Source organism: Melospiza georgiana, chromosome 14 (genome assembly GCF_028018845.1).
Source record: "Melospiza georgiana isolate bMelGeo1 chromosome 14, bMelGeo1.pri, whole genome shotgun sequence".
Taxonomy (NCBI): Eukaryota; Metazoa; Chordata; class Aves; order Passeriformes; family Passerellidae; genus Melospiza; species Melospiza georgiana.
In genome coordinates this window covers 19,700,631-19,844,809 of record NC_080443.1, presented here as the reverse complement: position 1 = coordinate 19,844,809, position 144,179 = coordinate 19,700,631, and the positions used below count along the sequence as shown (strand labels likewise).

The 144,179-nt window shown below is 44.7% G+C and overlaps 1 protein-coding gene across 2 annotated transcripts; it reads right to left on the bottom strand.

Annotated features, from left to right (window-relative positions):
* Positions 1 to 29,567: 29,567 nt before the first annotated feature.
* On the bottom strand, positions 29,568 to 140,492 carry BANP (BTG3 associated nuclear protein). 2 transcript variants are annotated; one of them, XM_058034091.1, is made up of 13 exons: positions 140,418 to 140,492; positions 129,442 to 129,583; positions 128,551 to 128,645; positions 127,160 to 127,359; positions 113,054 to 113,176; positions 111,294 to 111,469; positions 102,179 to 102,418; positions 89,582 to 89,749; positions 83,433 to 83,563; positions 81,278 to 81,340; positions 79,483 to 79,527; positions 33,761 to 33,904; positions 29,568 to 30,309 (listed from the first exon to the last, which is right to left on the bottom strand). In XM_058034091.1, the coding sequence occupies exons 2-13, from the start codon at positions 129,509 to 129,511 to the stop codon at positions 30,238 to 30,240; spliced, it is 1,527 nt and encodes a 508-aa protein (XP_057890074.1). In that variant the 5' UTR covers positions 129,512 to 129,583; positions 140,418 to 140,492; the 3' UTR covers positions 29,568 to 30,237. The 2 variants fall into 2 exon arrangements, with proteins under 2 accessions (XP_057890074.1, XP_057890076.1); XM_058034093.1 differs by lacking the exon at positions 140,418 to 140,492 and adding an exon at positions 138,519 to 138,958.
* Positions 140,493 to 144,179: the final 3,687 nt, after the last annotated feature.

Sequence of the window (144,179 nt, the reverse complement as noted above, 5' to 3'; positions counted from 1 at the left end):
TCCAATCTAAATGATTCTGCAATTCCATTCTTGCCATTCCCAGTGATGTCCACTGGCACTGATGGCTTAACAACCAACCAGGTTCATTAGAGCAGCAAGAACAAGGTCCAAAATCCAAATGCCACTAAAATCCCAATAAATCCTCATCCATTAGAGCCAACATTGGCATTTCCTGCCTCTCAAGTGAGGGGACACATCCCTGGAATGTTCCAGGGCAGGATGGACGGGGCTGGGAGCACCCCGAGATGGTGGAGGTGTCCCTGCCATGGCAGGGGTGGGACTGGAGGAGTTTTGAGGTCCCTTCCCACCCAAACCATTCCATGATCTCACCCAGAACCACAGCTCTTGGGAAACGAGCCAGAATCCCCCTCCATTCCCTCATTTATTACAAATCCATGATTTTTTGGAAACAGCTCCTGATTTCTGAGCGTTCAGGGCTGGCAGAGCTGCAAATCCTTTGGACTCAGAGCATCCATGGGGGAATCCCCACCGAGCTTTGCTCCACACCCACTCAGGGAACACCGAGAGCAGAACAGCTCCTACCAGGCTCACAAACACACCCAGAGGGGAACGTGCCTCCCAGCTGAGCACCAGGGAATTCCCTGTCAGAGCATCCATGGCAAAGCTGCTGCACAACAAACAACACAAAGCATCCCCTCAAATCACGGCCAGGGCGTGCAGTGCTCCAAGGAATGCTCAGGATATAAATATTTATGGGGCTTGATGAACTGCAGCCCTGCACTAATGAAAGCAAGGCTGGAGAAATGGGCCTGGACTGTCCTCTGCCCAAAAGGAGGAGGATTGGAGTGTAAATGTTCCTGCTCCATGAAACAATTCCTGCACACCAACAGCAGCAGGGAATCTTCCCCTGGAGCTGCAGAGGGAACCCAGCTAAGCTGGGCCAGCAGTGCCCAGGTGTGCAGATGTCACCAGGACACCTGGACTGGGCTAATCCTGAGCACAGCTGGGATTCCAACCCCATTTCCCTCAGTTTGGACCTTGTCCAAGGCACATACAGGGAGGAAAACCCTTCTGGGAAGGGGGATGGCACCCAGGAGGTGAGCACAGGGAATGCTCCTGCCTGGGGTCAGCAGGGGAAGGAGGGCATTCTTCCCTTCTGTCCCGCTCAGGTCAGACCCCACAGCAGCTCCAGCTCTGGGAACTCCAACATCAGGACATGGAGCTGCTGGACTGAGTCCAGAGGAGGCCAAGGAGAGGCTCTGAGGGATGGAAACCCTCTGGAGCCAGACTGGGAGAGCTGAGGTTGTGCAGCTGATCCATGGAGAGCTCAGAGCCCCTTCCAGGGCTTAAAGGGGCTCCAGGAGAGCTGGGGAGGGACTGGGGACAAGGCATGGAGGGACAGGACACAGGGAATGGCTCCCACTGCCAGAGGGAGGGGCTGGATGGGATATTGGGAAGGAATTGTTCCTGTGAGGGTGCCCAGAGCAGCTGTGGCTGCCCCTGGATCCCTGGCAGTGCCCAAGGCCAGGCTGGATGGGGTTTGGAGCACCCTGGGACAGTGGAAAGTTGGGAATCCTCATGGCAGGAGCTGGATTTGAGGACTTTCACAGATCCCACCCAAGCCATTCCACGATTCAGGCATTGGGGATCCCCTGATCAAACCCACAATAATTCCCATGCCCAAATTTCCATCCCAGTTCCAGGATAAGGAGGTGGCACCTTCAGGAAGCCAAACCCCCCAAGGCTCTGGGAGACTCCTGAGTGCAGAACTGCAGCTGTGAGCAGCACCAGCCCTTAGTGCTGCAAACTCCCATGGGGAATTCTTGCAGACACCCTGCCCTGCCCAGTGTTATCCAGGAATTCCATAAAAACATGGACTTTTCCTTTCCCATGGCATTCCATCCCCCCTCAAAAACTACCTCGATAAGAAATGTCTGCCTTGAACCCATGGGAACTTCAAAGAGGAAAAGCTGCTCATCCCAGGAAATGTTTCCTCCAGAGTCTCCCAGGTGTCTGATAAATTCATGGATTCTCCCAGCCATTCCCAGCTGCATGATAAGCTCCTCCTGAAACTCCTCCAAAGGGATCAGGGAGTGAGATCACAAACAAACCAACCCAACCATGTGGCAGCAGCTCTGGCCTCGATGGCTTTCCAAGGAAATCAAAGCTCCCTGCACGTTCCACTTGCTCTGGATGCACTCTGGGAACAATCAAAGCCACATTTGGTGGCATTCAGCTCCACCTCAGCCACTCCAGCAGAATTTAGGTCAGCCTGACCCTCCCAGGATGAGCTTCCCAAGGGATTCAGGATCAAGGCAGGGCTTTTATAGAGCAGCTGGCAGCCAGCACCTCCCACAGCTCCATCCTCTCCCAAAGCCTCCGTGAGCCAAGAGTTACACTTGGAAAAGGCTCAGAACTCCTTGGAAAAACAGGGCTGTGCCCTCATCCAAAGTGAAGGCAGGTTTGTCCTTAGCACCTGCACTTCCCCATGGCACCAGAGGCCCTCTCCTGCCAGGTGGGGACATTCCAGCCCCTGCAGGAGCCACCAGCTGTGTTTGCACCATTCCCATTTCAAGCAGGGAATCAGGCACAGGAAGTTTTCTATGGCACTTGATTTAAGCAGGACCATATCTGCTGGCTGGAAGTGAAGCTTTTCATCCCAGCTTTTTTGGGATTAGGGTTCAGGATATGGTTCCTCTTGGCTGCATGGAAGGAACTTGATGTTTTCTGCCCAAACAGTCCAAGGGGATGGGATTAATTCTGGCAATATTTGGTGGAACAGAATCCCAGGTCCAGCATGATCCCTCAGCTGCCTCCAGAGGGATGCAGGGAGGCAGAGTGGTGGGAGGGGGAGCCTTTCCTATCCAAAAACCTCATGTTTTGACTCCATTCCATTCCAAAAAGGGAAAAAAAACTCCAACACCAAAGGAACAAACCCTCAGCCTCCAAGGTCTTGTTTTCATTCCTGTGTGGAATTCAACCCTTCTGGCTCTGTAAAAAGCCCAGATTTTGTTTTCTGGGCATTTTTAACTTTCCCTCCACCAGCATTTCTATCCCATACAGGTGGAGCTTCCAGCAGGAGGGATTGCTCATCCAGGGATCAGTTACCTGCTTTCCACAGGGATACAAAACCCTCTGGTTCTAAAGACAATTCCTGAATTTCAGCCTCCATAAAGACAAAAGAATTCCAGGATAACCTGTCCTCTCTTCCTGCAGCTTCCCCTGGCAAAACTGGGATCCAGCTCCATCCTATCAGAGCCCCCCAAAACCAAGCACTGAGTGGCTGCATCCACATTCCCACCTGGATTTAGCAAACTTTTCCCATTTTCCCATGATTCCATGCCCATTTTGTGGGCTTATTCCACATCTCCCTGATGCAGGATCTTCTCCAGAGCCTGCAGCTTTTCCCTGGATGAGCCATTTATCTCCAAACCCAAATAAAGAACATTTTTAGGCTAGGCCATTGCATGGGAAAGATGCACTTTGAGTGAACAGCTTGAATTAACGAGCCAGTAAAACTTAAATTGACCTTTTTTGTAGTTCTTGGCATTAAAGGGAGCATCAAACTTCCCCTTTTTTTACTGTTGGAATGGCAGAAATGGGTGAATAGAGCTCAGTTATGGTATCAAGTGATGCATTTCAGGTTTGCTGTCAAACAAATAGAGATAAAACCCCCTTTTCTCTGGGAGAGCCTTTTACTGACTGATAACCAGGATAATTAGATTTTAACTGGGCTGCCCACAAAGAAGCAGCATTCCAACCATCCCCTGTCTCCTTCCCAGCTCAAAAGGCTTTGCAGGGAGAAGCAGGAACCATTAAATCCCCATTTCAACAGAATCCTTGTGTTTCCCAGAGCAAGGCCATTAAAAGATGCACTGATACCTCCAGGATTGGGTTCCTCCATTTGGGGAAAATGGGATGTTCATTTATCAGGGCTGTGCTGCAACCTGATCCGAAATAAAATCCATTTATTTCCACATTTGCTCCAGCTAAGGCTGGGATACTGAGCCAGCTGTGCTGCAGATGTGCAGCTCCTGCACCTCTGGCAGTGCCCCCAGTGCCACCCTGGGCTTTTGGGGGCTCTTCCTGCACATCCCAGGGGAAATTTGGTCTCAGCAGAGAGAAATGGATCTCAGCAGGGGTTTGGAAGAGCTGCCAGGACCTGGATGCACACGGGATGAGCCAGGTCCTGCCCCAGCCTGGTCCCTGCCCGTCCCCAGATCTTCATTCTCCACTTCTCCTCCTGAGAGCCCCAAGCACTCCAGGTGTTCATAAATTCATTTTTCAGTTTCCAGGGATGGTGCTGCACCTTCCCAGCCAAGGATGGGGTATTTCACCCAACCCAGCAGAGCCACCTTGGCAGGGACACTGCCCCTCCCTCCCTTGGGGACAGCATTCCCAAATCTCTGCCTCCAGCACCAAAGTCCTTCACCAAACGTGGGATTTTTACTTGTCTCCCCTCAATTTTTTTTTTTTTTAATTTTCAGTTAGGAGGGAAATTAGTGCTTTGGGATAAAGGGGAAGAATTTTCCAGTTAGGAAAACAAACCAGCCCAGCCATCCCCACCTCCTAAAGCAGATGACAACCATGGAGGCACCAGCTCCTGCGCCCCATTCCAGTTTCCTCCAGTGCCAATTCCCAAATCAGAGCCCTCTTCCCACCAGCAGCCCCTGGAGGAACAGGAAAAGAGCTCCTGAAAAAAACTGATTTTTCCCCCTAGGAAATCCCTCCCTTTTTTCCCTAGGAAAAGCACGGATACAAACACTTGCTGCAGAGGTTCAAGAGTGCAGCCAAAAATTCCAGGACCTCTAAATAAGGTTTATGGAGCTCTTCAAACACCTGACAGGTGAAGGCAAGCCCACAACTGAATCAGAGGCTCTCAGAAAAAAAAAATAAAAGAAATTTTAAAAGTCGAGCTCAGCTGATCTTTAATCCTAGAAATATTCAGACCCTGTGGTCACGTAAAGGAGCTTTAAAGCTCTCCTGGTACCCAGCACAGCCCGGGAAGGATCCCAAGCAAGGCACGGGGCCGTTTTCCCCTTAATTAGCCCCAAAGTGGCGGCACCTGCGCAGGCCGGGGGGGTTAATTGGTTAATTAGCGGGGCGGGGCCACTGATGAGCCCAAGCGGTTCCAGCTGGGAGCGGAGCACGCTCAGCTGGGGAAGGAAAGCAAAAGCGACTTTCAGACGAAAGGGAGGAAAAGCATCCCAAGGCCGAGAGATGCACGGAAATCTCGCAGCAGCTTCGGAGGCTCTGGCTCAGCCCCGGGCGCTGCTTTGCCTGCACAATTCACAAGGACTCCGCTCCAGAGGGAGCACAAAGCGCTTTTGTTCCCCTGCTCCAGATGTGAGAGCGGGGGAAGCCGGAGCGGGGCAGGTCGGGGGATGGAGCCCCCCAAAAATCCCAGAGTGCAGGGGAAGCGCCCGAACAAACCCAGCAGTGTCCAGAGCAGGACGGGTTTGGATTCGGGGTTTTTTTTTTTTGCAATAATAATAATTTAAAAAGAGGATTTTAAGCGGCAGAATGTTGTGTCCTTCCAAAGGGAGCAGAGGGATAGCACAAACCCCCCAAAATTCGGATTGCAGGGAGGCTGCTCAGGCGGAGCTCACGGGACGCAAGGAGAGGAATAAAACCAGCAAAACCCAGCCCAACAACAGCCAAATTCTCATTACAGCTAAAATCGGTTTAAAAAGGGGGGATTAGGAGGAAAACCAGCCGTACCTCGGGGTGCCAGCGGAGCACAGGAGCAGCAGGGATGAGGTTTGGGACAAATGGAGAGGAAAGCAGAGCGGAGAGCAGGGAGCATCCCGTGAGGCACGAATGGTTCCCCATACCCTGAGCCTGAGGGGCTGGCACCGAAGCCTGCTCGGAGCGCAGGGGAAGGAGCAGGACGGGCTCTGCATCCCACACAGCTCAGCCTCCCTCCCAAGCATCCCGGGAAATCCAAAACTCAGCTCCAACAGCGGCGGGTTGGGGACACGCAGGGGACAGAGAGCTCAGGACACAGAGGGGACACACAGCTCCCTGACCTACTACGGACACAGAGGGGACAGAAACCTCACTGACCTGCTGGGGACACAGCGGGGACAAAAAGCTCCCTGACCTGCCGAGGACAGAGCACACACACACACCTCAGTGCTGAGCTCCGGCGCTGGAAGGTGCCCAAAGTTCCAAAAATAGGCGACAAAATTTCCGTGGCGCCTCATCCCCCAAATCCAGGTGGTCGCCAAGACCGCTGCAGCCCCTCAGGAAGAGGGAAATCCGCCTCTAACTCACTTACTGGCCCTAAAAACTCAGAAATGAGGAATAAACGCCACCAAAGGCTCTTCCCGGAGCCGAACCAGAAATTCTGGGCGGTTTTAATCCCGCAGGCAGGTGAGAAATGGGCTGGGCGGGGCTCGGCCGTCCCAATCACCCCAACTATCACCGCAATCACCCCATAATCACCTGCAGCTGCTCTGGGCGGTGATGGCCCCACCTGGGCAGCGCTGGGCACCTGCAGGCACCAGGGAAGGGCATTGGCTGCTCCCATCCCTGCGCATCCCAGAGCCCTGCCCGGAGCTGCTCTCTCCAGGAATGGGTTCCTGGTCCTTCCTCAGGGAGCTGAGCAGCTCAAGGGATGCTCTGCTCCTCCCAGCCTTGCTCAGAGAATCCCTGGCTGGAATTGTCCCGTTTTCCAGGGGTTTTCTTCAAAAGAAGTGGAAAAGGATCGTCCCATCCCACCCCTGCCATGGCAGGGACACCTCCCACCATCCCAGGTTGCTCCAAGCCCTGTCCTGGAAATAAATTTTGAGCAAACTCGCTGAAATGCAGCAATTTCATGGGATAAAAGTAACACGACTCATTGCAGCAGAGAATGTTCCTGTGGATTGTCCCAGCTGAAGTCCTCACCTTTGCAGTGAACTTGAGCTCCTCATTTCTGTGCTGGGAGTGATTTCTGTGCTGGCTCTCTAAAATCTGCCCAAACTCAGGGAAATGGCATTTCTAGCATCCACAGGTTTGTCTGGAATCTTGTTGGATAAAGTTACAAAACACAGCCTGCTCTGCAGCTGAAAGTTTGGAGAAAAAGTTCCAAACAGAGAAAATACAATTTTTTTTTAATGTGTGAACAGCTTCACCTCCCAGGGCTGTGCTGATGGTGTGGCAAGAATTCCAAGGGAATTCCATGGGAAAAATGGAGGTTTTCAGCATCCAAACCATCCCACTCCCAATTTCTCAGCAGTGTCCTCCATCCCTGCTGCCTCCTTGGAGAATTCCCAGCCTGTCCCTGTCAGGACGGTTTTCCTTGGATCAGCTGTGGCAAAATTGAAAGGAAGAGAGGAGAAAGCTGAGCTGGAGGAGGAAGAGGAGAAAAGGCTTTTTCAGGCACCAGGGATTTTCCAAGCTCCAAAGGCTCCAGAGCTCTGCCCACCCAAATCCTGGTGTTTTCTCCCAGTCCATCCCAGTTTAACTCCCTGGAAGTGCCCTGGGATCTCTGCCTCATCCTCCTCCTCCCTTTCCAAGTGGAAATGTCTCTGTGGGATGACAAAGCTCTGGTGTGGATCCAGCTCTCCCTCCTCCCTTGGGGACAGCCAGGGATCCACCAGCAGTGGCAGCCAGGAGACAAAACGCCCTGCTGGAAGTTTGGGAAGGAGGAGAAATGGGATATCAGTAACTGGTGTGGGTTTCTGCCAGCTCTGGAGCCTGCAGAGGTGAGAAAACAAACAAACAGCAAAGGGAGGAGCTCTGGTGTGAGAGCACAACGGGGCTGGGGGAGATTTCCAATTCCATCTGCCCTTGGATAAAGGCAGATAATGAAATACCTCTGGAATGAGGAAAAATATTTCCAATGTGATGGAAAAGCTGTTAGCAGGGGGCAGCAGCTGCAGGGGTTTTATCTCCCTCGCCAGGACAAAGGTTCATTAATCATCTGGCACTGCTTTATGCACCCATCTTATCTCCCCAAAGCTCCTGTGCTCCCTCCCAGGACACCCTGGAGCAGCACTGGAATATTGATTCCTGCTCTTGTGTCCACGTTCTTCTCTGGGAGATGGGAACACGGGCATGGCTCTGCCCCAAAGTGCACCAGAGCATTTGGGATAAAACTGGAAAATCCTTTGAATAATGAGAAAAAAAAATCACACAGTCATGGGAAGCGGGGAAGGGACCTTAAAGCTCATCCAGTCCCACCCCTGCCATGGGCACCTTCCGCTATCCCAGGGTGCTCCAAGCCCCTCCAGCCTGGCCTGGGACATTCCAGGGATGAGGAATCCACAGCTTTTTTGGGCAACCTGTTAAAATCCAGGGCCTGCAGGAAGGTGGATATAAGGCCACAAGCAGGAATGAAGCCAGAGCTGCCCAAAATCCCTTTTCTCTTGGGAAACCTTTGGAGAACACAGCTGGTGGAGACCCTGATCCTTCCTTAGCTCTGGAAAAATGGGAATATTCATCTGCCTCTCCTGGCTCAGCAGATTAGATTTCCCAGCCATCAGCTGTTGTTTTTTTATAATTTTTCCTGAATCTCCTGGCAAGAGATTCCCTTCCCTGACATCCTAAACAGGGGCTGTGCTCGTGCCTGGGTTGGGAACAGGCAGAGGAAGCCGAGTTTGAGGAATCTCAGCTGGGGAATGCCCAAATCCCAATTTCCCATCAACCAACCAAGCACTTAAGCCTGGCTGACACCACAGAGGAGCTGCTGAGCTCTGAGCTCAGCTTAACCTCTGTAAAACCACCCTGAGAGCACTCCCAGCAGCTTCCCACTGGGAATCGAAGCTTAGCTCCAGCCTGGAGCAGCACCAACCTGGGGAAGGGCTCGGGGCTGGGGGTCAGAGCCATGAGCAGGATCCAGGGATGGAATCCAGCAGGATCCAGGGATGGAATCCCAGCAGGACCCAGGGATGGAATCCAGCAGGATCCAGGGATGGAATCCAGCAGGATCCAGGGATGGAATCCCAGCAGGAGCAGTGGGATCAGGGCTGGGATGGGCACAGGCTCTGGGGAAAGGCTGGAGAAGAGCCAGAGGGTTAAACAGGAACCCTCTTTGCCTGATGAATAATTCCTGTGGAAACAGCAAAGGGGATGAGCTGAATGTGGAATGGGTGGCAGGGCTGGGAGGTGACCACCAGAGTGATGACCACCAGACCTTCTGAGTAATCCCAGAAGGAGTTTGAAGCTGGTTTTGGAGCACTGGGGATCACTGGGTGGGACTGGGGTCACTGGGTGGGATTGGGATCGCTGTTCTATGGGACAGCAGTGACACCATGTCCACACCGACGTCACCACTCTGCTGGGAACACCCAGAGCTGTCCATGAGTGACAGGAAGGCCTGGAATGAAGCAGAGTGGGGAGGAGAAAGGCCGTGTTCCTGCAGGAATGACCTTCCAGGAGGTGGAGCCTGAGGAGCCCCAAGGCCGCACTCCTCACTCGGCCCGAACTTACGCAATGATTTATTTGCATCCTGCCTGAAAACAAATGCATGTTTTACATATTTATATCATAAGATAAAGTGATCCTGCAGCTGATCAAAGCCAGGACAGATCTGGAGGCGATTACAGCAAGTGTTTGCTTAACTGAGGTCATGATGCACTCGGAGCGGGCGAGGCTCCGGCTCTGCTCCGCACATGTGAGCGCTCCAGGAAGGTCGGGAGAGGCCCTGGCTCCAAGTGCTGCCTGTCCAGGAGATCCAGCAAAGCTGAACCTGGTCCTCAACCCGGCCTGGGGACAAAGGATTGGTCAAGGGGAGCAGCGTAGTGCTGTTTGTGAAATGAAGTTGAGTTTGAAGAGGTTTGTGCCAGATGGAAGCTCAGTTTGCCTTCATTTGGAGTTCTGGAGAGGATGAGGGAGCTGAGGGGGCTGGAGAATCCTGAGGAAGCTGGGAAGGGAATGGAGGATCCTGAGGGAGCTGGGAAAGGGAATGGAGGATCCTGAGGGAGCTGGGAAGGGAATGGAGAATCCTGAGGGAGCTGGGAAGGGAATGGAGAATCCTGAGGGAGCTGGGAAGGGAATGGAGAATCCTGAGGGAAATGGGAAGGGAATGGAGAATCCTGAGGGAGCTGAGGGGGCTCAGCCTGGAGCAAAGGAGGCTCAGGGGCCCCTCCTGGCTCTGCACAGCTCCTGCCAGGAGGGGACAGGAACAGGGAACAGGGACAGGAGCAGAGGGAACAGCTCAGGCTGGGCCAGGGCAGGCTCAGCTCGGACAGCAGCAGGAATTTCCCCATGGAAAGGGGGGTCAGGGATGGGAACTGCCCAGGGAGGGCTGCAGTGCCCATCCCTGGAGGTGTCCCAGCAATTCCTGAGCTGGCACTCGGTGCTCTGGGCTGGGGACAAGGTGGGGATGGGGCACAGCTGATCCCAGAGCTCCTTCCACCCTCAGAGATCCCGATCCCATCCTGGGGATGAGTCTGTCCAGCACTGTCTGTGTCCTGGCAGGCCGGGCTGTGGCTGGGAAAGCTGGAGACAGAGGGGACAGGGATGCTCCACTGTGCACACCCTGGGCTGGCCTTGGAGGGATTTTCCTGGTTGGAATCTGAGGTTACCACTGAACCACACAGTTGGGAATGGGCAAAGGATAAAGTGGATGCAGAGTTTCCCCTGGAAAGCCCTGCAGTGGCTGGGCAGAGGCTCCAAGACCCAGGGATGACCAGTCCAGCCTGGCACTACACTGGGATATACTGGGAATGCTGATCCCACCCCTCAGGCTGGGTGTCCAGGAGACTTTCCCAGCATCCACCCCCTTGGGAAATCCAGGCTGATGCTGGGGCTGTCCCTGGTGCATTCGCTGCCGCTTCACTAAATGTCATCACAGAGGGTTTGATTTCTGCCTGCTCCCACTGAAACAGCAGATTCCTGCTCTTACACCAGAGCCTGGGTTCCAGCACGAGAAGAGCCAAATTCTCACTGAAAACCAGTCAGGAATTTGCCTTCTCCAGAGTTTCCAGCCCTGCAAAGCCACGCTGGGACCTTCCCCTCTTTCCACACAGCACAAACGCCCGTGCCAGGCTCAGGGGACAAATCCAGCCGGGATTTGCCATCCCTGGGATCTCATTCCCGGCCACATCTGGGGCCCTGCCGGCTCAGGAACATCCCCCTCCCGTTTCAGGGGATGCTGAAATGAAAACCACATCCTTATCTCTGTCATCCCCCTCCCGCAGCTCATCCCTGCATCCCCGGCTCCGTCCCATTGCCGGCGGGGCCCTGATCCGTCCGTGTGTCCCGGGAGGCTCCGGTGCCTGCGGCAGCCCCGGCCTTCATCGCCGAGCCGGGGATGTCAGCGGGACGCTGATAAGAGCCTCGCCCAGCTCGTTATCGGCGTGTGCGGGGCGGGATGGAGCAGCCGCAGCTGCTGCTCAGGGGGATTCCTGCAGGCTCGGCTCCCTTGGGGAACGCTGGGAAACCACAGGAATTCCTGGCCAGGCTTTCCCGGCAGTGCCAGCCGAGGTGACGGCAGGTCAGCGGCTGCTGAACTCAGGGATGCTCCAGCTCTGCTGAGCATCTCCTCTCCTCTTTCTCCTCTCCTCTTTCTCCTCTTCTTTCTCCTCTCCCCTTTCTCCTTTCCTCTTTCTCCTCCCGTGTTTCTCCTCTCCTTTTTCTTCTCTCCTCTTTCTTCTCTTCTTTCTCCTCTCCTCTTTCTTCTCTTCTCTTTCTCCTCTCCACTTTCTCCTTTTCTCTTTCTCCTTTCCTCTTTCTCCTCCCCTCTTTCTTCTCCCCTCTTTCTCCTTTCCTCTTTCTCCTTCCCTCTTTCTCCTCTCCTTTCTCCTCTCCTCTTTCCCCACTCCTCTTTCCCCACTCCTCTTTCTCCTCTCTGCTTTCTCCTCTCCTCTTTCTCCTTTCCACTGTCTCCTCTCCTGCTTCTCTTCCCTGTTCCACAGATTTTTTTTTTTCCCCTGTATTTAGTTCCTTACACACCACTGGAAGAGAGGCCAAAGCTCCAGCAGCCCCCACCAGCTCAGCTCGCTTGTGTTCATTTCATTCCCAGCTTCTCATGAACCCCAACTTCCCCAGCAGTTCCAGCTCTGGAAATTGCTGGGGATTTTCCCACCCTGTGAAAATGTCCCTGGAAAACAGCAAAAGCCTGGAAATGTAACAAAATAATAATTAAAAAAAAAGGGCTATGGATTTGTCTTTTAGAAATCATCTCAGCAGCATGAGCAGGTTGGAGCAATCTGGGCACAGGCTCTGCTATGGAAAAGGGATTATTTGGTCTATAAAGGGATTTTGATACAAAATACGTGAAAGAACCGAGACTTCCTGTAGCCAAATTCCTGCATAAAACATAAAACCGGCCCAGACTTCAAACAGCATCTCAAAAACTTTCCAGCAGATCCATTAAGAGCTGGGTTTCTAAGGAAGCCAAGGGAACCAGGGCTGCCACCCAGCATTTTGCTGCTTTTATTTGGGAAATTTTGTGTTTCTCACCACCTGCACTCACTAAAAAGGGCTCTCCATGAGTTTTAAGGAAATTTCTTTGTTTAATTGGCAGAGGGGGTGAATCCAGGCTGGATTCTGCCAGACTGGGGAGCAGAGGTGCCACAACCATCACTCCACTTGGCACCCCCAGATGCTGATCTGTTTCCTCAGGTGCACACCAGCTGTAGGGATGGGATGAAGGCCAGCACGCTCAGCCTCCCCATATCCAGGGAAAACCAGACCTTTGGGATCTGCCCTTCTGCTTCCAAGATCTTCTTCAATATCCCTGAGTTTAAGTGATGCCCCAGAAATGCTCCTCCACCAGGATGGAAATGGGGAAATAACCTCCAAATAAAGGTTCCACTTCTCTCCCCAAAATCCACCCCTCTGGATCAGCCTCCATGCTCTTGGCAATCCTAATGCTGATTTTCCAACTGCACCCCCCAAACCTCTGCAAAGCGCAGATTTCATCCTTCTTATCTCAGCTTGGAGACAACATTTATCTTCCTGACAGCAATCAGCTTGATCCCCAGCACAGAGACAAAGGGAAAGGCCACGAGCCCCAGGAGGGCCTGGATGGCTCCAGCTGCTGCAGCTGAGGGGTGAAACCCTGGCCAGGAGGGTTTGTCCCCACTTTGTCCCCAGCACGTGGAGCTCTGGGATGGTTCCAGCACACTGGGGCTGGCAGGGGCAGAGCAGATCCTGGCTGTGCACACAGAGCACACATCTCCATGGATTTCTGGGATATTTGGGATCCTGGGGCTCTCCCCAGCTCCTGAAGCCACATTCCTGTTGGCTCCAGGGCTGGTTGGGCCACGGGACAGGGATGAAATAATCTTTGGGTTTGCTCAGTGAGATCAATGGGGAGGGTCTGCCAAGGCTTGGGAAGGAGATGAAAGAGCCTTTGCCCCATTCCAGGCTGCAGAAATGGTTCCCAGCCTGGTAAACCTGGACAGAACCCTCTGCCCAAAGCTTTGGGATGGAAGGGACCTCAAAGCTCATCTTGTTCCAACCCTGACACCTTCCACCATCCCAGGGTGCTCCAAGCCCCGTCCAGCCTGGCCTTGGGCACTGCCAGGCCTGCTGTGCCCCCTGAGGGGAGGTTTTGGGAATTGTTTCCAGCACGTTCCTGCAGCTCCTTGGCTGCCAGCACCAGTCCCAGACTGGTTTGCAGGAAGGAAACCAATCCCATGCTGGGCACCACAGGCCCCAGACACATCCAGCAGCTGGGACAGGGCACCACAAATGAGGATTTGGGCAGAGCTAGAATCTCCTCCTTTGTGGGGTAAAAGTGGCAGCTGCTCCAGGGACAGAAGGGAATCAAAGCAAATTCCCTGCCTGGGATGGGGACCCTGGGTTTGCAGCCTGGAATTTCCTGAAAATTCCTGGAATTTTCCTGGAGCCCTCCATCCTGCTGGAGATGGATTCTGGACAGGGAGGGATGGAGGAGGCACCTGAAACATTCCCTGAGCCTTGATTAACACCTGGTTTTGCTTCCAAAGCATCCTCCTGGTTTATCCCGAGTTTGAGCTGCTTCCTGCAGCTCCACAGAGTCCATCTGGGCTGTGCCAGAGATCTGCAGCCAGGCAGAGCAGCCCAGCCCCAAAAAACACAGTGTTCTGCCATGGACAGGGTGTCTGCATGACCTTCTCCTCTCCAGCCTTCCAGGTTTTGTTTGCTTGAACTCTCAGTTCCTTTTTTATGGTTCCCTGGAGCTGACAGGCTCAGCACAGGCTCTGCTCCCATCATTCTGAGATCAGGATTGCAGATCTCATGCCAGCCCCGTGGAAAGCAGGTCCTGGGAGCTGGTGGGACCAAACCCCACAGAAACAACCAACAGGGCTGCCCTGGTTCTGAAGGAGAAGTTTCCAAGCCCATTTTCCCCCTGGAGCAGAGCCAGTGGAGCTGCCCAAGGCTGGCATTGTCCCAAGGGCAGGTGCACACATGGATCACCCTCCCCAGCAGCCAGATCCAGCCTGGAGAGGCACCTGGAGATTTGGCAGGTGGAATGCAGCAGAACTGAAGTGTTTCTGCTGTCATCCAGCTCTGCTTGGAGCTGGCTGGGCTTTATTTTGCCAGGGATTAATAGGACAAAAGTAGAACTCAGAGCACTGCAGCAAAGCAAAGCTTTGCCCCAAGAGTGGGGAGGAGACCTTGGAGCCCGAGGGGAATTGGGGAATATCTGCTTGGAGCCCCCAAAGGCTGGATCCCAAAAGGATCCAAGGGGATCTGAGATCCATCCATCCATCCCCAGCTCCTGCAGAGCCTGCTCAGCAGCCCTGGGGTTTCTGTTCCAGGAGGTTCCTGGCAAACACTCCCAGGCAGGAACAGTGGGTGGAAGCCAGGGTGGGCTCTGGATGAGCTGGAGATTGTTTTTCATGGTTTTCCTGGGGTGTTGAAAGAAATCCTTGGTTCTGCACGACCTGGGAGCTCTGGGAGTGCAGCGGGGTCGTGCTGAGCTCTGGAGCTGATTAAAGCCCAGCTCTGAGGCTCAGGAGCTGGAGAGAGCTGCCTGAGCTTTATTGGTGATGTCAGCGCCACCCTGGGGCTGCTCCAGCCCTTCCCTGCCTGCAGCACTCCCAGGGGCTCTCCCAGGCTGGAATGAGATGGGTTTTCCACACCAGCAACCCCTCAGTGCTGTGCGAAGGCTCCCTGTGCTGGCACATCCCAGGAATGATCCCAAGGGCAGGGATGGCTGCTGGGAGAGGCAGAGGGAGAAGGAAGGAATTGGCCTCAATGATTCACCAAAAAATGAGGTTTTACAAGAAAGCCTGGGATCCAACCCCTGGTATCCAAAAGAAGTGTGTGGCACACAAAGGCTGTTCCACAGGATCCATCTGCCCCCTTTTATCCCAAACATTTATCCCATAAATCCTGTGGGAAGCAAAGGCTTTTCCAGCTGGCTCCAGGCAGAGAAACACCAATCCAACAGATTATTTGGAGGCAGTGATGGAGCTGCCCCTTCCCTCAGCTTCCTGTGTCACCTCCTGGAACGTCCAGGCCTTTCCTGCTGGGCAGAGACAGCCACAGAGCCACTCCAACCAATGCAATCCCCCCAGTTTTGTCCTGCTCAGGCCCAGCTGAGGGAGGATGATGTACAGAGCCCTCAGAGGGAGCAGCTCATCCCCTGAGGGCTGTGCTGTTCAAATCCAGCTCACTCTGTAGGAAAACAGCACCCAAAGCCATCCCTGTGTGCAGCTCTGTGCTTCCACCCTCACTGCTCTTCCAGAAGATCCCAAAGTGACACTGGAGGCATTCCCAGTATCCTGGCCATCAGGAAGAGCTTGTGTCCATCCCAGTCCAGCTCCACAGAGGCCTTTGGAGCCTCCCACTAATTGTAATTAATGATTTTTAATCTGCTGCCACTGAGGGGAGGCCGACAGCACTCCCATTAACTCCATCCCGTTCCTTTGGAAGCTGCAAACTCCCTCTGGAAGGCCCTGGTGCCATTGTGTGAAATGAAAAAGGGGAAAAAAGGAACACAAAGTAGAGAATCTCAGGAGGTGATGGATTTATCATCTGCTCTTGCTCATGGGATGAACCCGTCACGAGACGGGGCCGGAACCGGTCTTGGAGCAGCCAAACTGGAGATTTCCCCAAACCCCTGAGGAAAACAACTCTGCTAATCCCAGAGCTCCAGGCCAGCCCTGAATATCCATTAGGCTGGGGAAAAGCCAAGACTCCAGCTCCAGGCCTCTGCTTTCACTCTTTGTCTTGGTCCTGTGCTCCTTTTTGGGGGCTCTGTGGCACAGACACATCCAAAGGCCACGGGGACACCAGAGCCTCAAAGGCACCAAATTCTGAGGTGTCCAGAAGAAAAAAGCTGATGAACCCCTCCAAAACATCTCCCTGAGCCCTCTGGGAGCTGTGGATCTCCCAGAGCAGCAATTCCCCAACAGAGCAGACCACACAGATGGAACCAGCTGGAGAAAAGGGCCTGGGTTTTTTATATCTCTCTATTTTTTTATTTTTTTATATTTCTCCATTGCTTTAACCTGCAGACAGTAACTCGAGGAGGTGCTGCTCATCTCCTAAAGTTCCCTCCTGCCCAACCTTAAATGGCACCCAGGGAGACACAGAAAACCCTCTGAGCTCCCTCCTGGCACCACCACAAAGCACAGAAGCCAAGGTGTGAAGCCCCCAAAGGTGCCAGCACATGTCCAGACCAGTCTGACACCCTCAGTGTCCCAAAACTCTCCTTTTTTGCCTGAAACCTGAGTTCATTTTGAAGGCAGCAGTTGCATAAGCACTTCTGCATGTGGTTAAGTTGTAAAACTTGGCCCAAGGTTTCCCTCACCATGGTTGAAGTGTTATTTTAGGGGGGAGGGAGGTTGTAGACACTGAAAATCCAGACCTACCCAAGCTTCAAATAAGTCTCTTTTTTTTTGTCCTGCAGACTGAAATTCCTGGAGTTTAAATGCCTGCTCTTTTTTTGGAATAGCACCTGGGAGAATGTTTAACCCCCTGAATAGAGGGGTTAGAAAAAAGGAAGTTTAATAGTTCTGTTCTTTGGAGGAATAGAAATGGATCATTAACAGCATTGGGGGTTATTAAAATTTGGGGAAAGCAAATTAAAAATTAATTCTGTCCTTACCATTTCTGACTTTTTGTGCTTTTCCTACCCTGGAGTGGGAGGGATGGATGGGAAAGTGCCTTCCCTGCCTTGGATTTTCCTTTTCTGCTTCTTTTCACTTCCCTGTCTCCACAGGGAAACCCTGGGAGTTCCCAGAGCCAAAAATTTGGATTTTCTCCTCCTCACTCCTTAATTTGCATGAAATCCTCCTTTTTCTGCACTGCATCTTCTAAAATAATGTGGATAAAATAGGAAATAACAGAAAATCCAAACTCTGGTGATCTGAGCAAGGAAAACCCAGAACTGGATAGAGATTCAGGAAACTCCCTCAATCCTGGAAGGGCTGAAACCTTTCCTTAAAGCTGTGATTAAACACAAATAACACAAACTCAACAGCAGACTTTAACAGGAGAATAATTAACACCCAGCTCTGGAGTTGCTCTTTCTCACCCTGTCCTTTGTGATATTGTCAATTTACACAAATTCCAATCATTAGAAAAAAAACCATTTTCATAATAATTATGCAAGGTGTAAACAAACCTAGGCTCCTCTTCCATCCAGGATGGTGGAGAAAGAATAAATTAGGGAAAATAAAGATTCCTCTGCTTACCTTGCTTTTGGAACCACTTTTCCACATCCTTGTGAGGTTCCTTGCAAGGGATATTTAACCTCCACAATAATTCCCCATCCTGCTGCAGTCCCAGTGGTTTTTAAAAGGATTCAACAGAAAATCCACTAACCTTGAGGCCCTGGGGGCTGAGAGCTCTGCAGATCCCTCACTCCTGAAGGAGTTTCCTGAAGGAATCCTGGTTTTCCAGGTGGAACAGCACAAATTCCTGGGGAGAAGGACCAGAATCGGGTTTGTGGTTTGTCTGGGACAAAGCTGCACCTCAAACATTAAACTGACAAAGGAGGGTTGGGAAAAAGTGAGAATTCTGTTAAATTCTCCAGGATTTCCCCTGGATGTTGTTTGTAAGACATGGATTCCATGAAACCAGACACGTGAGCACCAAACCCCCTTGGGTCAGCCACAGGTGCCACCTCCTCATGAGTGTTCTCCATCTCCAAGGTTTTCCAGGGCAGATGCCATTCCCTGGGGATGTCACCTGGGGAATGTCCCACCTGGGGAATGTCCCACCTGGGGAATGTCACCTGGGGATTGTTACCTGGGGATTGTCACCTGGGGATTGTCACCTGGGGAATGTCCCATCTGGGGATTGTCACCTGGGGATTGTCACCTGGGGGTGCTGCTGTTCCCAGGGACAGTCACCCACAGTCTGAGCAGCCCCTGCACCACCCAGGGGATGGACAGGACTCAGGGCAGGTCCTGCAGGGATTCAGTTCAAATTCTCCAGAAAAATCCCTCTGTTTGAGTCAGGCCTTGCTGAGTTTCCTGTTTCTCCTGGGATATTTTTGATTTAAGGTGGTGATTTGGGGTCTCTGAGGAAAAAGCCATCATCAATTCCTATCAGTTTCTCCCTGGGATGGATTTCCCAGAGAGGCTGGGCTGCCCCTGGATCTCTGGCCCTCCCCACACCCTGAGGGGGGTGAGCAGCAGTGTCACCACATCCCCTGTGGAGGGGACAGCAAGGACTGGACCTGTCACATCCAGAGCCAGGACATCCAGTATCAGTCTGAAGGTAAAACCGAGCTGGTTTCCATCTTTCCAAGGGTCCCAAAAAGGAGAGAACTGGATGAGAGCCACACATGACTCCTCCATGCTGGCAATTACAAGCTCCTCATTAAGAGCTTTGCTGAAAGAAATGTAATTTAGCCACTGATGTGGCTCTAGCCAGGGACAAACACAGCAAGAGCAGCGTGGAGCCTTTATCTCCCCTCTGTCCCATCCATTTTCCTGCTCTTTCAGCACCCACATCCCTGGCTGGGATCTGCTTTGATGGTTTGTTGGTTCAGGGTGTAATCAGCACTAATAATTTCTGCACTCCAGGACTATTAGGCACGTTTGGGAAGTGATTTCCCACCCCTCAGAGACCCTGCAACTGGATACCCTGTGTGCTAACCCGTGCATTTCCTCCACTCCAGCTTATCCCCAGGCCTCGAGGAAATTAGTAATCCAAACAAATTCTGCTGGGCTTTCAGAGATGAATTCTTGTAATAACACTGCCCTGAGATTGGATCTGTGGCTGGAGCTCTCAGCAAAAGCAGGAAAATGTCCCAGACAAAGAGAGATTTGCCCAAACTTCAGCTCAGTTGTCACATAGTTTTGTGTCCCCTTCCCTGCACTGATTACCCAGATTATTTCTGTCTCAGCACAAGTTCAGTCACTTTTCCTCATCCAGAAACTCCTCCTTTCCACGAGCTCCAGAGAAAAATGAAACTGAGAAGATTAAAAATAGAATAGGGAAAACAAAACCCCAACAACTTGCTATCTGTACTGACTTTTGCTTCTGGCACTTGCAGAGCTGTTCCTTGTTTTGTTTGCTTTATTTCTTGCCTTTTTTTGCCTCCCCTTTCCCAAGAGAGAGCTGCAAAGGTCAGACACTGCCACTCTCCATGTGTCCCAGGCAGGAGCTGCCTCTTGGCAGGCTCAGGACTCAGACAGTTCCTTAGGAGAGGTCCCAATCCAGGCTCAGGACCCAGACAGGTCCCAGTCCAGGTTTAGGAGCCAGAAATTTCCTTAGGAAAGGTCCCAGTCCAGGCTTGGGAAGAGCAGCAGGAGCAGGACATGGGAATGCTGAGCCAGCAGCCAAATCCTCACCCTGGGGCTGAGCACTGAGGGAAGGGGAACATCCATAGGCAGTAAAAAAAGGGATTTTATACCTGGGTTAAAAGAAGTGGATGAGAGAAAAGAGTGGATTTTATATCTGGGTTAAAAGAGGGGGATGAGGGAAAGGAGGAGATTTTATGTCTGGGTTAAAAGAGGTGGATGAGGAAATGGGATTTTTATGTCTGGGTTAAAAGAGGTGGATAAGAGAAAAATGGATTTTACGTCTGGTTTAAAAGAGGTGGATGAGGCAAAAGGGGATTTTATGTATGGATTAAAAGAGGTGGATGAGGGATTGGAGAAGAGTGGATTTTAGACCTGGTTTAAGAGAGAGATGGTGAAGAAAAAGTGAATTTTATGTCTGGGTTTAAGAGAGATGGCTGAGGGAAAAGAGTGGATTTTAGACCTTGGTTCTGTGTGGAAGCAAGTAATTTTTCTTTTTTTTCTTCTTCTTCTTCGTCTTCTTCTTCTTCTTCGTCTTCTCCTTCTCCTTCTTCTTCTACTACTACTACTACTACTACTACTACTACTACTACTACTACTACTACTACTACTATTATTATTATTATTATTATTATTATTATTATTATTATTATTATTGTTGTTGTTGTTGTTGTTATATTAATTTTTATTATTTAGAAACCAAATTTATTTATGGTAGCTATTAAGACCTAAAATAATGGACCAAAATAATATGCCTCAGGATTCTTTGTTCTTACCCATTGGGGTGTTGGTTACTGAGGGTTTCCCTGTGTTGATGAGGACCCAGCAGGTTGAAGATGTGAAAAAGGGTTTATTTCAACAGCTCAGTTGGTTTGAGCTGCTCTTCAAGGCACAGAGAAGCTTTTAAAGCAGAGCAAAACCCAGAACAAGGTTTCTCATCTGTAACTTGAGCCTTGGGTTTATTCAATGTCATCATTCCAAGGTAATTATGTTTATTCTTAGCATAATTATAATAAAAAGAGAAATATCACTGATCCAGAGCTCTGAGCTGATGAGAGCTGGATTCATGGAAGAAATACTCTCAATATCCCACCAAAAGGTGGTGGGTGCTGCATGAGGAAGGATGCTCCAAGCTCAGAGGGCAGAAGGTCCAGGGAAGCAGGGAATGGGACTAAAGGAAGCATTGAAATTGCATTGGGATTTTGCATTTTCACTGTTTGCATTGAAATTTTGGAGGACCAAACAGTGAAAATGCAAAATTCCAAAGCAATTTCAATGCTTCCAAGGGCAAGGGGCAGCAGGGGGGAAGGAGCAGGTTGACATGAGAGCAGGATGTGGGGTGAGGACAGCAAAAGTCCTGCTGAGTGTTTGATGTGCCAGGGAAGAAGAAGCCAAGGAGAGGAAGTTTGTGAATGGATGTGATCTGGGCAAAAGGCAGGTCCCGCCTGCCAAGAGCAAAGGATGTTGCATTCATGGAGATGAGATGAGACAACAGCTTGGCCACGAGTTTCAGCTCAAAAGGTTGAGCTCTTAGGGCTGAAAACATTTAGGGCAGGAGCAGGAAAACAGGAAGATGTTGACTGGCCAGAAAAAGCAGGGAAATCTCTCCCCACCACCTGAACTGCATCAGCTGAGACAAGTTCTCTCAGGAGATTTTCCTCCCCCTCCCACAATGTCCAGCTTCCTCCTTTCACTCTGCTCCCATCCCAGCTTTCTGGTGTCATGTGCATGATTTGGATCATCTGTGTCTCTCCTGCACAGGACCTGACCCAGGCAAGCAGGCCTTGTAAACCCAGGGCCTTTTGATGTCTGGAGCAGGCAGCCAGGCTGCTGGAATTTATGGTTTCCAAGGAGCACAGGGAAAGGGAGAAATTTATGTTAGGAAAATGTGACTGTCATCTTCGTTTATCTCCCAGTTTTGTAATGGAAAACAGGCATTTCACAAACACAGCCCCACAAACCCAGCGTGAAACAGTTCGGGGAGATGAGTGTGTTAACCATGAACTGCTCCATAAATATCAACATTATTAATAATAATATCAATAAAAACTCTGCAATAAATCACACAGCAGCTGGAACATCCCATCCCCATGCACCTGGCAGGCTTGCAAAGCAAAGCTGCAGCATCTCTTCCTTCTTCCCATCCTTTGTGGTGTCTGGATCAATCAGAAAATCCTTGGATGCTCTGGAGCAGGAACCCCCCACTCAGTGCAGCATCCCACAGGCAGCAAACAAAGTGTGGAGCTACAGCAGGATGCTCCAAGGCTCAGGAAAGCCCATCCTGAAGGCAGGGATTACCTGGAACCCTGCAACTGGAGCAGCAGATAAGGAGAGCAGCTCAGGCTGAAGGAGTTAAGCCACACAAATCCAAATGCTGCCACTTTGAGAGGAAATCCACACAAATTTGCATTCCCACTCCATGAGTTTGTTTGCAGTCCTTGGCAGCTCATGGGGAATTTTGGATTTACAGCAGGAAAGAGCAGAGATTGTGCTCCAGACCCCCCCCAGCTCAGGAAAACCTGAATGAAGAGATCACCTATTGCATCTGGAACCCAACAATCTGAATTCACCTCTGCTCCTGACCTTCCCACCCAGCCATTCCCAATATTTCACCCATTTTCCAAGAGTTTAGATGGGAATTTTTTCCCTACTCACCCTGGAGGAGGTGGTGGCACTGCTGCTCCTGTCCTGCCCTGCTCCCAGTGCCCTGGGCAGTTTTTAATGTGCTTTTCCTTTGACAGGGAGCTGATTGCAGAGCTCTGGGATTACGTCTGCATCTCCAAATCTTTCTTTCTCAGCTGGAAAGTCTCAAGTTCCAAGCTGGGATTCCCTCTCCACCCCCTTTCTCCAGGAGTTAACTCTCCTTTTGCTGGAAGGGTCTGTCTGGTCAGTACCACTAAAATCTCAGGGACAAAAGGAAGAGGGAAGGGGGCATTTTAAGAGAAAAATCAGTGTTTTCTTGGGTGTTCTCTGCTTATTAACTCTGTGCTGTAGGAAAGCTCTTTTTAATTATGATATTTTTAATTCTGGATTTTCAGAAACCAGCCCTAAAGGATCAAAGGTTTCAAGGCTTTTAAAAATTGCTTTTATCTCAATTTTTTTTATTACACTGTTGATCAGTGGATTTCCAGCCAGAAATTTGCTGTCCCCCACAGACAAGGACCCATTGTTCCTCTGGTCAGAACCCACTAAAAAGCACTTTTAGCCCAACTGAACCTTCCTACTTTGAGAACTTCAAGGGAGCAAGACATTTATTTCCTCAATATTAGGAACAATTTCTTCCCCAGAAGGGTTGTCCAGCTCTGGCCTTGGCAGTGCTGGGGGATGGCTGGACTTGATGGCCCTAAAGGTCTTTTCAATCTGAATGATCCCTGATTCTCTAAATTCAGGATATTTCCCACATTATTGGGTGGTGCTTTTTGGGACAGGGAGAGAACAGAGGGACAGAGCCAGGGAATGGATCCAGTGACCCTGGACTGTAGAGATCCAGGGGCATCCCTTGGGATCAGCCCTGCACACCCAGCCCAGGCTGCTGCACACCATTCCTATTCCTATTCCTATTCCTATTCCTATTCCTATTCCTATTCCTATTCCTATTCCTATTCCTATTCCTATTCCTATTCCTATTCCTATTCCTATTCCTATTCCTATTCCTATTCCTATTCCCATTCCCATTCCTATTCCCATTCCTATTCCTATTCCTATTATTCCTATCCCATTCCCATTCCCATTTCCATCCCAAGGCACCTGGTGGCACCATGGGGCTGCACTTGGTGACATTTGGCAGTGGCAGAAGGGACCTGAAGATGAGGAATCCTCCACTTCAGAGTTGTTTGGGCATTGCTCCTCCTCCTCCTCCTCCTCCACACACTGCCAATCCCTCTGCCTCAATTCCCACCTGGATTTCCCCTGCAGTTCCTTCCCTGCCCAAACTGAAAAGCTCTCCCCCAGTTTTTCTTCCTAACAGCAAAACTCCAATAATGAGATTTTTAATTGACTCTCAACTTGATGGATTTGCACATGGATTAAAGCTGCCCAGAGGCTGAGGGAACCTTAAATCCCAGGACACCTGTGCAGCACCAAGCTGGGATCGGAGCAAGGAATGAGACAGGTGAATCCCAAAATAAAACCACAACCAAACACAAAAACCCCACCTCAAAATCTTAAACCACTTCCTATCAATGGATTTTATCAGTGCCAAGAGCATTGTGTTTGCTCAAAGAAAGGAGCAGCACGGAAAACTGTCAATCCATGCAAAAACATTCCGAAGTTTTTAAGGGAATAGTCCCACAAACTCGTTTTTCTGGCAGGAAAATTAAGACATTCCACTTTTTACAATATGGAAAATAAAAGGAAATCATTCTTGTCACTGAGCTCCAGGCTCCCTGAGCTCTTTGCCACACAAGAAAGCTTCCATGAAATCTCAGGGAAGTGTCAGAGGGGGACGAGTGGGGATGCAGAGTTTATTTTTGGAAAATCCTGAGGCAGAACCTGCCAGAGGAGCCGCTGGTTTCGTTCTAACGCTCAACTGAACGAAACCCCCAGGAATTTCAGGCAGAACCCAAACCAGATGTAATCCCCCCAGATGTTTACAGACTCCTTCAAAACCCAGCAAGGGATAAACAAAATGGGAAAGGAAAAAAGATCGAAAATCGCCCCCAAGCCGCTCCCCTCCGCTGCCTACCTCTTCCTCCTGCTGCTCCTGGGGTGACCGAGGAAATCTGGGGAGCTGTTTCATGCCAGAAAATGAGGAATTTCCCAGGAACCCCCTCCCTGGGCTGCAGAGAGGAGGGAAAGGCAACCTGAGCATGGAAAAGGAGGGAGGGATCCAACCAAACCAACAAACTGCTCCTCGGTTTTTTTGCCTGGCTTTTCCCTGGATTCCTCCCTCCTCCTCTTTTCTGAACATTTGGATTTTTTTTTTTTTCTTTAATTTCTCTGCTGGTTTTGCTGAGGAGAGCAGGGAGCCCATTAGAGCAGGGGGATTAAGAGAGTTGAGGGAGGATTGAGTCATGCAATGGCTGTAAAATCCCAGGAATTGTGCAAGGCAGATGGCCCCAGGACAAATCCCATGGGATGGGGCTGAGAGAAGCCCCTGGAGGGGCTGGGAGCAGGAATTTGGGGAGAAAAGGAACCAAACTGGGAATTTGCTGTTCCACCCAAACTGGAACCAGCAGAATTCCTGGTGCCATCACCTGAGGGCTCACTTTGGCTTCAGTGCCACATGGGAACTGCAGGGAAAAATCTGGATATTGACTGAAAATGTTCCTAATTAGCACCAAAGGCTGTGATTTCCAACTGGGGAATTTTGGGAGCTGTTAAATCAGCCCAGTAAAAATCATCTTCCCTGTGCATGAAATTAAGGGCTAAAATTGCTTTAGTTTTTCCTGATTCATGGCATTCAGAATGCAGCTAAGCATGGGGTTTCTAAATATAGAAAAAAAAATTATTGATAATACTATGGATAGTATTATTATAGAAATATTTATTATTATAAATATATAAAATAGAAATAGAATATAATAAATATAAAAATAAAAATTAAAAAATGGTCTAAATATAACTAAACTACAACTACAACTACAAATATAAATACAAATACAAATATAAATGCAACTATAAATATAAATATGGTGTGTATAAATGTAAATATATGTTGTATATATGATGTATTAATATAAAAATAAATATACACAGTATCCACGGTGCATATATAAAAATTAATATAGATATTATATACATTTTGTGTCTATATAAATTATATACTATATATTATATATTGTACACATTTATATATATAAAGAAATTTATAATTTATATATGGTGAATATGAAAATAAATATACCTATATTTAATATGTGGTGTATATATTTTAAAATATTTAAATTAATCAATATAAATAAATATATAAATACATATAGTTATAAAAATAAATATAAATAACTATATACAATTGTATATAAATATAAATATATTTAAAATATTAATATAAATTATGTATATATATATCTGAAGCATACCTTTCAGCTGCTCAGGCAGTGCTGGACACCTCCCATTTTTTTCCTGCTTTTCCCACAAGGCAAAGGGAATGCAGAGTCCATCACTCCCAGCTGGAATCATTTCAGTCCCTGGGCAGCAGAGCTCTGTCCCTGTGGCAACAGCCAAACAGCAAAGTCCCTTTGATTTCCCTGCTCCAGAGGCAGCCAAGCCCTGTGCATCTGGAAAACAGAAATCCCAGAGGTTCCCTAAGAAAAGCAGGGAAGCAGGGACATTTCTCATTTTTATGGTAATTTTTTGAAATCCCATCAAAGTCCAGGTCATGGAACACTGAGGGACAATGAGCTCTGCCTAAATTCAGTTTTCCATCCAGGTTTTTGTTGTTGTGTTTCAGCACCACTTTAACTCACAGGAAAAATCTGGAATAATCCATTTACTGGAAAATTGTATGAATTATATTAATTATAACAATTATATAAAATAAAATCTCATCAGAAACCTGATGGAGAGCTGGAACTGGGCAGTTTAATTAAACACCCAAAACAGATTAAACAGAGGGACCAGATCTACAGAACTTTTCCCTGCCTGTTGGTTAATCAAAAAATCCATATGATGAATAAAATAGGTAAAATATATAAAAGATATATTTTCTGCCCAAAATATGAAATTTTACTATTTATCACTAGAAGACTTTTTTTTCCTTTGCACAAAAAGGAAAAATTGAAGGAAAACCAAGAGGAGAAAACTTAGAGAAATAGAATTTAAAAAAAGGCAAAATAAGTTAAACAAAGGAGATATTGCTGCTGGATTTAACTTTGCATGAGACACAAATTGGGGAAAATGGGTTTTTATCCAAGATTTTATTAAAAATCACCTTGAGAAAGAGGAGAGTTGAGCCCTGCCTTGTACTGTGGGCTCTGCACGGCTCCTCCTGCCGAAATTCCCATTTTTGGGGATCCTTGAGGGGTGGGAGGCATTGCTGTGTGCCAGGGGCTGACTTTTCCCAGCTCAGTGATTCCCTTATTCCCAGCTCCATCCCAGGAAATGAGCTCTGAGTGCCCAGGGCTCCTCTGGACCAGCCCAGCTCCCGGCAGAGCTCTGGGATCAGCAGCAATGGGAGGAACATTCTTATCCCTGATAATGGGAAACAGCTCCTGCCCCATTCCAGCTCCAGCTCCATATCTGCAGCTCTGGATAATTGGGAATTCAGCAGGAGAATGGATTTCTAACAGGGGTTTGAGATCCCACAGTGGTTCAGGTTTGGGGTTTTTTGTAAGGATTGGTTTTCTCCTGGTGTTTTTCCAACAGGAAACTCCATATTCAGGAATTGGGTAAAAACCCCAGGGCCACCAGGGGATCTCCACACAGCAGGAGCTCCACCACAGAGACAAGCATCAGAGCAACTTTTTTATTTTTGGATGGAATTCTTTGCTTTACAGGCAAAGAAATGCCTGAAAATGCAGCTCACAAGGACATTCTCGTTTATTTGGGTCACAGGAGGGTGATGGTTTTTATAGATTTGTTTTGCAAGACAAAATACATAAAACTAACAGGGAAGAAAAAGCAGAAAGAAATTCTCCACATCCCTCACTTTTCTGGGACTGATTTCTTGTTGTACAATTCATCAAACCAGAATATTTTAGCTTTAATCAGGAAACCCTTAAGGATTCTTTTTTTCAGACAGAATTCAAGATTAAATGATCTGAAGGGTCTTAATAATGGTCCACCGAGAGAATTTTAGTAAAAATCAGGATAAATGGTCATGGCTTTAGTGAACTGAATATTAAAAATAACCAACAGGGCCAAGGAGGGCAACCAGAGGCTCTTCCCCTGCAGAAAAACTGAACACCAAAATATTTCACCAAAATCATGCCAGGAAAACCTGGTTTGTGCATGGTTCTGGTACAACCTCAAGGTGAAGGTGCCTTCACCCTGCTCAGAATGTCACAGACATTCCCAGGAAGGAATCCATCCCTGAATTACTCACTTGGGGAATGATTTATTTGTGGTGGCACAGCCTGGAAAATATATCCAGCATTCCAGGAGACATTTCCTGTCTGGACAAGCAGATCCAAACCCTCGAGAGGGAGCAGGGACAGGGAATACTCACTGAAATCGCTGGCTCTGTGCTGAAGTCTCCTGAGCTCAACCTCCTCCTGAACTTCAGCTGGAAAATGCAAAGAGAACAAAATTGAGTTCACAAAGCAGAGGAATGGAGGGGAATTCTCAACTCTACCTGACAGGACATAGGGAATGGATTCTAACTGGGGACAGGGATGGATGGATGGATGGATGGATGGATGGATGGATGGATGGATGGATGGATGGATGGATGGATGGATGGATGATGGATGGATGATGGATGGATGGATGGATGGATGATGGATGGATGGATGGATGGATGGATGGATGGATGGATGGATGGATGATGGATGGATGGATGATGGATGGATGGATGGATGGATGGATGGATGGATGGATGGATGGATGGATGATGGATGGATGATGGATGGATGGATGATGGATGGATGGATGGATGGATGGATGGATGGATGGATGGATGGATGGATTGATGGATGGATGATGGATGGATGGATGGATGGATGGAGGGATGGATGTTGGATGGATGGATGGACGGATGGATGGATGGATGGATGATGGATGGATGGATGGATGGATGGATGGATGGATGGATGGATGATGGATGGATGATGGATGGATGATGGATGGATGGATGATGGATGGATGGATGGATGGATGGATGGATGGATGGATGGATGGGTGGATATTGGGAAGGAACTGTTCCCTGGGAGGGTGGGGAGCCCTGGAATGGATTTCCCAGAGCAGCTGTGGCTGCCCCATCCCTGGAAGTGTCCCAGGCCAGGTTGGAATAACCTGGCATAGTGGAAGGTGTCCCTGCTCATGGCAGGGGGTGGATTTGGATGATCCTTAAGGTCCCTTCCCACCCAAACCATTCCATGATTCCATGATTATTGAAATGTCCAGGCCTGACTTTATTTTTAGGCCTCTCTTTGGGCGCCAAGCTCTTCAAAGTTCCCCCAGGCTGAGGAACAGCACTGAAAAAGGAGCTGAAGAGCAGCCAAATTCCTGGCCTGCTGCAGACCCCGAGCTCCACAAGCTGTGGTTGTCTGCATCGTGCTTCTGTGTCAAGAAATATCCTAAAGAGAAGGAGGAATTTATAGAAAGTGTAACACTTACCAGGGACAACATTCCCAGAAGCTGGGGGTGCTTAACCCTTCCTTTGGTAACAAAAAAATTAAAAATTCAAATTATCCTGGATTTCAACTCGTGAGATTTGTGGCCATACCTCATTTATCAATTCATTAAATGCCTTATGAGCCATATATTGGGAATGACCCTGTGGGAAATCAGCTGGAAATCAAATACAAAGCAACACCTCCGTCTCTTATTTTCCAAACTCTGTTTTCCAAACCCTATTTATCAAACTCTTATTTTCCAAAACTTATTTTCCAAAATATGCATCATTAAAATAACCAGGTGACAGGAAACAGGTTTCCTTTGCACTCAGTATTAGCAAATGGGACAATGATGCTTTGTCAAAATCTGTATTAAATTAAAGGTGATTTCACCTGGATCTTGGATTCAGATAGATGGATCCCACTCTGGGGAATTGTTGGACAAAGGAGGCAGGAGGAACTGGAAGGGAGAGAGCTCAGAATTGTTCACATTACATAAAATTATTTCATAAATTCATTACATTTCGCACACTCAAAAACTCAGTTATCCCATTTTTCTTGCACTGGGAGTTTAGATAACAAAATGGTCTGGGATTGGGAATTTAGAAAATAAAAGGGTCTGGGATTGGGAATTTAGAAAATAAAATGTCTGAGATTGGGTTCTTCCTTAGAGGCTGAATGTGGATCCATCCCCAGCTCCTCCAGGACATTCCTGCCCAGCCAACCCGGACTCATTCCCAAGGCAGAGCAACTTAGAGCTGCACTATTCATAAATACACATTTATTTTTCATTAGAAATGCGTAATTACAGCATTTTTAAAGCATTTTCCCCTAGAAAAGTAGTTAAGCAACAGTACAAACAAAAGTGTTAGTCTTCTGCAAATACAGTTTTCATGACACTGAACAGAAAACACCAGCAAAAGGCCAAGAGTTGCCGTCAAGGGATTTTTCCTTTTTTTAAATATTTTCCTTTTTTTTTTTTTGTTATAAACACCATAGCAAAAAAAAAAAAAAAAAAAAAAAAAAAAGACTGTTCCAACAGTGAAAAATATCTGAGCTCTGGAGCTTTCCCTAGGTGGCAAAGCAGGTACTGCAGGGCAGCAATACCCAAACATCTGCAGACATTCCATTTGCACAGGAGGGACCAACGGGGTGGCCAGGGATGGAGTCTCACAGTTTGGATGCAGTTCTGCCTCTCCCCATGAAAGATTTGCTCTGTCCTCTCTGAGTGGATTTAAGTGCAGCCCACGGGGTTTTTTTGAAGGCCAGGACTTGGGTTGGTGTCGTGATGCAGCTCTGAGTGAAGCTGGAATTATCCCAGGTGAGGGGGAGCAGGGCATGGCTGGAGGTTCTGAGGTCTGGGAGGTTTTTCCAGCCCTTCCCTCTCCATTTCTGGCTGGAGTTCACTGCCAGCTCCCCAACATTCCTCAGTCCTCTCACTGGATTTGGATGGCTCCGTGTTCTATCTGCATTTCTGGCTGGATTGCTGATTGAAGGGAATCAGTGCCCTGCAAAGGGGAATGGGACAGCAGGAAATCAATCCAAAAGTGATTTTTATTGGTGTAACCAAGAGAATGAGAGCTTATTATACAAATATAAAGTTCTTGTGAATTCCAGTGGAAAAAATTCCAAAGCAAAATCCGCATGGATGTGGGCTCTGTGACAGTGGGAATGGGAACACACTCACAAAGGCACCAAAAATAACATCAAGAGCCTCCATGAAGCCTAATGAGGAAGCTGAAATAATGCAGTTATGATAAACATCTACAAAATCATGAGTGGCACCAAGGCAATTATTCCCTCTCTCTTCCCAGGAAAAGAACCAGCTCCAAATAAAGGAAATAAATTCAGAGTCTGGCACCAAACTGAAGCTGTGGAAGGCTCATCCCAACAGAGGGATTTTGGGAACAGGGAGCTGAGAAGGGCACCAAGGATGAGCATGGAGAAGAGAGGAAGGAGTTCTGCAGTGCCAGAGCTGCTGGGGGTGAAATCACCTGTTGGTTTTGTCCTTGGAATTTCTCAGTTGGAGCAGGATTGGGTCTAAAAATGCTGATTTTCCCCCCTGCAGCCTTTCCCTGGTTAGGGTGAAGAGACACAGCACAACTTTTCCTCAGGAAATCCCTCCTGCTGACCTGACTCTCCTCACTTCCCAAGGAAAACCAGGAAGAACTACAAGGGAGCACAACTGACTGAAACCTCCAAAGCAAAAATCTCTTTACAAACCAACTCACTGCCTACCAGGAACAACAAGGGAGGGAAAATCCAAATTTCTGTGAGCCAGGAAAGCACCTGCCCAGAGCAGCTGCACTGGCCTGCACAGAGCCCCTCACACCCAAAAAAGCTTCCCCTGCCAGCAGCCATCACAGCACGGACAGAATTCCAAGCCCAGGGCAAGGATTTCAGGATTTTTTCCCTCTGAAAAAATCCAGAGATCATTCCAGAGATGCTGGATTTTCCCTCATAAACACCTCTAAATGATGCTCTGTGCAACACCCTGGCCACTGAATTCTCTCTCTGACAGGATATTGGTGATGAAAAAGCATCATTTGAGGTTCTGCTTTGTGCTCCAGCCTTGAACCTGCCAAAAGATCCACAAGGGGAGAAAATCCACCAGAATTCCCAAATTCTAGGTTTTATTACACAGTCCCAGCTTATTTATTATTCAAATTAAAACACCAGAAGTTCAAAATCCTAAAATGCTGCTCCTAAATTCATTTATTTTCCTCTGCCTTGTTGCCAGTGATTGCATTTGGCTACAGGAATTTTTTCCTTGTTTAATTTGAAGGGCATTTTGTGTTTGCTTAAAAGTTCAATAAATTCATGCCAAGGTGCTGAATAAATCTATGAGATTGCTAAATTGGATACCACAAAAAATTTACATAATCCTCAAAGTTTTCTTTCCCATTTAGAGGGAAAGTGTATTGAGTAAATAGAATTATCAAATATCAGCACAACAGCAACACCAAATATTGATCCAACCTCAGACCTGAAGGGATTACAAGAATTTATATTTGGAATGATGGTGGGTTTTTTTCCAAATCTAACAAAATTTACCACCAGCATTGCATCTGAGCACAGAATTTTAATCCAAATATTCTGTATTTCTAGACTTTGCAAACTGCTGTCAAAACATGAAAAGAAGCCAAGCAAAAATCATTCATGAATACACTGAAAATACAAAATTGAAGTGGATTTTGATCTGTTCCAGCTGAACTCAGAGCAGGAATTCACTTCAAGAAAAAAAAGGGCAGAAAACTGGTACCTTGTAGTGAGACATGAAATAAATCCACATTTGTGCTGTTCCTAAGAGGGAACTGGCACAGAATCCAACCCAGGTGGAAAACAAATTCCACTTTAATGAGCTTTGATTGATAAAGAGCTGCAAAAGCCTTGGGAGCCTCTCAGCACCTTGACAAAGAACCAGGTGCAAGTGGCAGTGCAGTGCAGGTGGAAGTGTCAGGGGATTTTCCCTTCCCTCAGATAAGACTTTTCCCCTCAGATGAGAGATCCTTCTCCACAGGAAAATTCCATATTTTTATCCACAAAAAAATCTCCTGAAGGATGGATAAACTCAGAGCAGTGCAAACACCAAGTTGGTTTCTCCAGCTCCTCTCCAGACCTTCAGTTTTCACTTGGTGCAAAGTGAGGAAACATTTACGGCTGACTTGTTTTGGGGCTTGTCTGCTTTTCCTTTCCTGCCCTTTTCCTGTCCCATTCCTGCCCTGCTTTCCCTGGAAAGCTCTGGGGTTCAGCACAGTGTAAAACCAACACGGTTTTACCAACACAGCTCCTGGGGGCTGCTGCTCTTGGGAGCTCTGCTCCAGACTTCCTTCCTGAGGAGGGAAATGTGGGAATTCTCCAGGCTTGGAGTAGGAACAGCTCTCACTGCCTGCTGTGCTTTTCTGGGGTCATGGTCCTTGTGGGTCCTTCCCAGCTCAGGGTATCCCCACTGTCTGTGGCATTCACATTCTCTGAAAAATCCCTTTGGCCAGGGTTCTTCTCCAGGGAAGCTGAGAAGCCTCAGAGAAAAAGGAAAACAATTCTTATCTCATTTGCTTCTCCTGTGTTTTGCTCCTCTGGAATGCGTTTGGAGATTGTTTACCCACAGGTGATTGTTTCATTGGTTTCATGTGAGTTGTTTGCATTGTTCTTGGATTTATTAAATCCACAGGAGCAGCAGTGATGGAGGATCCATAAAAAACAAGGCACAATCCCTGCAGAACAGCCTCAGTGTCCAGAGCACTGTTAAAAATAAAATATTGACAAGGGCAGTGGCAAGGCAAAAAGAATTCCACAACCACGTGGAGAAGCCCACAGAGTGGGATTTTCAAAACCACGTGTGACCAAATTCAGAAAAATGTGTTCCAACTGGTTTAAATCAGCTTTGTGGTGCTGTCACCAGAGCTTCAAGCTGATGACAGACTTTTTCTAGCCTCAGCTTCACGGCTGTTCAAACTGATTAAAATCGACCAAAAAAACCCCAATAATTCCTCCTCAAGCAGAGAGGATCAAGTGTTCACTTCCAACTGGACTTGCTGTTGATCAAAACAACTGGAAAACTGCTGTCAGAACAGGAATGACTTTTCTGAGGGAAACCTCAGTCTGAAAATACTTTTCGGCTGATTGCAGCCACATTTTTGGTGCTGTTCTTTGTGAGGCTCTCAGCCTTCAGGGACACACCAATGACCAAAATAACTTCTCCAGAGGCACTGAGCAAGGACAGCAAAGCAGGAGAAATCAAGAATCACTTCCACCTTCAAAAAAATTGATGTTTCTTATTATAAATGATGAGTTTTATGGTTTGGAAAGGGGATGATGAGCTGCTTGTAGTTGTGGGTAGATACACAACAGATCTGACAGCTGTGGAGAGGAGAAGGGGAAGGGGAAGGGGAAAGGGAAGAGGAGGAGAGGGAAGGGGAAGAGGAGGAGAGGGAGAGGAGAAGGAGGGGTGGCTCATACTTGGCTGGAGGCAGCGTGGTCTGTCACAGGGGTCAGCTGCACGTACTGCACCTGGATGTCGCTGCCCTGCAGAGGGGAGCCGTCCACGCCGCCGGCCGCGGGCTCGGCCGAGGCCACAGCGATCAGCTGAGCCCCCTGCAGCACCTGTGGGAGGGCAGGAGAGACAGGTGAGAGCGGGCAGTGCCACCAAGGCAGGCTGCCAGGGATGTTTGAGTTTTAGCTTTTATATCTTCACATTCTGGACTGCATTAGTACATGACTCTGAATTCCGTACAAAGTGTCAGCAGTTCTCCTCACAGCTCAGTCACACAGAGCAATCCTTTTCCAGCCCCAGAACCAAGGACACCACTGCAGCTTCAGCCCAAAAAGTGCAAACAACAGGGAATGGAGGGGAGCAAACTGGGAGGATGGGACTGCATCACCTGGAGTTGTGACTGGACAATTAACCCCAATATGGAAATGGACCAAAACTCATAAAAATGTGGAAACTCATGACACGTTGCCCATCTTGGGTCCATCTTGGGTGTAGCCCTGGCTGGGCTCTTGTAGTGTCCAAAGTGTATCCTTTGAAAACCTTTTAATAAATGTCTATTTTATTCCTTTAATTCTGTCTAGCCCCTGTTCTAGGCAGCCTCTCAAGGCATCAGGAGGAGCACAGAGGGCAACTGGTCCCAGCACCCTGCCCAGCAGGGCTGATGCCTGAAGAGCTTTGTATTTTTCAAATCCTGTACTGCATTAGTGCATTGCTCTGAACTCCATATAAAGTGTGGTTAACTGTCTTCACATTTGGGTCAGACCATCTTCCAGACCAGGAATACCCTGTGAACCATCCAGAGAAATCTAACCAGGAACACCCCATGAACACCCAAACAAACCCAACCAGGAACACTCCATGAACCACCCAAACAAGTCCAGATCCAACACCAAAACCCACCAAAGGAACCACAAGAGAAGCTGTCCCTCAGTTCCAGCTGCTCCCAGCAGGGTTTCCCACTAAACACAGAGCACATGGATTCTCATACTGGATGCTCAGTACATTTGGTCTTGTGGGATTGATAATTATGTTAACTTTGACAAGTTAATTGGGACAGAGTGACAGATCCTGCTGTGAGTGTGATACCACCAGAAATCACTGAGCAAGGTTTTCCTGCAACACCCAAATCCAAGATATTCCTTCCCACAGCCAAGGCATTCATTACAGCAATGTTTATATTCCTATCAATAGGAAGGTGTAGATTTAGGAATTCCTAATTAATGCTTATGTTTATCCCATCTGCATTTGGCTGGAGAAGACAACAAGTTCCTCACAGGCCTCAAACCCACAGAAAAACTGATCCATCTCAAAGCACTCAAAATGGGTTTGGGATAAACTCATTGTAATTCCCTTCTTGAAACAAAAATCAGAATAAAATAAATATATATAAAAAATAACAAGTCCCCCTTGCATTTCTCAAACCCAGCCCCACATCCAGGTTTAACTTTTATGAGCCACAAATGAGGGATTTCTAAACATTTGAACACAATGAACAAAAGGAATCTTTCAAACCAAAAGAAGAGAACAAAGAGCAAAAAATAACATTGTTCACAAAGGTTCTGCTGACCAAAGGATGATTTCTCAGCTGATCAGAGGGTGGGTGGCCGTGGACGAGGGAATGGACCCGAATTTCCCTGGGGAGCGTGGGAGGAAGAGCAGGTGACCTGCAGCAATGACCTCCAGGGTGTTGTCAGGATTTTATTGGGATCTTGGGTGTTCTGAGACAGCACCAGCACCAAGCTGCTCAAGGATGTCCCAGTCTGCTCTGAAGGAACAAGCAGAATTCTCTCCTCCCACAGTATTAGTTTTGGAAGCACCCCATGCTGGCAGGATCACCCTTTGTCCCACTGAGCCCCTGCAGGTTTGAAATTACTTTTTTTTCCCCATTTATTTCTCAGCTGGAATATTCAGAAGGGTTGGGAGTGACTGAGCAACCCCACGAGCACAGAGTCCTGGAGTTTGGGTTGGAGCAGCTGGGAGAGTGGAGGTGTCCCTGTCCATGGCATGGGGTGGGATGGGGTGACCCCAACGTCCCCTCCAGCCCCACCATCCCAGGATTCTGGGATTCTGCCCCTGTGCCATCCCACTGAGCTGAATCTCTGCCTTTCTCTTCAGCTTCCTCCCTCTCCTCTCCCCCTTTTTCTTCCCTCTGTCTTGGTGATTTGGGACATGAAAACAACTGATCTCCCAAATTTCTCTATTCTGACCCTTCTTCAGTGAGATATTTACCACACAAAACATAATAAAATGAATATTAATAATGAAAACCATCTACTTTCTCTGTTCTCTTTCTTTCCATGTCAACTCCATTTTATCCCATAACAAATAATTCCCATTTCACATCCCACTGCCAAGGCATGAAAGGGAAATTTTCAAAAAAGAATAAAAATGTAAGAAATTTTCTTTCAACTTCTTCCAAAATTATTCAAATATGTTTAAATTTCTATCACATCCTTTGAACCTGCTAAACCCCATTTTGAACCTTCTAAACCCCATTTCTGAACCTTCTAAAACACATTTTAAACCTTCTAAACACATTTTTGAGCCATTCTTGCTACTGTTGTGAGCTCTTTTATTAATCTGAGCAAACACATGTGTTTGCCTACCTATAAAAATCTCAAAAATAAGATATATTAGGATTTTGGTGCCTTTTTTCCATGTTTTTTCCCCATTTCTACAGCAGGAATGCAGTAAAAGGGGATGTTTCTTTAAACTAAAGTGAGGTTTGGAATCCCAGAAGGAGTGGATGTTTCTGGAAGCTGAAAATCCTGGGACACTGATGGCCAAACACATTCAAATGACAAACACATCTCCTCCAAATGATAAGAAGCTCTGCTGATAAGAGTTCTCTTCAAAAAGATAACTCCCTGTCCCTGATTCTTTTCAGTCTGAAACTTTTGGAGCCTTAAACTAAAACCATCTCCTGCATTTAATGCCAGCAAAACATTCATTTAGTGGCTCACATCCTCAAAAATTCCTCTCTGAAGGAAATGCAGGGTTGTGGGATAAAGGCTTTGCAGAAAATCCCACTGCAAGAGCTTTCAGGTGCTTTATTCCCATTAATATCCCAATTAATTGCTCTGGAAATAAAAAATAAAAAGCATCCACTGCTCTTAAAGTGAGGGAATTTCATGAGTTGCTTCCTTGGAGACCTTTCCTTCCCCAACAACAACTTGCACCTAAATTTGTTATTTCTTTCTGACATGAAATGTGCTGATATGAAAATAAATTCAGCATAAATCAAAGCAGTTCAGAGTGGAGGAACTGTCCCTGCTGTGCATTTCTGGGAGTGCTGAGTGGAACCTTGCAAAAAGTGACCTTAAATCTGTCAAAGCTTCATTAGGGAACCCCCAGCAGAGCCACAGAACAGGGAGCACCTCCTGGAAATCCCCCAAAATCCCAGGCATGGAAAAGGAAACTGATTTCAGCTCCACAGAGTGGGGAGAAACCAAAAGGAGAATTCCAGAGTGTGTTTGTAGCAGGGGCACTTTTTAATTGTGTAAGAATAAACCATCCCAGCTTTGGGATTCCCTTCCTGTCCTGGAGAAATGCAGGAACACAACCTGGAGCCACTTAAATGTCCCCAAAATGTCCCTTTTCCTGCCTGCCATGGTCAGGATTCCTGTCCTGGAGAAATGCAGGAACACATCCTGCAGCCACCTGAACCTCCCCAAAATGTCCCTTTTCCTGCCTGCCATGGTCAGGATTCCCTTCCTGTCTTGGACAAATGCAGGAACACAACCTATAGCCACAAAATGTCCCCAAAATGTCCCTTTTCCTGCCTGCCATGGTCGGGTGGAGTGAGAGGAGTGATGGCAAAGTGTGGCTTTGCTTTGATTTCTGGCAGGGAGGGTTCAGGCCCTGAACAATGATGTCAAATGCATCAAATACAAACACGGATTTCCACTGAAAATCCACTTGAAACCAGCACACGTGCAAAGGTTAATTATAATTATAATTAATTGGCAGTTTGAGTGCAGATGGAATTTCAGTAGAAATGACTGGTTATGGAAACAGGAGTTACCTCATCTCATTCCCTGTATCAAATTCGAGGGGATATTGGGAAGAAAGGAAATCTGGATGGTTCCTCTGGCTCATCTCCTGCTCTGAGATCCTCCCAGGCAATTGTGCTCCAAGGGAAGCTCCTCAGGATGGCTCTGGAGTTGTCTGAGGGCTCTTCCCAAAACCAGCCTGCACTTCAGGGGGATGGAGCACCTCTCCTAAGGGAAAGCCTGGGAGAACTGGGATTGTTCAGGGTTCAGACCAAACTGTGACCTTGCAGTGCCTGAAAGGGCCTCAAGAAAGATGGGGAGAGACTTTGGGCAAGGGATGGAGGGAGAGGACACAGGGAATGGCTCCCAGTGCCAGAGGGCAGGGATGGATGGGACATTGGGAAGGAATTCCTCCCTGTGAGGCTGGGGAGGTGCTGCAATGGAATTCCAAGAGAATTTCTGGCTTCCCCATCCCTGGAAGTGTTCCCTGGACAGGGCTTGGAGCAGCCTGGGATAGTGGAAGGTGTCCCCATGGCAGGGGTGGATCTGGGTGAGCTTTAAGGTCCCTCAGGAGTCCCCAAATCTGCACAATTGCAAGAGGTTGTGCATAAATGGTTCAGTGCCAGCAGCAAGCACAGCAAAACCCATGGAACTGCCTCCCAGAGGAAGAGTTTCCAGGAATGGGCAATTCCAGATCTCTAGGATAATTCACTCTTCTGAGCAATACTAAAGAAGCCTTTGGCTTAATTTTTTTTTTCCAGAAGAATGTTATTGTTGGGTTTTATTCAATGTACAACTGAGTAATGGCTGGATAATCCAGAGAAGAATACTCCAGAGTCAGGGAAATCTTCCTGAACTGGAGCTGCTGAGTGCAAGAGCTCAAGGAAGGAATCAAAGATGGGTGATGCTCAAGGAAGGAGTCAAAGATGGGTGATGCAGACTCCTGCAAGTGAGCAGCACTGGGAGAGGAGAGGTCAGTCCAAGGAATACCTCAGGGTCACTCACACAGCATCTGCCTGGTGGGAAATGTGTGAGTGCCACGACCCAGCCAGGAGGGAGAGGATCCCTCCTTCCTGAAGGAATGGTTTCCTTTCCATTCAAATGTGGCAAATCCTTGCTTGTCTGAAAATACAAACCTGGCTTGAAATGGCACCCTGGTCTCCAGTTCCTGGTGGGATTAGTTCTGCTGGAAACAAAAGGTCAGGAGAAATGCTGGGGTATTTTCAGCACTTCCCACGACATTCTGCTGAAGGATTCAGGCAATTGCAGCAGGAGGAGCATCCAATCTTTTCCTAAATAAATTCAGAGGAGGATTTGGCCTCTCAGTGCTGCTGAGAAGCTCCATCCCCTCCAATGAGGCTGGCAGTAAATATGCCACTTAAAAAGAGTCTGAGCAGATCGCTGAGGATCTCCCCAAATCCCACACAGCTGGGAGATGTCTGCTCCAATCCCTCACTCTGCCCTCAGAAGGGTCACTGCACTTCAATTCCAGAAAGAAAAGAGATTTAGGGGGAGCTGCAAATGTTTACATCATAACTGGCAGTGGGTTTTTTTTTTTTTAATAGAAGCAAAATAACATCTGAAAGTTTGGCTTTTGTTGCCAGAGTAACAAACACTGCTCCTGCTGTCCCCGACAGGATCCCATTAACCAGGAGAAATATGGATGGGAAAACAAGAACAGAGACACAGAGAACTTCTAGGATTGCACAGCTCAGGAAAAGGCCTAAGGAAATGAATCTTCTCCCTCCTCCACTTGAATTCTGGAATGATGTCACCAGCTGGAGTTCCATCCATCAGGATCAGAAGTTCGTGGTGGCTTCAAAGGAAAAGCAGGAGGAGGATGGGGGGAAAAACCAGAGTGAGGAGCCTAAGCTATAAATCAGGAGATGGAGAAAGTTCTAAGGCAGTGCTTGTCAATTAAAGAGCACTTAAAGGAGCAAACAGTGCTCTGGAGAATTACCTGAATTACAATAATGCGTTTCCAGCAGAAAATTGCACCAAAAAAAACCTGCTCTGGATATAATTCAGGGAAAAAAATTCCCAAGGACAAGGAAAAGGGGAAATTTAACCCAAGTTAAAGAGCAGACTCGGGCCCTCAGGGTTTGTTCAGCCCCACTCCTTTGGGAAGATGCTCCCTGATTTCCTGCACAGGGAGGAATGCAGAGCCTGGAGCTGTCTGTTGCCTTTGGTTTTCCTTTCCCACCCAAATCTCGTGACAGGAGTGACAGAGCTGTACTGAACACGAGGACTTCTCTGTGTTATAGGGGGTATTTCCATGTGGAGGGGGAATATGAATCCCAGAATTTCAGCTAAAAACAACCATATGGGGTTTGGAATGAAAACCATATGAGAGAACACCTGCACTTCTCCAAACACTCCTACAAAAGCTACAGATACTTGTAGGAAAGGAATTAAAACACCAACTCTAGCTCCAATCCTGGCTTTTATCTGCTAGGGAAAGTTCATGTCCAAGGAGTCCAGAGGAACAGAAGTTTTATCTATTTTATTTCAATTACTGGCACTGGGCAAGGTGAGTGTGGCTCTGGCAGTGACCAGAACTCGCAGCAGATGGGCTGGATATTAAAAGTGATCCATCATCTCCCACCCCAGAAAATCATCTCTGATGTCCAAAGCCTTCTCCTGAAGAAAAGCAATTAGGAGAGCTGATGGATTTCCTCCATGGAGGTGGATGTTGTTCCACACAGCCGCTGTAGTTTTTAAAGTATTGGGTTTTGATGGATTGAATAAGATCAGAATCAGCACAAATCAGCACTCTCAGATTGCCAGCAGGGCTCACAGATAAGCCATGAATTATCTCTGTGTTCTCCACCTGAGGCCACATCATTTCTGCTGGAATTCCACAGGTGCTTCCCTTTTGCCAAGGCATTAAGTGGACAAATGTTTGCAATCCCCTGGACAAAAGCTTGGGAATTGCTGCTTCTCTCACACCAAGCATTTGCAATGATGCAAATATTCTTTTTCTAATTTCCAGCCATAAAATAGAAATGACTCCTCAGAGAGTGTCAGTTTGTTTAAGTCATGTACTACAAGTTCTGGGACTGCCCATGATGTTTTCCCAATTTTGCAAATGAATTTGTGATTCCTTGAATTAATTTCCTCCTTTATGGACTTGTCTCAAGTTGAAGCCAGTAGCCTGACATGTAACAATTGTACAAATCCTTCAAAAATGGGATTTGCCAATTACATTCCACATTGAGCCCGCAAATAAAATCCTTGTTCTGGAAGGGATTTTTAAAATTTAAATTTTTTTTCTGCGTGCATGAAAAGCAGTCCCAGAGAAATTTGGATTTTAGCAGAGAACCAAAGCTCTGTTTCAAACGGGAACAAAGAGGAACAAGAAGGGATTTGTTTATCCACTGCACTTCCTGCATCGCTCCGAAAACTGCACCGAGTCATTCTAAAGCCATTAGGTAACACATCCACCCTGCTCTGCTATAAATCATTAAAATCTCTTTGCTTTGGGGGTGGAAAACAATTGGCACAGGCGTGGAGTGCCTGTTCTCCCCCGTGGATTAAACTCCAACCATATGTGAGTTGTCAGGGCAGTTTTACCCTTGCCGGGGCTCCCCGAGGTTCTGTGCTCTCCTCACCCCTCTGTTCACCCTTTGTGCTCATTCTCCTCTCCAGCCACATCCAGGGGATGCAATCACAGGAACCAGAACATCTCTGAACCCCTGCCTTTGCTGTAGAGCTCCAAGTTTCACCTACGTGGAGCTCCCAGCCATCCCTGGCCTGTGCTTGAACCTCGCTCTCCCATCCAGCACAAAATTTCTATTTTGCTACCAGCTGAGCCTCCAGGCCAGCCAAAGGTCTTTAATTCCCCTCCCCAGATTACATTTGCATACATGTTAAACTTTCCCAGCGTCATTTGCATGTTTGAAAAGGCATTTTGGAAGGCCTCTCCATTTGATTTTATTTTTTTTTCCTGCAGTGTGAGTTTGAAGCAGACATCAAGGAGAGCTCTGGACCCAGAAGTGTTGTTTGCTCTGAGTCCACATCTGCTTTTCCCCAAGCCATTGCCAGTTCTGGAGCTCACTTTAATACCCAGCTGGGATAATGTAAAACGAGGATAGAACCTCAAATAAAGGCTGGGAGCACATATTTGTGCTCAGGAATAGCTGTGTGCAGCCAGTTCAGCTTCACTCGTGTTCTACCCACTGAAATTTGGTCTCAATGGAAGGAAAAGGGTGGAAAATCCACCCCAAAACAAGCCCAGTGTGTGTGTGTGTGGCCACACGAGTGGAACTAAAGCTCACCAGAGATGTCTAAAATCCACTGTTAGAAGGTTAAAGTGCCTTATTTTTACAATCAACCCTTCAGTTTTGAAAGCAAAAATGTGCTTTTCTCCGAGCAGCAAACACAGAATGTTCCCTGGGTTGCTGGGAAACTTCTCCCTCTACAGCTCCAAACTTTCCTCTAATCCATGGAAAGTCTGGTAAGAAATTGTTTAATTCTTAGGACACTCCAGCTATTGGAGTAGAGAGGGAAATGCTGGACACAGAGAGCTGAATAAATGGATTAATTCTATACAAACCATCGTTTTTTGGCAGCTATGGTGGCCCAAACATCCATCAGGAGTCGGGCAGCAATAAAAGTGATAACCTGATAAGGTTATCCCAAAAGCTGTGCAGAGAGAAGGAGCACAAGCTGTGGCTGACAGGGATTTGTGGGATGGGGAAGGAGTTTAGAGAGTGTCAGGGAAAGTTCTTCCTCCTCCCAGCCCATTAAGGGATGAATTATTTTGATTTAGATGAGCAGATTTTTCTTCACACATCCCCCAGTCTGAGCCTGACTGCGTCTGGCTGTTTGTGGAGCTGAGGAAGGGCTGAAAATGGGTTCAGCACTGGAGGAAAAATCAAAACCCACCCACATTTGGCCTTGCTGGAGAGAGAATTTCCAGCCCTCACATGGATCCAGACGCTCCCTGGGAGAGCAAAATGCCAAGATCCCGTTCATGTGAGATTCCATTGAGCTCGGGCTCATGAAAAGCAGTTTTTCATATCTAACACAGAACATGCTGGGGTTTTTTTCCTTAAAAATCCTTCAAAAAGTGTGGAAGTTGTGCAAAAGCAGCTCATGGAGAGACTCAGAATGACCCTGGTGTCACTGAACCCCCTCGTGCTGAATTCCTGCAGCTGGCAGCACTGGCACCCCGAATTCCCAGCTCCTAAAGAGCTCCTAAATTCTGGGAATATTTCCCTATGGAATTCCAGCTCCTAAGGAAATTCTGGGAATATTTTCCCCCTTAATTCCCAATTCCTAAGGAAATTATGGCAATATTTCCCTAATGAATTACCAGCTCCTAAGGAAATTCTGGCAATATTTCCCTATGGAATTCCAGCTCCTAAGGAAATTCTGGCAATATTTCCCTAATGAATTACCAGCTCCTAAGGAAATTCTGAGAATATTTCCCTGTAGAACTCCCAGTTCCTAAGGAAATTCTGGGAATATTTCCTCACTGAATTCCCAGCTCCTATGGAAATTATGGGATTATTTATTTCCCTGCTGAATTCCCAGCTCCTATGGAAATTCTGGGAATACTTCCCTATGGAATTCCAGCTCCTAAGGAAATTCTGGGACTATTTCCCTATGGAATTCCCAGCTCCTAAGGAAATTCTGGGACCATTTTCCCCATAAATTCACAATTTCTGCCTGAACATGAGGTGGTTTTGCAGCCTGTTCTCCTCCTGGTACCAACATTTTCCTCTGCCAGGATGGAACAGTCCCAACAACTCCAAACTTTATCCTTCAAAAATCACTCCCCAACCCCCCTTAAATCCAAGTTTCACACTTTTTAAGGAGAAAGGAGAAATGGGATTTAAGGAGAAGGAGGCAATAAGTGCTATTTAAGCTTTTGTCATAACAAGGAGATAAAAGCACAGGAAAGAAAGGGATAAAAGACTCTCCAAGGAGATTTGCAGCTGACCAAAAATTCCCTCTGATCCTTTTATTTACCTACTTGGAGCTTTTTCCTGAATATATCGCTTAGGAATTGGATCACACAAAGCACAAAGAAAGCCACTGTACAGTAAATAAACCACAGAGGAGATAAGGCATGAAACAGCACTGAAAAAGATCAATTTCAATATTTTTTCTCCTTTTTCTGTGTGGTCAGATTAAAAATCTTTAGGAATTAGCCATCCTAAAAGTGGAAATAAATATTAAAGCACTGGGCATGCCAGAGTATGGTTGGGCAGTGTTATAAGAAGAGCAATAAGAGTTGATAATTAGATTTAAAATGAGATTTTAAAGTTCAAATGGTGGCACCCAGAAGGGAGCAGACAAAGAGTGAACAGGGGAACTTTTAAAAGGTTTGGGAGTCTCTGAGAGAAATTTCATGTTCCAAATCCAAGGAAATGAAAATTTCTGCCTATTTTCACCCTGGATGTGAGGGATCAGGGGTTAATTCCAGTTCTGGGGTGTCCAGAGATGGAGCAGGAGCTGCTGGAATCCTGTCCCACCCTCCTGGAGCTCCTGCAGATCCCCCAGATCCACATTCCCACTGATCTGATAGGAACAAACCCTGCAATCCCAAATCTGTATTTATGGGAACACCGAGCCTTTTCCTTCTCTCAGATAATCCTGAGGAGCTGATCTGATCCCAGGGAATGGAGTTTGGTTTGTTTCTCCTGAACAATCCCATTCTCACTGTCCCCCCTGCGCTTTTCCCTGGTTTTCCTGCTGCAATTCCTGCTCAGCAGCAGCAAACCCCACTGAGCCACCCCCAGATTCTGCATTAACGCATCCCAAATGTCAGGGGGCAATTTCAGGGAAGGCTCAGCCTCCTCGGGGCGAGCTCAGTGCCTCTCACAATGGCAGTGATTTCATCTGAACCTCTGACAACTTGTGACATTTCCCCTCTCCGTGCAGCATTTTCCATTTCTGCCCCGGGAGAAATGTGCTGCCACCCCAGACCTGGGGACATTCCCAGAGTCCCCCCAGCCATTCCCACTTCATTGACAAAGAGCCCCTTTGAGAGCTCCCTGGGGATGGATGCATGTTAAAACATTCCAGATCCCACCCCACGGAAAAGCTGCTGCTGCTGACATTCCTGAAGGGATTTCTGGAGTGTTGGGCCACAGCGAAATGGTTATTGTATTATAGATATTATTATATAATACAATAATATTATTATTCTATTGGGATATATGATATATAATTTTATTTTTATTTTATTTTCATTTTATTGTTTAATTTTTATTTTATATAGTATATACATAATAATATAATATATAGTACCATAATAATTCATAATATAATTATGAATTATTAATTTAATATAATTAAAATAATAATATAATTTATTGTATAATATACCTGATAGAATAATATTTATTTCCTATAGAAATAATAGATAACAATGTTATATATAGGAAGATATGAATTTTTCTATGATATAAGAAATTATAATATAAAATTTAATGTATCATCTATATTGTACAATATAATGTTATTGTATGGATTTTATGGGAATTTTAATTAATAAGAAACCAGGAGAGAGAAACAGAGGGGTCTCTTTGCTCCTTCTGTAACTAACCCTATGTAACTGACCCTAACTGACTTCCTATGGGAAGGAGTAGATCAGGAGTAAATTCCACCTGAGCTCTGTACTAATAATTAGCAAAACTATTAATTAATGAGCTTATTATTACTAATAAACATTCGTTCTTCAGACCAAAAAGTGCAAGGATTAAATTATAAAAAATCAATTTGATCTTGGAAAAACCCATCTGGAATTTCTGGATATTTTTTACCAACAAGGAAAGTTTGGAATTGTTTGGATGCTGCAAACGAAAGCCTGAAGGGGAGGAAGGTGCACGTGGAAATACTTAACGTGGATAAATCCCTAATAATTCTACTCAGGGCACGGGGAGAAATCTGGGAATGTTCCCACACAACACGTGGGAAGAGCGGAGCCTGGTGCTCACACGGATTGAAACTTCCCTGAGGAATCCAGGAGTGAGGATGAGAGCAGGGACAGAGACTCCCCAAAAGGGATTAAGGGAGAAAATGAAAAGTTTGAAGGCGATTTCCAGGATAAAAATTCCAGCGGAATACGGAGCTCTCCAGGAAAAATAAACCTTGGAGGCTGCACTGCCAACGCTGCCGTTCCACAACCCCGGCATAAAAACCTCCTATTCCATGGCAAGGTAAATCCAGGGTTTCCACCCAGGGGATGGGATTTCTGTCCTGATAAACAGCTGAGAAAATCCACAGATGTGACGTGCAGGAAAGATTCATGTAAGACAATTCTGCAGGAGGGAGAATTCCAGTTTATTTTTGGTGTGCTGGAGTTATTAAGGTTAAAACAGAGGGGGAAAGTTCTGTTGTGAGAAACAATTAAAAGAATTACAGTCATTAAAATTTGAGGAATTGCATTTAGTTCTACATGGAAATTATTAAGAAAAATAATTAATTTAAAAATTAAAATCTTTATTCCTGCACAAACTTAAAGCACTTGAGCAGCAGCCAATAGTGCAGGGAAAGCAACATTCTCCTTCCAAAGCTTCCACTGGAATAGCTGAGATATCCCGAGAAAATTTAAAATAAATCATATTTATCACCAGAGGAGCAAAAAAAGAAAGCAAACACCCATTTTATTGTTTTTCCTGCGGCTGGAAATGAGATTTGAGCCTGAAAAGAACAAACAATTGCGGGGTTTCTGTCTAAATCTGTTTGTTCGCTGCTTGGGAACTGGGGAAGGATTTTATCCAAGGAAAACAAAATCCTACCAAGCCAAAGGGTGAGGGAGCCTCGAGCCTGGGTGATGCTGAGGGTACAAATCATGTGAAATTCCCTGGAAATAAAGAAATTATTTCTTTTACAGCCCAACATTTCTCACGCTTGTTCCACATTTTGAACATTTCTGGCCCCAATCCTGCTCCGAGCCGGAGCACAAGTGGATTTTGGCCACCAAGGAGTCAAAGGGAGCAGTGCCAGGCACCCTGGAGAGCCAAGACAGGGTTAAAATCCTGATTTAGGATATTTGGGGAGGGTGGGTGATGTTGTTTTCAAGTTTAATTCAAGACAATCTCTCGTAGACCTCAAAAGCAGGAAGAAAAGTGAGTAATAAGCTGTTAATTCCCTCCGTTTCTCCAAGTTTTTACTCTCTCAGTGCTAACAAAAGGGAACGGTTCCCGAATTTCTTTACTAAATTATTGTGTCTGTTGGTCACTTATGACTTTAAGGGCTAAAAAGATCAGATGAACAATTTTAGGGGATTTTTTAAGACTGTGAAAGTCCTGTTTTTAAATCCCTTCCCAGCACTAATGGCAGTTTTTATCAAAAGCCAGGAATTTCCAACAAGGAATATTTCAGGGACTTCATCTCCCACCACTGCTGTTATTTTTTTATTTATGGGGTGGCAAAACGACAAATTTTTTTTTGTTTTTTTTTCAACCCTAAAATTTGTTGAAAAGCGACAGGATTTTGAGATATCTGCCTAATGAGTGACTTAATTGTTGAGTAATTCCATGGCTCCCATCCCTGCAATCGCAGGTAAATAAGAGGAACTGCCCAGACACGGAATGTTCCCGGGAAATGTCCAAGATTTGGGAAGCTGGCTCAGGATGAGCCGCGTGTTTGTGGAGACATGAGGCCGAGCAAGGACTTGGGGAAGGATCCCTCTGGGAGAAGCTGAGCTTAAGGAAAGTTCAAAGGTTATGAAAGATCCCTTATGTAACGAATCCACCTGGATTTTTGATGGAAAACACTGAATTTTGAGTTAATCTAAATGAGGGTGGGGGGGTTTTGTTTTCCAGAGCGATCCTATGGAAATAAAGAATTTTGTGGAAAGCTGGGGAAACATCACAATGAAAAGCAAATGAAAAGCAAATAAAACGAGAGAGGATTTCAAAGCCTTGAGCTGATATTCCAAAGGAAAGGAAAGAGACTGAATCCCACTCCCAGAATTCCTTACAGGCAAAAATGAAGAGAAATCTTTGAGAGGGAAAATTTCACCATTGAAATTTCATGTTAAACACTTGTTTCACACACCCCCAGCAGCACCAGTACTTGTCAGATAATTCTGATTCCCTGCATTCCTTGCACTTCCCTGTCAGGAGGGATCTGGCTCCGTTTAACCCAGACCTAACAAAGCCGAGTTTGCTTAACCCCGACAGAGTTTAACCCCGACCTTTGGCCACCTGCTCTTAAACTCCAAGGGCTTCCCTGTCCTTACTCCCTGCTTTTCTGTAACCTCACCTCACACCTCACTAAACACTGCCAAGGTTTTACAGACTCTGTAATTCCCTAATTCCCTGCTCCGTGGGGCTTTATTGGGATTGTAACCTTTTCATGAGCTTGTAAATCCCGGCCGTGACAGAGCGAATAAAACCCGAGGATGAAGATATTCCATAGCTGTCGTGGAGAATTTTTTTTTAATAAAAACATTTTGAAGCATTTCTTTTTTAGCTGGAAACAAATTCCCCCTTTTTTTTCTTTTCCACGCAGCTGTCAGCAACTGCTCAGTGTATTAAATATTCTGCTTTCAAGAAGCAATTGTTTCGAGTTGAGATATTGAGATTAAACCCAAAACTCATTAAAAGACACCCAGAGCTGACCTGGGGCTATCCCTGCTCTCATTTGGTTCCCACTTCAGAAGAGCTGCCAAGAATCCATGAAATATTTTTCAAAATCTTTGGACTTGGGTTGATCACGAATGAGTTTTTCTCGAGGAGGTTTGAGCTCGCTGCAGCTTTAAGGAATTTGCACATCAAAAATCAATAGCAAACCCTCATCCATTAAAAGGGTACAAAGGGCATAAAAATCTGATTATTCAGCGTGGAAATTAAACACAGAAATCGTAAAATGCCAAATTTTCCACCACAAAAACCAAATCTGTTTGTTGTGTCAATTAAATTAAAAAATTAAAATGGAGAAGTTAAAATTCAATTAGAAGTTTCCTGCTCATTTTCACCAGAACAAAGGAGAATTTGTTCAGCTGAAAGGGAACAGTGAAATCAAATCCATCCCAAAGATTTTGAGGGAAAAACTGTCACAAATACATCAAGATCCTTTTGAATCCCAAGGACTTGAACAGAGCCTGGAAAAGAGGAGCAGCCCTGGGAGCAGAGAGCTCCAAACCGAGGAAAGCTGAAAATCCCAAATTTTCCTGTAACTGACAGCTTGGGGATTCAGAATTCTTTTTCCTGATCATTCCCTGCAAAGCAAAGCAAAGCTTTCTCCTGATCATTGCCTGCTAATTGAAGAGGGGGAAAAACAGGCAGAGGGTTCAGAGCTCGCTCTGTTCCTCAGGGAATGTGGGATCCAGTGGGATCCCCAAAAGCAGAAACCTCCTGTGACTCCTTCCTTGGGAAAACCAGAAGAAAATCCATTCAAAACCAGAGAAAACACCCAAAAACGTGCACCAAAAAATCCAGAATTTCTGATTTCTTATCTTAGTTCCCCACTGCAGGGATTTTTATCCAGGATGAGTTTTTGAGTCCTGGAACATTTCCTGTCCCCTCTGTTTTGGCAGGATCCTGTGAACCTGAGTGCATCCAAATTTGGCCATTTTTGGGGAAAATAATCATTATTCCCCCTACAAATCCAGATTTACAGTCAAAGGACTGGATTGGGAAGGAACTTTAATTAAACAAGTTAATTCCTCATTAATTGATTCATCCCTGGTATTATAATATTAAGATCTCACACTAATAAGGAATATCTGTGATAATTCCTCAAGACATTTTCCTTGAGGTTTGTTAAAATGCAAAAGGTGGAGTTAAAATCAGTAATAGAGTAAAAATAATTTATGGAGTAAAAAAATATTCAGGGAGTGAAAATCATTAATGGAATAAAAATATAATTAATGGGATACACTTTAATTACTGTCTAACTGCAAATTTATGGATCTTAAATCCTGCAGCACTGAGCAAAAATAGTTTTGCTTTAAAACTGACAATTTTATACTCCTTACACTGCACCTCAAATGTTCTTTGTTCTTATTAAAAAGTTCCATAAAATGTAAATTCTCCATTCAGCTGAAAGCAAATAAATTTTGATCTGCTAATTATGATTATTTAATTTTTACCCATGATGAATTAAAAAAAATCAACCCAAAGACCAGGTTTGACACCAAAAATTTCACCCACAGGGAAATAACCACAAGCCACGAGTTGTTCTCCTCTTTCAGATGCTCTTAAATTCTGTATATTTGGGAATATTATGTGACAAACCAGCACATGCACACAGCAATAGTTATTTAAATTAATCCTAAAATGTTCCTGAAAAATACAAAATTTTTACCTTGGAATTAATGGAATTAATTCCACAGAAAAAAAAAAAATCTGCATTTTAAAAGCCAAAATATCAGTTTTGCTTGCGGAATCCTTGTTTAATTTAAATTATTGCTGTTTAAACTTCATTTTTTATCCTCCTTGCTCTGCTCACAGCACTTGGTCTGTGAGAATTACTACTATCTGTATTTATAAAATATTTTCTATAATTTTTCCACAGTTTTCCCCCTTTTTTTTCCACAAAATCTCTCCGGGAACCAACACAGGAAGGTTTATCCATCACTTTTCCATGTACTCCACAGCTTGATGAACAAAACCCCTTGCAGGCATAAAAGGGGTTTCTCTTTTGATTTATCTCGTGGATTTTTTCCCCCTTTTTTCGAGGAGATTTGCAGGAAAAAAAGGGGGGAAAACTCCAGGCAGAGCCGATCCTCCCGTGCCAAGAAATCCCCTCCTCTCCCTCACGGGGCTCCAGCCTCGGGAGCTCTGTTTAGATAGGGAAAAATGAGCAACAAATGGTTCCATTTGTCAGAAAGGGGAAATATTTGCAATCCTCCCCTTTTTCTATGGATAATATGCATCCATATGGATTTCACTGGCTCGGCCAATTAGGACAAGTGGTTCAAGATGCTCCTTAATTTCTCTTTTGAAGGAAAACAATAATAAATTTGGGAGCCCTGGTGTTGTCAGATGAGCACATTTTGCCAATCTGAAGGATTTTCTCTCTCCTCCCAAATCCTGGGGAATTTCCCAGGGGTTTCATTCCTCTGGCTCCTGAGAGAAGGACAGAAGGGTTTTCAGGGAGTATTTGGGGATGCTGGAAGGTTGAACTGATAAGGCAGCACGAGCTTGGCCTGGAGCGGGATTGAGGGATCCTGGCAGCTCTGGAGGGAAGCACAGCAAGGTGATCCCACCAAAACCCCATGGAAATCCCATGGAAATCCCATGGAAATAAGGCTTGTGTTGCTCCAAGTGCAGGACAAAAACTCCAGTGAAACACAATCCAGGGATTTGGACCTTGGAAAATGCAACCCTGATCCGACATGGAATCACGGAAGCGCCAAGGCTGGAAAAGCCCTCCGAGATCATCAAATCCAAACATTCCCAGAGCTGCCAGGGGAATGGATCCATGACCCCAAATGCCACATCCACCTGGCTTTAGATCCCTGCAGGAAGGGGGATTCCACCCTGGGCAGCTGTGCCAGGGCTGGGCAGCCCTTTCCAGCAGGGAATTTCCACAATTTCCAACCAAAACATCCCCTACAAGTTCCTCTCACCCTGTCCCTGTTCCCTGGGAGCAGAGCCCAATTCCCCCCTGGCTCCAGGGAATCCAGGTCCCTCCTGAGCCTCCTTTTCCCCAGGCTGAGCCCCCCCAGCTGCTCCTGGTGCTCCAAACCCTTCCCAGCTCTGTTCCCTCCACATCACACAACAAATGCTGGATCTATCGATGACTCTGGAGCCCATAAAGCACAAAATACCAAGGAACTCAAATAATCCCCAAATCCTAAATTGGTTTAGGTTTGAAAAGCCCCTCCAAAGCCATGGAGTCCAACATTCCCAGCACTGCCAAGTCCCCAAGCTCTGCATCCACTTTTAAATCCCTGCAGGGATGGGTTTTGGAGCTGGAGCTGAAAACTTCAAGTTCTGATCCAGGTCCTGTCAAACCAATGGCAAAATTCCCGATTGTTTGAAAGGGAACAACAAGGAATGAAAGCATGGAAAGTGTGAGGAGCTGAAGTTCACCCCCAAAAAATAATTCAGCTGGGAAAATGAGGAACAGGCACATGAGATAAGGCAGGGAAACACCAGGTGCCCTTCCCAAAAGTTCTGTGGAAGCTCTGGAATTAAGGTAAAAACTGAATGTTGTGTCCTGTCCAAGCCCTGAGCAGCTTTACCAGCTTTTCCTGCAAATGTGTAACTTCATATTCCTTAATGCCTCAGAATTCCTTCCTCATTCCTTCATTCCTTAATTCCCCCTCTGCCTCCCGGATCCCCACCTCCAGAGAACGTTACTGGGGAAACTGCAGCCACAGATGAGTAAAGATAAAATACAGATACAAAATATCCACACAAAATCCCGGATATTTCCTTTTCCAACCACACTCCTGAAAAGAGTGGATCTAAAATCAACCAAATCTATGGAATATTTTACATGGACTGAGCAAGCTAAAGAATTACGTGGTGCTTCTGGTCTGCTGGAATTATAGTCAGAGATCCAAAAAATCCTGTTCTTGCCTGGGATTGTCCTGTAAATATTTCGGGGTGGCTATCCATAGCAGGAACAGGGAAAAATACTGGGATATATATACGTATATATAGGGATAAAATATAGAGATACATATATATTTTTCCCTATCAAATACATGGAGAGATATATATATATATATATATAAATATAGGGATAAAATATAGAGACAGATATAAATGGTTTCCCTCTAAAATACAGGGATATTTGTAAAAATATAGAGATAAACTCCATTAAAACCCTCAGCACTCTCACTCATAATTCAAGTGATTTTATTAAATTCAATCTAATTAGGCTCAAAAGTGAATTAAGATCTATAAATTAAATCCTCTGGTATTCTGTCATATATTGCCTACACAGGGGTTTATTTGGTTTAAACTAATCTCTAAATTAACTTTGTTAATTTAGAGAATATCCTTGCAGAGAGCAGCCCAAAAGAATCTCTGAAGGATTTAGAAGAATTATGGAAGTTATTCCTGTTATTATTTACAATTTTTGGACAATACTTTTAAAACATCATGCAAAGTTAATATGTTCATATTTTCATGCATTTTTAACACACTCCAGTTTGTGCTGATGCTGGCAATAATAATTCAGTTTTTTGGATCTAACACCCACCCAAATGCTCTTCACACAATTTCACTCTTCCCCCGTTAACCTTCACTCTCCCACACCACCAAAGGAGTCCCAACATCCTGAAAATTATACAAAACCTCTTTTTCTTTTGGTAATAAATCTGTCCTTCAGAACATAACCCTAAATGTTATTATAATCAATATCCTCTACAGATATTTTCCTCTCTAACTCAATTACATTCCCCTTTTAATTAGGAGCTTTATTGACTGGGTACAGCAATGCCCTCTAATCCTCACTTTGGCTCTGTCCTTCTCTGGAATTTCCATGGAAAAAGACTCCCAAGCTTTGAGAACACCCAAATATCACTCTCAGCCTCAGCTCCAACTCTGTTCATGCTGCACATTCCCAGCATCCAAACAGAACTCCTTGGATATTCCCCTGGCTCTGGGGGAATGTTCCTGGAATGTGGGGACTGATGCCAAAAGCAGGTCCAGGTCTGGACCCTCTGCTTGGGGAGAAATAATGGAAAATGTTCTCCAGACCCCTCTGGGACACCCTGATTCCCTCCCTCATCTCTCACACCTCCGACACGCCAGGTTTAATAAAGGAGAAGGGAAAGGCAGGAGGGATTCTGGGCAGATTATAACTTAAATTTGTGATGGTCCCCCTTAATAACCAGAGAATTTGGCCACATCCATTGTTACAAACCACAAATATCATCTGTCTGCTCCATAAATCATCATTAACAGAAAAGCACAGTATACAGCAATAAATTAGCCCATGAATCCCAAATCCACTTTTTTTTAAGCACAAAACAGCTTTTCAGGTGTTAAAGACAAAGGCAGCCACAAGCCCCTGCAGCTCCTGTAGGAGCACAACCTCTGCATGAAGTTTGTGTTGGATTTTCCATTAATCCCCCTAAAAGCCCTTCTCAAAGGCAGCCAAAGCCAAATGGGAGCCACCTCTCCCTCACCTGGAAGCTTCCTGGAGTGAGTACCCCCAAAAATCCGTCATGTGCATCTCCACACTTTCAACAGGCTGAGAAATGACTGAAAATTTAATTAACAGAGGCATTAAGTGGTTCAGGTTTCCTGTTCCCTTTGGAAGCTGCTGCCTGTCCCCGATGAAGAATTGTTTTCAAGGAGATTCCTGAGCTCTGTTTTTGTTTTAAATACTTGTAGCTAAAGGCAGCAAGAAATAACTCAGGGAAATAAAATATTTACAGGAAAAGCTGTAGTGAAATGTAGGTTTTATGGTTTTCATAAAGAAACATTCGGGTTGTGTTTCAATAGAAACTGGAATAAAACCTGCTGAAGTTTTTAATGCTTTAATCTACAGAAATAAACATCAATTAAAGTCACGTGGCTAAAAAACCAGGAGCGAGTTATATATTTCATGGGCATTGTAATTTAATGTTTTTATCGAAATTCAAAATAAAAAGCTGAACATTCCCATTTCTCCCCCTCTTTGTTATCCGAGTTTTCCAAAGAATCACTCAGTGGAAAAGATGAAAGTTCTTCCAATTTCTCTCTTTTTTTTTTTTGGTTAAACAAATTTTAAAGAACACAAGGTTAAAGTTGAAAGATGCCCCTGCTATTGCTGGCTGAGTGTTTGTGAGTTGTCTGAAAATACAGATCTGAAGTCTCGTTGTAAAAATGACCTTTCCTTTGGATAACTGCAAGAAAGATTTCCTTGGCAAGTGCTCTCACAGGGAAAAAAGCTTCACATATATAATTTTTTTCCATAAAAAGACCCAAATGAAATCAGAGATAACAGTATAGAAGTCTGTGTGGAGAAAAAAATACAAGAATTTTGAAAATTAGAGACTGAAGGAACAAAAATCACCACAGAAAAATTCAAGTTCCTTTAGGTCCCACGTATGCCTCTGTAGTAAGGTCTTGTTCAAAGGCTGAACCCAGGGCCTTGGAAAAAAAGGGAAAAAAAACCCCAAAAAACTACATAGAAAAAAACCTACTTAACAACTCTGAAAGAAGATTAAGGAAAAAGAGAAATCACCACAAATAAATTGAAGTTCCTTTGGGTTCCAAGTACGCCCTTTTAGCAAGGCCTTGTTGAAAGGGTGAACCTAAGGCCTTGAAATAAAGGGAAAAAAACTATGTGGGGGGGGGGGGAAAGCAAAAAAAAACTACACAGAAAAAAAAACCTACTAAACAATTTTGGGGAAAAAAGGGGTTAAGAAAAAAATATATCAGCACAGATATATTGAAGTTCCTTTGTGTCCCACATAGACCCTTTCAGCAAGGCCTTGTTTAAATGGTGAACCTAGCACCTTGAAAAAAAAAAAGGAAAAAAAACTATTCTGAAAAAAACACTCAACAATTTTGAAAACCAAAGATTTAAGGAAAAATAAAATCCTCACAGATAAATTGGAGTTCCTTTAGATCCCACGTAGACCTTTTAGCAAAGCTTTGTTCAAAGGCTGAACACAAGGCCTTGGTGACTCTGGATAAACTCCAAAGTTCATCTTTTCATTTGGTGCCAAGTTTGGAACTGTCAGTTCAGCAGAGCAGCCACACAAAGCCACAAAAATAAATCTTTAGCAGTTCTTTAGCACCCTGCTACTGTTATTCTGCCCTTGGAAATCCAGCTGCAAGCAAAGGATCTGAAACCCCCTGCGGCCATTACTTAATTAGGCTTCAAAATTTGGACATAAAACCAGGACAGTTTGGGAGTATTTTGGATTTTGTCTCTGTACTGATGGTTCAGGGAAACAGGGATTTCATTGGGAACTTCCTTGGAGTTGGAAATGCAGGATTTTAAAAGGGAAAACTCACTAGGAAAACTGCTAACTCCCCAAATCCTTCCCTCTCACTAGAGTTCAAGCACAGGTTGAAAATCAGCCTGAAAGTGCTGGGACAAAGCTAGAGTTTGATCTATATAACATACACTTTTTTTTTAAGCAGGTTCCTTGTTTTTAATCATCAATGCAAGATATTTTGAAGGGATTCAGTCCTAATTCTGTCTCAAAAAACCCTCTGAGTTCAGCTGGGGCCCAAAAATCAGATTTTAGTTCAACTCTATGTTTTATATTAACTGACTGAGGCAAAAAAGTATCTATATCTTTTTAAATTCCTGGTTTTGTAAGTGCATGGGAATAATTACAGACATGAGCAGAACTTAGAACTCTTTTCTTGGAGTTCTGTGTCTCCTCACTTGGAATTCTGTCTCCTGCTCTGAGCTTGCACATCATCTGTCCATAGCTGCACTCATTAATTTACACACATCATTAAAATGTATTAATTACCCATTTTTATCTGCAAGGAAATAAAAGACCCTTCCAAAAACAATCCTCTTCCTCCAAAAGCTCACAGCCAGTGCTACAAAAACACACCCCAGCTCACAGCACGAGCATCTCTCGAGTCAAACAATGGCTCCTTTTTCTTTTCTTGTGGAAGTGAATTTCGAAAGGCCGAACTCTCTGAGCAGATGGACCTAATTCCCCTCGAGTGATTTCACAAAATTAATTTCTATGGGGCGTTTGAGTGATTTTCTTTCCCCCCGAAATAAGAAATGCCAGAAATCCGAATTTACACACAATTTAGCAGGCACTGAGTGTATCTGTTTAACAACTTAAAGGGGGGAAACAGTCATTGTTTCAGCTGTATCATATTTACTGGTGAAAAAGAGAATATGGTGAAGTAATTCACAATATTTTCACTTAAAATACACTGTTTGCAGAATGTTTTTCTTCTCAAATATAACTTAATACCAGTATAACTACAAGTTCTGCTGAGAATTGAAGTTAGTTTCTCTGTGAGACGGCAAATCTTTAGTCCAAAACTCTGAATCAAAAATATGAGGAGATTTCATATTTTTTATATGAGGAGTTTTTTTTTTCTCCTCATGAAAAATATTCATTTTTTCATGAGGAGAAAAAAACTTCAAGATTTTTTAATTATCAGGATTTTTTTTTAACCTTAACCCTCAGAAAAGCAGATTCCAGTGCAAGGAGCACATCCTAGGAGATGCTGAACCCAAACCAATGCAGGAGCACTAAAAAGCATTCCAAAGGCAGGTGAAAATCATCCCCAAAGAGCACAAGTTCATGCCACAACGATTTTCAAACTAATTCTGTAAATTCGTGGAAAAGAAACCAAGACCAGGTTTGTAATGTCAGCCTAAACCGATGTGAAAGGCTTGGGAAACAAGGAAATGCCATTTTGAAAAACAGAATTTAGTGTTATGCATATAAATAAATACGTGTCCAACTTTCAGCTTCTCAACCTTAGAAACAAACCAAAGAAAATAGAGAATTGGCCCAGAGAAAAGCAGTGAAATACATGAGAGACCTGCAGGTTCTCTGCTGTGGAGGGGAGGTTGGGAATTTGAAGGATTCCCGGGACAAGCAGGCACAGCGGGGCTGCAGTTGCTGCACGGCGGTGCAGAATAAAAACATCTCCTCACACCTCCCAGGTTTAATTCAGCATCACAAGACACTTCTGAGCTTTGCAGCATTTTTGTGCAGCATGTGAAGTGTTTCCCAAATGCAAGGGGACATTTCCCAGCTCTGGCAGCACAGCTGGTTCGTGTATCCCCCAGCACCGCTCCGCTCCCAGATCCTAATTTCCCAATTTCCACCGAGGCTCTTGCACTCCTCCCGAACTACAGAAATCCCCTGGCTCCAAAATCCGCATCAGGAACCACCTGAGCAAGGTGGGGCAGCTGAGGATGCAGGGGATGGGAGAGCCAAGGGGAAAAAACGTGGATAAAGGGTGGAATATTCTTTAAATGAAGGCACTGAAACGACTGGGAAAGGCTCCCGGAACACTCAACTGTTCTGCGTCGCTGTTGCAAATTAAGAAGAATTCCAAGAGGAATTTGAGCAGCACAAAGATGAGTTAGAAGTGAAAGGTTTCATTGTAGGATGGAAACCCACATCTAAGCACTGCCGCTCAGTTTTATTTAGGAGTGACCAAACTCCTGATGCTGATGCCACGGCGATCTTCAGCACACGATGTCTGCTGACAGCTGAAGGGACTGACAGGAATATTAATGATAACCCATTAAAATCTAAATTAGTCAACAAAAAGAACCCCCAAATTATTCATTTTGGTAAATGCTGAGGCTATTAAAAACTGCTAATATGGATTTCACAGCCTGCCAGATGAATTTATTGCCCCCGCAGCAAAAAACAACTCGGAGAACTGAGACTAAACCACAATTATTAAACATTAAAAAATAAATTCTTACCCCTTTCATGCTCTCCTCTATCTCAGGGTGTGATGCAGGAGCTAAACTAAGTGTAAGGAGGATTCCTCACTCTAAAATGGCTCATCCTGAACATTCCCCCTGAAATGTGAGCACCCTCTTCACGGCAGTTCTCTATCTGCTGCTCAAATTTTCAGGCTGCTCCTTCCAAATCCATATTTCTCCCTGCATTACTGAGCAGAGCTGAACATTGTCACTGAAATAAAGCAGACCCAGCTGGAAACGCAGCTCCCACACCACTGAGACATTAAAGATTTAAACTTTCAGTCTTCAAAGCTCTTACACCAAGAGGACTCTCCTTGCAAAGTGGCTACAGGGGAAAATCTAATTTTCTAATCACTCTCTAAAAGAGAAAAAGATTAGAAAAATTACATCAAGTTGAATAAAAATATTTAATTCCTCCTCTATCTTATGATTTTTTGCAGAAATATCCAACTAACACTTTTTCAAAGCCCATAACCCCCATGTTTGACAAGTATCACTATCAGATAAAATCACAAAGTTCAATCCATGGGGAAAAATCCCCTCTATCAGTAAAATCCACATTAAAAATAATAATAAAAAATATTTTTAACACATCTGTTTGACATCAAGAAAAGAAAATTTCTCTTTCAAAACCCTTCAGCTTAGACACAGCAGTAAAACCCTGGTAGTAAATTAGAGAGTGTTTTTACGTAAGTCCATGGATTTTACAAATACACTAAAATCCTATTTCCACCCACGTGGGTTTAAAAACTTTTATGCATGATATTAATAAACAGGCAAATCCTAACAGAGACCATGTATTCAGTAGGGTATTTCTGCAAATTTCCTTTCATCTATTAACTTCTGGCTTGATTTGGGATCATTCTTCAAAATAAAAAATGTAGTTATCAATGAAGAATGTTACCCAGAGAATGAATTACTTCAGGGATCAGGGAAACATTTGTTATTTTCCCATTTCTTAACAATAAAAAGCATCCAACCTGCTCTCTTCTTTGGCAGGAATTCATTGAAGCTTTGCAAAAATCAGCTTTAATGAGGGTATGGCCAAAGGTTCCTTTTTTTCCACGTAGGCTGTGGGATATTACTTTCCCCAAATAAAGGTTAACATGAAAAATCAGCTGTTTGGTAGATTTGGGGTTTAATGATGGACTGAACTCCAGCAATCTCTTTTTCCAGGAGAACTCTGGAACATGAGAATTCTCAGTTTTTCCATTTATGGGACAGGATCTTCTTTGCCCAGTTGGAGGTGGGAGCTCTGCTGGGATCCATCACCCCCCCATCTCATGGAACCATGGAATGCTTTGGCTTTGGGGCCTCAAAGCTCAGCTCCTTCCAACCAGCACCTGCCTCATGTCTCACCGAGGGCTTGGCCACTCCTGGCCTTAAACTACTGGTCCCAAACCCTCTGCTTATTAATTAATTAACAGGGAATGTAATCAACTTCTTCAGGAGTCCTTCTGCAAGGACTGGGTCCTTCAATTAACCCAAAATGAAGATTGTCTTTATTGCTTTTTTAGCACCAGCCCCCACAATTTTTTCCATCTAAATCAAGCCCAAATTTAAAGGAAAAACACAGAAAATATTGGTTAAAGCACATTGTGTGGAATTATTAATTATTAAAATGCAAGCACAGAAAAATCCTTTATAAAAACAGCTTTTCTAGAAACCTTAAAATTATTTTTGCCTTTTTTCCCCCTTTTCCTCCCCGATATTTTTCAGAAAACCTTTTCTGACACACCTGGCGTGTCCCAGTCCATGGGAGTGAGCTCTGGAGAATCAAAGGGAAGCACTGGAGCTGAACTCCGTGCCCTGGTGTGGGTGCCAGGTTTGCTGCCTGTGTTTGCTCTGTCCCACTGGATGCTTTCCTTGGCATGCCCACAGGTGAAGCTTTGGCAGCCAAGCTCCATCCGGCTGCAAAGCCCTGAGCAGGCATTTGGATGTGGAAGAGAAGAGCTCTGAGTGCAGCTTTGGCTGGGATATTAAATTCAAAATCCTAAGAACCTCATAAAAGCCGAAAATAGCCTTATAAATATTTATAATTTATTCTTATTACATTTTATTTATTACTTCAAGTCTGAACCATGGAAAATTACACCGAAGCCATCGAGCTTAGCATTGACTGAAAGGCTGTTTTGAACAGATAAACAAAAAGGCTCCTAAATAAATTCTGCAAAGTTCCCAGTCCAAGACAAACAGGATCATTCTGATTTTAGGATGCTCCTGCAGAGCATTGTTGGGTGCTTTCATTGTTTTATGGGGTAGGAATAAATCTCTGCTGATGGGTCGTGGTTAAAAGCTGGGGCACTTCTAGGGAATGCACACATCCTACAAACATCCTTGCCCAGACACGTAAAAACCTGGGAAGCAAACTGATTTTCCTGCTTTTGAAACTCCTGCTGGAGCTCCTGGGCTGTGCCATTGGTTTTTCCAGGGGCAGCAATGGTTTTCCTTGGCCCAAGGTGTGGCCACAACCCAGAGGAGCCCAGGATTTGCTGGGTCTCCTTCTCTGCTGGCAGCTCCAGGGAGAACCTGCAGCTGCTCATGGAACACCCTGAGCTGGAAGGAAATCCCAGGGATCACCAATCCCAAAATTCCAAACACTCCTTGAGCTCTGCTACCTGACCATTCCCTGAGGGAAGAACATCCTCCTAAAATCCAACCAATCCTTCCCTGACACAGGTTAACCCCGACAACTGAGAGGCCAGAACTGGAATATCAGGATGTTCTTTCCAGCTCTATTATTTATAATGCAGAACCTCAATGTAAGTCCATGGAAGGAAGTTCTCTGCCACTTGGTCTCAAGTCTCATTAACACAGAAATTTCCCCTGAATTTACACTGGAATTTGAATTGTGGCCAGACTTTACACTCTGACACCTTCTTGCACCAGTAACTGCTTCAGGCTCTTCTTTTTGAGCTGCTGGGAGAAATGAGGATGGTGATGGTGTGCACTGAAACTCCCTTTGGATTTCCTGGAGTGTGGAGAGGCCCTGGCACCCAGAGCAGCTCTGGATCCCTGGCAGTGTCCAGCTTGGACAGGGCTTGGAGCCACCTGGGACAGTGGAAGGTAGAATAGGATGAGCTTTATTATCCCTCCCAACCCAAACTGTTCAGTGATTCCATGATGTGAGTTAAAATGAGATTCTGTTTGTTCTCCTACCTGGAATTCTCTGCCCACAGGCAATGTTATTATCCACTAAAAATGAAGCTGCTGCAATGAAACATGAATTGGCCAACAAATGAATAAATGGGACTGCAGAAAACATCCAGCTCAGACTTTGCTCCCAGTTCCATGTATTTAACCTACATTCTTCAGGAAGGAAGAGGCTGGATACCAAACTGATTGTCTTTATCTGTGGATCACCTCCACTCTGAACTTTTTTCTCTTAGCCTCCTCCTAACCCTGCAATGCAATAATGATAAAATTCCAGAGATATTCTGGAGATGATCAGGGCATTTAGTTGAAGTGCAGTGTTAGAGATATGACATTTAAAATCGGGCCTGGAGCTGGCTGGACAGTCTCTAATATAATAAAAATAGCCTTTTCTTTCCCACATTTTACTATCTGCCTTTGTTTATGCAACCATTCAGCAAACCCAGCTGGATCACAGGCATTGTCATCAAAGAAACATTCTAGGTCAGCCAGAAGTGGATGCCAATTGTCTAAAAATAAATAGAGGCTTTGTCACTGGAGTATAATTTTAAGGGCCCTGTAATGAATAATGGAAGAGAAAATCTTTCCAAACAAGTGGGACACACAGATTTCCAGCAGAAAGATTTCACAGTTATTGTAAGCTCCAGATAACCTCATTTTTAGTTTATTTCAATAAAAGTGATACACAAAAAGGCTTGGGATTGGTTTGAAATCCTGGAGGAGCTGCAGAATTCCCTGGAAAATGAGCCCAGCAGCACCTATCACACAGCAGGGCTGAAATGCTGTGGGGAACCAATTTCCTTTGGGTCACCAAGTGGCAGGAGAGGGATCAGATTTCACAATTCCCACTTCTTATCCTTGATAAAATGCACAAATTATTTCCTCTGAGCTAAAAGAAGAGACAAGATAAGCCCCCCTGGCTTTATCAGTGCAGCCTAATTGCTGAAGATCTTCAAGGAGCTGGAAGGAGCAGCTCCAGAAGCCTGAGATGTTGTAACAACGTGGCTCTGGAAATAAATTCATTTAAAGAAAACACTTAGCTGAATTCCTTCAGGAAAGTTTGTAAAAGCTGCTTCCTCAATGGATAAATAGCAGAGTTTTCCAGCTGACTTTTGGCCAAGTCCCATCAGCAAAGACAGGATTTTGTCTCGAGTGCCTGACACGGAGGAGTAAAAGATTGTGTGGGGAAAATCATTGTAAAGCTGTAAATCAAAGGGAAGTTTTGCTCCATTTTCTTTGGTCTTTATGAATTCCTGCAAAGGATATTTCCTGATTTTTTTCTACACAGCTCGAGGTGCCCTAAAAATGAGATGGTGCAGGGAAGCCACTATCAGTGGGGTTTGCACTGGGCAACCTGAGAGGCCAAACAAACTGTAAATGGGGGGAGTAAATGGGGGAGCCACAGGAAATTATCACTAAAAATGCCTGAGGGACCAAAATCCCATTTGTGCTTCCCTGGAACTCAGCTGGCACAGGACAAGCTCCAGCTCTCTTTTCACTGCTGCATAAAATCCAGGGATAATCCTATGGAGTTAAAAACTGGTTCTGGACACTCAGAGAGAAAAAACTCCACTCAAAAGTGGAATTCAGATAAAGAATCTCCTGATTATTAACAGGGTCACATCACTAAACTGAAAGCACCAGGGAAGCCCAGAATTTGGGGCAGAGCAGCACTAAGGTCCTCTCCAGAGTCAGAAATGTTAGCATTTCAGTTTTTCTACAGAATACCAGTTTTGCCCCCAAATTCCTCCAAATTGCCAGAATGAATCCCACCTGGCAAAATGAATTCAAGGACAATAATCAGAGAATCATGGAAGTGTTAAGAGTGGAAAAGACCAACCATCACCCAGCACACTAACCCTGGGTGATGTCCCAAGTGCCACATGCATGATTTTTCACACTTCCGGGGATGGGGAATCCTCCACTACCCAGGGTTGCCCACAGAAGCTGTTTTACAACCTCCTCCATATGGGAATTTTCCTGAAATGCAAACTAAACCCCCACTCCCTGCCATAGGCTGCACATTGGGTGTGTTCATGTTTTATATGTACATTTTGGACTGACTCAGCTTTTAAACTGATAAAATATCACATATTAAGAAGCTCCACAATGCAGTAACAGCCTCAATTTTTACATTTTTTTTGTGACCACTTTTGGTGGCTGTTCTCCTCAGACCATCAGTGAGGGGACTTTTCTCAAGTTACACTTTGCAGTAGCAGCAGAAGCAATTTCTGGCTTTGTGACCAACACTCCATGGATTATATGGCATTAAGGAATGGATTCCATCCCCAAGAACCATAAATCCAAGTCCTAAAACAACAAAGTGTGTCAATATTTCTCTTACAAATGGGAGTCACTAAATTGATCTTCAGTGAACTGGTGAAAAACTCGTGGTTTTCACTTGTTCAGTGTTTTGAAATCATCAAGAGTAAACATCCAAGGAATGACAGAGTAAGTGAGGAAGATGTGAGGGAATATAATCCAGTGCTGCATGCAAAACCAGGGAGTGCTGAGTGCTCTGCTGAGCTAGAAACCCTCTTATGTTTTTAATATCTGATGTTGCTGTGAAATGTATTAGAAATTATGTTCTATCTCTTCAGAGGGAAATCCAACAACTTCCTAACCCTCCATAAGCTGCAGAAATTGGTTAAAATCTAAAGCAAACTATCCCAGACACAAATAATTTTCTTTTCTAATTGGCTGGAACTTTACGGCTCCTTAAAAATAAACCTCCTCCAAGTGCTCTAATTCCACAAATGTTACAACTCTGAGGTTTCAAAGCTTTCTCAAAGTGCCCACGGCTAAAAATAATCTGGGAAAAAAACCATTTCAAGGAGGCAAAAAAGAGAAGGAAGAAAAGGTTTTTTCGCACGTTTTTCTCATCAGGTTGCATGCTGGTTTTCCATTAAAGTGACTCCAAGGAAGGAATGATTCCCTGTGAAATGCTGGGATTTGTGGTGTCTCCCATGCTCACCCTGCCCGCTCCAACGAGGCCGCAGCAGCAGGAATGAGAACCACAGGACTGACAGGAACGTGGGGCCACTGCCCCACCACAAACCCGCCTTTGTTTACTCTCTTGTGAAATCCTGCATCTTCCAGCACCGCTGGGCCTAATGAAGAAAATCTGCTCCACACATCACTGTGGGGAAGACAATTCCTGACAAATACTGATGCACAAACACGGCCCTGGAGATGCAGGAGATAAAGGCAGTCCTGGGCTGCTCAGAGAGAAACCTCCTGGTGTTAATTGACACAAAACAAGGGGAAATATTCAGCAGCAGCCTGATCTCGTTAGAGGGGAGAAATGAAGTCTGAAGGCCTCCAGAAGTGTCATCTTGTCCTCCTGAGGAGAGGCAGGCAGCTTAAAAAGTGACAGCATAACACAGGTGGTTGTGCACAGCTGGCAGGGCTGGTTCTCCTGAATTAAAGGAGCAGCTCAAAAGAAAATGGAGCTGGACCTTGTGTGGTGGTTTGTGTTCCCTCAGTGCTGACACCATTGCTGGAGTGAGGGCTGGAGTGAGGGCTGTCCTCTCCAGCTGGCTCTGGGATGAAGGAAGCCTTTCCCAGCACCTTGCCCAGGCTCCAGCCCAGCTGTTCCAAGGCCTGAACATCACGTCTCTGCTCCAAGGCCCAGCTGAGCAGCATTCCCAGCACCTTCCAGCTGAGCAGCAATTCCAGAACCTTTCAGCCCCAGCACCAACACAATGTGGAATATTCTCTGCAACTTCTGTGGTTGTGTTATTCCTGTTTGAGAAGGAAAATGCTCTGTGCCACTGCTGGAGCCATGAGGGGAAAAGGGGGCTCTGGGGGGGCTTTCTGCTCCCTAAAAATGCCTGCCAGAAGGAGACAGCTGGGGGATCAGGCTCTGCTCCAGGGAACAGGGACAGGAGCAGAGGGAATGGCCTCAGGCTGGGCCAGGTCAGGCTCAGGTTGGACACCAGCAGGAATTTCTGCATGGATAGGGTGGGTTTAAACTCCCAGAGGGCAGGGTTAGGTGGGATTTTGGGAAGGAATTGTTCCCTGTGAGGGTGGGCAGGCCCTGGCACAGGTGCCCAGAGCAGCTGTGGCTGCCCCTGGATCCCTGGGAGTGCCCAAGGCCAGGTTGGACAGGGCTTGGTGCACCTTGGGATGGTGAAAGGTGTCCCTGCCATAGCAGGGGTGGAATGAGATGAATTTTAAGGTTCCTTCCAACCAAACCATTCCACAAAACCCCTGGGTTTCTACCTTAAATAAAATCTTGAGGCATTCCCAGGCCAGCTGAGCCCACACTGACACAGGAGAGCAGCAGAGCAGCTGCCTCGAGCCTCCTGCTGCAAGAGCTGGAAGGATTTTCCACAAGATCCCAACTCTGTGGTAGCTCTGGCAGCTCCAGAGGCCACGCTGGGCCTGGAGCTGGACAGGCTCTGCCTTTGTGGGGTTGGTTTTGATCAGGTTGTCATGGACTAAATTTAACTCTGCTCTTTGTTCCACTGAGCTCTTGGCAAAAGCTGCAGGAACAGCGGCTGCAAACACCCAGTGTGTCCCAGTTCTGTGCTTCACTGGGAATCCTGGAGCAGCAGTCCAAACAGCAATCCCCATATTCCACTGGGGTATCACCCATCTGCTCTCCTTGGCACTGCCAGCTCATGGCCAGGCCTCAGCTGGACTCTCCCAGGGAAGATGGAAACTTTTCCCAGAGCTGCAGCACCGCCAAACCCCCCTCCTCCTCCTTTCCACTGCACTGGTGAACAATTATTTATACCAACTCCACATCCCAGTTCCTGATTCTACACCAACTCCACACCCCGGTTCCTGAGCTCTGGCTCCTGATTACACTGAGGTAAAATACAAAAAAGGCAGAAATTTTAAACCATTCTGGTCCTGTCTCAGTCCTGGTGCTTCCTGTGTCCCATTGCTTTGAGGGGAGCAGGGTGAAGAATTTGTGGATTTATAATTATCCCACAAGTTATCTTTATCCCTCACATTCCTTGGCTGCTGATCCAGACATAGGAATCTCTTCTGCATCTCTCCCCTGTCTAGGCCAGCCCAGGAGTGGCAGCTGCACCTCCAGGGTGACCTTTCTGCACCCTCTGCTGAGCTTCTCCAAAGCGTTCCCACATCCACCCCATGGATTTGCTGCCTCCCATGAAGATTTCTCCCTGGTCCCTTTTTGAAATTTTCAACTCAGGTTCTTTCCAGAGATTTCACACTTCTTTTGAACACACAGAAAATCAGTGCTCCTTCCTTCCCCCAACCTGCTTTCACTCTTTGCTCTGCCCCAGGCTCACCCCACTCCAGGATCCTCCTTTCCTTCTGCCTCCAGACCTCTCCCTGTGTCCCAGCCTGGCTTGAAACCCCACAGCACCTCCTGCCTGCTCCATGGGGCCCTTCCCAGAGCACTGCCCACCATTCCAGAGCATTATTTATCACCCCTCCCATCTGAGAGCACTTCCAAAATAGTGACAGCGCTGCTCAGGCTCAACAGAGATTTTTCTAACCCGACACTACAGATCCCAACAAACATGAACCCAGGCCAGAAATCCTTCTGGCAGCCCCAGCTGTCCCCCTGGGCTGTCCCTTGGCCATGGCTGCTCTGTGTGAGCAAAACCAGGCTGCAAAACTCAACAGGGCTTGAGCTGAGCTCCAATGAGAATCTGACATAACTGTCTGGTTTAAAGTGATTAAAACACAAATAAAAATATAATTGTGCCTCTCAGGGGATGCTGTTGTGACCCTCCCGTCCTCATGAGGAGGAAGAGCTGCTGGATTATTCAAAAGGAAAAATTTCACAAGTCTATTTCTGCTCGGCTCCAGCTCTCTGATCCACGTGGTTTGTGGCTCCAGGTCTTTTTTCCTGGAATATTTGGAATTCCTCCTCAAGCCCAGCAGCTTTCCAGCATCTAAAAGGGCTCTGAGAGAGCTGGAGAGGGACTTGGACAAGGGCATGGAATGACAGGATGAGGGAAAACAGGTTTAAACTGAAAGAATGTAGGGATAGATGGGATATTGGGAAGGAATTCCTCCCTGTGAGGGTGGGGAGGGGTTGGGATGGAATTCCCAGAGAAGATGAGTGCCCCCAGATCCCTGGCAGTGCCCAAGGCCAGGCTGCAGCACCCTGGGACACTGGAAGTGTCCCTGCCATAGCAGGGGTAGAATGGGATGAATTTTAAGGTCCCTTCCAGCCCAAACCATGCCATGATTCTGGAGCTGCAGCCACAGTTTTATCCCTAACCCAGTGCCTTGTTTTGATGGAAAATCTCAGTGGTTTAAAGAGAACTTTCCTCCTGAGGCTCTCCCATGAGCTCGTTATCACAACCTCATCTCTCACCACAGAAACAATAAAACCCTTCAGAACTGAAATAACGCTTGTGGAATTGTGCTCAGTCCCAGGGCTTCCTGTGATTTCAGGCACTTTTAGCACCTCCTGCCTCAGGGGGTAAAACTGCATCTCCTCGTTTCAGATGCTCCAGGAACGCAGCACTGCTCCCCTTTCTCTGACCCAATGTTCCAGTCACCTTCTTTCCTTTAAAAGAAAATGAAGTGGCTCAAGTGTGTCCAAAGCAGCAATTCCTGCCCAGCCCTATTCCCTGGAGCTGGGCTCAGTCCATTCTTGCTTCAACTTTCTCCTGTACCAGATTTTCACTCCAGTGCATGTTTCACATCCTCTGCTCTCCCACTGAGGATATCCCTCAATTTTCCTTGTATGCCTTGGACCACATGGAATTCAGGCATCAATCAAATCCTTGAAAAATCACATGTGCACATTTGGGCTGGGCTTTTTTCAAATTGTATTTCCTGTTCCAAGTTGGCTTCACAAGAAAAACTCAAAATAACTCAAAATTCACCCTGTGTATTTTGCCCCAAAAATTCAGCTTTTAAAAGTGCCGTCCCCCAAATATTGCACCTTGCTGGTGAAGGGCGGGGCTGGCACAATGCAGATTTTTCCTGAAATAAAGATTTTGAAACTCTCACATCACTCCCATGTGAAGCTGTGGGAGAAGGACTGATAATAGAACATGACAGCTGATTTATGATGAAAAATCTGATCTTGATGAGGAAAATGACCTCAAATAATTCAGAGGAAACACCACCAGCACGGGAATATCAAAGCAGCACGGGAATATCAAAGCAGCACGTGGAACATGAGCAGAAGAACCCCAGTGGCATCCTGGTGTTTTCTGATCTCTTTCCAACGTGGTGATTTCTACATGAGGTCATCATGTGAGATCACATCTCTGCTGCTGAGCCAGAACCTTTCTGGATTCCAGGTTTTCCCTGGAATCACCACACGCAGGAGTTGCCCAAATCCCAAATTTTGTGAATTTACAAAAAGCTGGGAGGTCTTTGGGAGCTGTCCCCTAAAAGTGGAATTCCAGCAGGAATTCCAGCAGGAGCCAGGCAGCCTTGGATGGGTAAAGAACACAGACAAGGGGAACCAAACCAACACAGGAAGATCCTTCAGGAGCCAAATTTTTCCTGGAGCAACTCAAGAAAAAAGATGCCAAAGACCCTCCTGAGGGAGAAACCAAGCCCTGATTAAACATATGGATGAATATTGTAAATAAAATGTAGGAGTGGAGAAAGTCTGAGGTTTGACCTGAAAAGAGCAGCTCAGAAAGGTAAAAGAATGGGATAAAAATGAAGGATTTATTCAAGCTCATTCTCAAGGCAGTTCTAGATCCTACTAAGAGCAGAAAATCAATTTTTTACCTGGTTTTTCACAGGTAAAACAACTCCAGCATCAAAATAATTCTAAATCAGCATGGAAATTTGAATGCAGAACAAGGTGCTCACACAGAATAAAATACTGGAGTCCCAAAAAATCTGGGTAAAAGCAAGGAACTGGCTTCTGTCAACCCAAAAAACACTGTCAGCTCCCAAACCCAGAGGCTCCTGCTGCCTGCCAGCCCCAAAAACAAACCCTGGGCTTTTTCTTTGGAATTCACCCCCCAGATTCTCTTATATCCACAAATATCTATTTAAGTGTTACATATTTCCAGGATTTCCTAATGGAGGGAGCATCATTTTTATTGATCACTGACAGGGGCTGGGCTGAACTCTGCTATGATGGTTTGAGTGCTTAGAAAATGTTTGTATTCCAAAATATCCCAGCCAGAACCACCTCCCTTGCTGAGGAATGTGAATTCTCTGGGATGCTCCAGGATCTCACTCTGTGCTAACCTCCAGCTCGTTTAATTAATTGTCAGACTTTGGTCAGCGAGAGAAAATATTTCTGTTTAATTGGAGCAGCACACAGAGTCCTGACACCAAATATTCCCTCAAATTCTCCTTTGAATTCCATGCAGCACTTGTTTATTGGTCAGAAAAAACAATTTTCGCTCCCAATTTTTTCATTTCAAAGGAGCAATTCTCCCAACAATTCTCCTCTGTTACACTCAGACCTTTGCACTGCCCAGATCTGCAGAGATGAGGGGAAAAGTTGAATTTTAAAGCAATTTTCTCTAGGAATAGGTCACAAAATGCCAGGAGTGTTGCTGTTTTCTGGGATTTTCATTCCAGCTGCACACAGCTGAGCAGGGCACACACCTGAGCCCACCTGCATCCCACTCCAAGGAGAAAATTTAACACAGAGTCCTGAGCAGAGCCTGGAATGGCTGATTGCTGCCAGGATACTCTGCAGCAGATAATGTCAGATCAGCCATAAAATTTAATGGAGCATGGAGCCAAACACATCCCAGGCAGCTGCTCCCAAATCCCTCCTCCTTTTTTTAGGATGATTCTGAAGCCAACTGGATTTTTAGTTATTTTTTATTGTTGAAAATAATTTTTACTTTCATTTTTCCCCTCACAGAATACTTAATTCTGATCTATTTGAGGCTGGATATTGAAAAATCAATTATTTTTGTGGTTTTGCTACCATATTTCCCTACTTTTACAGCTTCCCAGAGAAGTTTTGGATGTCCCATCCTTGAAATGTCCAAGACCAGGCTGGAAAAATCTGGGATAATGGAAAGTGTCCATACCCATGGCAGGGGTGGAATTTGATCTTTAAATCCCCTCATCCCAAACCACTCCATTATTCCATGATATTGCAGTTTTCCCTCCCTGAAACAAATAACTTTCCAAATTAGGAAAAGAAAAAGGAAGTCTGGGAATTTTTGTAGCTTTTGGTTTTTGCACTCTGCTGGGCCAAAAAGAACCCAGTGATTTTTAGTTCATTCAAACATTTTGTGCAAATTTCTGCTTTAATCATAATTACAGGCAAAATGCAAACAGATGACAAAGCCATTTATCATTTTAATAAAATGTTTGCCTTGACACAGAAAACACCATCCCTCAAAAATCAACATTTGGAATTCATCTGGCATTTGAATGAATTCAGAAAAAATTCCCAAGGAATGGCACTTCTTGTACTGACAGCAAGGTCTGGCTCATAAAGCCCAGCCCAAAGGCTCAAGAATGTGACTTTTAAAGTCCTTTTCTTCATCATCAGTGCTTGGAAATGTTTGGATTAAGGCTGATGGATGCCATGGATGCAGAATCATTGGGAACATCAACTTCTGATTTGTGTTTTCCCATCAAAGCAAAATGGATTATAAAAGATCTTATGCACTACCAAGGAATTATTTAAATATCATTGATTTTCTTTAGGAATTTACTTCCCTTTTTTACACTTATGCACTAATCCATAGTTTAAAGGATTTGAGTGTTTCATTATAGGAAATTGTGAAGAGATAAACCCACAGAATTCCCTGGAAATGTCAATAATTTAAGGAGTGGAAATGAGGAATGTCAAAATCTCAGTATTGACAAAATCTGGGAAGTTGGATCCCACTGTTGTAATTTGATAATTTATATTTATTTATATATTTATATGAGGCTGAAAAGAAAACTCTTCCTATTTGATACTTCAGGCAGGGAAAAAACAACCGAACAATAAATACTTACAAAACAATCTGGCTCAGCCTGATTAATGGAACAGGAAATAAGATTAAAACTGTTAAAAACATGGAATGTTCACTCTGGAAAGCTCTGGCTCTGCAGGGCTGTCATTCCTTTTTCATTATCCAACTGTCATCAGTGAGACCAAATTCTGCTCTTTTAAAGATCAGGGACAGAGGTTGAAAGAAATCAACTTTGACAGCAGACTCCAAATGGATTCCACTGGCTTCCCATTAAAATGAACAAGGCATTACTCAACACATGGAAAATGAAAGGATTTGATTTGTTCCATAAAATAACCCCACCTTGAAGCAAATCATCTTAACCTTTGAAAGGACTTCAAAGAAAAGCAAAGCCTCTAAATGAAATCTTCACAATGGAGCATCTCTAATGAAGGCTTTTACAAGTGCAGCACCTCAAAAAATGTTCTGTATAATGATATTTTCCAATAGAGCAGGAGAAAGTCAGGCCTTGACCTGAACTCAAGGACCAATACAGTCCTAATAATTTTGGGAATTCCTAATAATTTTTAGGACTTTTTCCTACAATCTCAGCATTTTTCCCTCCCAGCTCTCACACCCCTGGCACTGGGGCATCACAAACCCCACACAAACTCAATTCAGGATGGGCTGGGCTGGATTTCAGATAACCTCAGGATGGGTTGGCTTGGAAAAGACCTTAAAATCCACATTGTTCCCACCCCGGCCATGGCAGGGACACCTTCCACCATCCCAGGCTGCTCCAAACCCCAATGTCCAGCCTGGCCTTGGGCACTGCCTGGGATGCAGGGACAGCCACAGCTGCTCTGGGCACCTGTGCCAGGGCTGCCCACCCTGCCAGGGAAGGATTTATCCCAAATATCCTATCTAAGCTGTCCCTCCTTTAGTTTGAAGCCATTCCCTGTGTCCTGTCACCCTGTCCCCTGTCACCTCTCCTGTGGGACGAGTCCCTCATGGGCAGTGCCACTTCTCTCTCCCACAAGAGTTAACTGGAAATTCAAGAATCCCAACACTTCCTCCTGCTGAACTCACTCGTGCTGCTTAACGCAAACATTTAGCAACATTCCAGAGTGACAGATTTCAAGAATAGAAATAGTTATTTAAAAATAAATAAATAAAATCAAAAGGCAATTTTTCAAAGAGATTCATTCAGTCAGGCCTGGTGGGAGCCCAGAGTTTGTATCAAAGTGGCTGGAGCAGCTCTGATTTTGCTTCCAGCCCAGGCAGGAACTGATGGCTCTGAGTGGATAATTGATGGAGCAGGAGCCAATTCATCCCAGCAGACTGGGAACCAAACACAGCAAGTTCAGCACTCAAACCCTCACTGCACAAGAGGAATTCTGATCACAGAACACCAAAGAAATGCCTACAGAGGATGGTTTTCCAAGCAGACTTTCCAAATGCTCCTCCCTGAATGAAGGAAATCCATCCCAGCTAATGAAAACAGCAGCTGAGAGCAGGAATTAAAACTGGGCTGCTGAGGGGGGATTTTAATGGCTAAATCACGGAGCAGCTCATTTCTCCAAATTCCCCTCTCATTCCTTCACAAAACAACTGAGGATCATCTTTAAGCATCTTAAAGTGCTCATCTGGTAGGGTTTTATTTTAATAGATGTGCAAAGCTAATCCCAAATTCAGGATCTTGGATCATCCTTCTTCTGTTTATCAGAATTCTGTAGATAACATTTATTTATTGCTCAGCTAGTTTGAAATATTTGAAGGATTCTGGAAAGTTGGCTGGAAATGGAGTCGAACTACGTGAAGGATTAAATCTCTGAACACAAACAAAAGTCAATCAACTGTCAAATTTCCCTGCATTTAACACTGCCTTGCTCAAAATCTCTGTAAATCACACAGGTCTGCTTTGAAAAAGAGAAACTGATCCTACAGGTGAGGTTTAGATTTAAAAGGGATGGTTTGGTGCCTGAAGTTGGCAAAAATCCACTTTTTTTAATGGAGAGGAGATGAAAAAGAGGAGCCATTTCCCATTTTTAGCCATCACAGATTCCCAAAGCTGTGTCCAGCCCAAAATGCCATTTAACCCTGCCACACTAAATGTGGGAACCCGGAACAGATTCCCTGGGGCTTCCTGCAGTGGGAAGGGAGAGGGAATTTCCCCTGAGCTCCTTTTCTCCAGCTTCAAAATCCCTAAATCCCCCCTGGCTTGGTATTGGGGTGTGCGCAGTGATTCCCAGGCAGGGAATGCTCCACACACCCCAAAAATTCCAAATAAATGAGAGTGGAGCACAGGAATGGGATAAGGGAAACGTGGAGCATCAGGACAGGGCTGGCATCACGTGATGAGAAAAATCATAAATGAAGAGCAGGAAAAAAAATAAACAAAACAAAAAAGAAATGATTTCTCCAGATGAGCCCTGATAGCTTTGTGAGCACTGCCAGCCTACAAGCAGAGATTTTTATTAGCAACAGCTCTAATAAGAGGCAGCTTAGGCCTCTGCCTCCTATCAAGGTGAAGAAAATGATTTTCCCTTATATTTAAAAGATTATCACTTCCTATCTCATCTCTTCTTATTAAGTTTACAGCAATATTAAAACAAGATTTGGGTGAATAAAGAACATAATATATTCCAAAATAGAGAAGGTATTCTTTGGAGCATTATAAATGCTCCTGTCTGCTTGAATGGAATTTTAATGGAACAAACCCACTTTCTCTGAGGAGAAAAATCAAAAAACAGGCAGAAAATATTCCCCTTTTCCAAAGGCTTCATTAAAAAATCTTGTTTTACAAGCACAGATCACTGGGAACTGAGGGACTATCAAAGAACTGCCTGTAAGAGATTAACAAATCACCTCTGCTCATTCCTCCCAGCAGCCAGAACCTTCCACAAATGGAAAAAAGTCATTGGGGGGATAAAATAAATTCCTGTTTGATATCAAATGAAAATGAAAGCGGATTCTGCCACCTCTCTGTGCATTTTGATCAGAAAGGGAGAGAAAAAAGAGAAGTTTGGGAGGTGAGAGAGGGACTTGGGATTGGGACAGGGACCTGGAGAGGGGAAAAGCTGCGGCCACAAAGGAGAAATCCTGGAAATCCAGGGCACAGCTCTGCCCCAGCCCAGATGGATCCACCCTGGCATGGAGCAAAAATGGCATTTCCAATTCAATACCTCAGTTCTGAAACTGCAGAAAATGTCTTTTCCCATCCAAATTCCTTATTTTTCCAAGCAGACTCTCCTTATTTTAAAAAAGGCTTTTCCTTATTTTCTGTTTGGTTGGGTGTCACTGCAGGTCTGTCCTTTGTGCTGGGGTAGAGGAATTCTATCATTTATAACTAAATTATTAATATTAATTATAATAAAATTAGTTGATATAATTAAATAATAAAACTACTAATAATAAAATACTAAAAATAAAATCACTGAAATAAAATAATGATTATCATGATGATTATTATTATGATGGTGGTAATATTGATATTGTAATAATAATAATAATGATAATAATGATAATGATAATGATAATAATAATAGCAATAATTTTAAAATGGGCCCAATTTGTTTCAGTTTTTCTCCACCTGGGCACTGTTTTATCCTGTTTTAAGCTTCCAAATTAAGTGCAAACTTTCTCCAAACCCATCCTAAATTCTGCAGTGAAACTACAAATTAACCATGCAGAAATCTGTGTTACATACATAAGTGTAGATATAAATATTTTATTGCACTTCATTTTTAAGCCAGATTTAAGAGAAATATTCCTGTTTTCCTTACAACATTAATTTTGCTGGAAATATTTTGAATGGTACTGATCACCAATCAGAAAATTTTCCCTCAAACACCAAGTTAAAGTTTGTGTACAAAAATCCTCAAGAAAACACAAAAAATCTTGCCTGTAAAAAGCTTCTATTCAAGTATAATTAAATATTTAAACACTTTTATTTATCCATAAATAGATAAATTTGGGATTTCACAGAGTTTGCACAAAGCACAATTGTTTCCAAACTATTCTTTTCCTTTTTGCTCCAAAAGCCAGGAACAAATTTAGGACAATTTACAACAATTCCTGAAGAACTATCAGTTAAAAATAATAATTAATTTCTTTCCAAACCAATCGAGGAGTTTTTAAGCTCCAGCTGAGCTGCACTGAGTTTTTAATTGAAATTTTTTTCCAGTAACAAGCATTTCTCCATGTGTGTTATTCCAGGAGCTGGGCTGGAACTGGGAAAACCTTTTGGAATTCCACAGCAGCAGCAGCAGCAGGAGCACAGAATTTCCACATTTCCCCCCCTCCAAATTCCCTCTCATTCCTTCAGAAAACAGCTCAGCATCATCTTAATGCTACTGCCCTCTGCTGCTCCTGGACTGGGGAAGGGAAAAATTCCTCCCTTGGATTAATTTGTGACTGAGCAACTCAAATAAAGCATTGCAGTGTTTTTAAATCTGGAATATTCCAATTAAATGAATTATATATAAATCAAATTTGTATATAATTTGTGCAAATTAAATTTGTGCAAGTTAAAAATTGCATTAGAAGGTTCTTGTCTTATTTTTGGATAATTTAAATAGCCATATTTTAATAATATTTTAATATCTGGAAGAGAAGTCTCTGAGAATATTTATCCATCCTGGTAAATGAAATAAAGGTCAATTTTGAGAGGTTTAAATTACTTCAAGGGAGTGCCAATGGATCCCTGCTCCACACTGGAATAAAAACATGGGAACAAACAGGTCTGGGAGTGGAAAACTCTGAATTAAAAAAATAACATTAACAACATTTAACATTGTTTAAAATTATCATTAATTTTTGGGATAATATATTCAGTTTGGGGTTATATATTGAGTTTGAGATAATATAATCCATTTTGGATAACATTGCATTATTGAAGTCATGGGAGGCAGAAGTTCAGGGACAGAAAATGCAATTCCTGCTCCATCCAAAGGGATGGGATGGGATGGGATAACGGGATGGGATAACGGGATGGGATGGGATAATGGGATGGGATAATGGGATAATGGGATGGGATAATGGGATGGGATCCCTCTCTCTCTCAGAGCACCCCTCTGATTCCAGGCTCACCTGGGACACTCTGGTGTCCACAATTCACAAAATCCAAACTTTATTTTTTGGAAAAACCACCTGGCAGAAGCAATCTTGCAGATTTTATCTCCTCCAAAAGCTCTTTGCACTCTTTGCTGTTTTTTCCCTGCCAGCCCCATCCTGGATTTTCCTGCTTTTCCCACTCCCCCACACTGAATTGAATGCTGCAATTGTCCCCAGTTTTTCATTCCTGCAGCAGAACAAATCGTTGGCTCTCCTTGAACACACAGAATCCTATTTTAGATTTTAAACGACATCAACTTTTCCATTTAACAACCAGGCAATAATTAAAGACTATTTCCCTGGTGCCATTTAATTAATCCCTAAATTGGAGAAGCACTGGCAGTGAGGGTGTATAACATGGAATGGCTAAAAAATAGAATTAAGGAGTGGGAAACTCCTGGAATTGTGCTGGTTTTTATATCCCAGGTTTTTGTATCCCTGAGGCACAGGACACTCTGAACATTTCCTGGGATCACCAAAATTCCAAGGGAAAAAAGGATGGAGGTGGGGAAGAGCAGGGCAGGTAATCAAAGGAGACAAAAGTGAAATTTTCTGGTAATTCCTAAGGACAAAATACAAAGAGAAAAAAAGAAATTCCCACTTTCCTGAGGTTTCAAGGCCCTGCTAATGTAAAGCTTTAATTATTTTTGCAGTTTGGGGTTTTTATTAAACGTGCACTGAAATCTGAAACTTCCAGCTAATAGAACACATGTGGAGGTAGACAGAGCTCCTCTGGAATGATTTCATTCATTCCATGCTCAGGGATGCCAGAAAAACAAAATCTGAGCTCAGAGCAACCACCAGGACACTGAAGGCAAGAGAGGGGGAAAGCACAATCAGCAAAATTCTGCAGAAAAGCCAAGATTTGGTACCTGAGCACCTGGGGCACCTGGGAGATTTCCCTGCTCACATCTCATCAGGGTTTGTGCTGTTTTCTGCCTCCTTCCCAAGTTCCTGCTCTTTGAATCTTTCACTTGGAACTGGGATGGAGAAGCTGCAGCACCAAACCTCACCTGCACAGGGGAACCCCCAGCCCCTGCTGTGTGCCCAGAAAATCATGGAAAACAGGAATTTCCACAGGAAATATTCCCAGAGAGCATTCAGCAGCAGCCAGGCTCAGATTCAGTCTTCAGTGAGGATATATTTATTATTCAGCTGAAAACACTCAGTCACAGAAGCCCCATGTTATTCCTGATTCTCCATATTCCTGACTATCCAGATTAGGCCTCAAAAGATCCAGGAAAAAGCCTGGAAAATAATGGACAGGTGGGAAAACTGCAGGAGTTTCTTGGAGCAGCTGAGTGGAAGCTGCTGCTCCGTGCTGTGTTTGCCTCCCCTCATGCCAGGCCCGTTCCTTGCTCTCATCCCACTCCTGGTGCCAAGGGAAAGGGATCAGCTCCACTCCCAGCCTTAAACCAGCAGCAGGGTTTAGCTGAGCTGGTTTAACTCCTGCTCCTGGGCAGTTTTGGGGCTCACAGGTCCCACACAGCAGCCCCAGAGCTCCCCTCTGCTCACCCCCTTCCAGTGCTTCAGTAATTAATGCCAAAAATCCCCTCAGTCTCTGCTTGCTCCTGGTTTTTAATCCACTAAAATCACCAATTTCCCGGCAAATACTTCAGGAGGAGCTGAGGGCTCCTGGGAATGCTCCTGGTGATGCTCAAGGCACTGAAGCTCTTTCACACCAAAATGCAGCTGAGTGAGTGGAGAAAAAGCAAAAACTCAGCACTTCACCCTTTGTTCTAACCAAAATTTAAAGAGCTCAGAGCACAGATAGTTAAAAAAATTCCCTAAAAACTGAATGTCAAAGTGATTTCCCATCCATGTGGGTACAGCCAACAACCACTGAGGCAGGAGAGAGGTTATCCCAATCTGAGTGATAGTACAGACAGATAACATCATTAAAATCCCAGAAAAGATCATTAATCATCCTTTTCTTCCCTGTCTCACATCCCTGCGAATGCACAGACACATGGACACACAAATTTCCACAGGAATAGGAAATGCAAGGGGAAAATAATGCTGTGAGGTTTTAATTACAAATAAATTTAATCTTGGTGCCACACTCAGAGACATATAAACCCACCCAGTGTTAAGGTGTCATTTGGACAGCAATATTTCACAGAGAAGGAAAAAACCCAATAAATACCAAAATAACATCTCAAAAAAAATCACCTTCCCAAGATTCACTCCTGCAGAAGCACCTCTGATGCAGCCCTGAGCAAAGAACATTTCCAGGGGTTTATTTTCTTGTTGAAACCCAAATATTGCCAAGTTCAGAGTGCTGGGGGCTCCTGTGAGCCCCAAACCTGCTGATGGCAGAGCCTCCATCCCAGCAGGACCCCAGATTTATCCCAAGTTATTCAGATTTACCAGGAACCAAACAATTCCTCACACTCTGATTCAGTAATTACTGCAGAACAGAGCTAAAAATCCCTTAAATATTTGTTTTGTCCTGGTTTTTATCCGCTAAAAAATAACCATAACTAAAAGATTCACTAAAAAATAACCATAACTAAAAAATAACCATAACAACAAAATTTCCCAGCAATGGAAGCCCTGCTGATGGCAGAGCCCCCATCCCAGGCAGGATCCCAAATGTTTCCCAATTTATTCAGATTCACCAGGAACCAAACAATTCCTGGTGAATCTGACTTGCTTTGTTGATTGAAAGTTTAATTCCATTTAAATATCTGGAAAACTCAGTTTTAAAACAGATATACCAACACTATATGTAACAATAATCACACTCTGATTCATGTGGCCTGGAAGCTTCTTGCAGGATGATTTTTGTGCTCTGTTTTAGCAGAGTTTAACATTTTAAGTGTGTCTGAGATCAAATTGAGCAGTTCTGGGAATCCTGAGCTCAGTTCCATGGTCAGTGACTGCTCAGCCAAGGAAAAGCTGCTTTTCCTCACCTGCTGTTTGCAGAAGCACCTCAAAAAACCTCTCATCAACAAGGACAAGAGCAGATCTGCTTTCCTCAGGACAGCCATGCCATGGAAAAGGATAAAATGTAAATAAAAAGAGTAATTTTTTAATAAATGTTGGTTCCTGGGGACTGAGGAGAGCAGACAGGAACACCACGGGCACTCAACCCAACTCCAAAGGAGGGAGAAAACAGAGGGACAAAACATCCTGCAGGAATGCTGAACCAAATATCAAGTATCTCCATTAGGTTTTATCCTTTTGCAAGTTATTCCAATCACCAGAGCGGGTTTGGCTCTTTAAAACAGGCACTAAAAATGGGGATTATCCCAATCTCCATCAAAAACCAGGGGAAATGCTGCTGACACCCAGAGCTGCTCCTACCTGCCCGTCCTGACCCACGTGCACCTGGTGGATCTGCAGGTTCCCCTGGAAAAGGAGACAAGGGACAATCAGCACAAGTTTGGGAGTGCAAAAACTGCAGAAAAATCTGTTTCAGTGTGAAGGAAATCTGTGAATTTAAAAAGTTCTGCTGAAGGTTCTTTAGGCAATCCAGCTCCACTCAGCCTCACAGCAAGGACCTTTCCCAACCAACATGTTTTGCCTTTTTTTTTGTTTTATGTAAAATTTTTCTGAGGTAAAACTTTTTGTTTTCTTCTTTATATAAACCTGCAAATTGAAATCCAGCCCTTACTATCCCAGAATTAGCAATCTAACACTTTTACAGGGTTGCAGAGCTATTTACTCTTTGCTTTTTATTTATCCTCATTCCATATTGAAAACCAACACAGTTCTGTAACAGGGATTACATCTATAATACTAATAATTTTAAAAAACTCAATAAATCAAAGTATTTTAAGGTTCAAAGTCCAATCAGGAAATCTTTATGACATGAAGTTTTTATTCACATGCTCACTGATGTCTTTCCAAAAGTACACTTGGATTAAGGAAAGGCAGCTTCCCAAAAGAGCCTTGCAGTGAAGCAGCACATTTTGGAGGACAAAATCCCCTTTTTGTGCAGTTTCTCCTGCTGGCAGCTCCTCTCTCACTTGTGTACATTGTCATCAATTTAAAAACAGATGTTTTCATCTGTCAGGGACAAATGCAGCCTTTGAAAGTCTGACAGACATGAAGTGCCAAAGGATCCAGGCTGTGCTGGAACCTCAGGATCCAGTCCAGCAATCTCTGCTGAATCATCAGTTTTTCAGTGGTGTTTTACCCAAAAACTCCCTCAGTTTTATGGCAGCACCACACTTTAGAGCCAGGATATTTTAATCCTTTCTTCTCCCTCTCAAGGCCTGACAGGCCCTTCAAAGGACAAGCCTTTAACTATAATATTTATAGAATTTTTATGATAATATTTATTCTCCAGTAGCTGCCTGTGTTAACAATACTCCTTCACAAAGTGGTTTTATGAGCTGTGATTTGGGTTCTTTGGACAGGGATTAAACCAAGCCAGGCAGATCCACTTCCTAGAGAGGGAAAACCCTGACAGGGAAATGGGACAGATTCAAATTGTTGCCTGTGTTAATGTTTAACCTGATTTTTCTATTCCTTCTGCATTGAAATAAAGTGCATGAGAAATTCAAGAGCAGTTTAAGCAGTCAGGAGATTTTTAAATAACCAATAACTGCAGCACACACACAGGGAAATCCACCTGGATTTGGGAGCTGAGCCTAAATTGGAGGGTTTGGGATTGAATTTATCCATTTCCAGCTATCCATATCCATTTATCCATCCCATTCCACAGGATTATTTTTCTGGGAAAAAAATTAAGAAGGGCAAATACTGCAGTGCCAGATAAGGTCAGGAATGGAGGGTAAATTCATTCTGGAATATTTCTTTATTAATTGGTGGCTGAAGGTTTCTCCAACTCCTGTTCCACCATTAAAGGCCCTGAGTGTTCTGACCACATTTAATTCATCAACCTAAAGAGAATAATTTCATTTTCAAGCACTGCAAGCACCTGATTTCCTATTAAACTCTGTCAGTACCAAATTTCAAAAGATCATCAGCCTTATGCAACAATTAACACACATAATAACAATTTGAAAATAAACCCCTGAGACCCCAGAGACAGAAGTAGCAGGTTCTAAAGCACATTTTGTGCTGGTTCCAGCCCATTTCTCATTTTCCCTGAGCTCTCAGGGTCCCACACGAGCCCCCAGGCTTTGCTCACCTCGCTGTCCTGCGTGATCTGCACCTGCTCCCCCTGGGGCACCTGGGCTATGTGGAGATGGCCCTGTGGGATCCACAACAAAAGAAAACACCAAGGAGCATCAGAGGAAAATCACAGCTCCAGGAAGCAGCTCCTGCCTTGCAGGCAGCAGAGTTTCATGGAGAGAAGCAAAACGTGCAATGAAACCATTGAGGAGCTTTAACAATGCAAAGTGCACCTGTACTGCCCCAGCTCTGCAAGGAAATAAAAACAGAGCGACTTGAAGCAAAGACTGGGTCGTTTCCACTTCAGGGGAAGGAAAACAGGAGGAATAATAATAGTAGTAGTAGTAGTAGTAATAATAATAATAATAATAATAATAATAATAATAATAATAATAACAATAATAATGATAATAATAATAATAGTAGTAGTAGTAGTAGTAGAAGAAGAGTTTTTTGAAACCACAACTTCTAACAAGTGTACTTTTCTATTGCCTCTTTGACTGGCACACAAAGCCTGGCCTTGACTTGCTTTGTTGACTGAAACTTTAATTCAATTTAAATATCTGGAAAATTCAGTTTTAAAACAGATATATCAACAGTAAATAAAATAAAATAAGTATCTCCAAGAGTGAGGTTTCCAATCTCATTTTCCACCTATTTTTGCTCATTCTGGAGCACAGACCACACCAAGGACTCAGCTGCTGGGATCTGGCAGGAAATCATTAATTTGAGCAATTCCCCTGATTTATATTGGTGAGAATCTGCCCTGATGGTTTTAATCCTGGAATATTTGGAATTGCTGCCCATTCCCACCACTCTCCTGGTCCCATCTGCAAGGAGAAGAGTGGCTGGAATTTCTTGTGCATCCTGCCCAGCCCAGCCACTGTGATTTACCTGAGGGGAGATTGGATTCTAAATAACCTCCTGGAGGTTTTATAAAGCTTTGTGTTCATTTTAATATGCCTGCATGAGATGAAAGATAATCATTTGGAATTCTGTCAAAGGCCCCTCTGATTTTATAACACAAGAACAATTGCCTGTGATTTTCAAAGACACACAGATCCCTCTATTTCCAACAGTTTCATTTCCTTTAGAAGGAAACTGCCTATTTATAGGGAGAAAAGCCACACTGAAAGTGTCCCTCTGACAATAGGGGCTGCAGAGAAAATTATAGCACTGCCCAGCCCAGGGGGAGATTAAAATCACTTTCCCTCCTTCACATCACACTCTCAGTGCTCCCAGGAAAAAGATGGAATGTTTAGAAGATCCATTTATAGCAGGTTTTTCCCTGGATTCCACAATTTGAAGGATAATTAATATATCCAGGTTTTTTAATGAGGGAAGTTTTTATCACTTCCATCTATAAACAAATCATCTGTTCTATTAGTCACATATTTAATGTAATTTTCCTTGCTATCTTGTCTTTCAAGACTTAAAAAGTACTTTTCAGTTATCAATTAAATCTCACCCACAGATCCACAGGAAAATCCACTTTTAAAATCTACATGGGATTCAAAAGACAAAGAAATTCCCAGGATAACATTGAAAAGTTATGGCAAAAGTGAAGTGGAAAAGGAAGATTTCCACCCAGTTCCTGCACAAAGAGAATTATTTCACTGAGGACGCCTCTTAAAAAGAATTTGAATTTCAAACAATCCTTGTAGTGCCCTGTGGGACACAAGAATTAAAGTGAAGGTGGTTTTTTTTCAGAGAACACTAAAACCACAGATAAAAACCATCAGGCCTGAGTGCTGGTGGGAGTGTCAGGCTTTAAAAATGTCAATATTTAGAACTTTCACTGATAGACACAGAGCTCAACAAACACACATGGGAAGAACTCATCTCCCAGATGTTCAAAAAGTGCCTGTGAATGCAGTTTTACAGAAAAAACAAATAAATAGATGTGATTTTGTTGTGGAAGCACACCAGAAGTATAAATCACTTAGCAAACACAGCCAGGAACAGGCTGATAATTCTCTATATAACAACCAGAGTGCGCTGATTGTGTGAGGAAATCCTGCATGGAATTTTTTTGTCAAATAACTCTAATTTTTTTTTTTTTTTTTCTTCTATAAGCTTGCAGGATTTGTTTTCTGGACACCTTAGGTTGTGGTTTCCCCCCAGCATCCCCCTGCAGCTGGAGCAGGGATGAAGGAAAGGTGAGCACATACTACTTGCACTTGTCCATCCTCCCCGATCTGGTGGATCTGGACCTGCTGGGCGTTGGCCAGGGCGTAGTGCAGGGCCTGGGGCTGGTTCTGCTGCAGCTCACTGGAGGCTGACACCGAGCTCTGCGACCCCTCTGCAGGAAAAGAGACCAAATTCCAATTTATGGCACGTGCAGCATCCCCCAAAGTGCTCCTGAAACCCCACAGCAATCAAATCCAGTCTCTGGAATTCACTGTGCATGAGGGGGGTTTGCTACAAAGCCACAGAATTCCAGCTGGGAGAGCTCCTGCTTAAAAAAAACAAAAATCACATTTTGGGATCTAAATCCCAGATTCTGCCGCTGGAAAAGTCCCATCAGAACAAAACCACAGAGGTTTCCTGAGCAATTCAATTCTTTTGGTCACCCGAGAACAATTTCTGCCACCATCACCCCAAGGACACCTTTAAAAACCCATCCTGCCTATTGTGAGAAATGAAATTAATATTATAAATAATGATGCTAATTTGTATTTAATTAAAATATTTCATTAACATAATATTCGTTTTTAATATTATTACTTATTATATTTACTAATTATTCTTTATTATAATTAGTAAATTTTATCATTATAAAGAATATAAATAATTATAATAATTATACATAATTATTATTCATTATTAATAATAAATAATGTATTAGTTATCTATTATTTTATATATTATATTATATATAATATTCCCATTATTTATAATGATAAAATAAATTTATCATTATAAATAATGGGAATCACCCAATTGTTTTCCAAGATCCATCCCCTACAATTCACACTGACACACGTGAGGTCTGGAATTGTATTTTTGAACCTCAAAATGACAGGTGGATTTCTTGATTTATTAAATTTAAACACAACTCACACTGCAGAGTGGAAATGCCCCTGAAAAGGGAATGTTAAACATAAAAAATGAGAGTTATCTTCATGTAACAGGGACAAAAACCACCAGGAAAACCTCAGTGGGATTTCCAGAGGGTAAAAACTTGTAATGGACACATCATAGATCCATTCTGAGGTTTTCCAGCTGCAGGGAAAGATTCTTCTAAATAGAAGAGGCAAAAGGCAAGTAAAAATGACAGAAACCATTAATTTTTAATATCTCTACTAAATACTCCAAGATTTATTCTGCAAACACACTGTTAGTTCTGCAGGAATGAGTTTTATTCACTCAAATATTTTAATGGGAATGTTCTTTAATAAAATCAGCCATTTAAGGGGCTTTTTTTCCCTCCTGTCTGCAAATGTTTGGGCACGAAGATAATTTTGAGGTTTAGTTCTGAGCATGGGAACTGGGAGCTCCAAACCACCAAGTTAATATTTATTTATTTGTTGAAAAGTTGGGTTGGTTGACAATTCAGGCAGCTCTGACTCTGTGAACGAGCTGGAACACAGAATTCCAGCCACAAATTTCCACAGGAACCAAGGGAAACATAACAAATCCAATTTTTTTCTGCCTGTTGGGCACACCTTTAATCCCTCACATCTCAGCAGGTAACTGCAGAGCTTTTATAATTCCTTAAATGCAGCCTTGGTGCTCCCTGGGCAATTCCAGCTTCTCCTGCTCTGGTGTAGAGTGAAATTTGCTGCATGGAATTCCAGGTGGGATTGAGGAATCCCAACTGGCTGAAAAGTGCTGAATATTGCAGAAAAACTGCCCAAACCAAATGAAAATGGCTTTTTTTAACCAAATAAATGATAAATGGCATTTATTGACCAAATAAAAATGGGATTTTTCCAACTGGGATACCATTGGATTTGTCATGGCCACTGGAGGGAATAGATATCCTGGGAAAATCCTTTCCTGAATCTCTTTCACTTTTTCACCCATTTCCATTAATCTATTCCTAATATTTGATGCAATTCACTTCTCTAGTTTTTTTTTTTAATTTACAAATAGCATTTTGCTGGGATGACTGAGAAAATCCACTGCTATCATCTGCTCCTTCAGGGCTCCCAGCTCAGAATTTTGTGGAACAAATTCCCGCAGGATTCTGAGGAACAAATTCCCTCAGGATTCCGAAGGACAAATTCCCTCAGGATTTTGAGGAACAAATTCCCTCAGGATTTTGAAGGAGAAATTCCTCAAGATTTTGAGGAACAAATTCCCCCAGGATTTTGAAGGATAATTTCTTGGTATTTCCTTTGTGTTTCCCAGTTTTTCCCTATGAAATTCAACTGAGCTAAATTACAACTCAACCTCAGCCAAACCACAGAGTGCAAATACAGAATCCTTCACTTATAATATTTATTTTCTGATTAAGTTACGTGATAAAAGATTATCAAAGAAGTAAAACCTACAGCAGAGAAATCTTTATTTTATACATATTTATGATATTCACATATTGAAATGCATTTTTAACTGTAAGGCCCAAAAGTTTTGATTTTTAAGTAATTTTTGACTTCAGAGGACAGAAATTATTGTGCTTTTTGAAGGTGCATGAGGAGCCACAGCCTGGATGGAATCACCTTGCACCTCTCCCATGGTCACCTATAAATGGATTTAAATTTGGCTTCACTGCAACAACTGAAATTGGGGGGGTTTTTGCTCTATTTTGTTGGATTTTTTGGGTGGGTTTTTTTCTCTCTCAGGAAGAAAGAAGAGAGAGGATTCAGGCACATCTGAAAACAAAACATCCTTTCTGAGTCCTGTTTCCCCCCTCTTCATCTCGGAGCAGACAAAGGGAATATTTATCCACTTTTATAAACATTCCCCACTACAAACAAACCCAGCCATGAGGAGCAGAGCCAGCCTGGGGAGAGGAGCTGTCAGCAGGGAGAAACCCCTGGAAACCATCGAGCCTCACTTTTCCAACTGGGATTCTGGAGAATCCCTGGCAGGAGGAGCCACAGCTGAATTCCAGAATTTTCCACAAGTTCCCAAGGGACAGCTGGGACATGAACCCTGCAGAGCATTCCCAAAGAACCTTCAAGGATACATGGGGTTAATTCTCAGCTAAAATCACTTTTTAGGGCAGAATCTTTGGTGTTTTCTAATCTGTTCCTATTTATCTGTTGAGGATTTTCACCTTTAAGGAATCATGGAATTGTTAAGGGTGGAAAAGACCTTTAAGATCATGAGATTCAACACCACCACCATGGTCACCACCCACCACATCCCCAGGTGCCACATCCATGGGATTTTGGACACTTCCAGGGATGGAGACTCCACACTGCTCTGGAACAAACTATTCCAATGCTGGACAATCCTTTCCGTGAAGGAATTTTTCCTAATTCCAACCTAGACCTCTCCTGGTGCAACTTTAAGGACATCTCCTCTCATCCTGCCCCTTGTTCCCTGGGAGAAGGGACAGATTCCATAGCAGGAGGGATTCCCACTCAGGAATTCTGGATTTCAAAGTGGTTTTCCAGCTCCACCCTCAGAGCTCTCCTCACAGACAGGGATGAATCTCCTCATTGCAGCCCCAGCAAGGGAAGGGTGGATGGATTAACCATCCCCACACCCAAAAAAGCAGGGAAAAACCATTCCAGAACAATGGAAATAAAGCTGTAAACCATCACCTCCCCCTGCCTCAGCCCCACTTGTGTGGAACAGCTTTGAAGATTTGGCTGCACATCCAGTTTTTAATGTGACACCTCAGCACAGGCCTAAATCTACACAGAAATCCCAATGTCAGGGAACTAATTAAAAATTCCAACATGGAAAATTGTGATAACAGCTTGAACAATCTGAAGAGAAATGAAAAGAAAGGAAGAAGGCACTTTTCAATTAATCCTCCTCCCAAACCCCTCATTCCCTGCACAGACTCCAACCCTTTGCAAAGGAATATCCAGTGAAATTATCATGGCAGCCACACGGATGTCTCTGCTTGGGAAAAAACATGGGGAAAACACACCTAGGTACTGAAATGTTGGCTCCAGGAGCAGAGCAAAGCACAGCAATCAACACCTCCTTTCCAAAAAAAGGCAATGGATTCAAGCAAACAGCCAGGGAAAATCAAGAAAACCAACTTCTGCCTGAATTTAACAGTCAGTTAAGTGCAAAAAAATCTTAATTAACATCTCTGGGGGTGAAGGACAAAGCAAATCCATTTGTGTTTTCCCAGCAGGCTCCCCAGACATGACTTTCCCTGCAGGTTGATGCCTTGCAGGGTTTGTGGGCTCAGCCTCCTGCTTTGCTGTCGTTTCCAGAGTTAATTTTACCATGTGATGAGCACAGCAGAGAGGAAATCTGCTGTCACTTTTCACCACGCTCCAATCAAAGCCACGTGCTCCAGGAACTGTTAATCCCAAGCAGGAAAAGCCTCAAAGCTTTGGCATTTCCAACAAGTGCAAGAGGAGTGAGTTTAAACAACAATCCAGTTGTGATGCAAATAATCCAGAATTCTTAATTGTGTGTGCAATAATTCATGAAGAAAATTTGAAATCCCAAATAAATGAGGTAGGAAGTGGCCTCTGGAGATGATCTAACCCAATGTCCTTCCTCAGACCATGGGCAACCAGAACTGGTGGCTTTGGGCTGCACCCAGGTGGATTTTGATGTCTCCAGGGATGGTGACAAATTCCTACTGTGCTCAGTCATCCCAAAATTCCTCAGGGCCAGGAAAACAAAAGTAAGGGCACAGCTGAGTGAACTTCAGGATGTCATATTTATTTATTTATTTTAAATTAGGCAAATTAATTGCTGCTAAAAACAACTCTGAAAATCCCAGTCCTCCCATTCACAGGGAAGGGTTTCCAGCACTGCAGTGCCAGGGTATGGGAATACCTCAGGAAGTGAAGCTGGATGGGGCTGGGAGCACCCTCCAGCTCCATGGTGGAAGGGTCCCTGGAATGGGATGAGCTTTAATTAAGGCCCTTCCCACCCAGAGCAGCTGGAATCCCATGGGACAACCAAACTAAGGAACCAACCCAAACTGATGATCCCACAGCCTTCAGGAGACAGGAACCCACTGACTCTGAGTTTTACATCTCTGCAGGTGCCTCCAAACCTCCAAAACAGACTGGAGATGAATAATTGGAATAATAAATCTCAACAGCACTCAAGGAGTACAGGCTAAATGAGCACAGGCTGTAATATCCACCTACTGCTGCCTTTTCACCCTGAAATACTGATTGCTGAAAGACTGAAAGCAAAAATCCCATCAACATAGAGGGCTTATGGTTATCATTACATTGATTAGTTGTTTTAATTTGAGATTTTTGGATGGGATTCCCTGTTCCAGCACATAAAATTTTCCATTGAAAGCAGATTTTGTCATTCTTTGCATGAGATACAGTGGTTAGTGTTAACATGCAACCAAAAATTTTATGCAGGCAAATGAACTGACTTCCTTTTCTTTGGGCTGCCTTCCAAAGCCCTGGTTTTAATATCTAATGTACAAAAGTCCCAGAACACTGCTTTATATTAAAAGCATGAGCCAGAAATGTCCTCAGAGAACACTCCTGAGGTCAGGATTTTTCATTTGTTATCCAGGCCTCCGTACCTAGATGGAAATATGGAATCACCTACAGCACATTTCATGTCTGCAGAGGAAAACACTTCAGGAACAGCATTTAGCACGTCCCACTGAATGGTGTGAACACACTGGGAAGGATTTAGTCACTTGATTCCTCCTAGGAACAACAACTGCAAAGATATTTGGACTTTCTCCTCAAAGAACTGAGCGTGGTAAAAATACAAAATTCCAGCACAAAGCTGCAGGAGCTGAAGCCATGGGGGTGGACAGAAAGCAGGGTTGGGTGGGATTTTGGGAATTAATTGTTCCCTGTGAGGGTGGGGAGGCTCCCAGAGCAGCTGTGGCTGCCCCTGGATCCCTGAAGTGCCCAAGGCCAGGCTGGAATAACCTAGGACAGTGGAAGGTGTCAGGGGTGGAATTATATGAACTTCAAGGTCTTTTCCACCCAAATCATTGCAGGATTCCACACTCTCAGCACCTCAGCAAAGCCAGGAAACCAAGAGGGATTTATGAGGCTGGAATAAGCTGGGACAGTGCAAGGTGTCCCTGCCCATGGCAGGGATGGAATTAGATGAACTTCAAGGTCCTTTCCATCCAAACCATTGCAGGATCCCACACTCTCAGCAAAGCCAGGCAGCCAAACCAAAATTCACCTTGGAAACCAAGAGGCATTTCTGATTGGGGGGAAGGTTTGGCTTGTACCTGAGCCACTGTAGGAGGAGGATGAGGGGGTTCTCCTGGAGAAGCTTTTCACAGCCAGGCTCTGGCCTCTCTGCTTCCTCCTCCAGGCTGTCCTGCACTTGGAGTCGATGCTCTGCTTGATGCGGTACCAGTCCGACTCTGTGATGCCAAACTTGTAAAACAGGTGGCCTGGAATGAAGGAAAAAGAAAAAATTGCAAAAATACAGCAGAATATAGCATAGAAATACCTTAGAGATGCCATAGAGTAAGAGAGACACTGAGAGATGGAAATAGAAACAAGTTTCAAAGGATGGCTTTACAGAAAAGACTGGATACTTTGGAGAAATAAAATTACGAAGGATGCACTGTAGTAGGACCCACAAGGGTTAATTTTAGATTATTGGCTTTAAGGCTTCTACAGCATGATGTGGCTAAAGCTGATAGACCAAAAAGCACTTACAGTGTACTGTAATTAGGAAATAGTTGGCTTCTCATTTTGATGGTGTGAATTATAACCTCTGTATTGTCTCACCCTTCTCAAGAGACTGAAAATGGAATAAAAGTTTAAACACCTCTCAGTTGCCTCATGTCTAGCTCAGAAAGGGCTTAATTTGACAATAATAATCAACACAAACTTGTATTTTCCAGAAAACAGAGAGGACACACACAGTCCCACACAACAGGCTCTGCACCTGCAAAGAGCCCAAAAGCTGAGCGGTTACAGGACTTCTTCAACAAACCTTTTTCCCAAAAGTCAGTGATTGTTCACCTGCACAGTTCTGGGTGTAAAAATGCCAGGAATTTTAAAAGTGTGAAACGTGCATGGAATTTTATCAGCTGCACTGGGGTCTGTGGAAGCTGCACTGTTACAAACCAAGAGGAGGATCCAGCACTGCAAAGACAAAGCTGGAGCAGGGATTACTCCTCACTGACAGTACCCCTCAATAAGTCTGACTACAAAACTGACTCCTGCTGAAGAAGGAAAATGCAGAAAATTCCATATAGAAAAAAAAAATCAACTCTTTTAAAGCTCAGTGCAAAATGGACCCAAATTCAGTAAAAAACAGAGCCCAAAAGGAGGATCCCCTCACAGCTGCTCCTAGAATTCAGGCACTTCAGGAGCCTCAGGATGAACTCTGCAGCCCCTGGTGCTGAGCTGCCAAAGTGTTCCATGAACAAGGTGAGGAGTGGCTTTAAAGCTGGGAATTTAACTGGGAATGCTGTGCAGTGTCAGCTTGAATTATTCCACACTTTCACCATTTCATTGCAGCTTCTGAGGGGTTTGGATGTTCCCAAAGCACCAACACTGGAGAGCAAAAAACTTCAAGCCCTCACGGAAAAAAATCCCCTGAAAAATCCATTATTTGCCCATCTGAAATAGAGGGAGATGGATTTTTACATGGACAGGACAAGGGGAATGGCTTCAAACTGACAAAGAAAAGGGGTAGGGGGGATTTTGGGAAGGAATTGTTCCCTGTGAGGGTGGAGAGGGGCTGGGCTGGAATTCCCAGAGCAGCTGTGGCTGCCCTTGATCCCTGGCAGTGCCCAAGGCCAGGCTGGGACAGGGCAGGTGTCTCTGCCCATTAAATGAACTTTAAGGTCCTTCCCACCCAAACCATCCCAGGATTGTCTGATCCAAACCCCCTAAATCCAACCAGAGCTCTCTGAACATTTAATATGTTAATACTCTCAAAATTCAGAGGTGCAACAGTGAACAAGCCAGGGCTGCCAGAGATGCTTTTACTCCACAGGGCAAGGCTTCAAGAATCTCTAAAATTCTCATTTTCCTTTCCCTACCCTGCAAAGTAAAATAATCTTTTCCACTTTTCCACTTACTGGGCTTTCCATCTTCCTCTCAGATGGGCTCCTAATCCTGTGAAGGACTTGCCTAAGCTGTTGTATATAGAACCTAAAGAACAGGATATGGGCTGCTCCTGCAAGACAAATGATTTGAAGCCTGGAGCCACAAAATTCCAGGTTTGCACAAACTAAAAGCTCCACAGCTTCCTCTGCATTACAAATGAGCCCAGAGTCCTCAAAGCCTGAAATCTGCAGGCTCTAACAGAGCCAAGTGGAGAAGTGGATCTCTTGTGGCATCATTTTTTAAAATAAAATTTATTTTTTCAATGTTTTTATTATTTTTTGTAGGAGCAAATTGAAAGAAAGGAGAGAATACACAGGAAGAAAACACAGGACCCCAAAATCTACTTCCAAAAATCTACTTCCATCTGCTTTGAAGTCCCCCAAAATTTCTCACTTCTAAGTGACAGCAAGAACACAGAGAAGTTTACAGCCCTGTGTGGTGTCTCCAAACTGGGAAAGGAGAAAAATGGGCTGAAATTCCAATTTGCTGCTGTGCAGGGTTCCTTTCCATGGGTGTCAGCAAAAGCAGAGCACAGAATGAATTTCAGATGGAAAATCTGTGCAGTCACTGTCGCAATCTAAAACGCTGTTTTACAACCAGGTCCTGAGCAAGACATTTCCTACCAGGAAAAATCACAACCTAAAGGCACTGGAGGAGTTTTTAAGGAGATAAAAAGTTCCCAGTGGCATTAAAAAGATGATTTACCTGCAGGAGAGAGAAAAATCCCCTAAATTGTGCACACAATAGCAGAGTGGAGTGAGCTGAGTGCTCCCTATCCACAAATAATTGCAGGCAGGAGAGCCCTCAGCGTGTCCCAATCCCAACCCACCCAAAATCAGGATATTGGAAATGAGACCTCTCACTTGGGGAAATCCAGAGGAGAGAAAAGGCAGGAAAGCTCCAGGGAGAAGGGATTTGAGGGTTTTTTGGATCATTTACTCTCCAAAGCTGCATCAAACATTGATATTTTACACAGCACAGCATCCACGAGCCACAGAACAGCACAGAAAAATCTGGGCAGGAATATAAATCAGCACTTGGACCAAAAGACAATGATTTGGAAGATAGATGCCCATAAAAGAAGAGTAAATACAGGATTTAGATAATTTAAGACTGGCTGACTGTGTTTTCAGTGATCTTTTCATGAATGGTGCCTCAAAAAAGAAAAAAAGTCCTTATTTTAAAACAATAAAAACCCAAGTTTGCTTTTTTGGGGGGAGGAATCTCATTTCCTGAAGGAAGCTTTCCATAAAAAACACACCAGAGACTTAAAAATACTTCACTGATTTCATAAATTGCAGGAGTTGGGGTGATTTATACAGACAGAGATCCTGGCTGCAGCTTGGGAGACAAAAAGGGCTGCAAAGAGAATTCAGGAGCCACAGGGGAGAAAAGAGGAAATCAAGGATCAACATTCCAATCTGAGCAAGGAAAAGCTCAGGAAGAAGGCAAAAATCAGGAAAATTCGAGTCAGCTTTAAAAGGCAACAGGTGCAGCAGGGATCAGAGACAGGGAGAGAGCTGGGGGAGTTCAATTAAAATGAAAAAGAGCAACACAAGCAGGTCTGAAATAAATCTTTCTGTGTTTTTAAAGGAAAATAAAAAATAGGGGGAAAAACCCTTGGGAATACAAAGATTTGATTTGGTACAAACACAGAGGAGGTGTCTGAAATGATTCAACACTCCCAAATTTTTGGAGCATCTGCTGTACAAAATAAAGAGAAAAAGGGTTGGAGCTTGCTAAAAACAAGAATTAATTATAAGCTAAGAAAATCCCAGGGAAACCATGTTCCTGGGGAAGTAATCCTCTCTTTCTGGAAGGTCAGAAGTCAAGGAGCAAAAGACAAAACAATCCCCACAGAACATGAAACTGTAAAGAAATCTAATGAAGAACAAATTGAGGAGGAAGAGATCAAAACCAGACATGAAATATTCCATCCTCATCCCACATTCAGAACCAGCTCCTAAAAATCAAATTCTATGGCAGGAGTTTCATTTGCACACCCTGAGCTCCTGCTGCTCCTCATTCTCCAGGAATCACAGATTTCCTTGGAAATTTCTGAGGTAAATCAGTATTTTCATGCACTTGGCAGAGTTAGGCTGAGGTGGTCCAGAAATTCCTGCTGGTTTTGGTGCATTTGGAAAGATTTGGGAAAGTGCAGCACAGAATCCAACAGCCATGTATAAAATACAAACATATTTCTATTAATACAGAATCCAAGCAGATTTAGGTCACTGCTCCTTTACTTTCCAATTCCCTCTAATTTTTCAAACCCAAAGAAAAGCACCAGGACGGGGAACTCATCTTGAAGTGATGGACAGAATCCTTTTAAATTGACAGGAAAACGATGGATCCTACAAGAAACAAAAGGCTCCTGCCTGCTCAGAGGAGAAGGGGCTGATTTTTTGGGGCTTTGGCACCCAAAATTCATTTTTTCTGAGCAGGGTCATACATTTGGAGTCTTTTTGATTAAACCAAGAGCACATGACAGCAAAATCTGCTGCTCCAAACACGGAGGGAGCAGAGGAAAAGCTGAAGCACCTCTGGAATTCCTCCTTGAGCCTTCAGGCTTTGATTCTGCAAAGCTGATGCAGGGCTTGCCCTGCCCATATTGAAACCATTGGAATTGTTTACTCCTCTGACAGCTGGGGGATGATCTCCACAGCTGAGAGCCTCTTCCCCTGCTCAGACTGGGATGTTCAGGTTTGGGATGCACGAGGGGAGGGATGCCAGAGCTTTGGAGGCTCCTCCAGTGTCACAGGGCTGGAAAATCCATCCTGGCACCAAAAATTCCCTTTCCAGGACATTGCTCTGATCCACAACGTCCAAAGAGAGACAGGAGGAGCTGCTGGGGGAGAGGGGGGAGGGAAGGCACACTCAGCTACCAAGTCATTAACTCTGTTCATTAATATTTATTTAGGATATTTAACTGAATAGTTCATCTTTAACAAGTCACAGATTCAGAGGAGACATGAAAATTTAAGTTATTTTAAATGCCTTTGTTCTTCAAATTAAAAGAACCCTACCAGAAGTTTTAAAAATGAAAAATTAATGTTAATTGGGATCTAGAGTCTCCAAATTCCACCAAGGGATCCTGTTCCAGAGCAGGAGAGCTCCTCCACTCAGTCACACCTCAGCACCTCTCTGGAAGAGCAGCCAGGCCATTTTTACCTATTTTACAGCAAGCAGAACCTGGTTTATTCTGATTTATGGAAGGAGCCATCAGCATTCAAACATTGCCATCTAGTGGGGTGTCAAATTCCCAGTGTAGCAGGAAAAGATGGATTTTTATCTGCTCCTGGTTTGCTCCATCCCAACTCCCCACAGGACACAGAGAGTGCTCTGAAACATTCTGGAGCTGCAGGAGCAGGGAGAGGCTGGGGTGAATTAATTATTTCATCCCTGCAGAATTAATTAATCCCTGCAGAATTAACTAATCCCTGCAGGAACAGAATATTTGTGATGTTCCTGGAAATCCCAGAGGGATCCTTCAGTCCCTTTCCTGATGGTGACAGAACATCCACAGCTGTTTAATAACCTGAGTAAAATTATTAACAATTAATCAACCCCTACAAGAAAATAATTCTGGACCAAAGTACAATTAGTATAAATTAATCAATCAACCCCTACAAGAAAATAATTCTGGACCAAACAAATGGTTTATAACCTGAAAAGAGCAAACTCTTCCTGTTCTCTGCTCCAGGTCCCCAGTTACACCAGAGTGATGACACTGGACAAATGGCATTTGCTTCTAGTTTTTTCCATCACAAAAAATCTTACATTTATTCCTATTTTGTCTCCCATTTTTAAAAGAGAAGACAACAGCTGCAGCAGAAACCTTCCCAAAGAGCCCAACTTCAGACTTGCCCTTTTCCTCTTTCCACAGCCCTGAAAGAGCCCTGGCAAAGCCATTTTTGTGTGCCCAGGCTCAGCACTCTGCTCCTGCCTGTGCAGACCTGCTCACTCCAGCACGTACTCCAACCAAGCCTGGCCAAAAGGGAGAAGCACTGAGGGATGGAAGGAGTGTGCAAACAGATGGTCCAAGTGACCTCATACATTCATTTTCTGGTTTCTGCAGAGCCCAGCACTCACCAGAGCCTGACAGCACATCACACACGGTGCAGTTACAGCAGTGGGGACTGACAGCCCCACCACAGCTTTGCCAAGAATGGAAAATTGAATTTCTCACTTTTCTAACACAAAGACAACAAGAGGAGTGTGAGGAGGAGAGAGAAAACACACAATTTATTTTCTGTCCCCAAAATTGCTGCCTTTTTTTTTTCAGTTTATTAACAGGGCCTGGCCAGGAAAATAATTGAAATCAAGAGAAGTGCCCAGGAAAGAAGCAAACTGCAGGCAGCAGCGAGTTCCAGCTGAAAGCAGGGCCAGCACTGATGCCATGGATGAGAACTGTGGGGCTGAGATAAACTCAATGGGTTCTCCCATTATCTTCTTGCCTGGCCTCAAACGAGGTTATCAGTGCCCTGCATGTGGCAGCATTTAATTGATTCACAAAGCAGCAGCTCTGTGGAGCTGGAGCCAGGCTCGTGCAGCTCTGAGGGACACAGTGTGTGAGAGCAGCAGCAGCACGAGGCCAACAGAAATTAAAGCTCTTCAGACAGGAGAAAAGCCCAGCAGAAAGGATTTCTTTCACTTCTTGCTTTTTAAAGATGTGCTGAACTCTCAGACTCTGCTCCTGAGGAGGAGAGAGCTCCACAGCTCTGCAGCCTCTCTGGTTGTGTCCCCAGCAGGTGACACCACTGGTGACCTTCTCAACAGAGCCAGCCCAGCTGCAGGGGGAGCAGAACCCCTGGCAAGGCTCAGAGCCCAGGCTGTGACAGCACAGAGCTGAGCAGGACCTGCACAATTCCCCCAATTCCACCCCAAAGGGAACCTGTCCCACCCTGAGCCATGCTGAGGAGCACAGAGCTGAGCAGGACCTGCACAATTCCCCCAGTTCCACCCCAAAGGGAACCTGTCCCTGTCCCACCCTGGGCCATGCTGAGGAGCACAGAGCTCAGCAGGACCTGCACAATTCCCCCAGTTCCACCCCAAAGGAACCTGTCCCACCCTGAGCCATGCTGAGGAGCAGGAGTGTCCCACAGGGTGCCTGAGCACCTGGAGCAGTGCAGGGTGTCCTGGAAGGACAGACTCCAGTCCCTCCCAAAGCAAACAGTGCCAGGGTGCTGTGATAACACCACAGAACAGCCTGCAGCCACTCTGTGTTTCCCAAGAACTGCAGCCCGCGGTGTTTAACACTGGGAGAAGAAAATGTTGGCACAAAGGATTTCCAGGGACCACAGGATTAGCTCATCCAGCAGACACAAACCACAGGACTCCTGTTCAGGCTCCCAGGGCTGGGCAGAGGAGCTCTTGTCCTATAGCCTGAGGGACCCTGGGCTGGGGCCAGCAGCTCAGGGATGCTCAGGAAATTGCTGGGATGAGCTCTGCCACTGCCCCAAACCTCCAGAGCATCCATGGCTGATCCTGAGGGACTGAACCAACAATTACCAACATCCCAATCACAGAAATCACCACTTTCTGCTGCTGATGAAATGTTAAAGACACAGGATAAAATGCCAATTTGGATCATTTTTCCTCAGGCTCTCCAGCAGTCTCCAGATGGAATCCAAGGTTTGGATGCACCTCTGCAAGTGCTGATGTACAGGATTGTGGCATGTTGGTGTGACACTTTCAAACCATGGGATGTTATTCAATACTCTGACAGTCAGCCATACTCTGAATATTGTGGGATATTCAGAAATGAGACACGAGAAGCTCCAAATCATAAACAGGAAATGAAAGGAAGACAAAATATGCCAAAAAAGCATACAAATATTAGAAAGGAAAGAAGAAAAAGAGGAAAAATTGGTAGAGTTAATAAAAATTCAGTAATAAAAAAGGCTTTTAGAAGTGGGAAAGTGAAAGAATAGAAAATATTGATGATATTCTGTATTTATAGCGCATGTCCCAAACTGCAATGTTTGTGTAGAGCACCTGAAGGAGACAGAAGCTGGAGAGAAATTATTTCCAGGGCTCTGGAGGGGCAGGACACAAGGGATGGCCTCTCACTGCCAGGGACAGGGTTAGGTGGGATTTTGGGATGGAATCATCCCCTAAGAGGGGTGAAGAGGCCCTGGAATGGATTCACTGAGCAGCTGTGGCTGCCCCTGCATGCCTGGCAGTGCCCAAGGCCAGGCTGGACAGGGCTTGGAGCAGCCTGGGACAGTGGAAGGTGTTCCTGCCATGGCAGGGGGTGGCACTGGATCTTCAAAATATAACTATAAATATACATATAACTATAAATACACATATAACTATAAATATATATAAAAATATAAATATACAAATAAATATATAAATATAAAATGTAACTATAAAGAATTGCTGCACACAGCCCAAACCACTCCAGGATTCCATGATAAACATCTTAAAAAACAGCACCAGCCTGGAGTGTCCCACAAAACATCCTCTGGTGAGAAACATCCGAGCTCAGCTCATCCATGAGAACTTGCTGCCCTTCCTCCAGTATTTCCAAGCAGGATAATCCCCAAGAAGGACAGAAATGTGATCTATTTGTGTTTATCCTGCTGTTATGAAGCTCAGACTGCCCATGAAAAGCTGGAGCAGCAGTGCTGAGCTCCCCACACGTTTTCCAGGCCACCAGAGGCAGCTCCAAGCAGCCCAACCTGTGGGCAGCAATATTTCTATTTCTATTCCTATTTCTATTTCTCTCTCCATACATAAACTCATCCCACTGCCATCAGTTCCACAGCCAAATGTGGTTCCTATTAAGCAGCCGTGTGTGGGCTGCAGCTCCAGAGCTGGTGTGTGGATTTTTGGGAAGCAGAGCCAGTGTTTAATTCCATTTGGCCTCTGCTGAGGACACAAGTCCTTTCAGAGTGTATTAACATCTCTTTCAACTCCTGCAGTAGGAGAAGTGCTCCCATCCCTACTGCAAGGAATGTTTTATAGAACAGGAGCAGCAAGCTTTGATGAGGGATTTCTTTCTGTGCTGTGTTTTTGTGGCTTAAAAAGTGAAGTTATTTGGCATTTGAAGCAGAAAATGCATCATTCAGAGTTAAAAATCAGATTTTATCATTAGGTATTCTCAGCTAACACTTTGTTTTATGGTATTTAAAAGACAGGGATGCATTCTGGAGGAAATTAAAGGGAAATGGGAAAATTCACTCTATGAGAGTGGAAGCAGATGGGAAAATTCACCCAAAGTTTTCAGCACAGTTTCCTCCCCTCTGTGAGCACTGCAGGGTTTGGGTGGGGGATTTTGAGGTTTTGAGTTGGTTTTTTTTTCTCAGCAACAATCCTGTCCCTAACAAGAGAGTTATTTCCATGTGCATAAATGATTCCCTGAGCAACAGATGCTGTCTGGAGGCAAAATAAGAATTTTGGGGTCCAATAACACAAGGGCACAGGTTCCCCTTAATACAATCCATGAGTTTGGATCTCCTTCCTCCACCCAGACAGAAATTCTGCATTAAATGTGCAGGTTCTGATCTTCCATCCTCTTAGAATAATTAACCAGAACTGACAAATAAGTGGGAAAATGAGAGTCTGCAAAAACCCATGTGCAGAGCAAGGGGCTTGCACAGAAATAATACACAAAGTTACACACAATAATATATAAAATATGTGTATATATAAATATATATTATAAGCAACTAATCTTATTTTGTTTTCATTTAGTTACTTTGATTATTTTGAAGAATAAGAACTACTGATAAATTTTCTTTTCTGAGCTTCTGAAATCCCCCCTCCATTTTTTCCAGCATGCCATGGAAAATCATCTTTTCTATTACACCATTTCTTATAACTGAAAAATTCTGAATTTGGGAATCTGTTTTTTCCAACTTGCTTGTGGAAATTGCTGTAAAATCTCCAAAGAGCTAAACCTGTATTTTCTGTTAGGCAAAGAAAATTACAACTGAGGATGTTCTTGGATTGTATTTCACCAGCAAAAGTCTCCATTTTTAGCAGGGCTGAGGTAATGAGCTATTTAATGACATAGATTGTGTTTAAATCATTCTGGTTTCTTGCCCAAAAGCTCTCCTCAGTACCACTGCCACCCCACAAGCAAATTCCTACCACAAGTGAAAATTTAGACTTCCAAAGATAAACTTTCCTCTCCTCTTGTGGTAAACCCTGTGCAGAGCATCAAGAATTTTTAATAAACACACATCTCTTCATTTTCTATACTTTCTGCATATTACACAAAATACTTTCTCTATTAAATACAGATTTGCTTGGTGTTTTTCTTATAGGAAAAAAAAAAAAGATGGAATATCTTGGCACTGACAAACTGCAAGAAACCTGAAACGAAAGGAAAAACAAAATCCTTTCTACTTCCTTGGGCTCCTCTGGCTGTGACTGGCACAGGCTAGGCTGATGACATTGGATTTTTCATTTCTGGTTGAATTAAGTCATCAAAGCATCACTGGCTCAGAGCAGAAGCAAATCCCACTGTGGGGACCAGCCCTGAGGGGGTTCCCATGCCAGGAACACTCGGGTTTGGGGTGATTTTCTGGGAGAACACCTCAGGGATGAAAAGCAGATGTGTGTGCACAGGAAAGGGGGTTTGGGATGGCAGGGATGGAATCATGGCACACACAGACTCTGAGCGTGGGCACAATCCCATCCTCGAGAGCTGAGTGCTCCACATTCCTCACCAGGCTGCTGAATCCAGCTCCACTCCCACTTAATTACTGCCAGTGATGACACATGAGGTTATTAAGTGAAATCATCATTCCTGGACCACTGTTCTCACTGCTACATTTGCTGCTCCATCAAGATCTGTGTTTTCTTTGCTGGTTGCCACAGGATTCTTTGTCCTTGCTGGTAGCAGATCAACATTTCACTGCCCAAACCAGACTTCTCTGGCCAGATCCACACAGGCTCTATTTTTTCCAGAAATCCCGAGTTTTTTATGGCCTGGCTCCCAAAAGAAAACAACTCAGCAGCCAAGAGCAGGAAGGAGTGAAGTTGTTTCAGATACCTGGATTCCAAACCAAGCTGATATCACCAAAGTCAGACCCTGATTGCTGCTCATGATCCCCTGCTCTCACATCTGTGCCATTCCAGGCCTTCTCCAGCTGCAGGGATCACTTCCATAATCCAGTATTTTCATAGTCAGAATGCCTCACAGAAATGACATAATCCCCAGCTTGAGCACTGGGTCACATGGACACATTCCTTCCCCATGCTCACACTGGCAAACATCTCATCTTCCTCCACCACCAGTTACAAACTGACCCATGTGATTTGTGCTCTCAGATTTGAGGGATGGGAAAAGAACTGCCTGGGAATTGCTTTAACACTGGTGCAAGATCCATTTCTTAGTTTTTCTAAAAGCTTTTAAGAAAAATCTATGCTTTAATAGCAACATCATTAACACTGATGAGATCAGCAGACAAGAAGGCTTTGGAGATCAGCATTAATTTGTATTATCATCTCTCTTAAAAATACATATTTGATGTGTTTGTAAAAGAAGCCCAAAGTCATCTTCTTCAGGTAAATAATGAAGCAAAAATTGCCCTAATGCAGCCACCTGAGTGGGTTAGATTTGGTTTTCAATTTCCCCAAAATAGCCTGAAAACCACTGGAAACAGCAGCAGATAAGAGGAACGTGATTCCTGCCATCACCAAACACCATTCTTATTTCCTTCCCTGGAACTGTCCCACAGCCACTTCTCCAAACAGCACCCCAAATAATCCCTGACCTCTTCCTAAGCCTTACCTGGAGCTTCAAATTGCCAATTCCATACAAAACTCACCAGTAGGACAAATTATTCCCACTCCAGATCCACTGGTGACTACACAAAATGTGACTACAAAGGATCTGGTAACAAGAGGACCTCCAGGTTTGTCAGAATCCAGTTCAAGGATCCCTCCTGGGCCTGCCCAGACAGCCCAACAACCCCAGCCTGTCCCTGGGAACGGTGTCCAAACACTCCTGGAGCTCTGGCAGCCTCAGGGCTGTGCCCATTCCCTGACTGCAGTGTCCAACCACCCTCTGGCAGCAGAAACTTCTCCCAGAGCCCTGGTTGTGCTGGTTTCTGGGAAATAAAGCACAGGGAGCAGACTTGGCTGTCCTCAATGTATTCACTAGCAAATCAACACAGCAGAACACGATGCTCACGTCCAGATTCCTCTTTTCATTTCAAACCAGTGGCTGTGCCTTTGTTCTACATGAAACCACATTTGATTCCTTTTAAATTAACAAATATCATGCCTTTAACACAAATATCAGTTCACAGCTCCATAACAGCTTAAATAATGCAAAGACTGGTGCACATGGAGCAGACAGAAATCCAACAGCGTCCTGCCATTCCTGTGAACCCAGATTTTATGATCCTGACATTGCCAACTTTTCCCATCACAATCTCAGCAAGTCTTCTGAAAAAACAGACATAAATGGGAAGTCAAAACCTATGGTTCAAGACCATGCTGATCTGAGCACTTGAACAGTATTGAAATTTGTGTTACTAATTATTTCTGCAATATTTACTACACTCACAGCTGGTGATTGCACAGATGTCAGAATTCAGAATAAAAGACTGAGGAATTTCTGGTGAATACCCACCAAGTGAAGAAAACCAGCCTTTTAGGATTTCTTCCCAAAACCTTCTTCATAAACAAAAGCCACCAGAACATCTCACCAGCATCAAACACACTTAAAATCTCATTTAATCCATCCATTTCTGCCTTATCCACATGTCAAACTCCCCGGTTTCACTCACAGCGAATCCCGTAGATCATGAGAGGATCCAGCTGCTTCTTGCCGTGCTTGCCCTGGCCCGAGAGGTTGGAGATGGCCTGGATCTCCCTGTGGAAGAGGTAATCCAGCAGGGTCAGGGCCATCTTCTCGGCCGTGCGGCAGTTGGTGCTGATGTGCAGCATGTCCGCGGGCGTGATGGGGCAGCGCACGCGCATCTCGGGGTTGTTCTCATCGCCCAGCCACGTCCCGTTGGGGTAATCCTCTGAAACACACATGGGGACAGCTGGGGTAACCCTCTGAAACACACATGGGGTAAAGGCTGGGGTAACCCTCTGAAACATACATGGGGTAAAGGCTGGGGTAACCCTCTGAAACACACATGGAGAGAGCTGGGGTAACCCTCTGAAACATACATGGGGTAAAGGCTGGGGTAACCCTCTGAAACACACATGGAGAGAGCTGGGGTAACCCTCTGAAACACACATGGAGAGAGCTGGGGTAACCCTCTGAAACACACATGGAGAGAGCTGGGGTAACCCTCTGAAACACACATGGAGAGAGCTGGGGTAATCCTCTGAAACACACATGGGGACAGCTGGGGTAATCCTCTGAAACACACATGGGGACAGCTGGGGTAACCCTCTGAAACACACATGGGGACAGCTGGGGTAATCCTCTGAAACACACATGGGGAAAGCTGGGGTAACCCTCTGAAACACACATGGGGTAAAGGCTGGGGTAATCCTCTGAAACACACATGGGGACAGCTGGGGTAATCCTCTGAAACACACATGGAGAGAGCTGGGGTAACCCTCTGAAACACACATGGAGAGAGCTGGGGTAATCCTCTGAAACACACATGGAGAGAGCTGGGGTAATCCTCTGAAACACACATGGGGACAGCTGGGGTAATCCTCTCAAACACACATGGGGACAGCTGGGGTAACCCTCTGAAACACACATGGGACAAGGGTAAGCAAGGAGACAGGCTGGGGTAATCCTCTCAAACACACGTGGGGAAGGGTGAGCAAGGCTGGGGTAATCCTCTGAAACACACATGGGGCAAAGGCTGAGCAGGGAGGCAGGCTCAGGACACAGCCAGGATTGCTCAAGTTTGCATCCTCTCCCCCACTTTGCCTCCTGTGTCCCATGGGCTTTCCCAGCTGAGCGCAGCGGGATCGCGGTGCCGGCTACTGAGAGAAAGAAACCCAAATTCACCCAGCAGTGACCTAAAGCTGTTGTTGTTCATGTTCTGACCCACAGAGGTGAGGCCAGTCCAGGTGTCCAACTCTCAGAGATCTCTTTTATTGAGAAACCACTCCAGGCCCAGTGCTCTCATCCCCTAAAAATTAAGGTTACTGCAGCTCTGGGATATTCTCAAAGCACAGCAAATTTCAAGCAGTCAACAGCTTTGAACCTTGTTTTTCCCCTACCCCAAACCCATTTCTGGTTGTCAAACCCATGAGATTAAAGCAAGGCTAAGCAAGATTATAGATTTAGGAAATTATAATCAATAGTGAGCACCAACCTGTTTAATCATTTAAAAGGAGTACATCAAGCAATTACAATAATTTGGGATGTAACCAGAGATCCTAAATATAATTTGGGTTTTTCCTCATATTTACTGGCTATATTATTTTCTAAATAATAGCTTCCCAAGGAACAGGCCCAGCAGAAGGGTAATTATTCAAACACTAATCATCTTCCCTCTTATTCAAACATAGGACCATCAGAGCCACAGCTATACCTACCTACACACACACTCAATATATTAAGAAGTTTTTTATTTCTTTCCCAGTTTGTCAGGGGGAACAAAAAGGAACACTAGGGATTTAATTAAATAAATAAATAGAATTCAAAGGAGTATTAGGCCCTTACTTCAATTAACCTGTGCAGACAATGCCAAAAGTTGATGGATTCAAGACTAACCAGCAACTGGAACAGAGCTCAGGACCAACCCCACCTCAAGTGGAGGATGGAACACAGAGCCAAGGACGAGACTCCCATTCCAGACATAAACCAAACCTCCAGAATTCCTCACACTGCTCATAGGAGCAGGGTAGGAAGCACTCCAGCAATATTTCAGTGTCCACTGACATGGACCATTTGGATTTGATTTCCATGTTTGCTCAACTATGGAGTAAAACAAGGTTTGCTGACTGAGGGGTCACTCAGTCCTTCCACTGAGAGCTTTACAGTAATTTATTGTGAACAGCATTCAGTTACAATTACATTAATGACTTTTCTTTCATTAAGTGATCTTTGAGCCGAGTTTTGTGTATTGACAAAGTCCCCAGTTCCTGGTTTCCATTACCCTTCCATCCCCAAAGGAGGTGACAGAGCTCAGGTCAAACAGCATTTCCTCCTCACACCGAGCAGCACCCACAGCAAGCAGCATCTGGATATCCAAATCCTGCCCTGGGCTTTATCAGACTACATGCCAGAAGAACTCAATAAAACAGAACATAAAAGCAACTCCAAACACTCCAAGCTGCTTTTCCAGCACGACCTTTGGGCTGAGTCACCCCACATGTCAGGGCCGAGCTCGCGGGCTGAGTAACGACAGGATGAGGCAAACGTTGGGTTGTGCAATCCTGATTTATCACTGAGAGCAGCAGATTATCAGCACGAGCACAGCCACACAACCAGGGAATGGCTTGGGCTGGAAGGGACCTTAAAATTCATCTCCTCCACCCCTGCCATGGGCAGGAACACCTTCCACCATCCCAGGCTGCTCCAAGCCCTGTCCAGCCTGGCCTTGGGCACTGCAGGGATGCAGGGGCAGCCACAGCTGCTCTGGGCACCCTAGGCCTCCCCACAGGGAAGAATTTCTTTCTTACATTCGGTAACTTGCAAGGAAAACTATTTATTGTTGACATATGTAGAAACTCATCCCTCCAATTTTTTTCCTGCTGAAATCAGAACTTCATGCCCTTTCCTGAATATATTTTTATACACTTGCAAATTGTTTGTATTTTTTTGCCTTAATTTGATCCTTTCTTTTTTATCCTGAGCCAAGATAGGTCACACTGGCTGCTTTCTGCTCCCAGTACCAGGTGCCATCTGAAAAATAAAGTGGTTTGGATGAGTTGTGCCTTGTTTTGCATGCCACTGTGTCTGGCCTCACCACAAGTCTGGTTACCATTATCAGGGAAAACAACAGGCTGTTCCTCAAGATAAATGGACTGGGTTAGAAAAATTTGGGCAGATCTGGCGAAGCAAAAACATCTCTGGATCAATATGTACGTTTTTCAAAGAAATTCTAGGAAGCCTGAATAAATTATCCTCCAGCCTATCACAGCCTTGCTGCCCTACAGCTCACAGGATTGCTGTTGGATATAGGAATTTTTGTTCCTTATGGAACACCTTTTGCCTGCAGACTTTTCTAACAAACATTGTTAACCTACATGAACCAAAGATTTTGTTCAATTTGCAAAATCCTCTTTTTTCTGCTGGCACAGAGTCCAGAACATACTGTTTTTACCACATGCAACTGTTCTTTTATTGCTCCCAGCCTGGAAAAAAAGACATTATCTTGTTATTCTGACCTATGACCACAATCCCCCCACTAAATTATCTCTTGCATTTTCCTCCTCCTTTCAAACAGAAAGGGAATTTATTTTATAACCATTTTGCATCAGGCATGACTGGAGTTAACCATGAATCCACTGCAGCTCTGTGAGGGCACAAAAGCTGAATTATTCCTTATTTTAGATCACAATCATTCCTGCCAGGCTGCCAACACATCTGGCACTTTGCAGGGAGCAAACACAGGACTGGCACCCAAAAATCTGGTGGAAAGAGGAAATCCAGGGCCAGTTCTGAGTGAGGCACAAACACCCTGAGCTCTGGTGTGGGGTGGAGGAGAATGGATAAAGAAGGAGAAAACAGATTGGGAATTGGGTGGAAATCCCGTCTGAGCAATTAAATACATAAACACTATTGACTAAATCTGGATCACTGTAGTCTCCCAGCAGTGAAATATCCTTCACTGCACACGGAATGGTTCTTGAGGTGCATTATCAGGCTTTGGAGGTGATATCGGGGTGCAATAGGTTATTTAGTGCATGCGCTGTAAAAGGCAGACTCCAACCCCAGCACTGCACAGCCATACCCTGCTGCTGCTGCTCCTTAAACACTTCTAAAAACTCAGCAATGTCAGCTGGGGAGGAAGGGAACCCCCAAAGAACCTCCTTCCCTTCAGCTCAGTGAAGCACAACTGCACACACTCACCTGGAGCTCAGCCCTTCACACACCCTCTCATTTTGCCCTATTTTTCTTTCTTTAACTGAGGAAGAACTTCATTCCCTGGAGGGTGGCAGAGCCCTGGCACAGCTGCCCAGGACAATGTGGGGTGTCCCTCTCTGGAGACATCCCAAACCCACCTGGATGTGTCCCTGCCTGGGGCTGGGTGATCTCCAGAGCTCCCTTGCATCCCCAGACATTCCCTCATTCTGTGAATTCTCCTGAGGACCCTGCAGCCCTTTCAGGGAAAGGAGCTTCCTTGCCCTTTTTTACACCAAATATCAGATCACCTCTGATCCTTTCTCCTCCCAGTGCAGAAAGCCCTGCCAGCTTTATCCTAATTCCTCTCTACACTCACAGCCCCATTTCCCCCTCATACCAATTTCTAGTTCCTCTCCATTGTTCTCCTTTTTTCAACATCACAAAATTTGCCTTTATCTCCATTCTACTGGACCCAGTTTGCTTTCCAGTGCTGATTTTGACTCTTTTTTGCTGCATTTATCTCCCAGCACAGCTGACCATCCATCCCCGTTTGGGACGTGCTGCCACGCAAACGAGGAATTCTCTGGGAACAGGAGGAGCCAGTGTGGGGTCAGCAGCAAAAAAAGCCCTGTCAAGAGAACAAAAACCAGACAGGGGCTGCTCTGGATGTGCTCTCCCACCCAGGGAAGTGACAGACACTGAGCTGTTCCATTTTTCCATTGGGATAGGCTCCCTGGTCTGACATGAGCATGAAAGCAAAGCCAGGCTCTGCTCTAGCCCCAGGAGCTGTCAGTCATTCCTTTAAAACTAGGGAAAACAAAAGGAAACACCTGCCCACAGAAATACTGGAATTAACATGTTCCCTCACTCCAAGAAGTTGTGTTTATTTTAATCTCAAGGCTGGGTGCAAAGTTGGCAGTGGCAGCAAAAGACTGGTGAGTGCAGAGAGGCAGAAAGATGAATTAATCTTTAAAAATTTAAAATAAACCCCATAAAAACAAATCCTAACTTACAAAAATAAACCTCCATTTCTAGAGAAATTAAATAATGTTTTGGCTGATGTATAGAAGATTCAACATCAGCATCATGTGGAGGGCTGGAACGAGATGAGCTTCAAGGTCCCTTCCAAGCAAAACCATTCCGTGATTCTGTGATCTTTTAATGAGCTCCTGTCAATTAGCAGAAGTTCACAGGGGCAGTGATTAATTGGCAGAGACTCCAGAGCACTGACTTTATTAATTAAAAATCATTAAGTATGTGGAAGGGAGGGACAACCAGGCTGTAACTTCACCTCCAGATGCAGGAGTGGGATTGAAAGCTGTGCTAAAAGAAAGGTTAAAGAGCTCTAAAGTCACATTCAGCAAAACCTCCTCCAGCTCAAAATGCAGCTCAGACATTGGGAATTCTGCTTGAGGAGCAGCACATATGGCCTGGGCACTGAGCTGGAGTTTGTCACTGGGCTGTTCTTGTGGGGTGGGGAAAGAAAGGTTTCATTTCTTGGGAATATCAAAGAAAAATCCCAGAATCGTGGAATGGTTTGGGTGGGAAGGGACATTGGAGATTATCCAATTCCAGCCCTGACCCCTTCCACCATCCCAGGGTGCTCCAAGCCCTGTCCAACCTGGCCTGGGACACTTCAGAGATCCAGGGGCAGCCACAGTAAATCACATTTACTGATTTTTTTGTGAAATCCATTCCAGGGCCTCCCCAACCTCACAGGGAGGAATTCCTGCCCAGTATCCCACCTGACCCTGCCCTAGTTCCGATCAAATCCAGAACAATCTTGTGCTCCAGGTAAATATTCCACAAAGGCTGTGGCTGCAGGAGACCCAGTCCCAGCTCACTCCCTGTGGATCCAGGACCACCAGGAGGAATTTTGGGAACAGCCCCTGCCCTCACAGGTTCTTCAGCCTCAGCACAACATCAGTGAGGCATCACTTGTTTGTTAAGAATAAGGCTCAGTTTCGGTGAAATCCAAGAGAGATTCCCTTACTTTATGACTCATGGAAGGATGTGATCAGATAAAAAGTTCAGATAAAAAAAGATCCAAAAAAACCTCAGAGAATTAAAACCCATGGACTCAAAGGGCTTTTTAAAACCTTGGAAAATGTGTTTCACATCAGAAAATCAGATTTCTAATGTGGATTTTGCCCTTTTTTCCTTGTTTAATATATCTTTGTTATATTTGGGTGGAGGTGGGCCAGTGTTAACTCCAAATATCTCTGTAGCAGACACCTGCAAGAAACTTGTTCATCTGCTGGCTCCCAAAAATTGAAAAAATAAAACCCAAAGCAATTCAATTTTTATAATTTTCTTTGGCTTTCACCAGTCCTCATCAGTGTCTCACATCAGCACCACATCATTTTAGGGTACAAAAGGTTCACTCCTGCTCTGCTCCAGCTCCTCTCACTGTCTGTGCCTGTCCTGAGGAGCTTGGCAGCAAACAGCTCCAAGTGCTCATCCCACGGGTGAGATCTGAGCCTGCCTGAGCTGGAAAATCCTGAGCACAGATAAGTCTGGGACACTGAGCTGCTTGGATTCCCACTTGGAAAGCAAATCCTCAGTGCTGCTTCATGCTGCCATTATCAAATGACTGCTTCAGATGCCAATTGAGGAGACAAGACGTGACTGAGGAGTTTTCTCTGGAAAAAACATCAGTCATCCCTTAATTAACACCCAGTCTCCCCTTATCTGCTCCAAAAATACATGGTCACATTTCCAGCTTGGGGCTCTGCATGAGAAACAGGAGGGACAGGACACAGGGAATGGTTTCACTGCAGGGCTACATGGGATTTTGGGAAGGAATTCCTCCCTGTGAGGGTGGGGAGGCCCAGGGATGGATTTCCCAGAGAAGCTGAGGCTGCCCCATCCCTGGAGGTGCCCAAGGCCAGGCTGGGCAGGCTTGGAGCAGCAGTGGGAGGTGTCAGGGCTGGAACTGGATGGGCTTTAAGGTCCTTTCCAACCCAAGTCATTCCATGATCCCATGTCTTCTATGAGGGCCCAAAGAATTGATTCACAAATGAAGTTCTGTGCAAGGGGAGCACTAAGGACCAGCTGAAACATTCAGAATCTTCACAATGTTAAAAATGGACAAGAACTCTGGAAAGCACAGGAAAAGAGTCTCAAAATAACTGAACAGAGCAAACTTTTCCTTCTCTTACCACCCTGAAAGTGCAAGGGCAGTGTGTGAAAACTGAAGAGGAAAATAACACTGGGCCATCATATCCATCCCATGCAACCATTATAAAATAAACCATTACAAAATAAACCACTATAAAAGACACTTCCTCATGTTTAGTGTATAACATTTAATGGCTCTCCTGCTCCAAAGGTGTATCAGTGAAACTAAAAAAGCTCTTCCTGTGCTCTTTGTTCTGCACATGATACTGAACTGTACAAAGCTCATTGTTTTTAAGCCTAATTAGAACGTTCACAATTAAAGGCAGTGCTATATTTGAAGTAAGAAGATGCTGCACTCCAGGACTCCCAGTAAGAACACAAGCATGCCAAAATTAACTGGGTTTTAAAAAACACCTGGATTGAAGTCACAGTGTTCAGTCAGCAAAAAACCAGCCTTGTTCTACACCATTACTGGAACTGTGCTCAAAGCTGCTGAATCATTTTTTAGGGATAGAAAGGCAATACCACTAATTATTAAATTATCACAATCACATGAAAGCCAGCAGAGAGCAAAGAGTGCCTTTATAGAAATCCATTCCCTAAATCCTGGAAATATCCACAGCTCAGTGTCAGACAATCCCAACTGTAAGCACAGTCCAGTTGTGCTTTCCAGAGCCAGGATGAGAGAGTGGAGCTGTCCTGAACACCTGGTGTTTGCTCTCAGTCCTGGGCTGGGATCTCCATCCTGGTTTTACCTCTGCACACCTCAGAGTCACCTGGAATTCTGCCCCAGCTGATGAAAGCCAAGGGCTGCTGTGACTTTGCCTCTCCCTGCACACCAGCCCTGTTATTCTGCATCTCTTCCTTTATTAATAATTGAATTTGTGCCACCCTGCAGGTGAAGTCACTTAGCAATTCCCTCCCGTGCAAGGGCAAGGGCAGGTGGAGGGGGGTCACTGATCTGATCCTCAAAGCATTCATCAGTCTCAGAGATTTTGAATAGATGAGTGTTCCAGAGGTCTGAGGGAAATCAGATCTGAGACATTAATGGATTAGGTGTTTCTTCATGCACATCAATGGGTCAAACATCACATTTGTCTGTGCAAATCTCTGCCACACCAAGGCAGAAAGGGAATTACACAAGAAACACCCTCCTGGTGCTGGCAGCTTTGCTCCTGGCATAGCTGACAGAGCAGTAAAAATTCTGGAATCACTGAGGCTGGAAAAAACCTCCAGGATCAGAGTCCAAGCTGTGCCCCATCCCCACCTTGTCCCCAGCCCAGAGCACCGAGTGCCAGCTCAGGAATTGCTGGGACACCTCCAGGGATGGGCACTGCAACCCTCCCTGGGCAGTTCCCATCCCTGACCCACCTTTCCATGGGAAATTCCTGCTGCTGTCCGAGCTGAGCCTGCCCTGGCCCAGCCTGAGGCCGTTCCCTCTGCTCCTGTTCCTGGAGCAGGGCCCGACCCCCTGGCCAGGCTCTTGCACTGCCCAAGCTGTGTCCTATGAAAGCCTTTTAATAAATCCCTACTTTATTCCTTTAACTCTATCCAGCCTCTGTTCTAGGCAGCCTCTCAAGGCATCATTGGTTTTTTAAGACACCTGAGGGCTCTGCGGCCTCACACAAGGCCTCGCTCTGAGGCCTTTAGGATATCAGGCCTAACACAACACCATGACTGTGCTAAATTACCAGAGCTAAGGAATTACAAGTATGCACACTACGAGTAACGAGGATACATAAAATGTACATTAAAAAAAATGCAAAATCTCCCCTTGGCCCCCCACATACCTTCGGAGTTGAGGGTGATGAGGGTGACGTTGTTGCCGATGCTCTGGCTGCCCACCTGGCCGCTGTTGGACACCGAGTCGCTGGCCTCGGAGCCACTCTCGCCGTCCTCGTTGTGGCTGTCGTCGTGCCCGGGCACCTTCACCACAATGGTGTTCTGCCGGCGGCCCGGCACCGCGCTGTGGGCAAGGAACACGGGTCACCGCCAGAGAACAGCTCTCAGAAGGAACATGAGCATGGAATGTCCAAATTCCAGTGTCAGCTCAGCTCACAGCCCTGCACATCGTCATGAGGGCCAACACTGGTCACCTCAAGGGAACAGCCCTCAGCAGGAACGGGAGCATGGAATATCCAAATTCCAGCATCACTCAGTTCAGGTCACGGCCCTGCACATCATTGTGAGGGACAACACAGATCACATCGAGGGAACAGCCCCTCAGCACAAATGTGAGCATGGAATATCCAAATTCCAGCATCACTCTGTTCAGGTCATGGCCCTGCACGTCATTGTGAGGGCCTAGACAGGTCACCTTGAGGGAACGGCCCCTCAGAAGGAACGGGAGCATGGAATATCCAAATTCCAGCATCACTCATTCAGCTCATGCCCCTGCATGTTGTTGTGAGGGCCAGCATGGGTCACCTCCAGAGAACAACCCCTCAGAAGGAACATGAGCATGGAATATCCAAATTCCAATATCACTCAGTTCAGCTCGTGGCCCTGTACATTGTTGTGAGGGCCGACACAGGTCACCTCAAGGGAACAGCCCCTCAGCACAAATGTGAGCATGGACTATCCAAATTCCAGTGTCACTCAGTTCAGGTCATGGCCCTGCATGTTTTTGTGAGAGAATTAAAAGCACTAATTGACAAAATAAATGTGTTGGATAAAATCAGCCCCTGTAAACCACTCTGCTCCTGTGGAACTTGGAGCTATCCAGCAGAATAAAAATCACACAGAATCACCAGGTTGGAAGAGACCTTAAAGATCATCAAGTCCAACCCATGCCCTAACACCACCTCAACTAAACCATGGCACCCAGTGCCACATCCAGTCTCTTTCTAAACACATCCAGGGATGGTGATTCCATCACCTCCTCAGGCAGATGAATCCAATACTTTCCCACTCTTTCAGTAAAATACTTTCTCCTAACATCCAACTTAAACTTCCCTTTGTGCAGGTTAAGACTTTGTCCTTTGGGTCACACATAGCAGAAGGAATAAAAAAATCTTAGGTATCAACTTCCTACATCTGCCTCAATGGAAAAGTCTAGGATTTGCCCATGTGCAAAACAAAAGAAATATCCCAGTAATTTATAAAAATATATTAATCACAACCATTTTCCACCCAGAATCCCCAGGTCTGCTTGTTTAAAATTCACTTTAGATAGTCCAAGTTTTCCTTGGACTGCATATTCCTCCTTCAGCTGGTTAAATACAGGATTTTGGCCTGCTCCCAAAGGATTGTGCATCCATGTAAAAATCCACAGCTATAGAAACCCTTGTTTAACTTAACACAGAGATAATCCCAGCAGGATGCTCAAATAATCCCATCAGGATGCCCAGATAATCCCAGCTCCTCCAGGATGCTCTCTCCCACCAAGGGGGAAGCAAGAGAACCTATCCAAGCCCAGGTTCAATCTCTCCCCCATTATTACCTCAAGGATTCCTCGTTTTTCCCTTCAAATTGAAGGGAAAAATCTGGCCTTTGAAGCTGGCCCTGGCCAGGGAGGGACAAAGAGAGGGTTCCAGGGAATGGCACTCACTTGCTGAGGATGTTCTCCAGGGAATCTGCTGCTCTGCTCAGAGGCTCCTCCTGCCCCACCATCTTGGCCACGATGGAGTTCTGCCGGTCATTGTTGAGGATCACTGTGGTCTGAGGGACAACACTGCAAAAAAATAATCACAGAGGGAAGAGGAATGTAAAGGAGCAAAGTTTATAAATAATCCATGAAGAGGGTTTTGGTTTGAGTGATCCAGGGAGGGTTTGGGCCTCGTCCCTCTCCCGTCACTGCTGACGCCGGCAATCCATCGAGGCTGACACCGGCACCACCTCGAGCACTCTGACTTCTCCAGAGGATGGATGGCTCCTGTGGAATTATATAAAAGTCCACAACCCCTGGGGAAGCAAGAAGGAATTCATCAATTCAGGACACACAGAGGGAAGTGTGTAAATCACAGCTCCACCAAATTCTTCTTCCTGGGAGAATCTGAGTGGTTTGCAGAGGTGCTGTGGCAAATTTACATGGTAATGCATCAGTTTCAGCAGGATAATTCCTAGGAAAAGAGAATTTGAAAGGATTTATTGCAAAAGTGGACAATGAGCATGGTTAAAGGGCATGTGCTGTCCTCCAGGGTGGGGAGAGGAGCAGCACAAGAAGCATCAGAGCAAAGAGGACCAGACTGCAATTGAATAAAAACAAGACCAAACTACTTCTTGTGTGCATTTCACACATTAAAATGCCAAAATCAAACACCAAAATCATTTCATGTGTGAGAAACCAGAAAAAGCTTCGCTTATCACTCCTGATGACACTGGAGAAGGAAAACTTGAGACAGGCTAAGTCTACACTGGAATGCAAAAGGAAATATGAAACAAACAACTGTCTCCTCATGCAGATGGGCACCTGACCTGCTTGCAGGGATTATTCACATTACGGCCACACCACACTCAATATTCCCAGGTGGGGATTTGAGACTTAAACTGTTCCTGCTGTGCTCAGGGAGAACTGAGGGAGAGAAATGTTGGTTTAGTTCCCTTTGCTCTCCCCACAGTAAACAGCTTGTTCTTGTTGTCACTGCTCCAACATCCCAAACGTGACTGGGGGTCATTTATTTTCCCCCGGCTAATTACTGAAACACAAATTAAGCCAATTTGGTGATAGCGAGTGTGTTTCCTGCAGCTGCAGCAGAGCACACACTTGAACATTCTCGTGTCCGTGTAAGCCTCAAGTGCCAAATTATCCATCATCAAGGAAAGATAAGGCCCTGTCGTGGAGCTGAGGATGAATGGATCCCATTTTTGCACAAACAAAATGCTTGACCTTGGATTTTTTGGCTCCAAAAGCCCCAGGCTGCAATGCCCTGCCTCCCCCTGCCAGGAGCTGCATGTGCTGCTGGGGTTCCTCAGGGAACCCAGGGACCCCTGGCTGCAGAGCTGGGCAGGCTCTGGGAGATTTTGGTTCATCCCAGGCAAGGACAAGAACCCAAGAACCCTTGGGTGCAGAGCTGGGCAGGCTCTGGGAGATTTTGGCTCATCCCAGGCAAGGGCAGGCTCTGCCAGAGCTCCTCATGTGCATTTGGAGCTCAGATTTCAGAAAGCAAGAAAGAAATGGGGGGTTCTGTTGCTTTCCTATTATTCTCTAGAGAATCAGGATTTAGGGCACTTCCAGTCAAAAGGGAAAAACCCACGCATTTTTATTTTTGAAAAAAAGACAACTTCCATCTCTTTTTCTCTGCACCAAACATTTAAAAACACCCCCAAACACTTGATAGAAGAGGGAGATGTGGCAGTGCTGGCAGCTTTAAAATGTTCAAGTATTTGACACTTCCTTTCAGACACTGTTCTTTATCAGCATCTCCCTTGCAATCACTTCCGAAGGCCTGTTTAAAATGTCACTTACCAAAGCTTCTTTTTAATGAAGACTCTGAATAATTAAATTCAACTGGAGAGATAAATGCAATAAAATTACATTTAGAAAGTCCTTAGCATTTTGCTCTTATTAAGTTTGTATCTGAAGAAAAAAATAAAAGCCTTAGCAGTGAAAATTGGCATAAAATAAGGAATTGAGGGGGGTTGCTTTGTCTTAGGAATGCTCATTTTTATGGACTTGCTTGAAATTCTTCCTGATATCCAATCTGGACCTCCCCAGGAGCAGCTTGAGGCTGCTCCCTCTCATCCTGGAATTGGGAGCAGAGCACAATTCCCACCTGGCTGCACCCTCCTGGCAGGGACTTGTGGAGGGTGATAAAGAATTTGCTTCCCTGGGAGACGTTCCAGTCCCTGTTTTCAGATTTATTTAGAAATCTGATGAATAGACACAAAATAAATAATGGAATTCTACATAAAATCAAAATATTGGGCCAAGCTGACAAAAATCTATTAAAATTCATTAAAGCCAAGTGCATCTTTGGATTATTCCCATTCCTTTCTTCAATCTCTCAATCCCTTTCAGAAGATGAAACAGCTTTAACCATTCCCTCTGTACTAAAACACAGAGAACACAAAGGAAGAGGAGGAGGAAAGCTTTGGATATTCCCTCAGACCCCAAGGGAAGCAATTCTGAGTGCTGCCAGTACTCAGGGGCAAGATGGAAGGAAAATATTCCAGGGGTCAGGGGGAGTTTCACAAACCCAGAGTGAGTGCACAGGCCCCAGAAGTTTCCATTTGTGCTCACATACTCCTTTCCCCACAAGCATTAGCACTTGGAGAGACTGGAGCAGCAATTTGCCTCTTCTTGGACACAACTCCCTAAAAAAATTTAAATGCATGCAACCTGCAGATATTTGGGAATTTTTTAATGCAGTTCACTGAATAATCTGTCAAATTACAGGTGAAAATATTCCTAAAAAATAAACATACCAACTAATGATTGCATATTCAGCCTGTGATTTTTTTTTTTTAATACAAAAGGCCAGTCTATATTTTGCATAAGGAAATTGCTGGCAAAGGTCATTTTCAATATGGAAAATGTGTGAGTCAGATCTGATCATTCATCTTAAAGGCTGGAGCTCCATTGCCAATAACCTGCCAATCACCCAGAGTGCAGCCAGAGACAGAAAAGAACTTTTGGCAATGCCAGGACCATCTTCTCCTCCTCTTCCCAGCTGAGCTTTCCATTTGGAGAGAGAGAAAAATCAGGCAGAAGGAATGAACTGACATTTCTCTCTTCCATGAGGATCAAAAGTGTTTCTCTAAAAAACTGAAAATGACTTGGAGTGAGATTTTCAGGCAGGTTCTTCCCTTTGTCCTCACTCTCATGGAGAAGCAATAATGGGAAGAGGAGCTGGAATTCCTGCTGGAAAACTCTGCAGCCTTAAGGAAAGCCAGGCTGGAAAAGAGCCCTTGAACTCTGCTATTTCCCAGTTTAAATTAAAATTGAAATGTACAGTTCATGTGTGGAGGAATATCACAATTATCTCCAGCAGGGAGAAAATCTAAATATAACAAATATTGTTGTACAATGTGCTGTTTTCCTTATTTTATCCCTAGTTTATCTTTCACTAACACTCATGTCCATCCTTAACAACAGCCCCTTTTTACATCTTTTCATCATTATTTAGGCAGATAATGTCCCAGTGGTCCTTCCTCCTGATGGCCACCTGCTTCCTTTGCCTGCTGCTGGCAGAGTTAAGGATCCCTGTCCAAAAAGGGAGACAAAACCCACCCAGGATCTGCCACTGCAGCAAAGCCACCAACTGGCACAGAACCCATGAAATGCCTTTGGGTGGGTGCCCCAAAATGAACAGACCTGTCAGCAAGCACACTGTGCACAGGCACCTCAACTATTCAAATTTCAATCCCCAAATTCATGCTCCAGGCACAGGAAACTGCCAAAAAGCAGCAGTGGCATCTATCATTTCCAGAGAGCTGAGGATTAAAAATTCCCTTTGGATTCTGGACATCCCCCAGAGCAGAGATCCCAGGAACAGGACAAGCCAAAGTCCAGCAGGCAGGGCTGGAAAAACTGGAGCTGAGAGGCCTGGGAGCAATTTATAATGAAAGATAAAGCAAATGTTGCTTTATCCAAACAATTTAAACACAGTCAATGTTGAATTTTCAACTCAACTCAGTACAAATCAGAGATTTTCCAAGTTACAAAATCCATCTTTAGCTACAGAGGAGCCTCTGGTTGGCTGGAGGCAGGAGAACATCAATTACCAGCTTTAAGATTAATTTAAATTTTTTAAATTTAATTTTAATCCAATTTTTAAAGCTGTTAAACTCTCCTGGGGATTATTGTGCTCTGAGAAAAGCTGAACCCACCTGGAGAACCAAACTCCAAAATGACACCACCCATTTCCAAGGAGTTCATCAACCCAAACCCTCCTGTTCCCAAGCCAGGCTTGTTCCTCCAGGGATTTTCCACCACCTCGATGGGGACACAAATTATTTTAGATCTTGGTTTAAAAAAATACAACAAAATTTTAAAATCTCTTATTTTGAGCACAGCTGAAACTGTAAAAATTAAGTGTGGTGGCACAGAGACAAGGAACACTTTGTTTTTAAGAAATACACAAAACTAGGAAAAACAACAAAAAAGCAGGAAAAAAACCCAAGAAAAATTAGAAATATATATATAATAAAAAAGGAATAAAGAGAAAATATATAGATTTTTAAAATTTAAAAATGGGGAAAAAACTTTAAAAATATCTTTAAAAGGAAAAATGGAAATCAACATGGGGGAAATAATAAACATTGGGGAAAATAATAAACATGGGGAAAATAATAATAAACATGGGGGAAATAAACATGGGGGAAATAAACATGGGGGAAATAAACATGGGGGAAATAAACATGGGGGAAATAAACATGGGGGAAATAATAATGAACATGGGGAAATAATAATGAACATGGGGAAATAATAATGAACATGGGGAAATAATAATAATAATGAACATGGGGAAATAATAATAATAATGAACATGGGGAAATAATAATAATAATGAACATGGGGAAATAATAATAATGAACATGGGGGAAATAATAATAAACATGGGGGAAATAATAATAAACATGGGGGAAATAATAATAATAATAAACATGGGGAAATAATAATAAACATGGGGAAATAATAATAATAAACATGGGGAAATAATAATAATAAACATGGGGGAAAATAATAATAAACATGGGGGAAAATAATAATAAACATGGGGGAAAATAATAATAAACATGGGGAAATACTAATAAACATGGGGAAAATAATAATAAACATGGGGAAAATAATAATAAACATGGGGGGAAAACCCATCCAGGCAACGTGTGACATAACCAGGATTGAAAAGTGCTGGAAATTACATTAATTATCAATCTTCTCCTTTTGATTATGGCCAAGAAAAGGCCAGGTCATGCCATAAGCAGCAGGTCAATACCACCCTTTTTGAAGATAAATGTACTCATAAAAATACAACAGCAGAGATATCTTGTTTTCAGCCAGTCTGGGAAGAAATTTACAGTTATTACCCTGCTTTGAGCCTTAACTTCCTGAGGCAGATAAGGAGCAGCACTGCAGCACGTGGAGATTGTGCTCACTGGGAAATGAGGCAGCTGCCCTGACCCTCAGCACGTTCCAGGAGTGAAATTATTGATTAAAACAGAAATTCTGGATGTTCAGAAAACACAGTTTGAATCAGGAGAAAGATTTGGAATTCTTCATTATGAAATTAGTTACTTTGAGATGGTTTTCCTGATTTTTCTGACAAATTCTGGTATCAGCAGAAGTTTGATTTAATCACTAAATGAAATTTAGATTCAAGCACTCAAATCTTGGGGGTAGAGGAGGCAGTGTTATAAATTGGATTTCAAAATATTAATTACAGGAAATGAAGGCTCAGTGATGACCAGGTAACAAATAAATACAATTATCAGGTTCCTGGAAACACCTCTGAGCTCTTTCTGGGGGTTTGCAAATAATTCCCACCAGGTAATTTTGCGTTTCTTGCTTTTCCAAGTTCCCAGCCATCTCTGTGCCCTTGCCACCACCATAGACAACTTCCAGCCATTCCAAGGATGCTTGGAATAAAATTAGGGATTAAATCTCAACTTTCCAGATCCCCTGAGGGCACCCTAAAGAAATCCTGCTCTTCCCTTGGTATGAAAAACACAATTTCAGGAGTTATTGGGAGCAGATTTCCTGCTCATGGAACAAAGAGATGGAGCTCAAGATATGCAAAAATGTACAGTTCCTAAAAAAAAGGGGGGGAAATTCTGTTTGGAAAGACATTCCAAGGGGTTTTAGGGGGTTTTAGAGGTGGAAATGCAGCAGTTAAGGGGCAGCTGCTGCCAAGGAAAGCAGATGGAACAGGGGCTCCAACCTCAGCGAGATCTGGGAGAGGTTCTGGAGCCACAAAGGGTGGAAAAGACCTCCAGGATCAGCAATTCCAACATTTTAGGGTGGTTCATCCTCTACTGCTCCTTTCCATCCTGCTTCAAGTAAAACTCGGGCCCTTCAAACCCATTGAAAGAAATAAATTATTTATTTCTCAAACTCGAGTGTTTTAAAGGAATAAGTTTCAATTATTATATGATTTTCTAAAAGCAAGACTGGTAGTTTTCACAATTTTTAAAAACAAAATTACTGTTTTAAACTACTCTAAACTGGTACACCAATTATCCTGGGACACCCCTAAATCCCTGTTATTTCCAAACCTTGTCCCTTTAATCACTAATTGATTACCTGCTCTCCATTCACTTTCTTGCACTGGCAGAATTAACTCCCCAGCCTAAAGGAAAAGTTTCCAAGGTCTGCTTTTACTGCTGGATTTTCAAATTCCCAGTGACTGCACCATTCAAAATATTTAAATTCTGCCAGGAATTTAAACTGGAACCCAAAAGGATAAATAAGGCTTTTCTGCCCCCTTCTGTTTATTGTCTGCTCAATAAATTAAATATATTGTGTGTAACACAGCCTTTCACAAGCCAGTGCTCTGCTTCACACTGACAAAGATTTGTGGAGTTTCACTGAACATGATCCCATTTTCCAACATCCATGAGGTAAAAACCTGCCTACTTTTATTAAATATAATAATTTTTTAGTTGTTTCTTTAGGCAGAAAGCAAAGATGAGCCATACAAAGGCCTGAACCAAATTCCACTTCATGCACCTTTCCATTTATTCATTTATGCATTTATTTACTATATATGGAACAATAGATATTATATATATTATAATGTAATGTACATTAATATATAGTAATATTAATATTATTAATATATTTAGTGTTATATATTCAATAATAACAACAATAATAACACTCCTGGCTGTGCTAATGGAGCCATGGAATTCAATGTTCTGCCTTCCCTGGAATTCATCTCATCTATGGGATTTGACAAGCTTAATCCACATTTTAATATGTTATAATTGATTTTAACTGTTCTTAGACAGTAATTAGAGTGGTAAATGTCCCCTAATCTGTGTCTAAACCCAAATCCTGTTTGATTCCCATGTATTTCTCTTTTTTCCCTTTCCCAGACACCCTTACAATGAAAGGATGTTGATTTTAAACAGAACAAAAGGATTCCCTGAGGTCTCTGCCCTAAGGCAAGTGTTTCAGTGAGTGGCAATAAATAAATAAATAAACTGTTTATCCATATGTGGCCAAGAGTGAACAGCAATTCTGCAAACTTCCCAAATTAAAGGGTTTCACATTTATCCTGAGCTAAGTTAACAGGAAAATGCCCAATTTCTTAGCAAAAAAAAGTAAAATCTCAAACCTGGTAACACATCTGAAACCTGAAGGAGCTTTATCACCTAAAATCTGATTTTCAGTGTAAATTCTCTTTAAGAATTCAAAACCACCTCTTTGTAAAAGTTCATTTTGGTGGTTTAAGGCTGACAGGCACATTTGAAACAGCACCAGTGCAATTACAAAGATCCAAACCACACTTTTTCCATCCCTGTCTCAGCCCTAAATCATCAGCTGCTACTTGCTCAGCTCTCAGTTGAATAATGGACTCTCAGAAATGATATTTCATCAGAAACCATTCACTTTAGAGAAACTGCAGTGGGGAGAAAGAATCCACAGTTCAAATCTTGGTCAGTCTGACGTTGTATAAATGAATTCCACCCCATCCATGCAGGAATTACTGAACTCTGTAAAACCCAGCTGAAGGGATGATGGTAAATTTTTGGTTTCATTCCATAACTGACTTTTCTCTTTCCCCTGAAATGCTGCAAGTCAGACACTGCCTCCAATTTATCAACAAATTCCTGGGCCTTGGCTCCCCAAAATCCGAGTGCAACACTCCTGGAATGTGAAATTCCACAAAACTCTGCTGATTAATGCACGAGGCCACTTCCTCCTAATCCTGGGGGAATTTGGAATTCATAAAAATCCCAGCCCTTATTTTCAATAATCAACTGGTGTTAATAAATCAAACAGATCACAGGAATCTTCTCCATGAATTCCACGTGGCCAGGAAGGCAAAATAAAATTAAACCTCAAAAGGTTGAGGCTGACAAGTTTTGTTGACAAATTAGGAGATTTTGGAAAGCACTGTTGTGTTTTCCAAGGAATTAAAGATGTCAAGTTTTGGGAGGCTTTTTTTTCATTCCACAGCCAAAGAAACAACAGAACTCTGGATAAAGAAAAAGGAGCTGACAGATAATCTAATAATGCCTTTATTTCATTTGTTCTGTTTATAAACTCAATTTTTGAATGCAGGACAGAACTGTAATTTTCAGAGAAACTTCTCTACTACACCTCAAGAAGGAATTTGGGGTTTTCACCACATATCCCAAGGCACAACAATTCCTGCAGGCTGAAACACTGCTCAGGGCTGGCACCCAGGTGACAAACACTGACTTCCCTCATGTACAAACCCACACTAACACAATTCACAAATTCAGCCTGAAAACAAAGAGTTCATACACAAATGATGTGTGGAAACCCCTTAATCTCCTTATCAGAACTGAAAACAGGGGACTCCAAAGGCTGGAAAAGCAACAATTTTGTGGCCCAATCCACGAAACTATGAAAAACCATTCAGATTCTCACCCCCTAAACTGAAATTTCACTTTACCAAATTATTTTACTCAAAAATAGCCAAATTTTCCTCCCATTTCTTCTGAACTCTTTAAAAATCTTGTGATTCTAAGCAGGATTTTTTAATTCATGAAGTGTTAATGATCTTCTCACGGTCAATATTGACTCTGTTTCCCCACGGGGAGAGTACCCAAAATGAAATGGTGAGAATAGATCCCAAACAATTGTGCCATTTTCCTGCAGCCCCTTCCTCCTCAATCCTTCAGGAAAACAGCCCCAGAATTCCACCTGGGAGAATCCCAGAACTCAAATATTCTAAAGAATTGTTGGTAATTATTTATGGAATCCCAAAGAAATGTTTGCTCCCATGCCAGACAGGGAAAGTTGGGAATTCCTCCATCCCAACAAGGACAAAAGTCCAGCTGTGGTTGTGTCCAGGCCTCCCAAAATTCACTATTTGCACATTTGCTGCTGGGTGGGGCCCCAGGAAAAGCCAAGGATAAATAAAGGAGAAATAAACCTGGATTGCTGCAGAATTCCTGCAAACCTGGGCAACTCCAAAGCTTTTCCAAATCAAACCTTGAGAACTCACCCCAAATTTCTGACTATGTATCTGACTCCCTGTCAGCCCCAGGCACTGCTGGGCTGTCTCCAGGGCTGAATCCCTTTCCAGGGAAATGTTTTTCCAGGCTGATTCATGGACCTGCACCTGGAAAAGAAACCCTTCACCCTGCCTGATCCTCTGCTCCTCAATCCATGCTTTGTTCCCAAATAAATCAATTAAAATCTTCCTGCAAATTCAGGGTCTTCAGAAGCAATTCCAAGAAGGAACAATTAGCTCTTAAATTGAGTTAAAACCAGCAAAAATCCTCAAGGTTTCCAATGTTAACTTATTTATCACTGAGTGAAATAAAAGGATATAAAGTGGTTTACATCCCCTAATGAGTTATAATATCAACTGCAGTGAACACAGGGAAGAGACTCAGCAGCCACTGCTCACTGATAAGGGCTGAGGAATTATTATTTCTTCTAAAAGTCTGGATTAGCATAGTGGGATAGTTTACTATAATCAGTAAAAATCCTCCTGATAAAAATGCAATTAGGTTGGCCAAGGGGTTTGTAACTCACAGAAAGAATAAATATATAGATATATATATAAATTTTAAAAATAGAATTCTGGCTATTTTAGGGTTTATACACCAATACCTTGATTATATTTCTTTAGGTTTGTTTGTTTTCCTAAAGGTTTTATGGAGAAGCAAAAGTATTTTTGCTAAATCTAGAAGAGTCCCCCTACAATTCATCCCCCACCACATTCTCTGCTTTACAACCTCATTTAAGAACATCTCAACTCTCAATTTTGCATTATTTGACCCCAAACCCACTTGTAAGCAAGGAAACAATGAGCAGAAATCCAGCTCTGGAATCTGGGGGATGTGGAGCCAGGGGGCTTTGCCAAATGGCACATTGCAAAGTGGGTGGACAAGTCTTGTTCTCCAAATTCAATTAAATTGTTCTGCTGATTAAATTCAATGGTAAAACAAACATTTCAATGATCCACACCTACAAAAACACAGCAAACTCAAACATCCCATCTGGTACAAAACTGCATCTGAGGATTAATTAGCCACATTAATTAGCCAATGTTCAACCCCCAAAGAGTTTTGTTCAAGGACACCAGGATGGATCTTGGCTCATTAACTGAGTGCAATTAATCTGCAGTTCCATTTACTACTATCCCAGTCTCATTAAAGACAAAATATAAATGTTTTTATCTCTGTACTTGTTGTCAATTACCCACAAATACATATGGAACAGAACCAGATGTTTGTGGTCTGTTTTTTAACTGTAGCAAAAAAAAATAGGTGCAGGAAAACACCTGAGCTCCATTTACCTTTCAATTCTCTCCATTTTCATCTGAACACCTCCAGCCTGGCCTTGGGCACTTCCAGGGGTGCCACAGCACATACCATGACATATGGGGAAAAGCAACAATTCTGTGGCCCAATCCACAAAATTATGAAAAACCATTCAAATTCTCAGCTCTTAAACTGAAATTTCACTTCACCAAATTATTTTACTCAAAAGCATCCAAATTTTACTTCCACTTCTTCAGTACCCTTTAAAAATCTTGTGATTCCAAAGAGAACTTTTTAATTTGATGACATACACAGTCTCAAGCACACCATTCCAGAAGGCTTTAAGCACCCACACTAACACCATACCTCAGCAGAAGGCTTCAGGTCCTGCCCACACAGAGTAACACCCTGCCACTTCAGAAGGCTGCAGCAGCTGCTCCTCTGTCCTTCAGCCCAGCCTTTTATCCCCTGACCTTCATGGCCTGCACCTGTGTGCCCTCATGTTAATGCCCTGCACCTGTGTGCCCTCTGCTCCCTCATGTTAATGCCCTGCCCCTGTGTGCCCTCATGTTAATGTCCTGCACCTGTGTGCCCTCATGTTAATGCCCTGCACCTGTGTGCCCTCATGTTAATGCCCTGCACCTGTGTGCCCTCTGCTCCCTAATGTTAATGCCCTGCACCTGTGTGCCCTCATGTTCATGCCCTGCACCTGTGTGCCCTCATGTTAATGCCCTGCACCTGTGTGCCCTCTGTTCCCTCACATTCATGCCCTGCCCCTCTGTCCCCTCACATTCATGCCCTGCCCCTGTGTGCCCTCTGTCCCCTCACATTCATGCCCTGCCCCTGAGTGCCCTCACATTCATGCCCTGCCCCTGAGTGCCCTCTATTCATGCCCCATCCCTGGGTGCCCTCTGCTCCCTGGTGCTTGCCCAGCACCCCTGGGCATTCCATGGCTCGTTGCTGTCAGTGCTGCTCTCCTGCTCCTCACACTGTGCCCAGTTAGGGCTGGGCTGTGCCAGCCCCACTCCAGTCACCACAAACTCAGTTCCTGCACAGGGGCAGCCACAGCTTCCCTGGGAATGTGTGCCAGGGCCTGCCATCCTCCCAGGGAGCAATTCCTTCCCACTGTCCCAGCTGGCCCTGCCCTCTGGCAGTGGGAGCCATTCCCTGGGTCCTGTCCAAAGTCCTTCTCCATCTTTCCTGCAGCTCTTCCAGGTCCTGGAAGGCCACACTGAGGTCACCCCAAAGCTCCTCCTGTCCAGGTGAACAATCCCAGCTCTGCCAGCCTTCCTGCTCCATCCTCTGCTCATCCTGCTCCATCCTCTGGGCTCTGTCAGCAGCTCCAGGTCTCTCCTGTGCTGGGGCAGCTCTGCAGGTGGGGTCTCACCTGAGGGGCAGAATCAAGGCCAGGCCCCCCCCAGAAGCACCCCCAGCTCGTGGATTCCCACAGCCCCAATTCTCAGCCAGGATCCTGAGGTATTTACTGGATTTATTCCCTTTTTTCCCCCAAGAGCAGCTGCTCTCCTGGCAGTGCAGCACCATCTTCCCTGACAGCCTTTAATAACCACAACTTTTTGTCACAGCAGCAAACCCAGCATGAGTTTGGTGGCAGGAGGAGGAGAAGGAGGCTGGAGAATCCCATTCCTGTGGAGAATCTGAAAATCCCTATCCCAAACTTGTGGGAAGCTCTGCCTCCTGTGATGGATGGGGGAGAGGGAAGGATACAGAGCTGGTACAATGGAACAGCCTTTAATTGGAAACAATCAACAAGTGATAAAGGGATTTATGGATGAAAGACAGGGAATTCAGGGAAACATTCTGTCCCTGTGCAAATGGAGTGTCCCCAGTGCCAAATTCAACACATCCAGCCCTATTTTCTCTCGAGTCCCACAGGCCACAGTCTGCTCCAGAACAAAAAGCCCTCAGTGCTCTCCTGGCATCACACCTCTGATAATGTGCAACTTCAGACCAACAGCAACAAATATTTGGGGCAGAGATTCCTGCTTTCTTCAAGACTTCTATCTAAATGATGGTGTCAGAGCGGCTGAGGAGCTGTCAGCAAAAATCTGTAACCCAAACCAAAAGATGAAGTACAATCAACAGCCAGGACAGATTTCTGATGGTTGCAGAGATTTAAAAACAAACCAAACCAAACCAAACAGCTCAAGTCTGACAAATTCCTCCAGAAACTCAAAACAGTACAATTTACAGAGGAAAGCATTCACTGAGCATGAATTAATAGGGTCCCAAAGGGGCTGTGGGTTCCTGAAAAGGTTTCTGAAGCCTTTTGTGCAAAAACCACAGCAAAAAGTTCAGCTTGTGCACAAGAACTTGGACATCTCTAAATTAATGACAAGAAGGCTCTTGAAGAAACAATTATTGAGAAAGAAGTACTTAGCAAAAGTCCTGGTGTAAAACTCTGGTTGCTCTCTCTGTGATCCAAGTCTTTATTGCATGTACTTTGTGTCTGTTATTACACAGCTCAGCCATAATTAATCTTTCCAGTGTATGAAGCCCTCAAAAGCAGAGGTAAAAGCAGACACAGCACCTGCTTAAAAGAAAAATTAAATGCCTGCACACCCCTTTGTAATGGAGAGTAAAAAGTAGTTATTCAGAGCAGTATGAAGTGTTTTCCAGCTATAAAAAAAACTGAAAAAGGAGGAAGAAGTGTTGGAGAAAAGAGTCTTTTGTTAAGCAGATTTCTCTGGCTGGGATCACCTTGATGATAAGATGACAGACACATCAAGATTTAGGTATTTAAAACCACATTAGCGGAGTGAGACACAAAGGGACTGCAGGTCAAGCCTGATCTTTCAGCAAAATCTTTCAGCATTAGATTATTCAACAGATTTTCCACCTCCAGCTTCTAACTCCAAAAAAAGCAGAGATATTTTTCTAGCAGGGTTCTTTAGCAAACAAGTTCATAAAACACAGTCCATTGTACTTCTGGTGAAGAGAAGTAAAATGAGAAGCAATTAGAATGATGATGAACTCATTAAGTCAAAACAGCTATAAATAAAAGCAGAGCAAGTCTCAAAAACCTGTCTGAAAGAGCTGCTGAGGCTTTTCCAGGGGATGGATGAAGGAGTCTGGTTTAAGTCAGGATGAAATGTGGGAAGAACTGCAAACTGTCCCTAGACCAGCATCTGCTTCTGAGTAACATCACAAAACTGCTACAAAAATTACCTTCAAGAAGATAAATGAACTCTACCTCCAGCAGCAGCCTCTAGCCAGCTGCAGAGGGAGCAGGAATGGCCAGCTCCTGCATTTGGGGGTTTTAGGGCAGCGGGCAGTGCTGTGTCCTTACCATCGGACTTTATTGCAGGTCTGGGTGGCGCCCAGCGGGGACCCGGCCACCATGGGCACCTGGATGGGGCTGTGCTGCTTGTTCATGACCAGGTCCAGCTTCTCCTCCAGGGACTTGCAGGTGGCCTCCAAGGCCAGCAGCTTGGCCTCGATGCTGTCCAGCCTCAGGCATATGGTCTGGTTGATGGAGTACAGGAACGACTGCGGAGGGAGGAGAAGAACCCGCGCTGAGCGCTCCGAGCTCGTCCCCGCTCCCGAGGAAGCTCCACACAAACGTGACTGGGCAGCAATCCTAGAGGAACTCACAGCCTGTCTAGTGACAAAATCCACCCCTGATGACATCCAGGAGCGTTTCAGCAGGCTCACATTCTTCCAGATCTTTAGCTGGGAGCCAAAAGCAGCCCAGCCAAAGCCATTTTCACCTAAGCACTTTGTCAGGATGATTTCATCCACTGCAAAATCATTTCTAATGACTTGCCAAAGCCTTGCAGCCCACATGTGAAAACAAAAGGATTATAAATCTCTGGATGCATCCTCCTGGATAAAGTTAGTGAGTTTTTTTCCTGCCCAAACAGATAAATTGCAGTGGAAATTGTATCAACACAAAAAATCTCAGAGACAATTAATGCCACTCACTTCAGCTTCCTGCTGAACAGCAAATCAAGAAAAGCAAATAAATAAAATCTGTTTTGCTAAGCAATCTTTTTGAAAAGAAAACATATTCCACTTGAGTTCTCCTGGGAAAACAGGCCATTAGAGGGAGAGCTGCACTCTGTGTGCTTTGCAAACAGCAGCTGTGCCATCTTGTGGCCCTGCAGCCACTGAGCACCCCAAACCCCTCCTTCACACAGCTCCAGCCCCTGGGATCGCCCCAAAAATACAGAATTACACAGCACAGTGGCTGTGGCACTGAAATATCATCAGGTACTCACACTCCAGGGCAAAAACCAGCCCTGAATCACAGCAGGGTGATTTCTGAGCTCCTGAGCCAGAATTAAATGTGAATTATCTATCGGGAAAATGCTGTTAGCTTCAAATAATAGCTTCAAACATGGCTGAAAGTATCTACAAACTGTAACACAAACACATCCTCAAGTTCATTTTTTTGGTCAACTTCATTTACTTTATCAAAAAATGTCCCAATACAGAAGTTTTGGGTCAGTGGAATTAATTCTGGTGATATTTTACACTACATCTGAAATTCTTGCTACTAATTCTACACTGAAAAAGTAGACAATTATCCAGATTTTTAAATTTGTACCTAAAAATGCACAAGTATCTACCAGAGTAATTCCAGTATTAAGTATAAACAATTTATTTTACATTTTTGTAATAACTTCCCCTAAACTAAATTATCATTAAAATGAAACCCAGGAAAGAGGATTAAATAACCTTAATAGAGGGATCCTGGCAGTTGATTTCTATCCTCTGACGTTTCAGGGCAGGTTCCACATCATCATCTGCCACCTCATGGTTCTCCAACACAACTGCAAAGGAAACAAAAAGGTTTTTGCATTGCCAAGGTTTAGAGCCTGAGAGGACAAAGCTCAAATTAAAACCACAAAAGCCTGTAAATTTAATTAAGATACTTAATGTGTTCTTTGACACTTGCTTGGGGTTTCTTTCAAATCTCTGACAGTGGTGATGGGACCAGGTTTGAGTTCCTCTACCAAGCAAAGACTTTTGTAGGACTGGCAGGTTCCAGTTTCTCCTCCAACTCTTTGGGACCATTTCTGAGGTAACTTTTTCATTTTCTACCACAAAAGCAGTTTTTTTGGCCTGTGTCTCTCATTTCCATTACTGCTCTTCCTTGCAATAGCCACAGAGGACCAACATCTCAATAGATTTTCACTCAGGAAGTCAATTTCTGAGCAAGTGATATCCAAATATTTACTTTCAGAAGTGTTTTGCCATTTGACTGTCCAAAGAATTTTAATAATGGATGAGACAAAGTGTCTTACACATAAAACAATTGCTAATGGATGGGGAACAGTTTCCATTGGAGGAAAACATTAACCATGGGAAAAAACAAGACTGCAGGAATATTTCAGTGGTTTTGGGGTTAGTCTACCCCTGCACAAAAAACAAACAGGCAATTAAGAGAAAAGTGAAATAAATAAAATAATCTGATCTAAAGAGTTTGAGGATACACAAGCGAAGCTCTGGAAATCATGGCACATGGGCTTCAAAAGCACCTTTTGGAATAAAACCCTGCTTTGTATTTTAAAGAAAAGCTCAGCAGTGATTTCCAGTTCATGGGCACTGCTGGAAGTCTCCTCCTACCTGGATTATCAGGAGTCAGGTCCTCCACAGCAATCTGAACCACATCTGCCAAATCCTGCTCTGACATCATTCAGAACCTGCAGCAAAACCCCTCAGGCACCACTGCAGCTCCCCAGGGCAGAGCTGGCCCAGGCATGCACTCCTGCAAAACAGCAGCAAGGACAGGGTTAATATTTGTGAAACAGCTCAGACAGCACCAACACCTCCGGTTTTTCATTCTCCCTTTATCAGAAATTCGGTTCTCAGAGAACTGACCAAGCTACAAAAGGATTTTCCAGTGGCATCCACAGCTCAGCCCCTGCAGGAGGAACCTCCCTGCCCCAGGGCTGAGGCAGGAGCTGAGGCTTTCCTTGCTCTTCACTGCACATTCCCAGGGACGAGGAGAACTTTCAGCTCACAGTCTCAAAGTTCACAAAGCTCCAATCCACACCAGATTTGCAAATTCTGAATCTTAACAGGCCTCTAAAATCTTCCTAAACTCAGTGAGAACCAGGAATTTCCTCACATCTTGTTACAACTAAAGCAAAACTTGACTTTTTTCTTCAGGATGAACTTGCCTGGGTTTTCTACAGCTCAGCTCTGATGAAACCTTTTTCAGGATATGGTCCTGATTTTAAAGTCAGAATATTTCTCAGCCTTGCTCCCCTGGAATTCTCAGTCCAGGTTATTTATTAGTGTTTTAAGAGAAACCTTCAACTTGTAAAATTGAAATAAAATCACTGCAATCTCTCCTAGCTTCTACCATTTTACAAAGGGCTGGACAAGGAATACCAAGAGATCAGTGGACTTTTCTTTTTTCCTTTTTTAACCTGGAGTAAAAAACACTGGAGAGATAAATGGAGATTTACTGATGGAAATGATAATTCATCCATCAACACAGAATCAAATCCAGCTATGCACAATGATTTTCCTCTTCCACTCGAGCCCAAGAAATCCATCAGGCCAGACGTGGAGAGGATAAATTTTTAGGAGAGCAACACAACCTAGAGAAGGATTCTGAGGAGGCCTCCCCACATCCCCAAACTGTTTACCCAAAACACCAGCTCTGCCAGCACTGAGTCACTTGAAATTCTGCTCATGGTGAAAGACTTTTGGGCCAGCACAGCGTGTGGCAGCAAGCCCAAAAACCCTGGCAGCCCTTCCATGGTCGTGGATGCCATTTTGGCAAGTGAAATTTGCCATTTCTGAGAAGTCCTGGTGCCCAGCCAGGCTGAGCAGAACAAAGCAGCTGTGCTGTTCCATGCTGTCACACACGGCCTGCACAGGAGAGCCCTGCCCTCGCCTTCAGGGGACACAGCCACCCCTGCAAGCACCAAAAGAGGCCAAATTAGAGCAAATTAGAACTGTTTAAAAGCTTATTATTTACAGGGGTCACTGTGATTCACTTGGTTATGACAGGACTCACTGATGCTGCACGTGTTGCATTGAAACCTCTCATAGCAACAAATTTCTCCTCTGAAGGAATTGCAATTAAATTGTAATAAATGTATCAATCCACTTTAATGCTTCACTTATTTAGCACAAAAAATCCTGAGTAACTCCTGGCCCTGCACAACTCAAGATGCAAACACATACCTTCAAAATTAAATTTAAAAATCACTAAATTCAATTTTTCTTCAGTTATTTCCTGTTTCCAACACCCATTGTCCACCTCTCAGGGGCCATAGGTTGAAAGTGTTCAACTTCACCTCAGGAATGCCCAAATATTCTGTCCCAAATGTTCAGCTTCAGGAATACCCAAATATTCTGTCCCAGAGCCTTGAAACAAGGGCACAACCACAACTGGCAGAGCAGCTACAGCGCACACAGAGAAATGTGTGTTCATAACATCAGTATTTACTTCAATTTAAACAAATGTTATTCCAATTTCACTAAGTCAGATACAACTTGGAAGAAATCAGCCACAATTGTTCCTTTTCAAAGCCAGGACAAAATTCCCTTCTGCTGCCATCCTGGATCAAAGCATGAAGGGGAAAACAAATAAATACAAACAAAATAACAAATAAATTTGTTATGAATCCTGGGGATTAGGAAAGCCCAAGGAAGCTGCAGCCAGTGCTGTTCTCACACCTTGAATAAAGAGTTCCTCTCCCAAATTCACCATTTCCATTTCTAACAGTAAATTTTATTGGTGGGATGACCTTGCTTTAGAACCAAGGGGAAAAGCCTGATCAAATTCAACAGGATGAGAGTTAGAGGAGTTTATCAGCTTCCAAAAGCTTCAGTCAACAAATCCAGAGTAACTTTGCCATTATGGTTTCCATGTACTTTACTCAATGAAGTATTTACCAGTTTTCCTCACGTAAAACACTCTTTTTCTTGAAATTTCCTCTATATTCCCCCTTTTTTTCCACCTCCTGTCTGAAACTTTAGTCCCCATTAAATCTAAATTAAGTGTATGTACATTGGCATCAGGCCACCAGCGCTGAACTACTCCCAGGAACAAATTTTCAGTTATAAAAAAGAAATATTAACAGAAAGCCAGGAAGCTGGGGATCAACCACAGCAGGGCCAAGGAACGTGCCCACCTCTCCTCCCCAAGCAGCACATGGAAGTTGGATCAACACAGGAATATTTTATGGACACTTTGCCCCTGGCTGGGAGAGGGGATGGGGAGGAAGGTTCTACCAGGCAGTGGAAAATATTCCATTAAAGGAGCTCCTGGCCAGCCAGGCTCACACCAATTACAGCTTTTGGTGGATCTGTGCTGCACTTTTGGATTCTCCCAGAGAATTCCAGGGGCTCCTCCAACTCTAAAAGTGGGGAACCATTCATGTGTCTCCCCTCTCCACTCCCAATTCCCTGGGTGCCTCCAAAGGGCCAGTCTGGATCCATGAGGTTCCACAGAACCCTTGGGAACAACAACCCCAGGAGCTCCAGGCCGGAAAGCTGGGAAAGGACAGGGGCTGAACAGGAGCCCAGGTGGGCAAGAGGCCACTGGCACCTGGCTGGCACCAGCCCTGGCATGGCCACAACCCCAGGGCAGGGACTGTCCCTGTGCTGGGCACGGCTGAGGCCACACCTGGGGCTCTGCTCAGGTTTGGGCTCCTCCAAGACAGACCTGGAGGGGCTGGAGTGTGTCCAGGGAAGGGAATGGGGCTGGGAAGGGAATGGAGGATCCTGAGGGAGCTGGGAAGGGAATGGAGAATCCTGAGGGAGCTGGGAAGGGAATGGAGAATCCTGAGGGAAATGGGAAAGGGAATGGAGAATCCTGAGGGAGCTGGGAAAGGGAATGGGGAATCCTGAGGGAACTGGGAAAGGGAATGGGGAATCCTGAGGGAGCTGGGAAAGGGAATGGAGAATCCTGAGGGAGCTGAGGGGGCTCAGCCTGGAGCAAAGGAGGCTCAGGGGCCCTCCTGGCTCTGCACAGCTCCTGCCAGGAGGGAACAGGGACAGGAGCAGAGGGAACAGCTCAGGCTGGGCCAGGGCAGGCTCAGCTCGGACAGCAGCAGGAATTTCCCCATGGAAAGGGGGGTCAGGGATGGGAACTGCCCAGCGAGGGCTGCAGTGCCCATCCCTGGAGGTGTCCCAGCAATTCCTGAGCTGGCACTCGGTGCTCTGGGCTGGGGACAAGGTGGGGATGGGGCACAGCTGATCCCAGAGCTCCTTCCACCCTCAATAACCAATTCTGTGAAATCCCAGGTTCTCTTAGGGGTTCTCTAACCCCTCTGAGCTCTTACAGCCATTACCAGAGCAGCTCTTCCAGTGCCCCCCTTTCCCCCCCCCACTTTGTTCCTCTGATCCAATAATCCCAGCAGACACCTGCTGGATAAATGAAACTACAACTAAAAATTATCTCATTTTCCCTTAAAAATGGGAGCAAAAAGCCTTGAGCATCCCTGTAAGCACTTGCCTGGAAGTGGCTCCAGTACTGGAATACTCAAGAAAAACCTCATCACAGACAACTAAAGATATAAATTTAAAGCTGATTAGATAAATTACATTAAATATCTCTGCCAATACTCTTACTCAGAATTGATACACTTAACACAGAATTCAATCAGCATTTGTTTAATTAAGTAAATTAATATTTGTAAGCAACTAAATTAAATTCACCTGAATTCCAGATTAGCTTTTCCACACACAAGTTTAATGTAATTTAATTAATCTATTTTAAAACATTAATTCTGAATAATTCTTCTGAGCAGTCCCTTGTAAACAAAGCTATTTACTGAAATATCTGATGGCTTTCCCTGGTCACAGGGCAGCATTCCAAAGTGGATAATCAAACCCATCCAATGCCTTGTTGACACAGGAGAACATGCACAAAACAGAAACCTTCTCTCATATTAATTAGCAAGGGTAAACATTATCTTTAAAAAAACCCAAACACATTCCAAAGCTCTGCTTGGAGTGTGGAATTGCACTGCTCTGGCTGGAGCAGCTGAGCTCTCTGCACATTTCCCAGTGCTATTGATAAATGAAAATCTTCCTTTAGATTCCAACTTGCACTGTGGCAAATGTTCCTGCAGCTTGTGTGGGAAAAGCTGGGAAATGCCATTTCCCTCTGCCCAGCCCCAGAGCCTCAAACGTTCTTCCTCTTCTTCATTCCACTCTTCCCTCTGATCAGTTAAAGGCACAGCTCAAATATGGAATTTCTGTTCCAAAAATCTTTATCCAAGCGCATTTGGAATCATGAAATTGTTGGGGTGGGAAGGGGCATTGAGGCTCATCCCATCCCATCCCAGCCCAGGGACACCTCCCACTGCCCCAGGCTGCTCCAGCCCTGCCCAGCCTGGCCTTGGGCACTGCCAGGGATCAGGGGCAGCCTCAGCTGCTCTGGGAAATCACCCCAGGGCCTCACCCCCATATCCCATCTGTCCCTGTCCATGGAAAACTATTCCCCTCAAATGAACTTAATTCATTAATTGAGCCCATTTTTCTCAGCCAAAGGTCCTTATCCTGCAAAAACTCCTCTGATTTAGTGAGACTTCCCAAGGTTTTCCACAGCAGGTACCACAAAGCCCAGCCCGGTGACAGGAATAAAGCCAGCACAGGCCAGGGCTGATCTCCAGGAGCAGAGAAATGACCTCAAGCTGCACAGGGATTATGGTATAAACATCATCCACGCCCTCCAGGGAACATGCAGAGGACAAAATACTCATTAATTCAGTTTTTATTGAAATCCCTGCAGGGAAACAGCCCAGAGGGGCACTGAGCTGTCTCTGGGTATGGAATTATCCCCACTTAACTCCACCTGGGAAGCAAACTATGGGATCCCAGCAAAGCAGCAGCCCCAGAACAGGACAGGACTGGCCCTGGGAAGGGCTCCAGGAACAAGAATCCCCCTCTGGAGGCTCCAAACCCCTGGCACAGCTGGGACCCCCCTGAAGAGTCCTGGGGAACAACCCCTGGAGCAGCTCCAAGGGCACAGCTGGGAATGTTGGGATAATTCCACACATGAAGTTAATCCCGGGAGTTACAAAGCTCAGGACACAACAATTCTCATTTCAGACTCTCTGGGACTTGCAGCAATTCTCTAACCCAGAGCCTGGCTTTTCCTCCATGAAAAAATCACCTTGCTTGGCAGCTGGAACAGAATCTTCCTGCACCAATTCCCGATTCAGCCACACCAGTGCAAATGGAACACAATAATAAGCAACAATTTAAGAGCATGCAGGGCTCAAAGCTCCATAAATCCAAGAACCTCCTTTGAGCCCCAGCTCTCTGCAGCCCATCACATTATGAATTAAAACTTATTTTTAGGAGGAAGAGATCAGATTTACACTTCCTTCTTACTACCCAAAACTACAAATGAGAATAATTTTTCTTAGCATCTGTTTGGCTGTCACCCTTATCCTCAATCCACCTTAAAAGACAAGGAAAAACATTGTGTTTGAATTAAATTTCATAGTGAAACCACACAAACATTTCAGTTTAACAGCTTAAAAATGAGTGTAATAGTAGACAACAGCTTTGATTCAGCCAAAGATCAGGAAAAATGTCTGTTTTTCAAAAAAAAAAAAAAAAAAAAGATAGAAATGTTCCCTATCTGGGAAAACCAGGACATCAGCTACAACATTCTGGAGATGGATATAGCAAAGAAATATCACTCACAGAGGTGTAACGGTGATGGACTCCAGAGCAAGTGGTAAAATTCAGCTAGCAACCAAAAACAGGAAACAGTTGCTCCAGGAATAAAGGAGCTGGAAGCTCTGGAGTAGAAAACCTCCCAGGGAGGCAGAAATTCTCAAGTATTACCACGAAAGCTGCCATTATTATTGTTGGTTTATTGTTTTGCCTTCAGAAATATTTGCTTTTTAGGTTTTTTTTTTTTTTTTTTGGTTCCACCTGGTACAAGGCACTGTTTTGCTTGGATATCTTCTCCCAACTCCTCTAACCCTGGCACCACTCCTAACACAACAGCCAACAAATAAATACCCCAGGAATGCCTTCCCTGCTGGCCAGGCACAGGAACGGCAGCGGGTGGTCACACAGAGCAGGAATTCCAGCCCAAATTCCCTGTGGAGCCTGTACAGACCCCGCTGCCGTGTGCCAGCCCCCCCTGGCACAGCCTGCAGGGGATGATTCCCCAGGAGCTGGGCAGGAAATGTTCACACATTGAACATTCAAAATGTTCACACAAACATTCAAAATGTGCCCAGCTCTGCCCTCAGGTGCCTGAATTCGATTTGCAGCCATTCAATCCCGCGGAACTCGGCAGCCACCCCCGGGCAAGGAGCTGTGTGTGCCTGCAGGGGCTGAATTCCGGATCCTGGCGAGATTGTTCCCCACAGGGATCGTTCACACCACGCACAGTTTGTAAGAGTTTGCTGAAAAGCAGCAAATGTGAGAGCAGACCTGCCCAGACAGCAAATCCCGTCCCGTTGTTTTCTTGTTTTCAGCCACTAGATGGAGGATTTTTATTGGGAACAGCCCCAAAAATCCTACGAGGACTTCCAGGGCAGGTTTAGGAGGAGATCAGGGAAAGGTTCTGCCCTCAGAGGGTGCTGGCACTGCCCAGGGGCTGCCAGAGCTGCAGCAGAGGTTGGACAGCGCTGCCAGGGGTGCCCAGGGGGGGAATTTGGGAATGCCCTGGACTGGAGGAACCCTGGGGGTCCTTCCAGCTCAGGGCATTCCATTATTCCAGGAAATTCAAACTTCCAGGATTAATTTAACATCCACTTTCCACTACCCCAGGGTGCTCCAGCGTCCAGCCTGGCCTTGGGCAGTGCCAGGGACCCAGGGACAGCCACAATGCTCTGCAATCTGTGCCAGGGCTCCCCACCCACCCACGGGAGGAATTCATTCCCAATATCCCACTTATCCCTCCTTCTCTACGGCCCTTCTCTCTTGGCCTGCCAGCTTACCTTTAGCAACAAAAGAGAATAATAATAATAATAATTTATAGTTTTTTCTCGTTTTTTCCTAATATGTGCACTGCTAGGCCTCAATACACTGGAAAAAGTTTCCGATCCAGCAATTCCAGAGGAGACAAGAACAGCCCCCAGTGTTGGCACAGGCTGCTGCTGCTACTACAAAAAAGCAGGAAAGCCAACATCAAATACAACCTGCTCACTCCAAAGTCTTCTAATGGATTTTCCTGCTGCAGGCATCAAGGAAAAAGAACCTTTCCAGCTGCCAAACCAGACCTTAGCACTGCTGTATAACAGAGAGATAGCAGGAGTTTTAAATTCTTGCCAAAAAAAATAATGAAGAGCATCATTTCGGTAGGAGAACATGAATTGAGCAGTTCTTCAAAATCCGAGTTATTTTCATAGGATTATTGAGGGTGGAAAAGAGCTCTGGGATAATGGAGTTCACCCTGTGCCCCATCCCCACCTTGTCCCCAGCCCAGAGCACCGAGTGCCAGCTCAGGAATTGCTGGGACACCTCCAGGGATGGGCACTGCAGCCCTCCCTGGGCAGTTCCCATCCCTGACCCCCCTTTCCATGGGGAAATTCCTGCTGCTGTCCGAGCTGAGCCTGCCCTGGCCCAGCCTGAGCTGTTCCCTCTGCTCCTGTCTCTGCTCCTGGAGCACAGCCCAACCTCCCATCCTGCCTCCAATTTTAAATTTTCATTTAAATCCACCTGGTCCTGGCTTGGCAGCTCCCCTCCCTGCAGTTAAAAGAAAAATCCCAACTAAATTCAGTTTTAAATTCCCCAAAGTTTCAATTCAGAGGGTGCTGGGGAGGATCAGGTTAGTCTGTTTATACCTGAGGGAAAGGGAACTCCCCACTGCCATCAATTCCCTCCATTCTTCTCCATGGTAAAACTCAGATTTTCAGAGCTTTGAACTGAATATATTCTTCCCTTAAGCGCCCTAAAGTAAGGGGTTACAAACAGGAAGCAACATCAAATGATTCTGTTCAACAGACACCACCACAAATGATTTTATTTCAAGTCCCACATACCAAGGGTGTGATGAAATTAAACCTTTTGTATGTTTTTCAGTCTAACTGGTTGCAAAATTCACTATTTTCCAGCACCTTTAAAAACCTAAACCTGCAAGAAACAAGTGGTTTATGTGACTGTGAAGACATTTTATTCCTTTTATTTTACTTGGGAAAGAAAAAAAATAAAATGTGATGATTACCCTGTCGATGATACGGATAAGAAAGAAAATAAGGTTATTTCAACTGTCAATAACTAAATATTGAGTCTTAAACTAAAGGAAATCAACCTGTGACCAAAATTTTATTGGCAAAGTTCTGCATACAAAGACATTTTGTAGTTCTAAATCCAACCTGGCTTTGCTCTGTCTCCTCCTACAAGTGGCTCAATCCCAGCAACTCCAATTCCAAGGAAAGAGATGAAAACCCTGGAATTCTGACAAAATGAAGGAAGACCTGGAATTCTGACACAATAAAGGAAAACCCTGGAATTCTGACAAAACGAAGGGAAGCCCTGGAATTCTGGCACATTAAAGCTGTGTCTTGCTCCTGCACCTACAAAGCTTCACAAGATGAGGGAGAAGCTCAAGAGAAAACCAGAGGCAAACTCAAATCCTGGCAAAGAGGAGCCTCTCCCTGGAATTCCCTGGGAGTGAATCCCTTGGGACACCCCAACTCCTTTCCAAGCCAAAGCAAATCCACAATCAGCAGCTCTGAGCTGTGACTAAAGCTCATTTTCCTCACCTGATTGCCCAAAATTCCAGAAGAAGGATGGTAAAAGCAGCACAGGCAGGAGAGGAGCCCTTTTCCAAACTTATTTCTTGGAGCAGGTGCCTCTGGAAGCTGCAGCTGTGAGCATTGCTAATTAGCACCACGCCCTTAATGGTTTTATTAAACTGCTCTGGATGTTATTAATCAATTAGTTCTTTGAAGGAACCTTAATTAACACCTGCTCTGGAACCACACAACTTTCACATGGCTGGGTGACTCAGACAGAAAACCCAGCTGTAGAAGAGATGATAAATTGAAAAAACAAAGTTCTAAAATGTTTGTGGCCTCTGGAGAAGATGGAATGTTTCCCAAATCCAACCTCCATCTTTTTATTCTCCCAATAAATTAATTAATCTTTCTGCCTAACATCTATTACTGAAAATGGAACTACTTCCATTGAATGATGGGAAAAGGTGCTCAGGGTTTCAGAATCAAAGTCTTGTTATTCTGGTAAATTTCTATAAACAACTATTTAAAACATGTATATATTTATATATATATATATAAACTTCCTAATAGAGAAAACCCTCTGTTTCAAGAGTCGCTGCTATGAAATTCAAACACTTTTTTGATATTTTAAAATCTTGGTTGAAGTATTTAAAGTTATAAAATATCAGGTTTGCCTCTTGATATCCATAGGGCACCACACCTCAGGTAACCTCACACAGACGGCAAGAAAGTACCAAAATCACTCCAAAATTCCACTTTAAAGCTGCTTCCAACCAAAGAAATATCTCAGTTGCTAATAACCCTTGTTTACTTCAAAAAGTCTTCCCTGGAGAGCTCCAAAAATAAACTGATCCATAAACTATCTGTGCCATAGCAGGATAAAATGACTATATTTGGTGAAGTACACAACTTGCCACTGTGGATGGATTTAAAAATAAAACAAAAAAAAAGAAAAAAAAAAAAGCGGGGGGGGGCGGGGGGGGGGGAGAGAAAAAGGAGGCAACACTTGAATTGCAAATAAGGGTATCGGGATACCGAGTGTGATGAGAGAATCCTGGAATAGTTTGGGTGGGAAGGGACTTTAAAGCTCATCTCGTTCCAGCCCTGCCATGGCAGGGACACCTCGCACCATCCCAGGCTGCTCCGAGCCCTGTCCAGCCTGGCCTTGGGCACCGCCAGGGATGCAGGGGCAGCCACAGGGAAAGCGGTGCCAGAGCCTCAGCACCCGCACAGGGAAGAACTGCGGCTCAAAATCGCATGGAAAGCACTCAATGTCAAACAGCTGGCTGGCATGGAGAGGACACAGAACACCAACCCTGCTATGGGTGTGGAGAACCCTGTCAGGCACTGAATGAGCACACACGGGGCTGTGCCCGGACCCTGCCGCACCAGGGCAGGCACGGAGGAGCTCCCAGCCCAGCCATAAACACATCCCGGGGGACAGCGGGACACCGAGCCCGGCACTCGGGAGCCCGGCACGGGGTGAGCCCCGGAGCGGAGCGGGAAGAGCCAAACCTTCGGGTGGAAGGGACCTCAAAGCTGATCCCGTTCCAGCCCTGCCACGGCACGGACACCTTCCAGCATCCCAGGCTGCTGCGAGCCCTGTCCAGCCTGGCCTCGGGCACTGCCAGGGATGCATGGACAGCCCCATCTTGTCCGGGCACCCCGTGCCGGGGCCTCAGCGCCCTCACCGGGAGGATTTTCTCCCCGATATCGAGCCACGGGCGACCCCCATGAGAGCGATGGGGGGAGGCGGAGGGGGGCGCGCGGCCCCCCCGCCTCGGCCGCTCCCTCCCCGCCGGCTCGCGGCCCGGGGAGCGCGGCGGGAGCGCGGTGTGTGCTCGGTGTCCCCGTGCGGGGCCGTGCGGGCGGCCGGGGGGTGGCCGCGTAGCGGAGGCTCCCGCCCGCGGGGCGCCGCGTTACCGTGTGAGGCGGGCGCCGAGTTCTCGTGGTGTTTTGTGCGGCGGCTGCGATAATGGCGTCCTTCCTCGCGAGAGATCCGGCCCGGGGCCCCGCGCCGCGCACGCGCCGCGCCCGTGCGCGCGATGCCCCCGCCCTTCCCCGCCGAGGCGCCGCAGCGGGGACCGGACTACGAGTCCCAGAGGGCAGCGCGCGCGCCCCCGCAGGAGCACGCCGGGACCTGTAGTACGCGCGGGGTGGCGCGGGGCGTGCCGGGAAGTGTAGTCAGGGAGTCACGGAATCGCGGGTTCATTGAGGGTGGAAAAGAGCTCCAGGATCACCGAGTCCCACCTGTGCCCAGTCCCCACCACAAGGGCCCAGCCTGAGCCGTTCCCTCTGCTCCTGTCCCTGTCCCTGTTCCCTCCTGGCAGGAGCTGTGCAAAGCCAGGAGGGCCCCCCCTGAGCCTCCTTTGCTCCAGGCTGAGCCCCCTCAGCTCCCTCAGGATTCTCCATTCCCTTCCCAGCTCCCTCAGGATTCTCCATTCCCTTTCCCAGCTCCATTTCATTCCCTGGACACGCTCCAGCCCCTCAATATCCGCAGCACTCAGCCAGCAGAGCCGGCAGATGAAACAGGAATCTGCACCTCCAAAATCATTCGCACCTTTCCCATCTGCTCCTTCCATCAGATTCCTCCCCCCTGACAGTTCCTGGGTTTGGAGCTGACATGAGCTGGATGTCACTGTGGTGCTGAGGACAGCAATGTCACCGTGCCCAGAGCACACTGAGCAGCAGGCAGCAGTGGGAATTTGCTAAATTGGCTCCTCAGCCTTGCTCCTCTGTCACTCCTGTGTGTGCCGTGAGAACAGCAGGGCTGGGTGAAGGTGGGGAACGCGCCATGAACCTGCTGGGGATGATAAAAATATGCAAAAAGCCCCAAAAAAAGAAGCACGGAGGAAGTGTGTGCAAATGGCTCTGAAAGAGGACAAAGATTAGACGATTTTGTCTTTATATAGCACAGTGCTGCCCAATAAACACCAACCACACTTCACTTTTCAGCTTCACCGTAGCTAGCAGCAACTCTCAGACTTCTGCATTAAAACATTCCTTAAATAAGACAAATAAAAATTCCTAAATGAGATGCCTAATGGGGTTCTCCAGTGCCATTCACAAAGCTGAATCCACTCAGGCTCAGCTGTAAGTGTTTCTCCAGACACCTGCAGGCCTGGTGTGTTGGGAAATTGCTCCCTCATGCAGGTTTGGGAGTGCTCAGCTGAGCCTGTTGATTTATTTACTGTGTTCTCCCCCTTCACAAGCAGATCAGGCAGTTCAAAGGTTAAACTACTTAGAGTCTGACTTTTCACACAGGATTATTTCACGCTTTGCTGCACCGATTTGCCCTGTAACAGTTTTGCTAAAGAGTTTCTGCTGGACTCAAGCAATTGCAGGTCCCAGCTGGAAAAACAGGGATACAAATATCCCTGTTCCAGCTGCTGGTAAATGCTTTTGCCATCCTAAACCAGCCTGAGGTAAAACTGCCCTGTTCTCTCATATTTTCATGATATTGCCACTCCAAAGATTATTAACTCCTGTTTGCTGGAGGTGTGAGGTGTTTCTCCTCTGGAGAGCCATGAATCATTTCCCAACACAAACATAAATCTTTCATTGTCATAAACCAGTTATGGTATTTACCCAAAGTTAATTTAGCTCAAATTAACTGCAGGAAATACTGGCGGGATCCAAGTGATGTCTGTGGCTGTGATCAGAGATAAGGGCAGAATAAACAAATAAAACAATTTATCCCAAGGGAGGCTGCAGCACCTCCTCCTGCCAGTCCACTCTGATCCAGCAGCTGAGAATCCACAATTACCTCACCCCTTAGAGGAGTTTTTCCCTCTTTACCAGAGAAATGAGTTTGGATTCTTTTCCAAACCAGGAGGCATTTCTTTTTAAAATTATGGATGACACCCATAAATCATAGAAAGTCTCTTTTATCCTTGTTTACCCTGTGTTTCCCTGAGACTGCACAGCAGAAATGACAAACACTTCATGCAGCACAAAGTCTGACTGGAAACACTGGGAAGCAGCAAGAGGAAAAAGATCTTTCTGCTCAATCTGAAGGGCCAGATTTGGCTCTTTAGTCTCCGATTCCCAGTACCAATGAGTGACTGACCAAAGGGTAATTGCTTCCTGTGCTTCACAATCTCCTGAGCTTCAGCTGCTGCCAAAACTGAGCTCCTGTGACTATTTCTGCAATAACTGAAAGAAATTCAGTGTAATCCCCATTTAGTGAATGAGGGCTTCACTTTACTCTGGGCTAAGTCTGCCTATGAGCAAATGCCAAGAAGAACTTGATACGCTGGAAGGTTTTTTCTGATTTAAACCATGATAATTTGCTCAAGTGCCTACATCAAATCCATTCTTAATTTCCTGTCCTCATATAAAAGCAACTGAGAACTTCAGGCTGCTAATATGTAATTTATTGTTTTGATTTTACAGGAGAAAATGCCCCCTGTTGCCCTGCTAGTGTGTTGTCCCAAATAAAACAACGGATTTCTTTGTTGTTTTATTTCCTCACATTTTCATGCTCTTTTTTTTTTTCAGTCTCTTACATTTTATGTCTGTGCTTTGCCATATCATGAGGAGTAATTTGCTTCCAGGAAGTATCCAGCTTATTTCATCCTGTCTCAGCATTCATTTACTATTGTTTTCTAAGGAAGTTGCTGCTTTCACGTTTTGTGTGGATCAGGAGAGATTGGGATCTCATTCATTGGTTTCCTTTTTTTTTCATTAGGGAAAAAAACCCTTCCCAAAGCATCAAAGGTAAAAAATTAACACACTGTGCACACAGTTTTGCAGCTGCAGCAGAAAGAGAAAGGTTGCCAAACAAAGCTTTTGTTTAAACAAGTGACAGACATCCATAATTATCCTCAGTGCTGAGCATGAGGGCATGGAAAACAGGGATGGGGAAGATGTAAGCAAGGCACAGAAGTCACTCCAGAATATTTCCTGGAAGAATAATTTTATTTCCTAAGGATAAAATCCTCAATTACATCCAAGTAAAAAGAGCACTTAAAGCTCCCCTGTTTATTAATTTCTTTCTGTTTAGGTTTGTTAATTTTCTCTGTAATATCTCTTGTAACTGGAAAGGGAAACAAACCAGCCTGATGAACACAGCCTGTCCTGTATTGTGACAGTGATGCTTAAGGAAAAGTTACATAAAATATCTCTTCAACCAAGAGAATATTGATATTATTTGTAAATGTGCTGTAGCACCATATGAGGAGAAGCTCATCATTTAATTTTCAGCTGCCACATCCATTTTCAACCCTCTCAGAATTGTTCTGTGGTTTGTAAGAGAAAACAGGGCAGCATCAAGTGGGTTTTGCTCCTGGACCTACTTCAGCTACCTCTGTATCAACACTCTGATCTCATTCTGGTTTCTGCTGGGTAAACTCCATTTTATTCAATGAAAATACTCCTCATTTTCATGAACAGGGATAGAAGAAAAGGCCCTGAATCCCCTCAGCAGAGAGAGAAACTTTGTGGCACATTTTGCCACCTGTCTGGTCAAAGTCCCTGCTCCTGTGGGGTCACTTCTGCCAGTCTGAGGAACAAGCTGAGAAGGGTCAGGCATGACCTCAATGTTCTCTTATTTATTTACAGACTCCTCCATCTCCCTGGACAGATCCTGGGAAAAAAAAAAAAACAAACCCAAATGATGGAAGGCTCCTTTCCTCCTGAGAAATGTGCCCCTGGCACAAGCCCTGTGTTTGTGTCTGGCTGGGA

Coding starts and splice junctions, on each gene's coding strand:
- BANP (XM_058034091.1), bottom strand. CDS start 129,511: ATGATGTCAGAGCAGGATTTGGCAGATGTGGTTCAGATTGCTGTGGAG. Junction 127,360..128,550: donor GCCAGGATCCCTCTATTAAG/GTTATTTAATCC, acceptor CTCCCTCCGCAG/TCGTTCCTGTACTCCATCAA. Junction 83,564..89,581: donor CTCCTCCTACAGTGGCTCAG/GTACAAGCCAAA, acceptor CTTTTCCTGCAG/AGGGGTCGCAGAGCTCGGTG.